Source organism: Centruroides vittatus, unplaced genomic scaffold (assembly GCF_030686945.1).
Source record: "Centruroides vittatus isolate TY-2023 unplaced genomic scaffold, ASM3068694v2 contig_823, whole genome shotgun sequence".
NCBI classification, from domain to species: domain Eukaryota; kingdom Metazoa; phylum Arthropoda; class Arachnida; order Scorpiones; family Buthidae; genus Centruroides; species Centruroides vittatus.
Genome location: NW_027122536.1, coordinates 105,663 through 249,312, shown reverse-complemented (window position 1 = coordinate 249,312; position 143,650 = coordinate 105,663). Strand labels below are relative to the sequence as shown.

Here is a 143,650-nt window from a genome sequence, read left to right as displayed (position 1 = left end):
AAAAGAAAAAGATGGATTTCCTCATATCCGAGTCGAATCACTTCTGAAAATTACGAGGATTCAGTACGAATTCGAATTCGGGTCTACAGAGCGGAAAGCCTATCCCTTTATCGCAAGGCCGGATTAACCAACTTTGGGGCCTAAGACATTTTTTCCTACCGGGCCCCCTCCCTCTCCCTCAAGAAATAATTCACACAACAAATATAAAACAAAACTAAATACAGTAATACCTCTACATACGAACGCTTCAGCATACGAAATTTTCAGTATACGACATGAAATTCGAACATATTTTTGCTCCACGGTACGAACAAAAGCTCACCATACGACGTTACATTAGTTCGCAGCGCCACCGTCATGATCACGTGTTCTTTCTGATTGTGACTGTGACCGATTTTATTGAAAAGAAACATCCCGAAAAGGTTCACACTGGCCGCATTGCTGCTCAGTTTAATGACATTTGCCTAAGTCATTTCAGAAACATTTTAAAAAGTAGGCAAATCCAAACCTCTTTGGATAGATATTTTACCAAGCGACCTCTATCCAGTGAAAGTGCTGGTGGAAGTGAAGGAAAGAAAGCAAAAAGCAGTGAATAAAAAATTTTAAAAAAATATATAAAACAGAGAAGATTAAAAAAAATTAGTGTTAAGTTATTTTTAGTTATTGATACATTATGTTATGTAAGTTAAGTTTTAGTATGATTTCCCTTCTCCCTCTTTTCCACCACCAGTTTACGCCTCCATCGTCGTCTATCCTCAAAGGTCTATCTCAAGTGCAAATAAAGCTACATTTTCTTTATCAATCGTTATTCTATTATGGTTATTTATACATTTACAACTACAAAACGCATTTTTCAGTGTTTTCCTTACTAAAGTTATTTTTTTTTCAATGTACTACTTAGCTTTAATTTGAGTGTTTTTCGTGTTGGGACAGATTATTTGGTTTTACATGTAATCATATGAGGAAAAATAATTCACCTTACGACATTTTCATGACAGTTTAGGAACGGATTAATTTCGTATTCTGAGGTACTACTGTAATGTGAGAAACTAAAATAAATCTTAAATTTTTATTAATAAAAAATATTTAATATACAACAAAAAATTTTAGTTTTTCTAGAAAAGTTCGTTTATAAATTTAAAAAAAAAATTGAAATTTATTTTATTAAATGTCTAACAAAAGTTGTTATACAATAACGATATTACCTTAAAATATCAATTATTTAATTTAACCTTTTTGTTAATATTTAAATAATATAACATTTTACCCATGAGAGGTAAATTGAATAATGAAAAAAATAATTTAAATAAAAGCCAAGATAGTTTTAAAAAAGTAAGTATATAAATACAGTGATACCTCGGTTTTCGTCGATAATCCGTCCGAAAACAATCGGCGAAATTCTAAACCGATGAAAACCGAGGCAATTATTTCCATACGAATCAATGTAAATCCAATTAATTTGTTCTAACACTCCAAAATACATACCAAAAACACATTTTATAGAGAATTAATATAGCGTTAAATACTAAAAGAAATAAGAAATTAATATAAAAAACTAATTAGCATTAAGATAAAAGCAATGGAATTGTTCGGCTAGATACGCGGGGTCTTATCTTGTAGAAGCTAGTTGGACACGAGCTTCTAGCCTATATCGCCCCGTGGTAAAGTGTGACGTAATTGTCATGTAACAGTAGTTGTATGCGTTTATGATGGTCGTATCGAGGGAATAATGCCCTCCGGGAATTCCGTTTAAGGGTTACTGGCCCCTATTCAGGCGTTACAGACGTGGAGAAAACCCGGAAAACTTCACGTGGCCAGCCCGCCCTGGCAAAGCGCGAACCCACGACTGAACTCCCAGTGTTCAGGAAACGGAACCGTTGGCCAATGGCGGGCCGTCGCGGGGTAATATTCACACAACGAGAAATAACGCCACACTGCGCCGGAAAACGCGTGGGTCGCCCTTTGTTTTCGCAAAATTAGCAGCGAGGTCACTCGAGCACGCCGACGAAAACAAAGACAAATTTTTCGCGAAAAAATCGACTATAACCGAAGTCAACAAAAACAGAGGTATTTAAATAAACTTTATTTAAAAATTCTGTTTTCTAGTCTTTAATTCAGCAAAATTATCAATTATTTCATCATAATTAATATTATCCAAAGCATTTTGTTCGATATATAAAACAGCTAAAGAATTTAATTTTGATTCATTCAGTGAGTTTCGTAAATAATTTTTTACACGTTTTAATACTGAGAATGACTTTTCACCAGATGCATCTGATATAGGCAAAGTTAAATATATTCGTGATAATATCTCTGTATTCGGAAATGTTGATACTATTTTTGTGCTCTTTATAAATTGCAGCATATCCTTTGGCTTTTGCAAATTAAATTAAATTGCAACAATTCCTTGTCCAATTCTTCAGTATCAATGTCGCCACTGTACCATTTTTTTAGCAATGCGGTATTAATTGATACGTCTTCGTCGGCAGCTATGTTTGTACGAAAAGTTTTAAAAATTTTCATCAATATCTTTGTAACTTTTGCTTCTAACTTTTAATTGAAGAGATATTTTATCACAAATTACGTAGAAACAATTTCGCTTAAACATTTCTTGGCTCTGACAAAAACTTACATTTCCCTCATCATTATAAGCATCGTCAAAAAAACGTTTTTTTTTTAACCTTTTTTTTTAAATCACAATACACTTTTATTTCTGACGTGCTTAATGTTTCTGCTTCTATTTCCAAAAATGAACTTCTTAAACTATTAACGTTATGATATAAATTGTCAAAAATATTTACTGCAAAATGCTTGCATTTATTCTGGAAAGAATTTTATCCCAAATAACTGTTAACAAAATGAATTCTAAAGTATTCATTTTGTTTGCCATTTTTCGTGATTCTTCTTTAACAGAACATTTCTGAGATTCGTCTAAAGATATTTCAAGAAGAGCACTTTTTATTTGGTCGAACCCAGCGCGAATTGCTTTAACTGCATCAGCTCTACAAGACCATCTCGTAGTACATAACTTGTTTACTGTAAAATGTTTATTATTTGCGGCAAAAGTTTTTTTTCTAAAATGTTCCACATGTACGTAGTAGCCGAAAAAAAATATAAATGATTTCCAGTAAATTAAAATATGTTATTGCCTGCAAGCATGATTCACTAGCACTATTTATTACCAGATTTAATGAATGCGAAGCACAAGGAACGTAATGGGCTGTTTCGCTATGTCTTTGAATGCGGTTTTGGAGCCCATTGTATTTGCCGGACATATTTGCTGCATTATCGTAGCTTTGTCCTTTACAATTGCTAATATCAAGACCTAATTTTGCAATATTCTGTAAAAGTTCATTTTCTGATGATTTCCCCCGAGTGAGAATAAATGGGAATAAACCCAAAAAATCTCTCGATTGGGGTTCTATCTTCTAATAAATAGCGCAATATAAAAGTTGATTAGTAGTGATGTAACGAATAGTATATTCGTCCTCAACCGAATACCGAATATTCGGCCAGGAGCATTGCCGAACGGCCGAATATTCGGCAAAACTATTCGGCTTGATTAACGCATGTACGAAAATTGGCGCGCAAACCGCATTATGGCAAGGATCGCGCACCGTGCTCTCTATTGGCACGCTGTCACTACGATTTTTTCTTCCATTAGGTCTAAATTATTTAAATTAATTAATTAAATTATAATTATTAAACTTAATATGAGATGGAGCCTAACGTCTACTTCTAGTACCAAATTGGTTTATAATTTATGTAATAGCCGTAAATAGCCCGATATGATTCGGCAGTTGTTGGTATTTAGATGTAAGTTATAACTTAAGTTATTTTATTTGCAATCGATCATTTTAACTCTTTAATTAAACACTAAAATTTTGTTTTTACTACGTATTTGTAGACTGAATAGTACCCTAAGGATATACTTTAGTGGTGACATAATATGGTCTAGTTTCTCCCCATTTGTGGAACAGTTCAAATTTATTATTGGGGAGTTTCTATTTGTGAAGTTTTGTGATATTTTGTTGCTATTGTTTTTGTCAATATTTTTAAAATTAACATGATTTCAAATGTTATCTTTTGTATATAATGAAAAATGCTCATTGTTTGCTTTATATATAAAATAAATTATATATTAGTTACTCATCTTCTAGAAATAGATAAATTCTTTCATTAAATACGATAAGTTTCAATAAAACGTTTCGTAACTCATTTTAAAATATCGTATAAATATTAAAATATACGCGAATATGAATATAACATAATTAACTAAACAATAACATTAATGCCCGATACATTCTAACCTACACTCCATCAATGCCATAAGATAAAGAGGCTAGATAAAGGCTATAATATTATTTAATTACGAAATAATTTAATACTAGAGTTAGATGCTATTTCTTATTAACTTTAATAATTATAATTTAATGTTCAGCATTAATAAAAGTTACCAAAATGATTAATTTACTGTGTTTTTGTTATTTCTTACTCCTATTTTCAGGTATTCGGTATTCGGCCGAATAGCGAAAAATAGGCCGAATACCGGGTAGTAACCGAATATTCGTTACATCACTATTAATTAGTGTAAATGTGTTATATCAGGAGTAGAGTCAATTATTATAGAAAAATATTTGGCAGCTTTAACTTCTGACATTTTCTTGTTCAATATTTCAATAAATTCATCACAAATAGTCGAAGAAAGATAACTCACGTTGTCTTTTCCAGCTGATCCATATTGTTTTATATGCGATGCTGAAAACTCATCAAATTCTACCAAATATTCAAGAGTTCCAATGTAATTCCCGCTTTGACATTCAGAAAATAGTTCATTAGAGCCACGAAATGCAAGAGAATTTTTAGCTAAAAATTTTATTGTTGCTACTACCCGCAGCAGTATTTTCTCCAGTATTTTTTTTTCTAAATACTCTTTTTCAACTATAGTATCTACACGTCCCTCAACTGAATTTTTTCCTATCAAAATTTCAATAGAATGCCTATGGTCAGTAGAACGTTCGTGTTTTTTTACTCTTACATTTACATTTTTCCAGTCCGAGTAGCCTTCCGTAAAAGCGGTTCTTCTGATCGCAAATATCTTGCAAACATAGCAGTTCATTGCTTTACTTCTTGGGCTATACACTAACCATTCTCGCTCAATTTTTTCACAGTTTGCCTTGTTACGAGTAAAAATATTTTTCTTTAATGTCCGAGTTACAGTTTTTCCACCTTCTGTCACAACTTTTTTAGCGGTGTGTACAAGAGAAATATTTGACAATGGTTTATTTTTAAGCAAATAATGTTGCGTGTCTGTTGTTAAATTTAAAGGCCATAATGAAATGTCCAAATTGTCAAAAATTAAAATATCATTAACGATGTTGGATCTACCTTCTACATTTTGTATTTCTACTTCATTAATTGCATTTTCGTTTTTCTTCTCAACCTCTGGTATGTTTTTGTCTTCTATATTTTTCATTTCAACTACTTCAATTATATTTTCATTGTTTTCTGTCTTCTCTATTTGTACTTCTTGATTTTCACTGTTTCCAGAATATTCACCAACGTCCTTTTCTTCAGGCTCAACTTCCACATTGATATCGTCTACTTTTGTATGAATAACATATTTTAGCAGAGCGTTTCTGTTTATTTGCTTCTTCTTCCAACTTCTTCATGCACTTTCTTTTCTCAGAACCCGAAGCGTGATGATAATTCATTTTCTCTAATATATTAAAATTTATAATTTAACAAGCTCAAATAATCAAAATTATAAAATTACAGTAGGACCCCCCTATAACACGGGTTCATATAAGACGGATTCGTATAACACGCTAAAAGCGGCTCGTACCAGTATAACACGGTAAAAGAATGAGTCAGATTGTCATGGCCGACTCGTGTCTCAACAGGATTGGTCGAATCTGGACCAATAGTGGACATTGCACAAACCGTTGAGTTTAAACAAGCAGCGGACCTACTAAAAAACATTTATTATTCAACAGCTATAAAAAGTATATTTCTATTAATGACGTCTCCAAGTTCAGCGAATTTTTCGCAGAAAGAATAACTTATCGGGAAGCACGTGTCAGCCGTTCGATGAGCCGCTCCGCGACGAAAACAAGTTTAAGCATGGGCGTGTTCGAACGATGCGCACTCGGTAAGTAATCCTACAATTGTTTGTTTATAGCATAGTTTATATGGATTATTCCTGAAAAAATTATACATGTTTTGGAAATGTTCGAGTCAAATTAGTCTAGAATCGATTAATTTTATGGGAAAAAACCTTTCAAACAGCTGTACCTGCTAAAGTGCACGAGTGCCAGGTCCAGGCTCATGTATTTGTAAAATCTAAGTGACTTGTACAACACGGAGTTCATATAACACGGAACGTATCTACCGTGTTATACGGTTGTCTACTCTATTATAATAATGGTAAATGACCTACCTTCGAACCTCAACATGCCTTCTTCTTCTTCGTTCCAGTGAAGAATTCAAAATTAGCACTTGCAACGAACTTCACACTGTTAAACACTAGGGGCGCCCCTAGCTACTATTTAAATTAATGATATAAATATTATTGTCACAGAATGACACTGCTGCTACTACATTTACAGACATTGCCAAAAACATCCACAATGGCACCCCAGCGATGATTTTCAGCTTTTATTCAGTATAATTGAGTATATTATTATTTATAAATGCCCACTAGGGGCGTCCCGGGCGGCTAGTTTAACAACATTTCACAGGATGTTAAGTATACATATAGTTAATATTATTCTTATCGCTATAAAAAAATTCAAAATTATCGGAAGAATTACTTTCAATAAGAAGAAACATAAGAACATATTTTCTTTAGATTTTAGAATTTATAATAACGATATAAAAAGCAATATGTTTTTATTTGTTTATTATGTACAGTTGTCCAACAGAAAAGTGAACTATCTTATTTACAAATCTTTTCAAAATACAGTAGACAGTTTGACTGGGCCTTTCAAAAAACCGGGCCCTAGACATTTGCCTCATTTGTCTATTCGATGATCCGGCCCTGCTTTATCGTCTCACCCATCCGTTGACCTGACTTTCTCTATCATCAAATTTGTTTATTGATGTATTTGAAGATCAGAAGGTGTTACTTTTTAATAGGAATTTTGCAAAGAGTAATGAAATTTTCAAACTCCTCCTGACCTCTTTGTGGAAAACAATTCACATTCAGAATGTACAATGCCTAATTATAGCCTCTTTTTGTTTCTGGCATAAAAATACGATCTCAATTTACGCAAGGTTAACATTTATGGAACAAGTAAATGTAAGAAGATTCGCATAAATTAAAAGCAACTATTTTAAATACAGTCAAACCTGTTTTTATGCTGGGGGATAGGGACCGCATTAAAAAAAACGCATTAAAAAAATCGCACGAAACTTCACGAGGGGCTATAAAAAATAGTTTTCGCAACACAATTAAAAAATATTTTTTTATGCGGTCAATAGGGACCTCATAAAAAAAGTCTCACAGAAAATAACTCAAAACCGTACGAAATAGAATTTATTGACAACAGATGTCAGCACTTGACTGCATCGTCTGGTCTATCGTCTGTTTTACATATTTTTGTCCAGGTGGTGTTTTGTTGACTTAAAAAGTAAATAATTTCATTTTTCGCATATTCATGCAATAATATTACTATAATAAGTGCATTTATGCTATAATAAGTTTATTTAGCTATAATAAGTCAATGTGAGACATGACGAATCGCACGAGACTAGTCGCCAACTATACCGCACAAATAAACAATTGCACGAAAAGAAACCGCACATAAAAAGAGCGCATAAAAACAGGTTTGACTGTATATATATAGTTTATTAAAATTCGAAAGATTATAATACGTGAACATTTACTGATGTAATCATTTTTTCTATTGATCTTTTCGGATAAATTAAAAATAAGAGTATTTTGACAAAATTAGTATAAATAGGATAAAATATAATTAACACTAATGAAAATTTACTTTTACAAATAGAAGGAAAACCACTTAATTAAAAAAAATTTAAACTATATAATACAAGCAAAGATTTTTACACGCATTTTTTTTTCTTTTTACTCTTTCCTGCGAGCACTAAGAAAACCTATTAAATCATACTCGTGGTGGATTTGGCCTACACTGAAGAAAATGAGGTGGGCGTAATGAAATAGAATCTACTTTATAGAATGGCTGTAGCAACACCATATTTAAAGAAAAGTAAATACACGTCCGCCATTTTTCTTTTAGTCAAGGGAAGAGTTTTAAACCTTAACTGAGATGGTGCAGTCAAGATGATCTTAGTTGTTTTTTATTATTATTATTATTATTTTGAAAGTAAATAGTAATACATTTCTCTCTTTAACACTTTATTTAAACGTTTCTCAACAAGAGAAAAGATTAGGTAGCAATAAGTTAACTGCATTTCTAAACATTCTTAATTTTATTTTCTTGGTTGTTATGTGTATATACCAAGGGAAAGTGTTGGAATAATGTCAAATTTGACCCTCAGACTTTTTTACTTTCTTTGCAAATTTCCACGTTTTTAGACCACCTGAACCCAAATCAACAACAAAAAAGAAAGCATGGAAAAAATATTCCGTGTATGTGTGTGTTGTGGTGTATAAGAAAGGAAATTTGGCATGCTAGCTTGTATATAAGGAGTATTGATGCTATTATATTTTGCTGGTCAAAGGTTAAATGGGTGGAAAAATAGATGGGTGTCATGTGTCATATCTCGAGAAAGAGCGGATTTAATGAAGATGTTATTCATTATTAACATTTACATTTTTTAAAATAAAACCAGCGCTACTCTCAAAGTAAGATTTTGCAATTCGATATTAAAAATATAAAAAGTTATAAGTAAAGGCTTCTTTTTTCAATAGCGAGGTTGAGGCCGAAGTTTTAAACGCAAAAACGTGTACGTCGGACGTTCAGCGCCTGTAAGCCTAGAAGTTTGACAATAGCGTTTGGAAAGTCAGTGGAATTATGCTCGACGTTTCATACGTCATTGTTAAACTTCTAGGCTTACAGGAAAGTATACGTGTACGTCGGACGTACGTCGGCGCCGAACGTCCGAGGTACACGTTTTTGTGTTTAAAACTTCGGCCTCAACCTCGCTAATAATTAAACTAGTGGGATTTCTCACATCTTACTTAATTATCCGTAATTAACGGATATCGGTTGAGATTAAAACAGTTCATTTCTTCTATTTAACTAACAATGCATTTCGGATTGGTAATTTTCCAACCCTTCTTCAGGCTTACGGCTTCATTGTCTAAGATTCTTGTCTACAAGATAACGAACAGAAGGTCAGTTCGTCTTAATGTACTTTTATTATCCAGAATGATGAATAAACTGTATAATTTATACACATCCTAATGGTGTAGTTTCTACATACCAGTCACTTGCACTTACTGGTATGTTTTCTTTGTCTATTTTTGATGGGCAAATACAATGCTTTTTTCAATTCAACGCTACAGTAGGTGATCGGTTAACGAACAAATCGGATAACGAACACTTTCGCAAAAGATTTTTATGTCCGGACAACGAACACCTCATAGAACAAACACAACAAGCAACGTAAATAATGTATTCCGATTGGTCTTCCCTTGTCTTCAGGCAACAATTCGAAACTTTTCGGAGCGCGGGAGATGTCGACATCGACACTCACCCCAGTATATACTGATCGGATAGTATTCCTCCGAAGTTTGGAACTTTCCCTTGTATTTCAGTCTTTTATATTTCTGACAGAAACAATTCTTTATTGCGTTGGTTTTTATTTTCGAAAGGATTATAGTAGCAAAGCTAATGTGAGGTTGCCGAATTCGTGATATCCAAATGTCAGGACTTATCGTATGTGGGGTGAAGGAAAGTGAGGCAAATAGCTGCGGTGACGAACAAACCCGTTTATTTACACTAAGTCGTACAATCTAGTGTGTCCTGCGTGTCTTGTCTTCTGGTGGCTCTCGATGGTTCGGTTGTTGGTTCCGGGGCAGACAGTTGATGCTCGACCGTGGGAGGTTGTGACGAATGGTGAAAGCCCGAAGTTCAGTCGGATGGTGTCCACTCGTAGAGGCAGGGAAAAGTCTGGACAGTGGATTATAGTTGTCAGCTGGGAAAAGTCTGAACAGTAGTCGACACGGACAGAAGCCGGGAGAAGTCTTCACAAGGGGAGGCAGAGAAAAGTCTGCTTTGGCCTTGAGATCCAGGTTTTTATAAGATTTCTCTTTCCTGGATCTCCTGCTCCCGATTGGTCGGTTTCCTGTATCTAGGCAGATGACCGACCATTTCCAGCTACTAAAGGATTTTTTAATTCGACACTGTGTTTTAATCCGATCAAGGGAAATTAATTGCAACTTGAAACTCCTGCTCGCATTAAATTGTTTCGAATTCTTATAAGTCTGATACATAATATCAGCGTTGCATCTCCTTTTAAGGTTAAAAACATTTCTCTCTCGATTAATAATTTTAATATTTCCCGATTTTATTTAAGGTTTTCTTGCAATTTTTACGAGCATCCCTTGATTTGACATTATGATATTTTTAATACATGAGCTCGAGTATCGCTCGGGCTTCACAGGGCTCCGGCGTTTTTAAAAATGTTGCTACAAAACGGGATGCAACATTTTTTTACAGGTACGACCGCGCGTAACAACAACAACAACAAAAAACATTTTTCTTTAAATCGGTTATTACACACCTTCCGATACGCGACAAGGAGACAAAGTTTACTTTGCGCACGCGAGATTGGTTTCGCGTTACAATCATGAATATCAGGTGTTTCCGGTCGCACCCAGAATAACGTTTTTCAGTGCCTGGGATACACATAAAGTTCATTATATTCAACAGTTTTTCAAGGTATAATCACACGGACAACAAAAACGGGGTAGGTACAATAATTAATAGGATAGTATAACGTCGTATTTATGTCTTAACAATCGCGTTTAAAATGTTAACAACGTAAATTCCGTTTCGACAAATGATTCTTCTAAAACAGGTGACATAATAGCATTTTACTGTATTGGCTTTATTAAAATTTATCAATAGCAATAATAATTATGTCTCAGGAACATATTTTCTTAAAACGAAGCATATTCTGTATATACATACACGTAGTATATATTTATTTATTGGATTATCTTAAATGTTTTTTCTATAGAAACAGTGTATACAATAGGAGGTTTTTCTCCCCCCCCCATTTTTTTCTTTTGTTTTTCTTTCCTTTTCTACCGGGAGTCGAAGATGGGTTGTCCATGCCCTCTTCCTCTTCCTCCAACATTAGTGGTATTTAAAGCGGAAGCTCTCCTTCCTCTTCTTCTAAAATTGGAAGTATTTGAAACAGACGCTCCCCTTACTGATCTACCTCCTTGTAGATTGGTGACGTTTGAATTATTTTGCTCTAGTGTTCGTCCCCTTCCTCCTACATCAGCAGATCCTCTCGCACCCGCTCGCTGTAGCCAAGCCAAGTAAAATGCCACTCTCCAATCTTGACCTTGGGATTCGGATAACGGAGTTTTCTGTGTAGTTTTTTTCGGTTAGATCCGTCGAAATGTCTCTTACTTTGGTGCTCTTTTCTTCCTGAACTGTGGCGCCCCTCTCGTCCGCTTTAACCTGGACGAGTGAGTTTATCATATCTACACCCCGTTGAAGTTCCTCAGTTAATATAACTCCCTCCGGTAGGACGAGAATTTCAGCTCTCGGAAAGTTCAATTTTTTGCGGGTTCTTTCGATCGCATATCGGACCGCTTCTGTATCTACTTCTCTTTTCACCGATTCATGGGATGACGAAGTAGGAACAAACGGCTCCCACTCATCATCCCAATTATCGGGGCCGTCTCCTTCTCCGATTGAACTGTGGATCTGGATTGGTCCCGTCGCCATTCGGTCTGGGTAAAATACAGAAAGAGGCAGTCAAAATAAACTTGAGAGAATCATGATTACCGATATACACACACACACCATATATATATACACATACATATATTTCAAGGATTATGACCATAATCATTTTCTCATAGAAAACCTTTTCCCTCATAGAAAACCTTTTGTTTTTGTTTTATAATGGAGCGATCTGTATCATTAAATATCTTCTTCCTCCTGATTCACAGTCAAACCGTTCCTTTCCGTCTGTGTTGGGCGTATAAATACGGCTATTGACAAGATGCGATTCACCAAAAGCTGTTTAACCGTGGGTGCGCGGATAGTCATACAATCCCCATTTTTTGTGATTTGGTTAACGTTTCCCGTGACGCCTCTGGGAATAGACTCCCAAATCGATGTCTTTCCTCTTCCATTTACCTCTATCCGTCCCTTGAAATGAGTTGCTTCATCCCAAAGTCCTACGAATCGGACGAGATGAAGTAGGTAAGAATCATCCTCCGTTTCGGTTTTGATGATTTGGATTACAAAATGATGTCGGTAGCAGGTCATTTTGGTTGTCCAAGCCGAACGTTGAGGCAAGTCCAGACCGAGTAATGCCATGTAAACGGTATGATCGTTCAAATGGATCACTCGGGGGTGCTTGTCTACTACGTAACATGTCGATGTACTTCCGGTTGTCCTTGACGGCTCGAAGTGTTTGATTTAATACCGTCGTTTGGGCTTCCAAGATGTGTATCATTCGTTGCTGGTTTTTGTTCATCCTGTCAATCTCGTTATTAGTGGCTTCGATTTTTTCCGAGGTTGCTGTCCCGAACAAAAATTTTAAGATTTTTCCTCCCACATTCAATAGGCCTCGTTTGTCTCTTGTAGTTTTACCGGTCGTAACCGTGGACTTTAGTTCTTTATACTCTAATTCATAGTCAGCTAATTCTTGGTTTAACGTAGCCAGTTCGGTATCTGCCAGTGACCATAAAGATCCCATAGGATCGTCCTTGTTTTGCTTAGCTCTTTTAATAACAGGAACTAATGAACTTAAGTGATAACGTAGATCGTTGAGATATCTATCATAGTCGTTAAATGAAATTTCTATTGCTATTGTCCATTGACTTGTAGTCATCAAGAAATTTCCTTGCGGTAGGAAGATAATCCCTTTTTTCAGTGCCGGTGCAATCGTATATGCCTTGTAATTAAAGGTCATAATTATCATATAAAAGTAAAGTAGTACGAGGTTTCCCATTGTGATCTACAAAAGAGTTCACATTAATATAATTTTCGATTTTCGACAATCCAACATTTAACAAATACGCGAATTCTGTACCAATCGTCTCTCTCTTTTTTTTTTTTTTTTTTTTTTTTTGATGACGTCCTTTCTGTTGTAAAAGAGGGAAGGGTCACCATTTACAAGCTCCAAAGAGATCGATGGGCACAGGTGGTTGCTCTTGCTCGGGGTTTTGGCCGTGAACTGAAGAACCTTGATCTACTTCCGCCATTGAATTTGTTTCCGTGTCCAGCGACCTGGACCACGTAGGCGTTGGAAGGACCCAGGGATATTCTTCCACGGGACCCTGACTCCTAAGAGCATACCTGGACGAGGTCTGCGATTGATTAATTATTTGTGGAGTTCCAATTTCCTTTTCCGGATCATCTACTTGACCAAAAGGAATAGAGGTCAGTATAATTTCATCCCAGGAATCTAAAAGTTCTGTCAATTGTTGTTCTATGTGAGTTGCTTGGTTATTTGGATCTCTTCCTTCGGGAACGTCACTTCCCAAAGTAGAGGTTCCAAATTTCATCCGTGCGATTGCGTGTTTTAATCTATTAGAGTGTACATGTAATTGTTTCCTGAAAGTATATGTTGCACCTTAAAATCTACTGGGCTAGTTTCGGCTATAATGCGATATGGACCAGACCATCTTGGCGCTAATTTTCGTTTTAGGCCTGGCGTAACGGTGGTTGCGTTAACAAATACCCTGTCGCCTATGGAAAAAGTATATGGTTTATTTTTGCGTTGATGATACGTTTTTCTACCATTAGCAGCTTTTTCCGAGTATTCTTGGGCTAATCTGTGAGCTGATGAAAGTCGTAACCGAAATTCACTTAGGCTACGTAATTTTCATCGACATCGTATCTGATTGTATTCGGTTCGGTAGCTATATCAAAAGAATAAACAGTATCTCTCCCATATAATAGAAAGAACGGAGTTTCATTAGTACTAGCGTGTACCGTTGTGTTGTAGGCAAAAAGTGCGTAACGGACCATAATGTCCCAATTTCTTTGATCCTTATCGACATAAGAGGTCAAGATATCAGTTAATATTTTATTGAGCCTTTCAACAACTCCGTTACATTCGGGGTGATAAGCCGTAGTGAGAAGTCTTTCTATGCGCAATAATTTACATACTTCGGTCATCATTTTAGAAGTAAAGTTTGTACCTCGGTCCATGAGTAGTTGTTTAGGAACCGAGTGTCGTAAGATAATTTGTGTAACAAAAGCCTTTGCAACTGTTTTAGTGGTTACATCAGGTATTGGGATGGCTTCAGCCCATCTAGAAAATTGGTCTATGAAGACTAATAAATATTTATTTCCATTTTGCGTTGTTGGTAACGGGTCCTGTATATCCATGGCTGTTTGTTCGAATAATTTTGATACCTTAGGAAATATCTGCAATGGCGCTTGATGTCCGTGAAGTGGACGTCGCCTAACAGCACATTCCTGACAACTGTCGCAGTAATGGGCTATGTCTTTGTTCATGTCAGGCCAATAAAACTGCATGCGTAATTTCTTCTTCATTTTCTTTGCGCCCAAATGTCCCGAACTTGGAATGTCATGAAATAATTTAAGGATATAATCTACCATTATTTTAGGGATTACCAACTATCCCAAATCTCATTTCGTTCAGGGATTAATTTCCTGTGATACAGTGTCTGATCTGCATCTAAATAATAATTTGTGTTAGGGTTTGTATTTAATTCTTGCGAGGATGTGTCATCTAACAACTGTTTTCTAATCTGATTGCAAAAGTGGTCTTTTTGTTGTTGCTCTCTAATCTGCGTTTTACCAAATATTGGATGGATCTCACGGATGGGTACTACTGGTGCACGACTTAATGCATCTGCGTTAAAATGAATCTTTCCTGGTTTGTGCACTATTTCAAACTGATACTCCTGCAGTGCTAAGTTCCAACGACTCAATCTTGAACTTTCATCTTTAACATTTATAAGCCATCTAAGTGGCCTGTGATCCGTGATAATTTTAAAAGGTCTTCCATACAGATAAGGCCTAAAATGCTTTGTTTCCCAAATTAGGGCTAGGCATTCTTTTTCTGTAGTACTATAATTCCGTTCAGCTTTTTTTAAAAAGCAACTAGCATAGGCTATTGGCCTTTCTCCATGTTCGTCCTCCTGAGACAACACTGCACCAATTGCAAAATTTAATGCATCGGTTGCCAAAATCTGGTGATCGCAATAGAGGAGCAGTTATTAATATCTCCTTTAGCCTAGTAAAGACGGTTTCATGTTCCTCAGTCCATTGAAACTTTACATCCTGCTTTAATAAATCTGAAAGAGGTCTTGAAATTTTTGCATATTGGGGAATATGTCGGCGATAATATCCTGTTAAACCCAGAAATGCTGCGACATCACGTTCACTTTGAGGTTTTGGGAAATCTCAAACAGCTTTGATCTTTTCCGAATCTGGTTTAATGCCTTCTGATATTTCATGCCATAAAAATTTTATTTCTTGTTTAAGAAATGACATTTTTTTTTGCTTTAACTTTAGTCCGGCTGCAGCTAGTCGCTGAAAGACAAGTTCCAAACGTTCCAGGTACAATTCAAAGTCAGAACTGAAAACTAAAATGTCATCCATATAGACCAGGCAGATTTTGGTCTTTAATCCGCTCAAAATTAAATCTGCGCAATGAGAAAATGTTGCAGGTGCATTTACTAAACCCACTGCCATGCGACTGAAGTGATAATGTCCTGATGGAGTGCTAAATCCACTTTTTTCCTTTGAATTTGGTTTTAGACCCAATTGCCAAAATCCACTCAATGTATCCATCGTGGAGAAATACTTTGCCTTTCCTAACAGGCTTAATGATTCCTGAAGTAATGGCAAATAATAAGGGTCAAATTTTGTAACCCTATTTAATTGCCTATAATCCACAACAAATCGATAGTTTTCATCTTTCTTTTTTACCAAGAGTGCAGGCGAAGCCCATGGGCTGCTTGAAGGCTCAACTATTCCGTGTTGTACCAAGTCATCTACTAACGTATCCATAATTTCGCGTTGGGTATAAGGGATGCGATAAGGCGCACGACGGATCGGGGAACTGTTCCCTGTATCTATCCTATGTTGTATTAAATAACAATATCCCACGTGAAAGTCGTTTTTTGCAAACACACTTCTATATTTGTATAATAGGTATAACAAAGGGATCAGTCTATCCTTTTCCACTTCGCTCAGATCAAACAAATTCGCTAATTGGGCTCTAGTCAGATCATTATTATCAAAGTGTGGTATTTTGTATTGATCTGCATCTTCCTTAGTTTCTTCTTCTGCCTTGAAAAATGCTCCTATCTTTGTTCCCTTGAATTAATGTGTGATGCAGTTAAGGTTGCGTATTTGTATTCACTATTCTAACGGGTATATTCCCACGTTTTTGAGTTGTCACCAACACACTTGCACTATATAAACCCTTGGTCTTCAGAGGTAAAGAATCAACAACACCTACTTTTCTATATCTACTTCCTCTTACTCGTCCTTCTAGAATTACCTCTGATCGAGGGGGTATGACGCAATCATCAACAAGTGTGACATCATCTGAAGTGTTACTTCCTTTAGGGATAGTGTTTTCTAGCTGTTCGAATTTCGTCACGTTTCGTTTTACACATTCCCGAGATTTACTTTGTTTCCTCGTTCGTGCTCGAATATCTGTTCTTTTCTTCTGCTCATTATTTATACTATTGTCACTATTTTGGGTATTGTTTACTTGTGCTGCTTCTCTCTCAGCAGGAAGGTAGGTGTTATGGCACCTCTCTGCTAGTTCCCCGAAAGTTATTTCCTCACTCGTGGGGAAAATCATTTTTGTGTTTTTAATAGAGATAGTTAGATCATATTCTGCAATGATATCGATACTCATAACTCCGTCATTCGGCTCCGTGATCCTGGAGTCTACAAGATAACAGTCATGATGAAATGTCAATCGACCTAGCCTAAACTTGACCCTATACTTTCCTATCGTCTCTATGGTGTGTCCAGTGACACCAACTAAATCCAAAGTCCCAATTTCCACTTTAGTTAACTCATCTAAATTTTGGAAAAAGGACCTTGATAACAAGAACACAGCAGCACCTGTGTCGATCGTCAACCTTGCTGTTTTATTTTCTACTTCGCAAATTATGGCACATGGAGGTAATTCTCCACCTTTTGATTTAGATACTTATACTATTTAAGCGCGTTTCTTTGCGCATACTATTTTCATCACATATCAGATCAGATCGTTCATTTGTTTTTACCGATGTTATCTTATTCCTATTTTTTTTAATATCAACATCGTTACTATTCTTTCCTTGCGATTGGCTTTCTGTTTGCCTAAAATCTTCAGGAGCCGGTAATGCTAAATATCTAGGAGAGGCCATTTTAATCGTAAACATAATATATTTTGTTGTAGATACCTGTACATTTTTATATATGACCGATAAATTTCTTGTGTACCAAAATGCATACCAATAATAAAGTTGCATTCAGTTGATAGAAGTGTCATTTTCATGTTATCAGTAGCAGTATAATTAGTTTCTGTTATCTCTACTATTGTATTTGAGTTATTAGTTTAAACAATTTTCGAGATAAGAAGCTCTTTTCTGGTTTTCTTACTGTACATAAACAAAATTTATATATAAAAAGAATAACCTCTTTAATAAAAGTACTGATAAATACTAAAATATTTTAGTATAATTTATCGAAGCTTTTATCAATTTATACTTGACTCAATTGTCTTGTATCAAGCGAAATATGAAATGGAGAATAATTACAATCAAAACATTTAAATCCTAGAAATAAAATCAGATGCATTAAAGCAATTTACATAATACACTTACTATTGAAGGTCAATGATGCAGTTTCAGTCATGTGACTTCAACACAAACACCGAAATCAATCGTTTACGTAATATTCTATTCAACATATTCTCTCTTTTAAGAGAATCTGCATTTGGTTTATGTAACGAAATATTTCGCAATAGAACCACGAAATATAATCTTAATCTAAACCAAAAATTTTTCGTATTTTCATTCTGCTCTTCGATATTTAAGAATAAAACATGTATTCAGGTTACGCAAAACGTAGTTTGTGCATTGTGTGTTTTCTACGACCAGTCCTCACGCCGTTAGAGATATATGGAATTACGTTAGGGTATTGCGATTGTAATCAATCTGCCGGTAATTGGAAATATCTGTCAAAGTTATATCCTTTCTACCAAACTGCTATAGAAATATTTATGTGGACTAACATGATACTTTCTGCTCAAGAGATAACAGACAATTTGGTTTGTGTCGGATGGATCCAAATGTTCTCTAATAATCAGATATTAGTAAAATTTATTATAATTACATTTGGTATATTTCTAGCTTTTCAATTTAGTTTGTTCAAAAGAAAAAGACTTTATTTTCCTAGAAATAACAGTGGATATGAAGGAGAGGAAAAAATAACAGATAATATTCAGATCATTTTTATAGCTGGCCTTACGCTTTTATTCTTTACAACAATTACAGTTATTACCATAATTGACTTATTTTTGTATCCTACATTAGAACAAATAACTGATTCAAACTTTGAGCTTGCATTATGTAATCTGAACATCACATTAATGTGCATTTACGGAATTGGACAATTAGATTGTTGTATTCTTGTAATAGGTGCAGCTGCCGTTATGCTGTCAAAGAGATTCAAGTATTTATCTGATGTAGTCGAGGGACTGACAACAGAAGAAAATTTCCTCAAAACTAAAATCGAAAGCTTGATTCAAATACATTGGAATTTATGGACATATATACAAGAAGTAAATCTAGCATATGAAGCATACTTTCCAGCGCTATACTGTTTCGCAATATATCAAGCATGTTTTCTTTTCTGCGCATTCTTTTTCTTCGAACTTGATGTTTTCATGCGTTTGGCACTCTTTATTCTCTTATTAACTTTTACCGTCGTTTGTACGGTTTTGACTTTCCAAGCATCTCGGTTTACATCATTGGTGAGTTAAACTTATCTTATTTTATTAAGTAAATAGCCTTAGAATCATTCTTGAAAAATACAAATTTAAAATATTTATAAATAAGATTTCAACAGCATTTACAATCTATTTATAAATACTAAATTAATAATTTATTCCATGTTAGAATTTTATTAAAATGATAAACGATTGAAAAAGAAAACGTTTTCTGATATAATTGCTCAATGAGTGTCCCGTTCTCTTAAAGAAAGACCAACCTTTTCTACCGTTTACATATATATTGACAGATTTGTTGTATAAACGAATGTAAGTTTAATATTCCATTGAATTAAAACACGAAATATATAGAACGTATTGACGTATCAATCAAATCATTGTCTAAAGGCATTTGTTTCTGATAATGATTTGAAATTTTTTGAGTAGTTTTATTCTTAACTTTACTTATCTTTGTCAATCATTTTCCAAAGAATATCTGACATCAGATTTGTAGAATATCTCTTAGAAAAAACGAAGATTTCCAAAATTTGATTTGAGCTCCTCTGAGATTTTTGATTGCGCCCCGTAGTTAAAAGTATTTGGATTTTAGTGCGTATTATAAGAACAAAGCTATCATTGTCATATCTTCATAATAAATAATCTCAATATTTCTATATTGTGAATGTAGAGAACGTATTAATTTTCTTGATCAGTGGCAGCGATAATTATAATATTGTTTTCTATATTAAAATCTCTTAAAATCATAATATTTTAAAATCTTTAAACGAAACGAGATACGCAGATCAATTAGTAAGTCCAAGGATCAGAAATTATTGCCGAAATTAAAAAAACAATTTTAGGTTCTTAGAATGACTAAAGGAGGACGCACACATGCGACGCGGCAGGGAAAAGTGACGTCGCAAAAGCGTCTTCGCCGCGCGGCAGCACACAAGCGGCAATCCGTTTACATTTCGGCGCATGCGTTCAGTATTCAAGATGGCAAACAATACCGACACTGTCTCTATCCACGTGTTTACAAATTTTGTTTTGTACGGCTTGTTTTATTTAGCTAGGAGATTTCGTCGAAGATTCGAATGAAGATTTTGGATTAAAGATATCATATTGGCAAGAATCTTGCCGAGATATTTTATTGGATCGATAAAGATCCGATGTATAAAGTAAGCTTATTCTTCGATTAAGATCTCTCGATAAAGAATACTATTTCGAGTAAGATTCGGTTGTTTCGTTCTTTGAATTAAATAATATATGATTACTGTATTTGTGTAGAATTTGTGTTAAATTTATTATTTTTTCCTCTATTCTGATGTTATTTATCTCGGTTAACCACGTCGAACTTTCCGCCATTAAAACACCACGTGATTGTATTTTCTCACGTGACTACCAGACGAATTGTTATTGGCTGATAGAAACGCGTCTTGGCGGCGGTCGCCGCAGAAGATAGAATTCGACTAACTTTTGCGGCACAAGAAAATCGACATCTGCGGCGAGAAAAAGTGACGTCATTCTGCCGCTTTTCCTTGCCGCGCCGCATATGTGCATCCGTCTTAATAGATCTTCGTATCAAGTTTTGTTTAAAAATTTATAAAATATTACTCTGATTTTAAGGCATTTGAATAAACGAAAAAAACGAGTTAATTTTTTTACGTTCTTTACAAGTTTTAACATTGGCGACTAAAGAAAATGTCCTCATAAGCTCTTAAATATGTTTTGCTGCTAAATACATTTAGTTTGTTATTTGAGAATTAGCATAAAACAAAATTAAATTAACATTTAGAATTTTATGACAATTCGTTCTATATATCTGCGTATCGTAATAAGTTTAAATCGGAAAATTGTTTATATTTAAGATATAACCTTCATATTCTAGCGGAAAAAGAACATTTCCGTTCGCATAAGAAATGAATTAATATTGCTACTTGCATACTCAAACCCACTAAATACAATATATATATATATATTTATTTAGGGGGTATTTAGTTCGGGGGTTTGGATACGTGACGTAAATATATCCTGTATATTAACGTCACGTATATGTTGGCCACTGTAGTTTCTCTTCTTTTGTAACGCGGATCTTCATTCCCTAGTGAATGCAAAGCTGACTGAATAACAGGGCAGATATATTGTACTGTACGTATTGTGATATGAGTCTGAAATAATAATTTAAATGACATTTAATTAAGTTATATCTCATTCTTCTTTTCTTCTAAAGCATTAAATTTATTAAACACCTCTGTTTTCATTTCGAACATACGATTACGTAATTTAAAAAAATCAAATTACGTAATATTTCTGTTAGTAAAGTATTTGATTCTGATAATTTTACTAATGAACACATCGCGTCATTTCTCTTCTTAAGAAGATTTTGTCACAGTACGTTCTAAGCCAATGTGGAGCAAACTAGGGCTTATCAAACGGGATCCCGATTGTTTTTAACTCGGGAAATTCCGGAAAATGTCGAAAATTTCTTAAAAGTTGACTTTTTTATTTTGTGTTAAGGTAAAGGAAATTTTGCAAATAGAAAGTGTAATTAACTCATAAACTGTGAGAATACATAGTGTATTTATTAACTTTAAACCTACTTGTTAATTTTTAAACTTTTGCTCATTATGCAAATGTAACATGCCATAACGAGCAAAGCTACATATTGATTGACCATGTTACAAATGGCATGACCATTTGTAACATGGTCAATCAATATGTAGCTTATTTGTGGCAGGACTCTGAAAATTCTTTACTTGTTAGAATCTGTAATATCTGGATTAATTGTGCTTATGCTGATTTAATTTTAAACCATGCCCAATAGCGAGAAAGGAAAATCAACTTCCCTTCACAAGAGTTTATTTCTTATCTCAATCGAACATCTGGGTATCTAACATACAGGGTGTTTATAAATAAAGTTTGCATTTTTTTGTTTTTCATTTATTGTATATACAGGATGTTTATAATTAAAGTTTCACTTTGAAATGGCCATAAAGTGAAAACTACTGGACAGAATGTTATCAACGTTCGGAATAGTTTACAAGACGTCATGGGATTTTATTTCCTGCGAAAAGAAAGTTCAAAACTCACCACATACGGGAAATCGCACTGTATGCAATAATGTTAATTAAACGAAATAAGACATGAAGACATCAGTTGAAATGTTTTTAATCGTTTCTAAAACGTGTTACAAAGCATGCTCATTATGGTGTCCACCATTTTTGATATGCAAGTTACATTGCATTCCTGTGTTTTTAACAGTAGCTCTTAGCATATCACGAGGAATGTTACGAAGATGTCGGTGTATCTCATTTTTCAATTTTGCTAAATTGATCATTTTCATTTTCAACCGATATCTTTATGTCTTATTTCGTTTAACAATATTGCATACAGCGCCATTTCCCGTTAGTGGTAAGTTTTTGATAACATTCTGTTCAGTAGTTTTCATTTTATGGCCATTTCAAAGTGGAACTTTAATTATAAACACTCTGTATACACAATAAATAAGAAAAAATGCAAAATTAAAAGAAATGTATTAATATAGTAAGTGCTTTTTTTCGCTTGTAACACAAACTGTTTGGTGGGGACCGATCTGAGGTTATGGGGGTCGACACCCAAACGGTTTGGAGACTCTTGCCCTAGAATCTCTCGAAATTTCATACTTGTGCACTTAATCAGGAGTCCAGTTTCATTATCCATCCTCTGACATCGAGTTTCGCCAAAAGAACTTCACCGTTGAAGAAGAAGACTACCATCTAGACCTTTAGGCGATGTAGTATATGTTTCATTTTGATGTAAATTTTCTCTCTCTCCCTCTCTCTCGCTTTAGAGATATAATCTAGTTAGACACGATCTGCGTTAAGCTATGTTCGTATTTTTGATTATGTATTTACTTGGATTAGTATAGCTAGTAAATATTTTTATTGTTGACTCCCTCTCTTGTTAAGTACGGACATTCATCCCGCTACGCTCGGACTTTCCCGCAATCCTTCACGCTCTCGGTTTAACATAATTTTACTATCGAGAGTTAGAACGCGATATTTAATAAATTTTTTCTATTTGTGAAAATTTCTTCGTAATTTCAAGACAGTTTTTAATATACCGTATATCTCGGCGGACAAGACGATAGTTGAATCATAAAAAAAGGCCCCGAAAATCCGGGGTCGTCTTATAGGACAGATACAAAAAATTAGATTGAAATTTATATAAATTAAAACCATTATAAAAAAAACGGACAAACCGTAATTATTTATTAGTAGAGAGTAGGGTATGTGCACAAAATAGAATAGCCCATGTGACGTTTTGTGAATAGTCAAGGTCATTACCCGTATGCGGAATCAGTGCTAATGCTTGCAACAATCGCAAGGCAGAGCTGCCAGATGCAAGAAAATAAATTTGTTCATTTGAAAAATTACAAATAGGACATAATTCCGTATACGCTATACAGTATTATTATCCAGATGATGATCGCTGATATAAACTAAATTCATAGGCCGTTGATAGTTTGGGGTCGTCTTATAGGAGAGATATAAGCTAAAACTATACAACTTTGACGAAAATTTATACCTCGTCTTATCCGCCGTATCTTACACTGCATTATGAATATGATTTTGGAGATTGGAAAACGTATTAAATTAGTATAAAAAATGAAAAATAATTATATCATTTGATTTCAAGATATTTTGTATATCTTAAAAATAATTAATTCTATCCCAGGACAATCAAAACACCGGGAAACGCAAAACCCTAGAGTAAACGTATCGAAAAAAATTTATTAGGTTTGCATTTAGAATCACAATTTGTTATTTCTGAATTTCAGTATTTTATTTAACGATTTATATACGAATTACGCAATTGCTGTTCATGACATTGATTTTAATTTTTGAAGTTATATGGCAAGTTCATCGAAATCAATCAGTTGTGTTCTGCTGATCTGCCGTTAGAAACCAAACTGAAGGTAATTCAAACAAATTTAAACGTTTTCAATTGATCTATTAATTTAATTGGTTAAAAATAATTTTATTTTTTTTTAAATAAAAGATGCTGAATTTTATGAAAAGATTTGGTAAAACTCCATTTGGAATAAGCGCCGGCGGATTCTTTTATGTTAAAAAGAACTTTTTCATTCGAGTAAGTTCACTCAATACATTCTTTTATACTTTATTTAGCTTCTAGAAATATGATTTATAATTGTATGTACACGAATCAATTTGTATTACTAAAAATCGTATTAAATGCAAAAATCTCCTTAGATATATGTAATGATTTTTGAATATTCTGTTACAGTATCTGAGTGCCATATATTCAGCGCTGTCTCTCTTTGTAGAACTATTCGTAGCCAAGAAGCCACCTCTTTGTAAAATTAAGTTTGAAGATCTAATGCAATAAATTGTCTTGCTTCATTGAATGATTGACTCAATAACATCAATGTTTGAATATAAACAGACATATCACAGAAAAGTGAAGTATTGCGTTCGAAGAAAAATGCCGTGTGTGGACTTTTAAGAAAAATCCGAAATTTCAAAAAAGTCAAATATTTTACGCCTGTATTATATTCTGTGTTGTTATTTTTGTATTAATTTACTCCGCACTATTTTATATATAAACTACATCTTATTTGTTTCGTCCTGAATTATTTTCTACTGTATTTTAAGAATATTATTTAAGGATTGCTTATTTAATATACAGATAGAATCGTAGTGTGTAATAAATAAATTAATTATTCTACTATATTTTAATATATATTATTTATTTATTGCTTATTTAATATACAGATAGATTTGGTAGCTCTTCATAGAAATGTACTTAATCTTACGTTTCATACGTAGAAGTTATCATGAATAATACATAATTCTATTTCGTTGTATAATATACAGTGACTCCAGTTTACCAGTTTTTAAAAATGTTATATTACAAACATTTAATTTGCAGAATCATAACAAACATATATTGGTACGCGCCAGCGCGAAAAGTTTGAAAAGCGCTGAGCAATGCATATATATGTTACAGTCAAAACCCGTTTTTAGTTAGAACGCGTCTTAACTAATTGAAACTAGTTTATACTGGATGTCTTTGTTAAAACCCGTTTTGTCTAGTTAAAACTAGTTTTAACTCAAATTTCATTTTTGACTAGCAGTAAATTCTAGTTTTAACAAAGACATCCAGTATAAACTAGTTTCAACTAGTTAAAACGCGTTCTAACTAAAAACTAGTTTTGACTGCAACATATAGTGTGATTCGGGGTAAGATGGTAAGCGGGGAAAGGTGCCTACTTTTTGATATTTTCAAACGGTGACGTCAGATTTTGTCTTGTGTTTGTATGATGAATGGTTGGACCAATATTGAGTGCGGAAAGCTGTAGTTGGCTACCGTTACCTCATTTTCCACATCCGAGAAGAATAAAAGCAAGATAAGAACGAAGTTTTTGTTGTGAAATGTTTCTAGAATCATTTTAAAACTAAAAGTTAAAATAGAATTTGTTAAAAATTGCGGAATTAATGTGTGATGCAGTTAAGGTTGCGTATTTGTATTCACTATTCTAACGGGTATATTCCCACGTTTTTGAGTTGTCACCAACACACTTGCACTATATAAACCCTTGGTCTTCAGAGGTAAAGAATCAACAACACCTACTTTTCTATATCTACTTCCTCTTACTCGTCCTTCTAGAATTACCTCTGATCGAGGGGGTATGACGCAATCATCAACAAGTGTGACATCATCTGAAGTGTTACTTCCTTTAGGGATAGTGTTTTCTAGCTGTTCGAATTTCGTCACGTTTCGTTTTACACATTCCCGAGATTTACTTTGTTTCCTCGTTCGTGCTCGAATATCTGTTCTTTTCTTCTGCTCATTATTTATACTATTGTCACTATTTTGGGTATTGTTTACTTGTGCTGCTTCTCTCTCAGCAGGAAGGTAGGTGTTATGGCACCTCTCTGCTAGTTCCCCGAAAGTTATTTCCTCACTCGTGGGGAAAATCATTTTTGTGTTTTTAATAGAGATAGTTAGATCATATTCTGCAATGATATCGATACTCATAACTCCGTCATTCGGCTCCGTGATCCTGGAGTCTACAAGATAACAGTCATGATGAAATGTCAATCGACCTAGCCTAAACTTGACCCTATACTTTCCTATCGTCTCTATGGTGTGTCCAGTGACACCAACTAAATCCAAAGTCCCAATTTCCACTTTAGTTAACTCATCTAAATTTTGGAAAAAGGACCTTGATAACAAGAACACAGCAGCACCTGTGTCGATCGTCAACCTTGCTGTTTTATTTTCTACTTCGCAAATTATGGCACATGGAGGTAATTCTCCACCTTTTGATTTAGATACTTATACTATTTAAGCGCGTTTCTTTGCGCATACTATTTTCATCACATATCAGATCAGATCGTTCATTTGTTTTTACCGATGTTATCTTATTCCTATTTTTTTTAATATCAACATCGTTACTATTCTTTCCTTGCGATTGGCTTTCTGTTTGCCTAAAATCTTCAGGAGCCGGTAATGCTAAATATCTAGGAGAGGCCATTTTAATCGTAAACATAATATATTTTGTTGTAGATACCTGTACATTTTTATATATGACCGATAAATTTCTTGTGTACCAAAATGCATACCAATAATAAAGTTGCATTCAGTTGATAGAAGTGTCATTTTCATGTTATCAGTAGCAGTATAATTAGTTTCTGTTATCTCTACTATTGTATTTGAGTTATTAGTTTAAACAATTTTCGAGATAAGAAGCTCTTTTCTGGTTTTCTTACTGTACATAAACAAAATTTATATATAAAAAGAATAACCTCTTTAATAAAAGTACTGATAAATACTAAAATATTTTAGTATAATTTATCGAAGCTTTTATCAATTTATACTTGACTCAATTGTCTTGTATCAAGCGAAATATGAAATGGAGAATAATTACAATCAAAACATTTAAATCCTAGAAATAAAATCAGATGCATTAAAGCAATTTACATAATACACTTACTATTGAAGGTCAATGATGCAGTTTCAGTCATGTGACTTCAACACAAACACCGAAATCAATCGTTTACGTAATATTCTATTCAACATATTCTCTCTTTTAAGAGAATCTGCATTTGGTTTATGTAACGAAATATTTCGCAATAGAACCACGAAATATAATCTTAATCTAAACCAAAAATTTTTCGTATTTTCATTCTGCTCTTCGATATTTAAGAATAAAACATGTATTCAGGTTACGCAAAACGTAGTTTGTGCATTGTGTGTTTTCTACGACCAGTCCTCACGCCGTTAGAGATATATGGAATTACGTTAGGGTATTGCGATTGTAATCAATCTGCCGGTAATTGGAAATATCTGTCAAAGTTATATCCTTTCTACCAAACTGCTATAGAAATATTTATGTGGACTAACATGATACTTTCTGCTCAAGAGATAACAGACAATTTGGTTTGTGTCGGATGGATCCAAATGTTCTCTAATAATCAGATATTAGTAAAATTTATTATAATTACATTTGGTATATTTCTAGCTTTTCAATTTAGTTCGTTCAAAAGAAAAAGACTTTATTTTCCTAGAAATAACAGTGGATATGAAGGAGAGGAAAAAATAACAGATAATATTCAGATCATTTTTATAGCTGGCCTTACGCTTTTATTCTTTACAACAATTACAGTTATTACCATAATTGACTTATTTTTGTATCCTACATTAGAACAAATAACTAATTCGAAGTTTGAGCTTGCGTTTTGTAATCTGAACATCACATTAATGTGCATTTACGGAATTGGACAATTAGATTGTTGTATTCTTGTAATAGGTGCAGGTGCCGTTACGCTGTCAAAGAGATTCAAGTATTTATCTGATGTAGTCGAGGGACTGACAACAGAAGAAAATTTCCTCAAAACTAAAATCGAAAGCTTGATTCAAATACATTGGAATTTATGGACATATATACAAGAAGTAAATCTAGCATATGAAGCATACTTTCCAGCGCTATACTGTTTCGCAATATATCAAGCATGTTTTCTTTTCTGCGCATTCTTTTTCTTCGAACTTGATGTTTTCATGCGTTTGGCACTCTTTATTCTCTTATTAACTTTTACCGTCGTTTGTACGGTTTTGACTTTCCAAGCATCTCGGTTTACATCATTGGTGAGTTAAACTTATCTTATTTTATTAAGTAAATAGCCTTAGAATCATTCTTGAAAAATACAAATTTAAAATATTTATAAATAAGATTTCAACAGCATTTACAATCTATTTATAAATACTAAATTAATAATTTATTCCATGTTAGAATTTTATTAAAATGATAAACGATTGAAAAAGAAAACGTTTTCTGATATAATTGCTCAATGAGTGTCCCGTTCTCTTAAAGAAAGACCAACCTTTTCTACCGTTTACATATATATTGACAGATTTGTTGTATAAACGAATGTAAGTTTAATATTCCATTGAATTAAAACACGAAATATATAGAACGTATTGACGTATCAATCAAATCATTGTCTAAAGGCATTTGTTTCTGATAATGATTTGAAATTTTTTGAGTAGTTTTATTCTTAACTTTACTTATCTTTGTCAATCATTTTCCAAAGAATATCTGACATCAGATTTGTAGAATATCTCTTAGAAAAAACGAAGATTTCCAAAATTTGATTTGAGCTCCTCTGAGATTTTTGATTGCGCCCCGTAGTTAAAAGTATTTGGATTTTAGTGCGTATTATAAGAACAAAGCTATCATTGTCATATCTTCATAATAAATAATCTCAATATTTCTATATTGTGAATGTAGAGAACGTATTAATTTTCTTGATCAGTGGCAGCGATAATTATAATATTGTTTTCTATATTAAAATCTCTTAAAATCATAATATTTTAAAATCTTTAAACGAAACGAGATACGCAGATCAATTAGTAAGTCCAAGGATCAGAAATTATTGCCGAAATTAAAAAAACAATTTTAGGTTCTTAGAATGACTAAAGGAGGACGCACACATGCGACGCGGCAGGGAAAAGTGACGTCGCAAAAGCGTCTTCGCCGCGCGGCAGCACACAAGCGGCAATCCGTTTACATTTCGGCGCATGCGTTCAGTATTCAAGATGGCAAACAATACCGACACTGTCTCTATCCACGTGTTTACAAATTTTGTTTTGTACGGCTTGTTTTATTTAGCTAGGAGATTTCGTCGAAGATTCGAATGAAGATTTTGGATTAAAGATATCATATTGGCAAGAATCTTGCCGAGATATTTTATTGGATCGATAAAGATCCGATGTATAAAGTAAGCTTATTCTTCGATTAAGATCTCTCGATAAAGAATACTATTTCGAGTAAGATTCGGTTGTTTCGTTCTTTGAATTAAATAATATATGATTACTGTATTTGTGTAGAATTTGTGTTAAATTTATTATTTTTTCCTCTATTCTGATGTTATTTATCTCGGTTAACCACGTCGAACTTTCCGCCATTAAAACACCACGTGATTGTATTTTCTCACGTGACTACCAGACGAATTGTTATTGGCTGATAGAAACGCGTCTTGGCGGCGGTCGCCGCAGAAGATAGAATTCGACTAACTTTTGCGGCACAAGAAAATCGACATCTGCGGCGAGAAAAAGTGACGTCATTCTGCCGCTTTTCCTTGCCGCGCCGCATATGTGCATCCGTCTTAATAGATCTTCGTATCAAGTTTTGTTTAAAAATTTATAAAATATTACTCTGATTTTAAGGCATTTGAATAAACGAAAAAAACGAGTTAATTTTTTTACGTTCTTTACAAGTTTTAACATTGGCGACTAAAGAAAATGTCCTCATAAGCTCTTAAATATGTTTTGCTGCTAAATACATTTAGTTTGTTATTTGAGAATTAGCATAAAACAAAATTAAATTAACATTTAGAATTTTATGACAATTCGTTCTATATATCTGCGTATCGTAATAAGTTTAAATCGGAAAATTGTTTATATTTAAGATATAACCTTCATATTCTAGCGGAAAAAGAACATTTCCGTTCGCATAAGAAATGAATTAATATTGCTACTTGCATACTCAAACCCACTAAATACAATATATATATATATATTTATTTAGGGGGTATTTAGTTCGGGGGTTTGGATACGTGACGTAAATATATCCTGTATATTAACGTCACGTATATGTTGGCCACTGTAATTTCTCTTCTTTTGTAACGCGGATCTTCATTCCCTAGTGAATGCAAAGCTGACTGAATAACAGGGCAGATATATTGTACTGTACGTATTGTGATATGAGTCTGAAATAATAATTTAAATGACATTTAATTAAGTTATATCTCATTCTTCTTTTCTTCTAAAGCATTAAACTTATTAAACACCTCTGTTTTCATTTCGAACATACGATTACGTAATTTAAAAAAATCAAATTACGTAATATTTCTGTTAGTAAAGTATTTGATTCTGATAATTTTACTAATGAACACATCGCGTCATTTCTCTTCTTAAGAAGATTTTGTCACAGTACGTTCTAAGCCAATGTGGAGCAAACTAGGGCTTATCAAACGGGATCCCGATTGTTTTTAACTCGGGAAATTCCGGAAAATGTCGAAAATTTCTTAAAAGTTGACTTTTTTATTTTGTGTTAAGGTAAAGGAAATTTTGCAAATAGAAAGTGTAATTAACTCATAAACTGTGAGAATACATAGTGTATTTATTAACTTTAAACCTACTTGTTAATTTTTAAACTTTTGCTCATTATGCAAATGTAACATGCCATAACGAGCAAAGCTACATATTGATTGACCATGTTACAAATGGCATGACCATTTGTAACATGGTCAATCAATATGTAGCTTATTTGTGGCAGGACTCTGAAAATTCTTTACTTGTTAGAATCTGTAATATCTGGATTAATTGTGCTTATGCTGATTTAATTTTAAACCATGCCCAATAGCGAGAAAGGAAAATCAACTTCCCTTCACAAGAGTTTATTTCTTATCTCAATCGAACATCTGGGTATCTAACATACAGGGTGTTTATAAATAAAGTTTGCATTTTTTTGTTTTTCATTTATTGTATATACAGGATGTTTATAATTAAAGTTTCACTTTGAAATGGCCATAAAGTGAAAACTACTGGACAGAATGTTATCAACGTTCGGAATAGTTTACAAGACGTCATGGGATTTTATTTCCTGCGAAAAGAAAGTTCAAAACTCACCACATACGGGAAATCGCACTGTATGCAATAATGTTAATTAAACGAAATAAGACATGAAGACATCAGTTGAAATGTTTTTAATCGTTTCTAAAACGTGTTACAAAGCATGCTCATTATGGTGTCCACCATTTTTGATATGCAAGTTACATTGCATTCCTGTGTTTTTAACAGTAGCTCTTAGCATATCACGAGGAATGTTACGAAGATGTCGGTGTATCTCATTTTTCAATTTTGCTAAATTGATCATTTTCATTTTCAACCGATATCTTTATGTCTTATTTCGTTTAACAATATTGCATACAGCGCCATTTCCCGTTAGTGGTAAGTTTTTGATAACATTCTGTTCAGTAGTTTTCATTTTATGGCCATTTCAAAGTGGAACTTTAATTATAAACACTCTGTATACACAATAAATAAGAAAAAATGCAAAATTAAAAGAAATGTATTAATATAGTAAGTGCTTTTTTTCGCTTGTAACACAAACTGTTTGGTGGGGACCGATCTGAGGTTATGGGGGTGCCCCATTTTTGGAGACTCTTTCGCCTAGAAGGCTCTCGAAAGTGCCTACTTGTGCATTAATCAGGAGCCAGTTCATTATGGATCCTCTGACACGAGGCCCACAAATGGGGCGACTGGGTGGTGAGGGACGGGGCCCGACATATCCGAACGGACCACCCCCAGCCAAGAGCCTCAGCCAAGAGGCGGCCTTCTACAGGACAACTGTGGAGGGCATCGAGGCAAAGCATTGTAATCAGACGTGCCCAGCCAGACCAAGACGTTTGGCAGACGTCTTGAAAGTCCATCCGGCCCATAGGATTGGACTAGACTGGGATGTCGGTGAACCGACAGGAATCGGTGTTGAAATATACACCGACGGCTCTAAAGACGGTGGCTTAGTAGGTGCTGCGTATTGTGTCTATTCCGGTGGGGTACATGTGTACTCTCAATCAGTCAGATTGAATGAGGAGGCGTCCGTGTTTCAGGCAGAACTGGTGGCTCTGGCGGGGGCGTCCCAGTGGATCCTATTACATCCGGGTCCTGAGCCTGTCACGGTTTACTCTGACAGCCAATCGTCGCTTCAGGCATTAAGCGACGGGTATCACAGAGATGAGTTGGTACGAGAGATCAGAGGTAGGGTACTGAGGGCGAGGCACGAGCGACACGTTGCCCTGCGGTGGGTCCGAGGCCACATCGGGATCCCGGGCAACGAACGTGCCGACCAACTGGCCAAGGCGGGGGCCAGGGGCCCATTTGTAACGAGGACGGTAGAACCCTCGGCAACATACATAAAAGGTACTCTACTGCAGTGGTCGATGAGGAGTTGGCAAGAGAGCTGGACTCAGAGTACGGTGGGTAGGTCGACCCACGCCTTCGTGCCTGACGTTGGCCTTACCCCAGTGAGTTGTTGTAGGTTGCTTACGCAGATACTGACCGGACACGGGAGGTTTCCCCACTTCAAGTCCATTCTTGGACAAGGAGATGGTTGCTGCTCCTGTGGGTGTCCTCGCGGCGACGCGAGACACTATGTACTTGACTGTCCTCTTACAGAGGATTTCCGCCGAGGGGCTGACCAAGTCGACTGGTCCAAGCCGCCTGAACAAGTACTTCGAACGCTAGCAGCAAGTGAAGGAAACTTATTGAAACTAAAGGAATTGATGGTTAAAGTCTCAGATCTTTTCGATCTATGAGCCCAATGGACGCATTGGGCTGGGCACTCCCTTCTTGTAGGGAAGAGGTGCCCTAATTAATGCTTGGGAATATCAATTAGATAAGCTGTAGTCTTACCACAGTCGCGGCAAAGGTGAATGCCGCATCAACTATAATACATGACAGAGCAAAACTATGCGGTGAAAACCGCACAAACATAAAAGTTATGCCAAAGTTAGTGAGTTGGGGCTAAGAGGGCGGATGGCAGCCCAGGAGATGCCTTTGGTGCCCCAACTAAAAGAAAAAGAGTCAGTGACTACCTTCGGGTAAGAGACCAAGGCCCATGATTAAGGCATAGTCTCTAGAACCCTGTAGTGCCTGGTGGCGGAGCAGGGGAAAAGAGTTTCCTTATGAGGACCACCCCCCGAAAAATTCCTGGGGATTATTCGACCCGTTCGGATTCGATCCCGGGTCCCCCAGAGCGGTAGGCTGCCACCTTTACCGCTCGGCCATCCGGCCGTCAAAGGTTATGGGGGTCGACGACCAAAACGGTTTGGAGACTCTTGCCCTAGAATCTCTCGAAATTTCTTACTTGTGCACTTAATCAGGAGTCCAGTTCCATTATCCATCCTCCGACATCGAGTTTCGCCAAAAGAACTTCACCGTTGAAGAAGAAGACTACCATCTAGACCTTTAGGCGATGTAGTATATGTTTCATTTTGATGTAAATTTTCTCTCTCTCCCTCTCTCTCGCTTTAGAGATATAATCTAGTTAGACACGATCTGCGTTAAGCTATGTTCGTATTTTTGATTATGTATTTACTTGGATTAGTATAGCTAGTAAATATTTTTATTGTTGACTCCCTCTCTTGTTAAGTACGGACATTCATCCCGCTACGCTCGGACTTTCCCGCAATCCCTCACGCTCTCGGTTTAACATAATTTTACTATCGAGAGTTAGAACGCGATATTTAATAAATTTTTTCTATTTGTGAAAATTTCTTCGTAATTTCAAGACAGTTTTTAATATACCGTATATCTCGGCGGACAAGACGATAGTTGAATCATAAAAAAAGGCCCCGAAAATCCGGGGTCGTCTTATAGGACAGATACAAAAAATTAGATTGAAATTTATATAAATTAAAACCATTATAAAAAAAACGGACAAACCGTAATTATTTATTAGTAGAGAGTAGGGTATGTGCACAAAATAGAATAGCCCATGTGACGTTTTGTGAATAGTCAAGGTCATTACCCGTATGCGGAATCAGTGCTAATGCTTGCAACAATCGCAAGGCAGAGCTGCCAGATGCAAGAAAATAAATTTGTTCATTTGAAAAATTACAAATAGGACATAATTCCGTATACGCTATACAGTATTATTATCCAGATGATGATCGCTGATATAAACTAAATTCATAGGCCGTTGATAGTTTGGGGTCGTCTTATAGGAGAGATATAAGCTAAAACTATACAACTTTGACGAAAATTTATACCTCGTCTTATCCGCCGTATCTTACACTGCATTATGAATATGATTTTGGAGATTGGAAAACGTATTAAATTAGTATAAAAAATGAAAAATAATTATATCATTTGATTTCAAGATATTTTGTATATCTTAAAAATAATTAATTCTATCCCAGGACAATCAAAACACCGGGAAACGCAAAACCCTAGAGTAAACGTATCGAAAAAAATTTATTAGGTTTGCATTTAGAATCACAATTTGTTATTTATGAATTTCAGTATTTTATTTAACGATTTATATACGAATTACGCAATTGCTGTTCATGACATTGATTTTAATTTTTGAAGTTATATGGCAAGTTCATCGAAATCAATCAGTTGTGTTCTGCTGATCTGCCGTTAGAAACCAAACTGAAGGTAATTCAAACAAATTTAAACGTTTTCAATTGATCTATTAATTTAATTGGTTAAAAATAATTTTATTTTTTTTTAAATAAAAGATGCTGAATTTTATGAAAAGATTTGGTAAAACTCCATTTGGAATAAGCGCCGGCGGATTCTTTTATGTTAAAAAGAACTTTTTCATTCGAGTAAGTTCACTCAATACATTCTTTTATACTTTATTTAGCTTCTAGAAATATGATTTATAATTGTATGTACACGAATCAATTCGTATTACTAAAAATCGTATTAAACGCAAAAATCTCCTTAGATATATGTAATGATTTTTGAATATTCTGTTACAGTTTCTGAGTGCCATATATTCAGCGCTGTCTCTCTTTGTAGAACTATTCGTAGCCAAGAAGCCACCTCCTTGTAAAATTAAGTTTGAAGATCTAATGCAATAAATTGTCTTGCTTCATTGAATGATTGACTCAATAACATCAATGTTTGAATATAAACAGACATATCACAGAAAAGTGAAGTATTGCGTTCGAAGAAAAACGTCGTGTGTGGACTTTTAAGAAAAATCCGAAATTTCAAAAAAGTCAAATATTTTACGCCTGTATTATATTCTGTGTTGTTATTTTTGTATTAATTTACTCCGCACTATTTTATATATAAACTACATCTTAGTTGTTTCGTCCTGAATTATTTTCTACTGTATTTTAAGAATATTATTTAAGGATTGCTTATTTAATATACAGATAGATTTGGTAGCTCTTCATAGAAATGTACTTAATCTTACGTTTCATACGTAGAAGTTATCATGAATAATACATAATTCTATTTCGTTGTATAATATACAGTGACTCCAGTTTACCAGTTTTTAAAAATGTTATATTACAAACATTTAATTTGCAGAATCATAACAAACATATATTGGTACGCGCCAGCGCGAAAAGTTTGAAAAGCGCTGAGCAATGCATATATATGTTACAGTCAAAACCCGTTTTTAGTTAGAACGCGTCTTAACTAATTGAAACTAGTTTATACTGGATGTCTTTGTTAAAACCCGTTTTGTCTAGTTAAAACTAGTTTTAACTCAAAATTCATTTTTGACTAGCAGTAAATTCTAGTTTATAACAAAGACATCCAGTATAAACTAGTTTCAACTAGTTAAAACGCGTTCTAACTAAAAACTAGTTTTGACTGCAACATATAGTGTGATTCGGGGTAAGATGGTAAGCGGGGAAAGGTGCCTACTTTTTGATATTTTCAAACGGTGACGTCAGATTTTGTCTTGTGTTTGTATGATGAATGGTTGGACCAATATTGAGTGCGGAAAGCTGTAGTTGGCTACCGTTACCTCATTTTCCACATCCGAGAAGAATAAAAGCAAGATAAGAACGAAGTTTTTGTTGTGAAATGTTTCTAGAATCATTTTAAAACTAAAAGTTAAAATAGAATTTATTAAAAATTGCGGAAAACAATTAATGTGTGATGTAGTTAAGGTTCTAAAGTTTCCATTGTGAGCTACCGCCGATCCCGATCGGACACGCCAGCACAGGTGACTCCGCCAGGCATATTACCCCGACAAATGGGAAAGGTGCCACATTTTTCTTGGGGCAGCATGCCTATTTTTTGTTAATTGAATTCCAATATGCCTATTTTTAATAAATTTTTCTTTTCTCGTTTTATTGCAGGATATGCATAGAAATTATATAAGGACTTCTCAAAAAGGTTTTAGGACTGAAAACAGCTTTCAGCTAGCTATAGAGCACGTTAGAACGGGCGGAAACTTAACAATACTTATACTGCGCTGTTATACTTACTATGAAGTACTTTGTACTACATATGCAATAAATTAAATTTGGTTAAGTTATTCGAAAATTAATTGTATGCAATTATATTTATCTTACCCTAATGGCATTTGGCATCTCACACGGATACTTCGGGTGAGGTGCCTAAAATGCCAGACAGTAAAAAAGTCGTCATTGCAAACACAATATACAATTATTTTTATATACTCCAAAGTTTTATTTGAAAAACATGCTCAAGAATATGATATTTTCGTTAGAGGTCTCCAAAATCCAAATTATCGCTATAATTTCTTTCATAAGCAAAATGTTAGGCATCTTCCCCCGAATCACTACACACAACTTTATTTCTTCCAAACATATTTATGTAGCTAAAATTAGTTTTAACTAATGTTAAAAGTTAAAACTAATTTTATCTAAAATCAAAACATGTACAGCAGTAAATTAACTAGACAAAACCCGTTTTGTCTAGTTAAAAGTAGAATTTACTGCTAGTCAAAAATGAATTTGAGTTAAAACTAGTTTTAACTAGACAAAACGGGTTTTAACAAAGACATCCAGTATAAACTAGTTTCAATTAGTTAAAACGCGTTCTAACTAAAAACGGGTTTTGACTGTAACATATATATATGCTGGGCAATAAAAGAACGTCAGGTAGTCCAGTTGGAGGTACAGCTTAAGTCAGTGATTACCATTGATTACTAAAACAGGTGAAAAGATCTGGGTCTGGTCACAACTTCTAAAAAATTGTTCAGTGTTTCAATATAACCTATTAAATGTTCTAAAAGTGTTATAAACACGATACCGTGGATATGAAGGATCAGTATCAGGAAAACTTAGCAGAAGCAACGTTGGAGCAGACTAAATATTATAGGCGTGAAAGAACTGACTAGTTACCATCTTGAACTTTAAAATGCTGTTTTTCTATTACACTTCATTGCCGCTGCGTTTTCAAGTGAAACGAAAGAACAAAATATTGAGAGGGAAGCTCCAAAATTTCAATGTGAAAGATATAAATGCTCATCGTATGACAATTTTTTTACCACGTTGCTTCGTTTTATTTGCTAACGGACAATTAAAAATTCTTTTACAAATAAATTTTAAAACAATATAAACATTTTTTTCATATTAAGTAATATAGTTACGAATTTGAAATGTATGGGATAAAATGAGCTAATAGATTATTGTAGCACCAAAAAATTACAAAAGCACTAAATACCATTTTAGTAAATAAAATGGATATTTATTTCAGAATATTTTTAATTAGATTTGACATATCAAATGATTTTCTAACAGACAAATTTGATTTATTCATAAAAAGTTTCTTTTTAATATAATTTAATCTTGCAGCACTTGAAAGATGAAGAAATTCAAACCATGGAATCTGTAAGAAACATTTGAGTCAACACAATTAGTTTTCGTTAATAAAATTATTATATTCTGATAGAAAATAATGAACAAATACAGTATTTTAACAAATATACTTCAAAAATAAATAATTAATACAATTTTTATTTTTATGCAATATTTATGAATCCATTTTCAATAGAATTGGACAATGGGTTTATTAGCACAGGAGTCTCCTGTGCCACATTGTGCCAAGCAAGCATAAGAATCCAAGCAATAAGTCTATATATATTTTTATTAGATTATTACTATTAGATACATAAAAACAGAATTAAGTAAACAACAGATTTAATGGTGAGTATGGTTAAAGAAACAGTAAAGTTTCCAATTTTTCTAATAGAAATCTTCATACATGAATAGATGAAAGTGGAAAATTCCATTTTCATCAGTCTATACTTGAGAACTCCTGCTAGTCAGGATGAAAACATATCCACTGTTAAAAGTGTGTTGTTTACTTCATTAGATAAACTACAATAGCTTGTTGAACTTTGTCATGGAGATAGATTTATGTAAAAATTTCCACAGTAAATGCAACATGTAAATTCGGAAAAGCAATAAATTATAGGTAATATAAATTTGGTTGTGGAATCACTTCAAATAAAACAGCTATCTGTAAATATTGTAATGCATATATGGGTAATGCAGGTGATTGCTGTGTTTACAAAATATTATGTAATGGTAGGGTCTCAACTTTTTGATAAGAGAATGCTTCATATTTGTTTTTAAAGTACTGCTTAGCAAACCATATTATAACACCACTTTGTACCATGTTTAATTAATTAAATGAACATATAACTAATTTAAAATAATGTAACATTCACTACCCTTTATTATGCATTATTCCTTAGTACAATTAGATTGAGAAAATATGTTACATAATTTTGGGATATTCATGGTGTAAATATGTACTGTACAAATATACATCAATGAAACCCAATAATATAAGTAAATACATTCACAACAGCCATAAACGAATAGGTTAAATTTGGTACTAGAGCTAGGCATTACGTGCCATCTCTGGTTAAAACTAGTAATGATATTTGGTAAACCAAAATGGTATTTAATGCTAGTGTAAATATGTACAGTACATTCTACATAATTAACTGGGCCATGAGCAGAGAAAAATTTCCAAACCTTAAATGTTGTAAGTAATGTAGATGAAGCCTGAGAGTGATATCAAAACAGCTATTTGTAATTAGCATGGGCAAGGCATGATTACAATGGTTTGGGCAAATGATGAGGAAAAATAAAGAAAATTTGACGTACACTTTTATAAGAATTGAACTATTCATTATGCCACCACAAATAAGTTTGAAACTAATATATGAAATGTTCATATTTGTACCAGTTTTAAGTATTGTAGTGCTATGCACTATGTATTATTATTATTATTTTATTTTCTCGGTTTCCTTTTTGTATGTATTGGGTTTTCTTGGTTTGTACCATGTTGCATGGAATTTTGTTATGATGTCACCAAAGGATACGTGAAAAGCCTTCTGATTGGTCCAGAGTGGGACAGTAAGTGAAGCAGACTTCCGGAGAGCGGGAAGTATAAATTAAGGAACTCTCACGATTTAGGACACTTTTGGTTGTTTTTGGATTCGTCGAAGAAGGTCGGAAGAGGAAAGGTCAGCAAGGATGTCGGAGTTAGACCGGGAGAACAGGAATCGAGAAAGGGCGACCATTTTCAGTCGGGAAGCACAATCCATTTCCATCGTAGTGCAATTGAGGAGTATCAACGAGGGACATACTTCTGGTGACGTGAATTACATTCAGGTCTCGGACAGAACTATTAGTTTTGAGGTTTGATGTAAGGAAAAGGAACGCTCGGAAACTCGAGATCATGTTGCATTCACTTAACATACTGCCGTGATTCGTCGAAGGCTACTATATGCAATTATCGTATAGAAGGAAAACATGTATGTATATATGTATATAAAGTATTGTAAATTTCATTAGTTTTAAGTTGTGTATCGTGTAAACTTGAGGGATAGGAAGTATCTCACGGTTATTGTACTGTTAGAATAAATTACTGTTGTTTCGCCAAATTCGTGCACGTGTAATTGGTCATTACTTGAGTCCTTAATATACATCCTTATTACATCCGTGGACTTCGATCCATCGGATAATCTACAGTATAAAATACAAAAACTAAATTCTTTCTAAACAAAATAAAACTAATTTTAAAATCATATTAGAAATATTTAACATCAGAATTTCGGCTGACTTAAAATATTAATAATTAGTAAATGACCGATTACTTATTTTTGTGAATAATAATAAAAAGCTGATGTCATACATCATCTATTGCAATCTAAACAATCTGTTTGAAAACTAAAGGTAAACAAGGCAAAAGAACAATAATTTGTAATCATCATAAATTTATCATATAAAAATAGTATTACACAGAGTGGTCACAAAATCTCTATGCATATTAGTTAAAATGAATAGCCTTCTCTCTATTCTTTACCCAAATTTTTATTTCTTCCCTAAGTTCAAGACATTTTCTTCCAACTTTCCATTGAAAATTATCAGAAGTCTCAGCAGTGACTTCCTTCCAAGTAAAAAAGTCACTGACTGACTATATAAACAGGAATCAGAGTTGCCGATTTTTGGGGGTCAATTTCACTACTCCTCGAACACCTGAAGTAATTTCAAACTTTTTGTTCAAAAGAAAATTATGTTCTTAAGTAGTGTGCAAAATTTCAAGATTTTCTGGACTGCAGTTGCCAAAACATAAGCAATTGAATGTGTAAAAATCACCAAAAAAGCTGTATTTTCTTATTCTCCTTCTTCATCCAGCACTGCAGATCTCATGGAAAAAAACTAATGGGTCTAGAAAGCTCAAATTTTAAACTTACGCCTTACTCATTAACAGTGAGGTGCAGTTGAAACTTCCTGGTTGATAGGTCAACGTTCACGAGGTTTCCCACAGAGTTAATTCAGTTTTAAGGCTGAATTTTATGCTTATAAGGATAAAATTGCATAAAAACAAATGAATTTTATTCAAAATGTTACTCAGAATTATAAAAAATGAAATTTATGCCAATTAAAACTTTTTATAACGATTTTTCTAAACAGTATATCAAAAGCATTTGTTGATGGTGTGTTCGATTGATGCCAACTGAAACGGATATTGAAAGCGTTCGGTTTGCAGTGCATTTGGTCAGTGGTTGCTGAGCACCAACCAAATTGTACATCATAATCTTACGTCTTGACAGAATAATACAATTATTAAACAAAAACAATTAATATCCAAATAAAGACATCTAAGGTGTAAAAAGTTTTGCCAAGTAAACACTTACGACAATTTAGATGACAGTCAAAATTGTTTTTAAGAGTTTTCCTTTGGTAAAGATAAACTTGATGCTTTGAAGCAATACCTACAAGATATTTACCTGTATTATTCTTTTCTACATTTCGCTTCCAAGTATCAAGCTTATCTTTATCTTGACAAAATTTTTTTTATTAAAATGGTCTTTGATAATCATTTTTCAGTCTTCAACTATAATAAAGATAAGTTCAGTCGAAAAATTTTTTCACAATGCCCAAAGAAAACTAATATCGTATCAGAAAATCTCTTCTGCATTATTTTTGGTTGTTATTAAATGATATAGTTGTTTCCAAATACATAAAATTAACAATTTAAATGATATTTTTCTAAATGATAAATTTTTAAACATTACAATAATCTTGTGGCTTTTTTGATGTAAGTAGTAAAACAAGTGATTACAGATATCTACTTTTAAGAAGTTACTATAATGGAGTGACTATATAAAGCATGATTTTTGAGCAATTAAGAGTGTAGAACAAGAAAAGGAAAAAAACTGGAAGACAAAAATGATTGTATTTTGATGCATTCTCATATATTACAGAATCTCGAGAACAGGTGTGACTAAGTATATTAGCCTTTACAATACAATATTTACATTAGCAAGTTTGTCGTCATGTTCTTTTGAATTAAATTGGTAGACTCAATGAGTGCTGAACGTTTTTTTTTTTGCTTAAACAGTTTCTGATTTGAACTGCCTCAATGTTGGCAGGCAGAAACCTAACAATAAACACTATGGATAGCTATCTATAGTTATAGTATTTATTAAAAAAGCACTGTTGTGTGAAATGACATAACTGATGCTTAATGGAAAATGAGAACAGATGTCAGTAACACACAGCCTATATTTGTAGATGGGTATTTGAATTGCTGTTAGAAAATACTGCTTCAAGCATGATAATAAATGTCCTTTTGCAATTTGATGAATGCATTCATAATTTTGCTAGTAAAATTAGTTTTGTTTGCACACTCTTGTTAACAGATATGTGGCTTGGTGTCAGTGACACACTCGGGGTGAGCCAAGAGACCCTGGCACCCCCAGAGTAAAAGGAAAAAACACTAGTAAATTTTTCCGAAAATATTATCCTAATTAAAATTTATATTTTTATTTATATTGTGTTGTGTGTTTTATTTATATATTACTTATGAATTAGCAATCACAAAATGAGAATTTTATTCAATTTACATTAAAAACTGTTTTTTTAATCCATTCAAGTCAGCTCCTCGAGATTAAATCTTGAGTGCGCCACTCTTGGTGTCAACCCATGTATTAACCTGCTGATTTTGTCTTTGTATACAGCTATATACTACTCCAAGTAACAATAATTTTATGATCATAATAAAGAAATGTTACTGCTTTTGTTTATAAACTATTTACAATTATAAATCTTGTTAGAAATCTATCTAATAAATAAATAATTTTAATTTACCTCAATAACTTCATATCCTAATTTCATTAAATGTCTTTTCTTCATAGAAGGCAAACCCAACAGGGTCTGATCATTTGAAGAAAATTGGTTTCTACCTAACGGCATTATACATAACCTAAAATAAAAAAAATTAATTATATTGTAAATTATAACAAAACAATTTATATATATATATGTAATGTAATATATATATATATATTAATAATATATGTAATATATATTATTATATATGTAATATTATAATTAATATATGTAATATATATAATGTAATATATATATATACATTAAAAACATATATATATATATATATATATATGTTTTTAATGTAAATTGAATACATTGAATATATATATATTGTCATAAATAGATATTTCATTTTTGAATATTGTTGACTCTTGATATAATAAACTAACAGGGAGAAGTGGTGATCTGAAAATGCTGAGGTTAAGTTCAAAAAGGTCCCATTTCAGAAAAGCCTTGGTCAAAGATCCTTTTCCCTTGACTACCAATGAGTTATGACTCATCAGAATGGCACCTTACAATCCAAATTTTAATAATCTGTCTTTTATTTTACATATATATACAGATTGCACTAGGGAATGAGTCCATAGTTTGCAAACATAAAATTTCTTCTCTCTCTCCCCAAAGTCCAGACAAGACTTTCTGTTGTGTTTTCTTTCCTCTTATCCCCTCTTAACAATCTAAAAAAAGCTCTTCTTTTTGAAGTCCAGTCAAAGCTCTCCTTTTCTCATTGTTGTTCCTCCTTTTAAGGAATTCTCTAGGCATAATGATTGTCCTATTCAGAGTTGAGCCAGTAGCATTCCTTCAGGTCCACCCATGTTGGAACTCCTGACAAATTTGTTAAATATGCTTCCTGCTGAACTGAGCCCTTCTGGAAAAACTGATCCTTCCAAGTGGATGACAAAATCGCTGTCTTTCGAACACCTTTGTTAGGCCTACTTGACACTAAATGTCCATTGTATCAGAAAATATCATAGCCAATGACAAAATGAACTTTGCTTAGAGAGACAAAAAGCCTATATTTAACACAATATACACTGTTTATGTCTTCTTCATGTAATGAGAAATAAAAATATCACACTTGTAAGCAGAGAACTGATATATATTGCTTAGCAGATGTTCAATGCACTAACAGTTAGTTTAGCATTTCTATGTTTTGAGAATAACGATGATATCCAGCACATAACTAAGCTTTTATAAATGTACAATTATTAAATTATACTTAAATCTTAAAATTTCACTTCCTTATGATACACAAAGTCTTAAAAACAAGTAAAAGCATTTAATTAACTAACTTAAACACTTTAAATCTTATCTTTAATTTAATTATGTCTTATACTTAAAATTTCTGTAGTTAATTAAAAATGTTATTTATTTATTTTTTAATATGAAATTAAAGTTTATAGGTTCATATTAATATTGTTAAAATTAAAAAATTTATTATAATTGTTTTATTATAAATTATATGATTGTACTGTAACACCATATAATTATTATGTTTTGAGACACCATGAATTGTTTACACTAGACACTGAACTTTTCTACATCCACTTGATTCCTCTATGTACTTTATAGTCTTTAAACTAATTGTTTCAAGTGTCAATACATGTTTTTTAAACTCAAACAGCTTTAGGGTAACTGTAAAACCCAAAATATTATATAAGTGAAAGAGGTCGGACTTTAGAGTTAAGAATTAAGGAGCATGAAGCAGCGATAAAGTTAAAATATAATAATTCTCCATGGTTTGGTCATATAAAAATAGTAACTGTCAGATTGATAGAAATAACGTTAAAATCCTTCATTCCGAAAAAAACGTGTATAAACGAAAATTTAAAGAACACATTCAAATTATAAAATCTACTAGTGAAAATTTAATCAATACATCTAATGGTATGCAAATATATCAGCAATGGTACAGTCTAATAGAGCAGAGCCGTAACTAGCCATTCCTGTGCCGTGCAAGAATTTGAATTTAGGCCCCTTAATTTATTTGGTTTGGGAAAATAATAATATTTATTTTAATTGAAATTTTCTGGCTTTCATTTCAGCAAATTCATTAATTATATCAATTTAGCAATTAAAAAATCTCCGGGCAGATTTACTTTTGTTACAAAATGTTACCTTTACAGATTTCTAGCTCTGGACACTAGAAAAATCTAAAAATACGGTTTTGTATATCGTAATAATATTAGTCGTTGCCAGAGAGCGCTATAGAGAAAAATTTGTAAATTTGAAAACTAAACATAAATTTAAATTTCTCAAAAAATAAATAAAAAAGATTTCAAAAGTCGCTACCTTTGACTGATTTTTTTGCGGTTGCCGCAACGTCACTACGTCCCTCTAAAAGTCGCCACGGTTGGGAACACTGGTGAGCAGACATTTAGGGTCTAAGTAAGGCAAAATGTAATCGCCAAACCGCGCTGTAGAAAGGCGGAAAAATTTAAAATTTAGAAATATAATTGTGAACAGCAGTTTGGGCCCCCTTTCCAAGTGGGCCCTGTGCGGGTGCACCTGTTGCACCTGCCTAGTTACGGCTCTGTAATAGAGGACGTTATGAAAAAAAATTTTCCCTATAATGTAAAGCGTCGTATACCATAATGTAAAGTACAATGTATTACGAGTTGAGAAAAGATATTAATGTAGGTATGTATTCTTTGTAATTTTTTAAAGAAAAGGTTTTACTTTTGTACGTAATTTCTAAAATGTTACTATAATTACAGTTACCCTAATGCTGTTCGAGTTTTAAAATGTACCTTCGGGAATTTTTAGTGAAGGTTTAAAAAAAATTTTAATGTAATATGATCTATGTCCATTTTAAAGGTAATACATTTTTTAAAAAGAAAAAACTTCTTTGTATTATAGAAGTATTTATATGGTTTATTTACGTTTATTGAATAAGGATTAGTGAATAATGTAAAAAAAGATCCAGAAGTGTCATATGAGTGATTTAATAAGGAAAAATTGTGGAAACCTTTTTTTGGGTATGATAAAATAGTTTTTTTATGTCAGAAGATATAATCTAAACGCGTTATATTGTTATATTACAGACTGTTTTTTTAAAAATTTCTTTGGTATAGCACTGAAGAGGGGCTTAAAGATAAAATAAGCCCGAAATGCATATGTAACCTGTATCTTTAATAAAGAATGTTCCTGACCTAAAGGCGGTAAGATAGTCTACCGGAATTCTTGATTTTTTTGGATTAAAGAGACATAGATATGTTGAACAAGTTTAGCACTCTGTGAGAATTCTTTAAATAAAAAGTTACATTGAGTACATGCTAATTTTTTTGGTTTTACATATGTTGACAATAGAATAAAAATCGCTGTAAAGCACATGTATGAGCTAACAAATGAGAGGTACCAGCCTGAAACACATATTGACACTTGGAACAATTAGTTTAAAGACTGTATAATACATAGGACAATATAGTGGATATGGAAAAGTCCAGTGTCTAGTGTCAACACTTCAAAGTGTTTAAAAACATAACTTACAAAAAAGGCACAGTTTCAACACAGAGAAGACTATATAATTACCTTTACCATCATTATTTTATTACATACAGTACTATATTACAGTATTATCTTTAGTTATTAATGCTTTAAATTAAAAAATTATGCTAATTTTCATTTCATGTTACCTTTGAATATTATAAGAAAGTTATGTATTTACATTGATACAGTAGGTTATCCAAAGTAATAGGGACTGAGGGTATCTTGGATAACAAAGAAAGTTGGTACAATGTGATCAACTAAATAGAAGAATGTTATAAAAATAACTAATAATCTCATGATTTTATAATATTCTTCTATTTTCCATAGAATATTCAAAGATAATATAAAATGAAAATTAGTAGTAAGTAAATATTAATAAAATAAATGGGAGATATCATAAGAGTAAACTATTTTTAAAAACGTTCAAGTCTACTAAGTATTGCTCAACTGAAATTCATGAAATTAATTGTTCTCTACAACTTTCTAAATCACATCTGCTTTACATTTTCTTGAAAATGTAAAGCAGATATGATTTAGAAAGTTGTAGAGAAATAATTCCAAAATATTCTAAAGTCCAAAATATTCTACAAGTCACCTCATATAATACAGAATCTTGGTTAAACAGAAGTTAGTTAATCAGAACTCTATTGTATTTGCTATAAAAATGAAAAATTATCCTCAAACAGTCAACTATTAGAAAATATACTATACTATACATAAAAATATTTCTACCAAACAGAATTTTTATTAACGTGATCAGGAAAATTTAACTTGTTATTTATCAAACCCAAAACATGTAGCTAGCATATAAATGTCAAAATTACTTCGACTGTAAGGAATTTTGTCGTCGTAAAATACTTTCAGTTGTTGACCTTGATAAAATATCTAAACTGGACAGAGACTTGTCAGTTTTATTAATAAATTCAAAATTCTTTGACACATCCTTGATGATATCATATATTCAAGGTTTTTGAAATTTATTAATAAAACTAATGTGCATCTGTCTGTTAACAATGCATCATATTCTAGCAGACTATTAAGAAATGAGCAAGGAATATATTAAAAGTTTATCATTACTCATTCTGAAACTGGAAAACAAGATGCTTCTCACTGACTTCTTCACTATAACTTGTTACATATTTATGTTTGAATATTTAATATATTAGAATTGAAAGAATTTCATTGATAAAAATACAAGAAATTTTTTCATTTATAATAATAAACGTTTTACCAATTATTATTTAATGAAGGCTTCAACAATTTTAAAGATGTTTCTTCTAATACTTGTAATGGTATAAACATTCCATTTCTGTTTTGTGTTAGGATTATTTCTGAAATGCAACAAATATTTCATTTGAAAAACTACCAATATCTTAAAAATTAATTATAAATTATTATTGTAGTTACCTTGATAACGAGAATATGGTAATATTTTTCTAACAGAGAAAAAATCCTTCGCAAAAATTTTATTCAGTTCTTCACAGATACTACCTAAAAATTGATTTTGATGGGTGTAACTGGAATGCATCGAAGAATATTCAAAATCCTTTAAACAATAATTTAAAAAATTAGTTAAAATAATTACAAATTCCATTTTAAATTATATAAATAGAAATTCCTAAATGGCGGAAACTAAAAATTTCTGTCCGTTGTTTTGGAAATTCAGATTCTCAAAAATGTTCATGATTGACTGAATACATTAGGCATTCATTCCTCATCATCCAGTACTTCCAGAGCAGGGTATGGCTGAACACATAATGGGCATGAAAAAAATGCCCTCTTAGTGTTTTCAGTATGAAAAAAAGTCAAATGATAATAATAATTACCTTTAATATTTCATCAGGATTAAATTTAATTTTATTATTCATCATTTCAATTTGTACTGCATAATACAATGTTAACAGTTCTTCATTTGTATCCAATTGAGATTTTCCTGTAAGAAAATAAGCAATAAGAATGAAAATATTTTATATTTATACAACCAATATCTATTAAAATATAATTATTTATAAATAACCTTTAATTAAATCTATAAAATCCAAATTGAAAAGCTTGGCTAAAAGATCTTCTGGATATGAACTGAAAAATGATAAGCTTAGTAGAAATTGTAAAAGACATGTCGGATATTGATAAATTTCTTCCTCTCTTACAGGCGTTCTTAATTCATCAATTAATGTATGAAATATATCAACATTTGTATCAGGTTTGTGATAATATTTTGATAAACAATGTAATAATTTTGTAATTTCTTTTAAACGCACTTCTTTAATATCTTTTAAAAGTTTGTTAGCGACAGCATCTAAAATTTCTGTATGGCGAACATTTATACTCGTCCCTAACAATATTACATGAATACACGTAGAAGGATTCCACTTATCTACAAAAGGTATACATTTGGTTTGCAAATCATAAATATCTTTAACATGTTCAGATTGAGAACTGTACCTAATTTGTTTTAGAAGTGAAGCAAGAGAATAATTATTATTAATCTCTGGTATCTGTTGCTTTACTAAATTAATCATATTTTTCAAGACAGACGAGTTATTAATTTTACTTCTAGATTTAAAAAGTCCCATGCTTATAATTGCAAGCTCATTTATACTAATCTGATACATTATGTGATTAATTTTATTTTCTACATTATTTTGAGCCTTTTCATTTGTCCATCTTTGTAAATTGATATAAAACATTAATTGAACAAATTCAGAAGGATTTAAAGTATCCACAGTACGTAAAAATAATCTTATCAATCGTCTATTATATTTAGTAATCCTGCTCAGTCTCAAATGAAACCAATAATTTGCCACTAAAAACTGTGTTTTCCTAGACCACTGAGTCAAACGATTTGCACATTCTTCATCAAGTGCATTCCATAGAGTTTTGAAATTGCGAGTTTCCGTAGAGTCAGTTAATGGCCACATGCAAAAACAATGCAAAATACTAATTACCATATTGTTACTCAACACAGACAAGTTATTAGAAATGATATCTATCATATTTTCATACTTAGGATCTTCTATATTCACAGGATTTTGAAAATTTTCTTCAGAGAGAATGCAGAATCTTTGCACAGCTTTGTTTACATCATAGTTATCAGATTCCTGATTACTTTGAGACCTTTCTTCCACTTTTATTATAGTTTTGAATGAAATCTTACTAACAGAAGGATGTTTAACAACACTTTCGTGATAATTAACTATATTTTCCATTATTGAATGCATATATAAGTTTTCTTTGTTCCTATATAGTACCCTATCTGCATTTTTTACGATTTGTTTTACTAAGGAACTTGGCAAATCAACAGAAAAGCACCTTTTGTAAATGTTTTTAAACAAACACCAATATTTTAATGATTGGCTTTTCTGTAAAAACGCACACTTGTTCCGTAGCATCCCTGATATAAAAGTAAATTTAATAATTATTTTATTTCGTTCAAATATTTCACATTCTTATTAAAAAATTATGATTTCTGCAAGTTGAACCTTTAATAAATATCGTTTGTATCCTCTATATATAAACGTTTATCCATATTTTTTTTTTTTTTTATTCTTCTGGTAATCACTATCTTATCTTCCGAATAAAATCAATAGAAAGTAGTGAAAACAGAAATGGAACTATACATTTCACAAGAAGTCATACGGTATAAAGTCACACACAAACCACGTGGATACCACACCGCCATTACTGATTATTTTCTCGAATTGCCACTTGAGGCGCTTTCGTGCACGAATAAGCTGAAAGGGTCACGTGATATTAACATGATTGTCTTGTTCTTATAATCTCTAAGGATAACAATAAATAACATCGATATCAAAATATTTATGTAAATTTTATTAAAACATTTATAATTAAAAGCCACTAAAAATAATAAGTAAAAAAATATCATTAATATTACATATTCAATATGGCAGAATAAACAAATATTACGTGACGATATGTTTACAAACAATTTATTTTTATTAACATAAAAATTTTAAAAAATAATTAAAAAAATATAAAAGTATCGTTCAATTAGTTGGGATGTGATTTATTATTACGTCATTCGACGTCATTTCCTCAGTCCTGCAACTAGTGTTATATGCCTATTACGTCACACTATATGTTAATCGAATACAACGGAAAGAAGCGCGTTTTCAGAGTAAACAAATATGGCGGTAGACGGAAGAAGTAAACATCTTGGATCCCGAACAAATCAGGTATAACAACAACAAAAAACATAACTGTCTGATAGGAATTAAAAGCAAACAAAATGTCAGCTAAATATTATTATATACAGTACTTAATTATCCGTTTTATTACTTTGTTACTTTGGAAATCAACATTTCCACAGCATGCAATTGGTAGAAGTTAATCTTATGTAATTTATGACATAATTAACGGCATACAAGAAAAATATATTAACATTTTGCGTAATTACAGTGTTTACACGTGGATAATTCAGAATTGTTATTATTATTGCTTATGAAACATGCATTGGTAAAACTTCAAGTGTGAATGAGGCAGTTGGGACCTTCTCAGAGCTGTTTAATGTATCTATAGAAGTAAAAAAGTCAAAGAAACCAATTGTCTACATAGACTGGTTTTGGGGCTTTATCTTGAAAAGGGTCAAGTGTAGACCATCAGTTGCTTTTCACTTTTTTTATAGGGAGCCGTGTTCGATAATGCAGAATTCTAACTCAGTCAGGCTCCGATATTGGACAATTACTGAATACATCCCGGACATCCCAGTTTCAGGGACTGTCTCCAGTTTTGTCTGTTATTAATATTTGGTGGTAGGATCAATCAATCTTTGAATACGGCAATTTTATTAGCATGTTGTTATAATAATATCAATTTATAGTTCAATAAATAAATAAATTTTAAAAATAACCAACATTCAATCGGTTTTAGACCTCATTTTTATTGATTCTGAAACCTGCCCCCCAGTTGAATTGTAAATGTTATGGTCAGCCTACCTATGGGCATGGTCTTCAACTCTGAAAAAGTCCCAACTGCCTCATTCAGATCTGCATTTGTATTCTCTGGATAGAGTTGTAAGCCATTCTTAAACAATCAAAATCAAAAAGCAACTCATCTAAGAGGGAATTAATGCTAAGTTTTGAAATGTATCTTTTAATGTTTTTAAGAAGAATGTTATAGACAACTTGCATGTGATGTATTGGAGTTCTGGATGTACGTGTGTGCACACGTACATTTTGCCATATTTGTGATGTTTCCATTTTATTTTAACCTCACCTGATACATGACAGAGTAACCAAACTTTAAATGAGGAAAAGTGTAAACTTTGAGTGGTTCATTTAATGATGAGATACGGAGTAACTAAACTTTAAAACAACAAAACAAATTTGACAATTACAAAAGAAAAGAAAAGATTACATTTTATAATAATTAAAAATGTAAACAGTTTTTTAATGAAATATTGTAACAGATAGCGCTACTAGAATTTTAAATGTTGCCAGGAAAGTTAAACAATTTGTTGCTGGTTTTTTTACATTTAAATGGACTCACATTACATTTCTGGATTCCTCATCTCAATTAATGAAAAATGGCAAAGTTTTATCAAAATTGATCCATTAAATTTTTAGAATGAACTCTGTTTTATAAGCCCATACAAGACATACCAGTGACCGTGAAACATTGCACGACTTTGTTGTGTGATTCTTGCAATATTGTTTTGTTGCGCACCTTGAAAATGAAGTCATGGACCCCCATTTTTTATTGCATTTTTGGATTCCACTTTTCAATTAATGGAAAATGGCAAAGTTTAATCAAAATCTATTGAATGAATCTTGCGAATGAACACAATTCTGTAAGCCTCATAGAAGAAGCTTCGCTTCAATTAATAAATTTTATGAATTTGTCTAATATAACTACATATAGTTATTACTGTTGTCATTAATTTCATATTTTATTTTGCAGTTAGATTCCATTTCATTGGATAGTGAATTGCATTTGTTACTTAAATCACAGATAGATAATTGTTTTCAATATTTGCAGGTGAGTAATTACAATAAGAATAATTTTATTTAATAAAATACTATTACATAAATTAAAGTGTCCAGAAGCCATTTAAATATCTAAAAGATATACAAAATTTAAAACAATGTATGTACTGTACATGCAGATAGTTTTGAACTGTAAAAATTCATTTTCAGTAGTCAATAAACCATTTTTTGAATGTTTACAGACTCCTAAAGATGAACTGTCATAGATAATGCTGAAGTTTTATGTTTTCAATACTAAACATATCAGTGAATGCCAGTGGCGTAGCGAACAAAACTGGTGCCCAGGGCACGACACTTTATTGGTGCCCCTCCCCCTCCAGAAACACATATAGTTTGTCTTGGAGACCATTTGGGCTTCCCTCTGCGAGTGGTGCCCAGTGCATGATAGACCCCCTTGCACCCCCCTCGCTACGCCACTGGCGAATGCTATGTGATCTTAGGAACTGTGTTCTCCTAACAGAAAAACAGAAGAAAAAAAATGTAAGGCTATTAATACACACTATTTACAATAGATTACACAGGTTTTACTTCAATGAAAGTAAATTTATATTGTAAAGATGATAGTAAACCATAATGAAACCTATTCTTTACAATCATTTTTTTTTCGTTTTTTGAATTTATCAGTGTTGAAAGAACTACCTAAATCATTGTAAATTTCTATTCTAGTTTCAAATCAATAAAGAAATTTTAGGTCAATTAGGTACTTTTCTTGTACCTTTTTTATTAATTACTTAAGGAGCTTTTTTGCATTTTTTATCAAGTACTTTTCAGTTGTGAGTATAATTCCTGTCTTATATATACATATGTAAAAAATAAAACACTGATAATTACTTTAAATATCAAACAGACAGCCAGATTCCTTTATCACAAATTGCATAGTAATTATTTAGTCTTATTAGTCCAAAAAAAGAATCCAGGAATCCATTCATTTGATAATTGCTGTATTTTTTTCTATATATTGGCCTTTGGTAAACAGAAAATATTGAAAATTTCTGTTCAGCTAATTTTCTGATTTAACTATTCTTTTTCCTCAGTCCTTTACTTATATTAAGCTTCTAGCAACATTTGATTACAGGCATTACCTACATTTTCGTGATGAAGAAAGAGCAATGAAAGATGCTCTTAATTATCACACAAAATAAAAATACATAAAAAGAATCTGTAAGTATAGTTATAAGGTTTTGAAGTAATAGTATCTATATATTTTTATAATTAACTGATACATGTTTATGTACACAAATTTAATGTTGTAAGATAATTTAACCAAATGATTTATTTTATTTACAATTAGGAAATATCTTGACAGAAGATTTCCTTCCTCCATATCAACTTAAAACCTTTAACAGAATATGTAGGGAAATGTAGCAAAAACAAACAACAACAAGAATTTTGACGCACTTGAAATAAATTTAAGATGAAGATTACCAAGTGTCCGCGTGTCTGCACTTTATAGTGTTTAGGAGACAACAACAAGAATAACAAAACACACATATTTAAAAATAAGTAAATAATAAGGCCATAGGGAGAGTCAGGCTGTTCTGTTTTGCTGCCAACATTATGAATACAGAATTAATACATTTTAAGACTATACAGTAACGAGTCTTTTGATGTCTTTTCTCACAGTTCAGGAAAATAACAGTCTTATGGTGGAGTTGACTTTATTAGAGGCTGCTTATCTGCGTCAGTATGCAATTATTATTATGAATACAGTTTTAATTTGAAATCAACTGCTAGTATGCAACATTGTCAGATCAAACCAATTGACTTTCCCACATGGGAAAGTTTATTTGTAAAGAGTTGCTTACCCCTCTCCTGGTAACACATATAACTCAAAGTATATTAATTATATAGAGAATTGGGTTCAAAGTTATTTCATTTAACTATTAGTATAAACTGCCTTCTATAAAGACATATTCGGCAGTAATCTTTCTTTTTATTCTTCTCTAGTCTCTAATTATTGTTTCATTTATCTAGACACTTAAACACTGGAGAAGGATAGAAAAAAGTTTACTGCTGAATATAAAATGTAGATTGATATTTACATTTGTTTTCACTAAGTTATTTCAATGAAAAATTTATCTTAATACTTTTTGTTTCTAGATGTATTATATTTAGCATATTTTTACTTATTACATATATATTCTTACATTGTTTACTTTTAATATTAAAAATTTAATGCTTTCATTATTTTTTTCTAATTTTAGCTTAGTTCATTTCACAATATTCAACCAGAATTAACAGCTTTATTGAAACTTTTTGTTTGGAAGGTAAGCTAAACTTCAAAATATTTTCATTATCAATGTAAGTTATTTTAATTTATATTGTTATTTTAAGTTAAAATCTTATTTTTCATGTGCGGTGCTTTTTATAAAACTTTACAACAGACACAATTTACTTTTCTTTTTATTTTTAACTTTATTAATTTCAGTACTTCGGAAACAGTAATTTCGAAAATTATAAAAGTAGTAAATATGTTTACTTCTAAAATTTATATACAATTTACTTCAACATATAATTTTTATTTCTCCATTCTTTTCTTCTTAGGAAACAAGCTTAAATATAGGTTAACCACCAGTTTTCTGGCATATTTGGTTCCAAAACCATGCTAGAATAACTGTTTTTGCTGGAACAACTGAAGTGATGTAATAATATCTTAATAGTAAATCCTGGACCAATAATTATACACTTTCTATGTCTCTAAAACAATTCAGATTGCTAGAAACTTAAATTTAGCATATATCAAATGTAGATTGATATTTTACATTTTCTTTCACTTCTTTAGAAGCCATAGCTAGGGTTAAATGTAAGTAAAAGGAGTTAAAGAGTGCAGAAAATATAGAAATTGCCAACTGCTACAGTGTAAATTATTGAAGTAAGTGTTCACAGCATATAATGCCATATGTGACCATTCATTGAACAATTCTGGTCATTGTGGGAATTTTAAGCACATTCTTTTTAATTATGGTAAGATTAGAAGAGATGCCACATCATCAAGTAGCAAATATGCAATATATTCACTCTATTTTAAGATGTCTTTTTATTTTATAAACAAACGTTTTCCTCAATTGTTACATATTATTTTATTTTTACACACTGTTTTTTTATATATATCAAAAATATGACAATAAATATACCGTATTTACTCGCTTATAAGACAATCTCGCTTATGGGAGGAGGTGTGACTTTAAAGATCAAAATAAAGAAAATTAGATTTATTAATACAATCTAATTTTCTAATTCTAATTTTATTTCATTTAATCACAAATAAAATATCAAATGCAGGTAAATGCACACATTATCCCACAAAAATTACTTGCAATTTAAACTTTAAGAAAAAATCTTGTAAAATTGACAACATAATTTCTGTGTGTAAAGATGGACAATTGGGAACCTTTTATGCCAATTATTAACAGTCGAATCCACTCTTCGTCAGTTACACTAATGAATTTCTCCGAATTCTGATTTCTGAATAATCACCTGTTTTCACGTGGGAATAGATTAAAACTTTATATCGGGCTTCCGTGTGATTTTGGAATTTCAATTCAAAAGTTTTGATTTCCCTATTGCTATTTATTTTTACTCCTGACAATACACAAGAATGATTCAAATGACCCAGATAAAAAACTTGTTTTAAACACCAGTGGGTGAGCATCTGGTAGAAAATGCGAATACACAGTTCACAAAAATTATTGCAAAAACGCAAAGAATCCTTTGCACGCGCTTATAGGACGGCCTAGGTTTTTGAAGTAGTAAAAAATGAATAAAAATCTTTTCTTATATGTGAGTAAATACAGTATATTTTATTAATTAAAAATTGAATAAAGAAATAATTTAAACGATTAAAATTTATTAATATAACATTAATTGGCTAAAAATTATTTTTAGTACAGTGTTATTTCAAAAAAAGCTACAGTTGGTCAACAGTTGCTAGATTTGGAATATAGGAATGAAAAGGATAGAGAATTGATATCAAGAAGGAAATCGTGGCTATTAGGAATATTGTTAATTGGTACACCATGGCTAAAACAAAGGATAACGGATAATCTATTGATATCAAATATATATGTTAGACAGGTATAATATTTTTTATATTTTATTATCATAATCATGAAAATTAATTGAGGGTCAAATCAAAACAGAAATAGTTTCACAAAATTTAAAAAAATATTTGGTTCTTTCAAATGTAAAGTGCTACTTTATTAAAACAAAATTATAATTAGAAACATTTTGGGACTAAAGCCAATTATTGATTTGAACCAGGCCCACAATATCAGGTGGTAAAGAATGGGGCTCAACATATCTGGACAGACCACCCTACCTGAAAAATTCCTGGTGTTTTTTGACCTGTCTGTATCCAATCCTGAGTCCTCTGTAGTGGTAAGCTGCCACCTTATCCTCTTGGCCAAAATTTAGCCATCCCTATTTAGTGGTTGTCAAACTGTTCCATGAGCCACTGACATGTCTGAGAATAAGATGGTATCTAATGAGTTGGTTCAACCCTCTCTAGTTATATCAATGGCAAGTTATCATCAGTTTCTTAAAATGTGCTGAAAAGTGTGGTTTGTTATGATGTAATTCTAACATCATAGTGCACCACTCAAATAACTGTGTGACATCCTCTGCACATTGTTCTGGTTGCAGATAGCAGTGGAAATGTAATATCTGGTGTATTTGTCTGTTGCACTTCACTACCTCACATAATCAATGCTGGAATGATCTTTTTTGTTCCTGAATAAATATTTAGTGGACACCCTGCATTTGAATACATTTAACTTTTTCACTTACATAATTTTGTGTTTTAACACAAAGGAGAACTCTGACATTTTAAAATGTTTTGTAAAATAAAACTATTTATATATCAATATCCTTAAATCCGATGTATTGATATTAAGCCAAACGATTGCCGTAATTAATCGGGCTAATATTATGTTATAATCAAGAATTAGAAACTAAGTAATTTGGTATTAGAGGTAGACATTAGGTACCATCTTTCATCTAAATTAATAATTATAATAATTTATTAAATAATTTAGAACATTCTCGAAGAAAAGAACTAGCCTTGAGTGGGACTTGAACCTGCAATCTGCTTACCATGCAGTGCACTTGCCAGTTACACAACTTTTCTTCCAGAATTTTCTCAATTATTTAATAAATTATTAAATTATTATAATTATTAATTTAGATAAGAGATGCACCTAACGTCTACCTCTAGTATCAAATTACTTAGTTTCTAATTATTAATTATAACATAATATTAGCCCGATTAATTACAGCGATCATTTGGCTTAAAATAAAACTACTACTCTGTCCTAGAAATATTCATTATAATAATAAAAAGTTTGTCATTATCTTCCTTATCTCTAGTTTAATGATTTTGTCGAATATAGTAGGGACTTTCTAAGAATGAACAACAGACAATAGCGAGGTTGAGGCTCGAAGTTTTAAACACGAAAACGTGTACATTGGACATTCGGCACCGCTTTCCCGTAAGCCTAGAAGTTTGAAAATGGTGTTTGGAAAGTCAGTGGAATCATGCTCGACATTTTAAATGCCATTGTCAAACTTCTAGGCTAACAGGAAAGCGGCACTGAACGTCCGACATACACGTTTTTGCGTTTAAAACTTCGGCCTCAACCTCACTATTGTGAAAATATTGAATTGTTTTAAAATATTAAAATTTCCTTTTAATAATCAATTCTATAGTATGTAATAAGTATGATACAATGTAGAATTATCTCATAGAATAGATCATTTAATTTTAAAATTTCAAATATTAAAAGAAATTTAATAAAACTGTTCTTTTTTCCTTTAGTAAATAAAATTTATTTTTTAATAGTTGCTTAGTGAAATTACAGATTTTGCAGAATTGATTCTTAATATCGGTAATCTTGTTAACTTTCTTGTCTTCATTCATAATGGAAAATTTGTTTCTGTAATTGAAAGAATATTTGGAATTGGAAGAATGTCATCAACGCCACAAAATATGAGAGAGGTAAGGAGATAATATATCAAATTTCAAAAATAATAATTAGACTATCATAAATTTATTAAATTATAGTAAATTATTAAACAGCAGATAGCTAAATTGAACTTATTATTTGATTTGTTTTTTAGATTCAGTATGAATATATGAACAGAGAATTGCTGTGGCATGGATTTGCTGTAAGTTTTAAATTAAATGTATTTATTTTTCTCATTGCTATAAGGCATTCTTTTATATGTATGAATATTTAATTTAAAAATTCAGAAGATATGAACAAATTTTTTTGTATATTCATTTTTCTGTTCAGGCCAAGAATAAACTGAATCTTTTAAAAATTGGCGAGTGATCAAATAGATAACTTGCAAAACTGTCAAATTGTTCGGTTCTTTGACTTTGTATAATGTGGAAGTTTTTGTAAGTTGTTTATTTGATTGATTTGTCAATTTCTAAATTTTAATTTTGAATAATTAAGCCTATAAAAATATTGATTTTGGTTTAGGAAATAAATTAGAGTTGATGAAAATGATTACTTGGTACTATTATAACATTTTTCAGCAGTTTGTTTTAAGCTCATAATAATAATAATAGAGTGGAGCCCTGCATAAGTAAGAAAGTGTTTTGTCTGTAATCAAAGTTTAAAGCAACTGCATGACTGTCAAACGTGATTTTTTGCAAATACATACAACTTGGGAAGGCCAATGTCATGACAAAGCCAAAATTTTGAAATTCCATCTATGGGCTGAGATATTCAAGGTCAAAGTTTGCCATGTAAAGACTATGGGTCGATTGCCAGTCGTAAGTTAATTGTGCATTACATCAGTCAAGTGTCCAATTGCTGTCAACTTACATTAATTTCTGATAATTTTTTATTTTAGATCAGTTTAAAACTCTTTTTTGCAGTTTCGTTTTCCTAGTAAATATTCAGTTAAAAACAATTCCAAAAACAATTGAAATAAATATATGATATTTGAGTATGGTTTTTAGTATTTTAAACTATAAAATTGTATTATCGAAGATTTAGGTTGCTTTCGCAATTGGCATTTTACAATTTTTAATCATTTATATTATAGCTTAGCTGAATTATCTAATTATTATTTTTAAGAGCAATCTCAAAATTTGAATATTTTACAATTTAAATCTAAATATCATTAAAATTTAATTGCAAATTTTGTTTCATTTTTTACATATAATTAGGCAGTCAAAAATTCAGGAAAAGTTGTGATTACTCAATGCATATCTCAGAGGTAGAGAGGAAACAAGAACTTATGAATTCTCAATTAGGTTAATGTTGAAATTTTATGAAAGAAAAATTCCTTTAGCAAGTTATTAAAATATTTTACACAGAATAATATATTTTTTAATGCAAATTCCAGTAACAGTTAAATGTATACTTATATCTTAATTAAATATACATTTATTCAAGTGTATACAACAAATATATATTTTATGACATATTTAAATTTACAATATATACATATTCATATGCTTAACACATTTTATTCACACATACACACATTATGTATGTATAAAACATATATATAAACAAGTAAAGCATATTGTTGTAAAGGGTGTCCCAAAATTAATGCAGGATATAAATTTTGTGCCATTTTTCTCCCAATGGGTTGGCAGTGACATATAAAGTAATATCTTGTAGTAAACACATTGAAGTTAATTAATATGGAGTGATATATGATGGAGGAGCATGCAATGGTTATCAAAACTTATTACAAGTACAGGGAAAGTTGCTGCGACTGTGCACAAATTACACGGCATTTTCGGTTGGAGAAATATATCAAATGGAATGACCGTGTAAAGACTGTGTGAAGAACAACTGATGCATGTCCAATGAGTGACAGTTTGGTGTGGATTTTGGACTAGTGAAATGATTGGAAAAATTTTCGCCCATAATTTTTTTAAAATAAAGTTGAAGATGCAGTTACTGTGAATGGTGTGCATTATTGTGAGATGTTATTGGAGATTTTGTGCCTTCATTTGGACAGCATGGATTTGAGTGACATGTAGTTCCAGCAGGATGGTGCCACCTACCATACAGCACACAAAACAACCAAGTTATTGTGGCAGAAGTTTCTTGGTTGACTCATCTCACCCAACAGCAGTCAGAATTGGCCACCAAGATTGTGCAATCTGACACCATGCAACATTTTTCTTTGGGATTCATAAAGTCCAAAGTTCATGCCACTAAAATAAGAACAATTTCTGAATTGAAAGCAGAAATTTGAAAAGTTACCAACAAAATTGAGCTGCAATTGTGCAAAAATGTACTTGAAAATTGTGTCAAAAGAATATGAGAGTCACGAGGACATTTGTCAGATATTCTATTCCATATTTAATTGCAATGTTTACCCTTTAAAATGATATAACAACTTTGCCAACTAATGAATTAATAATACATTGTTTTTAAAATTTAAATCCTGTGTTACTTTTGGGACATCCTATAGATCTTGTAACATAAAGATCCTCATTAAATATTTTAATAATAATCAGTTTGAAATTTTGAAATCAAAATTGATTTCAAAATTTATCTATGTATCTTCAAACAAATGTTTCAGATCTTATGGGAAGATCGAAAACACTTGTGTTATAGAGAAATAAAACTGTTGGACTAGATAAGGGTACTGTGGTTATTTATTTATTGGTGAAGTCCAGTTTTATGAAGATCTGCTTTTCTTTGTTATCTATGTACTTTTTGTTTTTGGGTGTGATGGGATTTGGCAAAGCAATACAAGGGTAGGTGCCTCCTGGGTAAACTTTCTATGAGAAATTGACCTATTTTTGTATTAGACATGTGGAGAATATTTGATAAACTCTATGTGATCAGGTTGTTGGTCAGGCACAAGTGCAGGATTAACAGCTGGCTTTCAGTGGTTTTATCCAATCATCATCTGGTAGGCTTTTGAGTTTGAAACTGTTTACTTACTGAGAATATTTCAAAAAATTCTTTAATAATAATTTATTTAATTACTAAGTGAGTGTCACAATTATTAGTGATGTTAAGTCTTTAAGTCTTCTCTTGTAAAGTGATAAAAATTGTTTTTTCTCTTTCTCTCTCTCTCTCTATATCTCTTTGCCTTTCTTTGATGAAATTATAAATAATAATAATTAATAATTGTCTAATTAAAATAACAAAATAAAAATTTTGAAATTTATACTTTAATTAATAAAAAAAATCATATATACTATACAAGTCATAAATGATTGTTTGAATATGTATTAATTTAATAAGAACAAGGCATTTTCATGATAATAGGGACAGATATATGCATTTTGTGAAGGGAAGGTAATCTCCATAACTGACAACTAAACAAGACATAGACAAATTTGATTTTGTAAATTTATTTAATAATGCAAATAAATATGTCTGAGTTAGTTTGAGTGATAATATAATGAAAACTAGAAAAAAACATAATAAAAATAAATTGTTTAGCTTTGTTTTAATGGTGGTAATCACCCATTCTAGATTTAATGCTGCATAGTGATCATGCTTCATTTTCTCTCAAGGGATATGTGTTCAGTGAAACTATAGAAAATATATATGATATTAAAAAATTACTTTTTTAAATTTAGCTTTATATTCTGTTTCATAAATATATCTACTATTTGTTAGTAGTTTGTCTCTGATATAAATCTGTTTAGAGTTCAAAATTTTGATGATATACAGTTTTTTACTGATATTTATTACAGTAATGAAATATATTGAGATGAAGTATATACGTAAACTCACATTTAATTAATAGTTGATAACTCTGGTAACAAAGTTCAGTTATTAGATTACTGGAAATAAGAATACATTATGTAACAATAAGCTGTGGAATTTAAAAATTATATTCTATTTAGCTGGTGAAACTTTCAGTATGAGAGAACATGAATATACTTTAATTAATTTTGTTTTAATATTATATCATTAATTTTATGAAGCAATATCTGAGTATTACTAAAATCAACAGATCTTATATCAATGAACATTATAATAAGCTTTACATTCTATTAAATTTTAGGTGACTGAAAATAGTTCTTACAATGAATTAAAAGTAAATATAAAAACATTAAAAAAATTAATTGAAAAATTTATTTCTTGGTTTAAAATGTCATAATAAATGGAAAACTAATTATAGTTATATTCAGGTCCAGACAGATGGTCATTTTGATACAGAAATGCTCTAAATATAGTATTTTATGTAAAAAATATAATAATAAAGTGATAAATTCTGTTGATAAGTAATGAAAAAATTTTTGTTTGTGTAGTTAGTTACATTCTTGTAGACTTTCTTTAATTTTCAGAGGTGTTCTTCTGAAGAATATCTTCACGCAGAGCTTAACTGGTCTAGATTACCAGTAACTCTGTTTTTATTTATTTAATTGATTTCATTCATATATTTTTCTGGCTTTCAGGGAAAGTAGGGCCTCATATATGTGACTGACTTGGATCACATCTCATCTGTCTCAGATTCATTCTTTACGCTTGTGAACACATAATTTTTTATAATTAATCCTGAATATATCTCTGTTCAGTTCCATTTATTCACTTAATACTAAATGTAAATTAATTAAGTTGATAAATATGGATGCGTTTACTTCTGAGCTAATTATACTGTCAGCACGCTCAACCTGTATACTTTTGTCCGAGCACCACGCTCATTGGCATTTACTTTAGAGTTGTGTGACATCATTTTTAACGGAATTAGTAAGCTGGGAGTCCTAGCTAGTTTGCTGTTGAGCTTTTTGCTAATTCAATATGGCTGCTTCCATGAAAAAATTACTTTCTGTAGAAAGTAATGAAAATGAAATTATTTTTGGAAAAATAAATGGCAGAAAATATTTTAAAATTGGTAAAATTCAATTATTTGTTGTATAAAATGTTTACAATGATCTTTTTTTATTGTAAGATTCAATAGCTTTAGATGATTTTTTTCATAAACAGATGTGAAAAAAATTAAGTTTGATTCATTGTTTATGATTAAAAGTGAAGTTTACCTTACATGCGCTTGGAATCTTTAAGTTTTATGTACAGAGCATTAAATAAGTCGTGAAAGAAATGAACAGCATTAATAATAATTCAAAATTACATAAGTTTCTATACTTGAATGAATTTTCACTTACATATGGGAAATGTCTTTTCAAGAAATTGTATCATTTGAATACCATTTTCTCATTACAAACCTAACTTATATGATGGCAGAGTAACACTTATTTCTATCAAAATAAGCTGCTGCTTCTTCAGTTGATGTCTTAATAGCCATATGCTTTCCATCAATACAGCCTATAATTCCAGGAAAACCATATTGAGTATAAAAAAAACTTCCATTTTTCTTACAGCATCCTGCTGTGATGGCCAAGAGAATATTTTTTCATTTAACACTAAGAGAGAATTAACAACCTTATTTAAAATATTCCACACAGTTCGTCTAGACGTATTAAAATGATCGCCATTACCCTTAGAGAAAAGAAAGAAAGAAAAAATAATGTTTTGTATTTAATATCAATTATTTTTTTATTTTAAACTCAGTTTAGTTACACCATAAAAGAGTAACGTCACATCTATTCACTAGGTAAAACAATTGCATTAAATACGTATTATGTATATGTATAATCTGCTATTCTCTTATATACTCCATCTAATTTCATATATTACTTCATATAAACAAACCTGAATGATTCTTGATTTGCTAATGTCCATAGGCAGCATAAAAGCTGTTTTTGAGGAGACGCAGATTGTGTTCCAGAGGAAGTAATTCTTCTGTGTCTAAAATTGGGCTTATTTTTTTAAAGGAGATTTCAAAAGATTCTCTTGTAAGTCTAAGATGCTGTTTAAAATCGATTGGATTATAAAAAGGTACAGTCTCTTCAATAAAAGTTTCTATCTTTTTTGTTTTATCTTACTTTTCTTTTTCTTCTTTCATTTTTTCCACAATTATACCCACAATAAGATCATCCTCATCCGATTCAGAATCAAGTAATTCTATCTGTAACATAACATTTAAAATAGCATCTTTGACAATATTATTTGCAAGAAACCACCATATTTCTTGTTAGTATTTGCGTTTACTTTCGAACTGGACATGTAAGCACGAATACACATGCTAATGACGTCACTTCCAGTGTTCAGAAGTAGCACTATTAGCTTATAAGTAAACGCACTCTATATGACATCCAAACATATTTTCTTTATTTACAAGTATATATTGAATGGCTCAAAAGTCATTTGGGCCATCTTGTATATAATATTTAACATTAAATTAAAGTATAATATATAATAATTAAAAATATGATGAAAAATTTTCATTTTATTTTAGTAAAATATATTTTGAATAAATTATAAATTTAAACTATAAGATAACATCTTTTTATGTCAGTTAAACTACATTTTTGAAATTAACGTAAGTTAATTACAAATTTAAAAATATATATAAATATATATATTTACAGCTGCTGAAATTATTAAGTTTTATAGTCTAGCTTTCATATCTTACGACATAAAAATATAATAATAATTTTTCCTGTAACGTAAAATATAATTATTGTAAATTTTCCTTATGGACTTTTCTTTTTTTTATAGGAATTCCTATCATTTGTACTTCCCATAATTAATTTGAAACGATTAAAAAATATAATAAAAAGATTAACGTCATCAAAAACAAGTTTTCATGCTTCCGAGAGGACGACAAAAGACTTCAAACAATGCGCCATTTGCGAACAATGGCCAACGTTTCCCCACGATATTGGTTGTAAGCATGTGTTTTGCTACTATTGCATAATGGTAAGAATTTTAATAATTTTTTAAAAACATTTACCCTTTATTGAAGTGAGTGAAATATTGAAAAAAAAATTATTATTTCCAGAGTAATATAATGTCAGATCCGAACTATCAGTGTCCAATATGTAATTATAAACAGGATGTTATATCAGTCAGGCCTGCTAACACCATATAATGAACATTACATAAAAGTTTAATGTGCAAATTATTCTCAAAAAGGGACAATGTAATATTTATACAAATAACTTCCCTATTTTCTTATAAAAAAAAGAAAAAGGTTGCCATTAATAATCATTGTTAAGTGTCTCTTCACATGTAAAGTTGGTGAACTAATAATTTTGTAATTATACAAAGTAATTTCAGTTTAAAATTAGAAATTTTGTAAACTTAAATTATGTAAAAATGTAAATTCCTTTTTGAAAAAAGTAAAAAATTATATTATTATGTTGCAGTTTTTGAAGGCTTTAATTATACATTAGATACAATGTAAGCGGTACTCTTTTTTGTGATTTTTTTGCCTCGGAAGTATTTAATTACTCACTCAATTTAATGATAATTGATTATTTTAAAATTTCATCAAATAAAATACAATCAGGAATTGTTAGAATTTAATTAAAATTTTTTTGTATTTAGTTTTTTTTTTTAAATTTAAAACTACAGACTCTTCTATAAAGTGTATGGCTTATGTTAAACGATACTTCATAACACTTATTATCACATAAATTATTATCTTAGCAATTATTAAACAATTATGAGGTAGAATGTAGGAAGAGAAAAACATAGTTCAAGGTTAACTGTCTCCAACAGAATTCTAATTTTAAACGAAAGTTAAATTTTCCTGCAGGCGTGCTGCTGCATACTAATTCCCACTTAAACAGTTTAAGCAAAATTCTAACGTTTTCCTTACAATTAATGCTTTCCCCTCTTTCTCCCCCTAGCAGAAAACCTGATGGCTTTTCAATTTCTAGAGATAAGGAAGAAGAAGGGGGATACAAGTTACACATTGCTAAGCTCATTAGTTTCTCATAATAAAAATACAGGAGCCAGGGATTAATTTTAATTAAAAAGGGATTTTTTTTAAATTGTATTATATGCATATAATATAATCTACTTTCTGTTTAAAATAACAATCGAATTGTGATAAGATTGTCTCCTGTATTTTTATAATCGCTAAACAGAAGAGTCTCTTTAATTTAGTACGGAAAAATGAAAAAAAAAAAAAAAAAGAAACGTTTAGATACAATTCACGCGTTTCCTTTTGTCGAACGAGATTTAAAACGAAAACACACGGCATGACGTCACCTGCAGGGCTCCCGTGTTTAATTTTCTAACAATAGATGTCTCGAACAGAAAAATAATCTTATTAAAATGATGAAAAGAAAATAAAACAATGAAGGCTTAAACACCATAAAGATCTTTTCATTAACTTAAGTATTTCCTTTAATATAGACTTATTTCGCTTCAGTTCACTCGGATAATGCTTTATTTGTGATAAATGTCATTAATTAGGTTTTAAATGATTATATTTTCGTGCACCAGATGGCGGAGTTGATACCATTGTTTACATCTTCAGTTAAACAATAGTTCAACTGTACCAGAGAAAGAAAAAGAAAAAAGAAAAAAAATGGAAGTTTTTAGAGAATTGTTACTTTCTCCAGAGCATTAACTCTACTCGTTATTTAATACATAAATTTGTTTATCTTTTAAAAATTTTTTAATGTAAATTTATTTTCAACCTGACTTATAAACAGGTTAAGGAAAAAGAAAATAAAATAATATATATATAAAAAAAAAAAATGTCCCACACGTGCTCGTAAAAGTTCGAAGAGGCGTTTATCGATCAATTAAAATCCCATAAGAGAAAAAACTAAAATATCAAAAGTATACTCCAAGTAAATTTAAATTCGAGAGGAGAAACTATTTGAAATTATCTTCTTTTAATCAGTACTTTTACTTAATTTTCTTCTAATCCATCGTTTTCTATAGTCATAAATAGTCGAAGGAAATAGTTGTCTTCACTTGGATACGTGACTGATAATCTTCAGTTAATTAAGCCAACTCGTTCTTCCTCGGGACGTTTAATGACGTTAAATTAAATTATCCGAAAGGAGCAAATTTATTCAGTTGTTTAAGTCGATGACCATCGTCGTCTTTTTTTTAAATTTTTTTTTTATTATTATTTTCCTTTTTTTGTCTGTAGTTTTCAATAGTGAAAAATCCCCTAATACTACAATTTATAGACCACGAAATTGGCATAATTAAATTATCTATTTCGCTTGTTTAACCACGTGTTTAACGAAATCGACATAAATTAAATTGCTAGTATTTTTTTTTTTTTTAACCACGTGTTTTATGAAATTTACATTTTTAACTAATCGGTTTAGATTCTAAACCACGTGTTTTGTGAAATTGACATTTTTAAACCACGTGTTTTGTGAAATTGACATTTTTAAACCACGTGTTTTGTGAAATTGACATTTTTAAACCACGTGTTTTGTGAAATCGACATTTTTAAACCACGTGTTTTGTGAAATTGACATTTTTAAACCACGTGTTTTGTGAAATCGACATTTTTAAACCACGTGTTTTGTGAAATTGACATTTTTAAACCACGTGTTTTGTGAAATCGACATTTTTAAACCACGTGTTTTGTGAAATTGACATTTTTAAACCACGTGTTTTGTGAAATTGACATTTTTAAACCACGTGTTTTGTGAAATCGACATTTTTAAACCACGTGTTTTGTGAAATTGACATTTTTAAACCACGTGTTTTGTGAAATCGACATTTTTAAACCACGTGTTTTGTGAAATCGACATTTTTAAACCACGTGTTTTGTGAAATTGACATTTTTAAACCACGTGTTTTGTGAAATCGACATTTTTAAACCACGTGTTTTGTGAAATCGACATTTTTAAACCACGTGTTTTGTGAAATCGACATTTTTAAACCACGTGTTTTGTGAAATCGACATTTTTAAACTACGTGTTTTGTGAAATTGACATTTTTAAACCACGTTTTATAAAATCGGCACTGTTAATTAAAATTATATAAATTTTTCATAATCAGTGACAAAATGAAAAGAATTTTAATTAAATTGCAAATTTTAATAAATAGAATTCTCAAATTTAAAGCAGTCGTTTTTAAAATTAAGACATTAAATAAAATTTTATTCCTTTTGAATAAATCATAAGGATGGGCAATTTTAAAAATTGTGAATAAGGAAATTTTCTATTTTTAAATACTGATTTAATTTTGAATTTTTATAGAAATTCGTAGAACTCAAACCACCCTTTCGAAGCTGGTATATTTATTTTAAAAAATAAATTTAAAAATTACTACTTCTTAACATATATTATTGAGAAATAGGCGTTGTGTAGTCAGTCAACTTTTGATTAAGCATTAAAAAATAATAAATAAATAAAAATATCGGGGAATGGCCGAGTAACTACGAAAATGTACTCATTCTGGTATGATCCAAACTCTGGATTTGAATCCAGTTTTATTTATACGTCACCTGTCATGCAACAAGATTTATCAGCTAGCACGTAGGATGTCAATGAAGAGTCATGTGGTACGCACGGATGAGAAAATTGGATATAATTATTCATATTTTATTTCTTTACTCGCAATTATCCCTTTATTATTATGATTTTTAACTTTCTTCTTTATAAAATTTCTCACTAATTAGGATTTTTAACATAATTGGAAACCTGTTTAGAATCGAATTTGTTAAATTAAATACATCAAAATTTAATGTTGGCTTCACGAATTTGAACTTTTTTCCGCATTTCTCCGTTCGATTCGTAGTATTAGATTTTATTTAGGCCTATTTATTAGTGAAAATGCTCGTCATCAGTCTAAATCATTTCTAAGCTGTCATTTAAAGAAGAAATAATGAAAAAGTAACTCGTTAATGAGGGCGAACGCATTCATAATTACAAAACATTGTACAATGCTTTGGTGCTCCGCCCAGTTTCGTACGGGTGCAACTCAGTGAAGATGTCATTAAGCCCAACCCAATCTAGCACCACGTGGACACTTCGACGCCCTTGACAATTTATAACAGCATCGATTTAGTGTTAACTACTATCAACGAAGCTATAATCAAAGTACTATCATTGAAAATTTAGGGGAGAAGGAAATTATTTATTATTCATACAATTGTATCGAGATGCATCTAAACAGTTGAGGAATGTCTTCATTTTACAACTGTGCAGTGGTTTATCTATAAAAATCCAATATACCTTTAGTTATGAAAGGAAAATTCCTTTATATTTTGTCCTGATTATTCGAAAATATGTAGGACATCCATAAGGATATTGGTTTCGAGCAGTTTATAGCTTTATAACTACCCGCATAAGTCGAAAATAGAGTTAAATTCTAGTATATTTTTTATAACTTTTAACAAAATATATTATTATTTTTCGAATATAAATAAAAATAATTTGAAAACTTATAACTCTTTGTAATTATAGGCTATCGTATATATATTTTATGTCTTTCTGTTTCCAGTCCAACAATTTTTTGACACTTCATCAAGGTCGTTCTGCCTTGCAAAGTACGTAGCTTCACATAATGCAACGAGGGATGAATTAACTTTTAAAAACTTTTATGGATGCTTTAATTGGATATTCATTAATTTGATGCAAATTATTTAACTTAAGTGTAATTAGTTCCACTTAATGTAAGGTAAATTCACTTAAGCAATGACAGTGAAATGTTGCGAGTCATTCGACATTATATTACTCGAATTTTTATTTAATTATATATTTATTTTTATGATTGAATTACTTAAAATCGGGAGGTATTTTAAACAGAATTTACGGGGTGGAAGAAAAAAGGATTAAGATTAAAAGACTTATACGACCGATGGAAAGTGAAACGTAAGCCAAGCCTTTCTTGACATGAAACAGAACCTCTTTAGAAAAAACTTTTTCGAAACGTTAAACGTTAAGATTTTTCCTTATCCCCGAGGCGAGGTTAAAGGTCAAGAGGAATCAACATTCTCCATAGGTCATTAAAATGTCTTTTTATTGCTCTCTCTCTCTCTCTCTCTCTGTCTCTCTTTAGGCGCAAAACTCTCGACTTGAATGGAAATTTTATCGCGAGAGACTTTCTCATTTTTACCTGCTTCGTGTGTTCAACGACCACATTGAACGTCACGTGACGCGAAAGACACCGCATTGGATAGTCGGACACTTACGAAAGCTTCAAATCGTACAAGTGTAGTAAGGAAGATACGAAAATATATACATAAATTTACATTTCGTTTACGTTTAATATAGTTTAAGCCGTTTAATGTTAGCTGCGGGCTATAAAACAGAACATCAGTTGATATGATTTCAACAGGGCGTTGCTGAGGTGTTATAAAACACCATATTGGAGTGTTTTATATCCCTCGTAAACAAGAGTCGATCATAAACTCTCTACTAACAATTGGATAATTCTATTAACTCTCTCTTTCTCTCTTGCGTAGTATGATAAAACCTATAAGCAATAATTCAGATTTTGTCTGCCCGTACCATAAAGATGATGTCCTTATCATATATTAACGAAAAATCGTTCTGGTATGCAGTCTGTCTCGAAAGAGACTCAATTAATTATGCAAACAATTAACGTGCCCCTTCTCCTTTTTTTTCGTTTCGTGTACTTTCCATTTCATCAGAATTATTCCCTTTGTTTTAACAAAGCGCTGCAAGGTCTTCATACCTCTTGTTTTTCCTGTTATATAGAGGTAAAGTTCCAAAAAACTCAACCATATAATTAAAACGTGATTCAGAAGAAAACGTAATAAGCGTAGGATATGGATACGAATTAAGTTAGATAATAATGTAATAATTCATAAAATTGCGAGTGGTATCGAATTCTTCCTCTCTCTCTCTGGAGACGAGCAGATGCAGCAAACGCCTACAACATTAGTTGATTGACCCTAGATGCAACACCCTCTCTACCCTAGACCGTTGACTTTAAAGAACATCTGAGAATATAGACACGCAGTTAGCATCTTTTTAGAAGGTCAGAATCATTGGAAGAACGTTTCTACGAATATGGCAACCCGCGATACACTTTGATGGTTTAATTAAGTACCATTTTTTTGGCTCCGTGTCTAGTTTAAATGAGTTAAAAGTTGCATCGTTATCAGTTTTATCGGATTTGTCAGACACAATAGGCTCGATGTTTATTATACATTTGGAAATTTATGTATTTTGAAATGGATTTTGGAGTGAAATGCGCTCCGGGGTTGATATTTATCTGTAATTTTTCTGGTTTTGTAGTATGCATCATCAAGTGATTCTCTGTTACAATTTTTATTATATCGATCTAAAGTGAATCGACTATATAAACTATTTTTATAACCCCATTAAAATTCAAATTAATGTTCGATATAATTTATAAAAAGAGATACAAAAAGAAAAGCCATTATTGCTATTTTAAATAGTCCTTTTCTAACTGAGACAAACCTCTTTCTATATTTTCTTATGCTTCAGGGGTTGAAATTTTGTATTATGGATCTTTAATAGTATCGAACGAGTTTATACATTATGAAAGAATTAGAATTTTAATCTCATTTCTTTCTTAATTACAGTCTACGAATGCCGACTCGTTAGCTCTAACTGCATCCCTTTTTTTTATGCTAGTCGCTCCTTTGAATGGATTTGAATTGTGTTGAACTCTCTATTGACGCGATACTTCTTCCATTACTCGCTATTTATTAATTAATTCGACTGGTTAATGACATTAAAAATTCGATAAATTCCTCTTATATAGGCCAATTGTAATGTAATTTATGCAGTTTTACAAACGGCCTCCCCGCTGAATCAAGTCCTAAATTCTTCAGTTGAAGTTAGGTCTAACGTCCTAAACGGTTTGTAGACGTTACACTTCGCCTAATTTATCATAAATCTTTAGTCCTTACACCTCTTCAGATGGATTTTAATAAGATGTAGAAGCTCACCACGTATCTACTACTTAAAGTATTCAAGCAAAACTAATATAACCAGTCTGGCTCAGACAATATTTTGGCACAAATATGACATGCCTTTAAGTAAGGATACGTCTGGGTCGTTACTCTAGCACTCAAAATAATATCAAAAAGTGAAACGAGCCCGGCTTCTCCGCATTAATTAAAATCTTAAAACTTGTTAAAATGTGCAGAGAAGTAAACAAGGATTTGATATAATGAAGTGTTTTCTAGGTGAGGTTCATTAACATGCAAAACCATGCTAACTGACACATTGCATTCAATTATCGTCGCAGTTATCAATGTCAAGTTTCTGTTTCGATTCTCGACTTCATCTGCATAAAAAGAGGAAGCGGGAAAAAAGAAGAAAATAAAATAATTGCCGATTCATTCTCAGATTAAATTTTATCTTAAAATATTCTCTAACACGAATCAATTGACATAAACATAAGTTTAACATCGAGAGATAAGAGTGAAAGTTACATTTCACTTTCAGGATCTTGTGGATTTTTCCGAAAGCAAAGTGATAAATTATTTACAGAAATAACTTAATTGTCAGTATCTGAAGAGTGGGAGTTATCAGCCTCCAGGCCATTTTTTTTTTGTTTTTTAATCTTAAGTTGTTGTATTTACAATTACGATTTTTTCAGACTTCTTACAACTATGAATTCTGTAAATTTTAATTCAATTTCTTAAATTCTCGAAGCTGTTAGAGCCGTGATTGATATTTAATAAATTCTTTAATCCTTAGAGTCTTGAGTTTTACATATTTTATTAGTCTTTAACACTGAGTTTTCGAAATTCCCGATGTTCTAAGTACAACGATATTTTTATTAACAAAATTGGAAATTATCCTCCTGTCCAACGGATGAGATTTCGCAAGTTAATTATTCATACAATTCTTAAAACCATTATTTTTAAAGATTTTTCACAGTGTTTAAGGCCGTAATTTCTGTAAATTCTCTATAATACACAAACCACGATTTTTGCAAATTTTTCACGACTTTGCAAGTTTATTGTAGGCCGTGAAATTACGATTTTTTACGAATTATTGGGGAGTTGTACGCTCTTAATTTTCATAGAAATCCGCGTTAAAATATCACGTAATAATAAATATAAATCAATGAATTGTTTCTGTTCGTTCGAATGATTTTTACTTTAACTTTTTTTTCCCCCTGTGATCTTATGACTCATTTCTCGTAACAAATTAACGATTTTACGCTTTTAATATATACAAAAAGAGGCGTTTACAGCCCAATGGCCATCCTGAGAAAGGATATTTCAATGTTTAAAAAAACAGTTCAACGCTCCCAGAAAAGGGTTCTGTCATGATTCTCCTCCCTTCATATTCCAGACGATGTAAATGGCCTATAATTATGACTAGCATGACTTCAATACTTTTAAAGTTCATCATAAAATTTCATGTTTGGTCGGTAGTGGACCTTTCTCTCTCTCTCTAATTTTTTTCTTCTTAAAATTTTCTCATCTTTCGTACGTTCTTGTGTGCCTTTTGCGTGTGATAGATTGAAGATAGGTCGCGGGCACTCACTTTACCAGTTTATCACATGATCCAGTTCTTGTCACCTTCCGTAATTCTTAAACTAGAATTGTTATACAATTAAAATATTCCTTACTTTATCGAGAAGTGAGTTATACCAAGGGATAATTTGGCCAAGATGCTTATAAGAATCCCAGGAGAGTGGCACATTGTTAGCACTATCTTTGCGTGTTCGGAGATTGTTATAAAGATGCTCCACCGATAACGATAGAAAAAAATAATAATCATCGGGAGTGGAACATGGTAAATTAAGTGCTTTAAGTGGCCATGGGTAAGAAATTTTCTAGATTATAATTTTTAACACGTTGAAAAGAATCTTTTGAATCCCATCCTCCGTACAATAATAATTTTCAGTTAGAAAATCGATTTCAGCCTCGAAGCTATGCGGAAAAAAAAACTGAAAATAGGATAATTATAAACGATTATTTTACGATCTATAACAGTTTTATGTCATATAATTTCGTAGAATAAAACACTACCCCCAATTAAACGAGTGAAAGCTAACCATAACCCCCCATATAACCGTTACCCCTATATAACACAGGCCAATATAATGTTATATAGATCCTATACAGAACCACACGCGACTAGTTATAGTTATTTTTTCTCGCTAGATTCCATCACATTCGTAAAAATGCCCGAAGACACTCCGGCGTGGGAGCTACACGGATCCCTTTGATACTCCTAATTGCTAGTCTGTCCAACTTGCAGCTGGGAGCACACCCCCGTGGCGAAAAACGGAACTAAAGCGGGGAATCCCCCAGTACACGAAGAATACTTAATTGCAGCGCTTTAAACTCTTAACCAATAAATTGAGAAGTTAAAGAATTATATAAATACGACTTTTTTCATGTTTTTCTCTTAAAAAATCACGTTTGTTTTCTTTGAAATTGGTGTAGTAATGCCGATCTTTGCGTGACGAGTTACCGCCTTCTGCTCTGTTGCCTTTGGCACGCAATCTCACACTAGTTATTACATGGATAGTTTCTATTAAAAAATAAATATACAACACACTCCAACAATAACAACAACAACAACAACAACAACAACAACAACAACAACAACAAATAACGCGTATTCTCGAACTTTGTACGCATAAAATGCTAATAGAAACGAATCCTGTTAATAGAATGTGACATAAAAATTTCGAAGAATTTACCTTAATGACTTAAAAGTGTTTTGTACCACGTTATTTACCATTGTAATCATCCCCTCCTCTTTTTTCCCCTCTGTGTTCTTCTTTATCTTGTCAGCTCATACAATATGGGTTGTATGTAAAGAAGCCACAGTTATGTGTTTTTTAAATCGAATTTTTTGATTTTTATCAATAGCAAACACTCAACTTTCTACATATGTATGAAGCAAACACGCTACATGTCATTTCTTACTTATTTTTTTTTTCTGTTTTATAATTTGTATGTTATACTTACAATTTATTCATTGTTAAAGGTGTGCTGACAGATGCAGCATTTTTGCTTTTTCGTGTTTTGTAACAAGAGTTTCGAATTTTTAAGAAAATTCCTCGCCTTTTTCTGCTTTATATTAGGAAATTTGTACTGTTTTTGGGTATTTATTAGGAAAATTTTCTAGTTTCTGTAATAAGAATTATTTGTTTCCGCATTTCCATATTTAAAAAATCTTCGTAGTTTCAATATTTTCATTAGATAAACCTTCGTAATTTCCATTTAAAAACGGCTAATAATCTTCAAACTTTCGGTATTAAAAAACAAAAGAAACGTAATAAATATTACACATTTCTATTATAAAAATCTCCACGGTTATACCCGAGAGAAATTTGAATTTTTCTCACATAACTTGGAAGACTGTTTAAGAATATGAGATGGGCTAAAGTAAGACAAAAACACGTGCAAATAAGCATTGACACTTTCCCGCTCGTTAAACATTTAGTCATGACAGAATAAATTCCAGTGGCAATGTGTTTTTCTCTACGATAACATCACCTTTGTAAAGTTCTAAGACGTCTTCCATGATGGATCATGTGGCGAAAAATACGACTGCTATTTGTCACGGATAATCATTGAACGTGCGTGGTTTGCCAACCCAATGCTTAAAAAAAAAATACACCTCATACTCTTGATTCCTTAACATTTACATTATAATTTATAAGTGCCGATAGAGATAAAAATTGAGGGAGTGTCGAGTAGAAGCTTTAATAATCTTTACATAATTCAGAATTCAAGAAACCAATTCGTTAATCAAGATTTGAGGAACGTAAGAGAAATTATTAATGAGACTAAAGTTAACCCACGCAACTAGTTGCTCACTTATTGTCTGGACAGATTTAGATCTCATGCCCTTGATTTGTTTATAAGACACTTCAACAACCCACGAACTCTCAGTTGTTCATAAATCGCCGAGTTTAGTACAATGACATCCAAGAGTCTTGGATATTTATTCGACGTTAGTAGCACCCTTGGGGTGACCTTTAACGTTTTCTATACGCTTTATAGAATTAGAAGAAAGTTTGACCTCTCACCCGGCCAGTGAGTTAGTTAAGATATTCCATTTAGGTATACGTGGAAATTCGAATCTCGGATGAGCTTTCGACCTTGGTTTTAGCTATGATATATTCGAGGATAGTTTAGAAATTTGCATTTATAACGTCTTCTTAAGTCGACCACGTTTAAGATCTTACGTGCCTTTGATAATTTGCATGTTTCTTTTTTCTTTTTTTATTTTTGGAGTGAATAATAATATCCTTTCGTGTGTAGAAACGGTAGCGAAATATCGAAATGAATCCTCCTCGGGCAGTGTCTGCAAATCCAGGTTTTTAGGTTGTTTTGCTACTTTTAAACACCCTTAAATTTAGGTCATAACATCGGGGGACCATCTTTTCGCTGTAACTAGTTCGGTGAATACATTTTGAAGTCAAATATTCGAAGGAGAAACGATTAAATGTTGCTGTTAATCTGCTGTTCTCCCCGCTTAAAATTGCTGAGTAAATGCGAGAGATCAATCTGGTTTCGGCGATCTTGTTCCCCAATGACCCAAAGAAATAAAAACTTTAAGTTATGTAAACCTGTTTGATATCTCAACCGTCTTACGAACCGACAACCGCTAGTCACACACCTGTAGACGAAACCAGAAAAAAAATTAAAAAACAAAAAAAAAGAAAGAAACCAGCGATCACGGACAGTTGTAACCTTGACAAGCGAGAGTGGCCGCGTGGAAGAACCCCAGCTGACAACCAGTTACCTCTTAACGCCACCAGGTGGCTGTATGTCGCTTTTTTAGCTTCTCCTTTCTTGTTTTAGCTTCATTTTGCTTCTTCGCTCAAAGACGATTGGTCGAAATGTACTTCAGATCGAAATCGATGTGTATCATCAGCAAGACGACTTAAAAATAAAAAAAAGTAAGTTTTGCTGTAAAATATTTAAATTTTTTATTGGGGGTGGACTCGAAATTTTACTCGTCGGTGACGTCACGCTGTGTTTAGCATTCGTATTTAAAATATATATATATATATATACTCTCGTTGAACTAATTTTTTGGTAATTAATTAGAAATCCTTCGTTAGTTCATTGGAATAGTTGGTCATTTCGTACTGTTGTTTTTGGTTCTAGTAAATTGTCAATCATCGAAAAGACCTGTTAGGACTAATTTCTTGCTTCTAGTAAGTGGTCACTTGCCAAAAAGGCTATTTTTGGACTACTTTTTTTTTGGTTTACTTTGATATATAGAAAGTAATTTTCTGCCTCTCCTTAAACGTAGTCACTAATATTAACCCCTCTTTGGACTAGTTTTTAATTTCAGGTAGATGGATCACCTAACAAAAAACCCCTCTTTTAGACTATTTTACTGTCTCTAATAATGTGGTCACTTACTAAAAAGTATGTATTTTTGTTTGTCTGCAGTACATAATCACTAATTTTCATTTTCTCTGATTCTTGCCTGTAGGAAATGGTCACAAAGTAAGAAAATCCCTCTTTGAATTAGTTGTCTGTGAAGTAATCACTATCACAGTTCCATGTTAGGACTCATTTTCTGCATCTACTAAATTCGCTTTTATTTTTGGCTGTAGTAGTAAAATACTAATAAAAACATCCTTTTGGATCATCAGAATTCCTTTCTACACCAATTGAAATTAATTTCTTGCTTCACTTTACATAAATCCTTTCTTTAAATTAATTTTCTGTATCTTCTAAGTAATCGCTAGCCAAAACACTAAGCAGTAGATTGCGAGTTGTTAAAAAAATCCCTGTTTACACGAATTTTAATGCTTCTAGTGGAAGGTCACTGATTATAAATCACTCTTGGGATCCTCTAGCCATGAAAAAATCCCTTCTTAGTATTGATTTGTTTTTGTTTTTACGCGATCGCATTCTTTCTAAATGACCACTTACCAAACATTTCTGGCAGCAACTATTCTTTGTTTTTCTGTTAGGATTTAGGCTCGCGGCGTTGTCTCATCAAGCGCTGTGTGGGTGCCATTTAGGGTGTGTAACACGCAGCTGTCACGAAAATGACGTCCACACGATAATTACCTACATTTCGAGGTTGCTAAAAGTAAGCTAACTAAACATCGAACGTGTGTCAGAAAATACCACCGCATACGCCATGACGTAACAGCCGATCGCAACTTCCAGATAATTTGGATATTCGAGGCTCCTAACGCAGTATTGTCACGATTTGATAATCAACGTCTTCTCTCGACTTGTATACAATTTATATTCTTTGTTCGTTGTTGCTGATAAAATGTTCGCTGGTTACAAAATTGGCTCAATTATCTTGTATCTAACTGTAAAGTGATATTAGGAAATTTTTAACTAACAGTTAATTTTTTAATCGCCATCTTTTATGGTTTTTCCCCTCGTCGTATACGTTATTCATGAATTATTTAACATCCGGAAAGAATCGAATGGGTATTTTTAATCTTTTTTTTAATCGATTATTCTCGGTAACTTTACTGCATTGATTACTCATTTCTTTCTTTCTTAACTTGTCATTAGCCCATTGACCACAATCGCTTTAATTTCGTAGCTCTGTCTAACTGGGTTGATTATCTTCTTATCTTACATAAAAAATAACAATGCAAAGGATAATTTTCATACGAAATCAATCAAATTTTCGTGTAACAAACGAAACAATTACTTTTCTATATTTATTTTTTTTCTAATTGAACGCATGAAATGGTTTTTAGTTTCTCTCAATCCAGAAGCCGAAATCAGTTACATTCGGATGATCACAGAAAATAATTGGATCTGGTAACCTCTCAACTAATTCTTTCTGCTTGTTTTTTTCCTGCTGTTCTTTTTTAGTTACGAAACATCGATGGCAGATTGGCTATTACTTAATCTATACCTGACCCACTTATTAGGGTCCCGAGGGTGATGTTGAGCTAACATCTCATTTGGCTCTTGCACCAATAAACTGTAACAGAACCCAACTCTATAATCAAACCACGGTTTAAGATAATAACAGGTAAACCAACCATGATTTATCGCCAATAAATTCTATCATTTTAAACCAGTCTTCGGGTTTTCCACTTACCCCAAAATTCAATAAACTCGCAATAATTCACATCGAGCTTAAGGATTCTTAATATGAAATTGATGAATGGATGAATATTTTTATAACACGTAAAGGGATTATTTTTCATATTTTTGACATTTTATTGGCATATTGAAAGTAGGATTTATAAGCAATGACCGCAAAACCAGTTTCTGTGTTGTAACTTCAGCAATCTCGAGCGAGTGAGAGAGAGAGAGAGAGAGAGAGGGGCCACTATCAACTAGCATAGGGACTGTACTGTGTGGCTAACCTTGGCAGTCAGAATGGCCCAATTCTCTCCATCACCTTGATGGATGAGAAGCATTGGAATCTCGTAGTGCCGCTCACTCCCTGCCCCGTGTGCCCTGTAGGGTTCGTCTGGGCTAGCAAGGTTAAATAACTGCTTAAACTTGGCGGTTTCGATAACACAGAGAAAGTTTTACGGCTCATCGATCTATAACTCGTTTCGTCACTAGTTTCCATAGTGGTTTACTATTATCTTTTTGTATTTATTCGTAGATAAAGGTGTGAAGTTTTTAAATATAATATAATCTAGAAAACGGTTGCTGGTTTCAGCCTGGATTTATTTATCAACAAGATAACTAGGCAGCGATGATAGATCATAATTTAATAAAGCAGACAGAAAACTACTCATGCATCATAAGGAGTTCACTAACATCCAATTTTCTCGTCGAGAAATGATTTTAATTTTATTCTTTTTTTAGTCTTTTTTTAATTATTTATTTAATGAATTTATTATTAAAATTATTTTTTCTGTAAATTTAAGTAGTTAAGTCTCAAGGTTAACTTGTATTTGTGTAAACCCTCTTATGCGCGTTTAAGCGCATTCAGTGCGTTAAGACTTAAAAATCTTCCAGTTTTAATTAAATTATAATAAGAAAACATGATTTTCTTTTAATTTTTCGAAAGGAAACGAGTGTGCGAGCTTAATTTTCCGCAATTTATGTAGGTTATTAAAGTGTTAATGGGTTATTAAAGCGTATATCACTTTAAGAGATAAGGATCACTACACGAGAATAAAAGTTGCTCCCAAGAACATTTTTGATTCAACAAACGGGGATTTTTTTCTTTCTTCTTCTTTATTCTTCTATTCTAGCTATTTGTAACAGGTGATTAATTATCTTGATGAAACTCACAGACAACATTTCTTTTCTCTTAACAATGACTGTCAGAAACCGGACTTTGTTGAATGCTTCAATCCATTCATTCTTTTGATATCTGTCAGCCTAAAGTCACTCACTTTCTACCTTTACTTCAGACAGAACGCGTTGCTATTTTCAAGATAATTTGGATCTCTCGATTTAAATTACACCTCATCGATTTTAATTTTGCAACGATCCTCTTGAAGACGGCCATCCTCGGAAGCGATTTTGTAACTATATCAACATCTCTGTTGACTTTTACGGGATAAAATTACCTTGTTTAGTTAAAATTACTGAAAAATTCGGGAGGTAATTTCGTTGGAGCAATGCCTTGACGGTATTTAACGAGAAATTTAACGCTCGTATTGTACGCAACGTGTTAAATGCTGTTTATTATGATCTCGAGTGATGCGAAAAAGCTTAGTGTATAGCCAACTTTCCGTTGACTTTAAGAGGGTAAAAATACGCTCATTAGCCAAATTACCGAAAAATTTGAAAGTTAAGAACTGACGAAATTGAGTAAGAAATTCATATTCTTTATTGCATTTATCTTTGTTTAAGTAAACCAAGATCTTGCACTGTATCAAGACTTTAACAACAAATTTTATACTTATTTTTGAGGGTCATGACATCGAAGAACCGCCATGACGATGGTCTAACTAAGAAATTTAGTGCCAGTGTTGCATGCTTCGTGTTAAGTGCATTAGGATCTTGCGTGACACGATTGCTAACAATAAAATTTAAGTGCATTTGTACAAAGTATAAGCAGCACTACATACTGTATATACATACATACATACACACACGAATCCAAGTGGAATTGATTGATGGTTACACTTCTATGATCCGAAATGATCGTGGTAGCGTGATTATACATTACAAAATTCGCTCCTTAAACGTCTCGAAATAGGAAAATTTGGCATCCAAGTGAAAGTAAGCGCTCTCTTTTTTTTTCTTTTCTTCTTCTTCTATCTCTTCAACTGTAGTAGGCGTCTAATTACCGACCGACCGACCGACCGACCTCGAAAATCAAGGTTTGTGGATATCTGCCAGTGTGTACTTCCGTAAATCCTGCCCTAACTAGTGACGTCAGTCTATTAATAACTACAGCTCTCTCACCTTAATAGAGATTGATGATGAAATAAATAGCGAGCATGCGCATTTACTCGTCCAATCATCGGTGTTGAGGGGTTGAAAGTTTTCGACCCCACCCATGATGGGTCATCGTCCTGACCTTTATGACCTCAACTTCCCGCTCGAAAAATCCGAAGCGATTTGGGCGTCACCAACTCGAGAAGTTCTCGATTTTCATTTCTGAAATGACTGACCCGCTTAAAATTGAGATGAAGAAGAAGAAGAAGATGATGATGATGATGAAGAAAGCGAAAATATTAACACCTGACAGTAAAACATCGCTATTAGATTATTTCACTTGTCAGATTAAAGAACCACTTATTTTTTAGGAGCAAACTCTAATTTTATGAAAATTAGGTTAACTTATAATTCAGTTCTTAATTTTAGAAGTTAAGGAAATTTATCAGATTTCATGTCATTTTAGATAAGAATTTTTAATTAATTTTCTTATAAAAAAAAGAAAGAAAAACATTAAAATATTCAATTCGAGAGCAGAAAATTAATTATATAAATTATATGAAATTTTAAAAAATAATTTAAAATATATCTACGTTTTTTAGCTTGAAATTTCCGTTTTTTTTACTCGAAAATTACGTTATTAATTTTTTTAAAACGTATTTTAAAAATAATCAATTTCCTGAAATTGATTACTCTTTTAACCACGTGGTTTTACAAAATTATTTCAGATTTCGGGAAAAGCATGATTGAAATTGATTTATTTTTTTTTTTTAAACTAATTATTTCTGTTTTGAAATTGAAATTTATATTTTTCAGCCGATCTTATGAAAAATTAAATGTTGTATTGAAATGGAAAATGTTATATTCATCGACAGTCGATGAATACAACATTTTCCATTTCAATACAACATTTAATTTTTCATACGATCGGCTGAAAAATATAAGTTGAAAATGTTGTATTGAAAATGAAAATGAAATTGAAAATGTTGTTTTCATCAGCTGTTGATGAATACAACATTTTCAATTTCGGTGAAACAGAAAATATTAATCCGTAAAAACAGCTGATAAACAGAAATACTTCAATTTCAGTTTTGAAACCGAAATGTTTAATATTCAATGACTAATATTTCTGTTTACATTGTTAAATATCTAGACTTTTATTTTTCTTATTTAAATCTTTTCTATTTATTTTTAAATGGATTGTAATTTGAAATTTAACTGCTATTATCAATAAATTGGGAAAAAATTAACGATAAACATCGAAATTTTAGAAGAGAAAAATAAAAAGGAAGAAGGAAGAAAAATTTATTAAAGAGAATGCATTAGTGGATCGAAATTCCAATGTAAAAATCTAGGATATTAAAGGAGAATAGAGAAATTTCTTGAATCAATGAATCAGAAAAAGACATTTTTAAGTTGAATAACCTTTTTTTTTTAAAAAAAAAAGAAGAAATAAAATAAATAAATTATAAAATTGTTTTGAATTTTAAAAATGTATATATATATATTTAAAAAGAAATAACAGAAAATATGGATTGTTCTCTTCGTTTCGTGAACACATTTTGGGTGGAGATAGTAAAAAAGTATCCTTTTGTTAACTTAACAATTTTCAGGTATCGTATTTTGTTTATGAGTTGTAGGATTATTCGGACAAGTACCTTGTCAGAAATATATCAGAAATTCGTTATTTATGTCGACGTAATTATTAAGTCATTGAGAATGCTGACATAAGAATATTTTAAACGTGTTAAACCCACTCTAAGAGATAAAATAAATAAATTTTAATGCTTTAGAAGGAAGTAAAATATGATTGTTTCACGCGTTTAAAAATGAGGACTTGGAAAATAAAAGTTCCTTTAAATGGGGGGACGGCAGCTTAGAAGAAACATAAAGAATTCTCTTGAATTCGTTTATGAAAACAATTGCCGTGTAACCGGAATAATTTAAAGCGGGAGCTTCCTCTTACTTCTATGATTAATTTTTCGTATAATATTTAGTCGTTATACATAAATAAGTAGTTGATATAGTTATTAAAAAGTAAGAAAAAGCGTGTATATATTTATGGATGTAACATCTGAGCCTAGACGAAAACGGGAAATCTGTTAATCTACATCTGACAAGTTAGTTGTTGCATACGGACGGCTCTTTTGATGTCCAGGATGAACAAAAGGCAATGACCGAACCTTGCTCCTTATAACGAGATTCTTGTTGAGGGAGGTTCAGACGTGACGTCATTTCATACGATGATTTAAGCCTCGGAAGAAGAAACAAAGAAGAATATATTCGTTTAGGTATTCTCTTAAAATTAAAAACAGGGGGAGGGAAATTGTATATTAAAACGATAAAAATCTATTTTACTCTAGCAAATTGAATGTTTTTTGATCGTAGGATAAAGCTAAGGGAATGTACTCCGAAATGACCGCGTGTATCCACTCGGTGTGGAGTGCCATGAGTGGCATATGACAGTTGAGGGCTGCAATTACAAACAATGGCATCTCGACAAACGACAGTAGTAACAATCTGCATCAATTTGTACGTGTGTGGTCCACAGTAAAAGTTATTTTTCTAGGTCAGGGTTTAACAGTTCTTAAGATGATTCCCTGTGCTTTTAGTATCCGAGTCTTATGCAAATTTTTACTTTGTTTTCTTTAAATTTTAATTTTAAATTCTCTCCTTTTCATATATTTACTTTATCGGTATTTATTTTCAATTAAATTGTAGGAAAAAAGTATGCTGATCTCGTTTGATAAGTATTAGAGAATGATTTATAAGTACGTAAAGAACCACGAATTAAATTAGTGGAATAATTTATTTATTAATTTATAATTTAATTGAATATTTTTTTACGAAATTGCAAAGAGAGTGTGATGATGAAGTAGTGCAATGTCCATTTTACTTGGCATTATCTAAGCGGTATAATAAACAGCCTGACACTTCAGAGATTTAGAAGCGAGTAGTTTATTTCTAAACAGTGATCTGTTTGTTCAGACGTTATCGGCTAATGACTACGACTTAGATAAGAGCGAATGGAATTGCAAATAACATTAATCAAGCGCGTTTAAAGTTAGAATCCGAGATGCAAAGTCACTCGAAAATATAGGGATTTTTTCTTCAAGGTCCATCGAGTGTCTCCACATATTTGTGTTCACGTAGGAAGATAAAGGCAGGTCGCTGCGGTCAATTTCCTAGAAACTAGACGTTTAACTTTCAAGCTAATCACACGAGCAGAGCGAGAGTCGTGGGGAGAGATAAACCTCCCATTCCCCAAGTGTGGCCTCCCCTCAACCACACTCTACCATCCGATACTTGCAGGTAGGTACTGTACATTGCAATTGCTCTTTATCTTCACGTATCCATGCTAAGAACGTATGCAATATGCGCATGAATAGTCAATACGATTTGCATGAATCATATAAAAATAAGTTATTTGGGAGGGTAGAGTGGTTTTATACCCGTGCCACGGTTTGCTTCCTACGGTGGCCTCAGAACCCCTATGGAGGGTGGGTGGGGAACGGCACGACCATCATAAAATTTGGCGACGAAACGGTGTAATTGGTGACCGGTGTGTTAACATCAAGGTTGAGAAGGTGCAACACTCAATCGCACCTGTCAGGCGCTTCTGACAAAATGCCGGTTCCACCTTAATTTGTATAATAATACCCTGTGGATTTATACCACGCAATGATTTCATTTCCTCGTGGCCATTTTCGTATATCTTCATTTTATAGCCCTTTGCAAATGGAGTAAATTGTCACCCGCGCGATGGTAACCATTACTTCTAACTTCTTTATGAAGTAAATTAACTTTTGGGTGAAAGGAATTCGTAAAATATATTATACAGTATATCAAAATCGAAAATGGTAACCTGGTGTCATTGTACCTCTTGAGTTATATTGCCATCTAGTGACTTTAAAAGGAACTAGCCGGGAAGGTTAATTAGCTAGCATCCCGCATAAATCACTCTTGATGGGGAAGAACATCCCCTTAGTTGTAATAAATGATCGGATTTGACCTCTCACCCAATTTATAGACAACGTCTTTGTTGTTAAAGAAAATGGCGCAACTTTTGTCGAGCAAATTATTTACCGAGTTGCTTATCATTGTTATTTTTTTCAAGGTACAAGAACTATTATTATTTTGTAATTCTATTATGGATGAATTTTAATTGTTTTTTTTTAAACTTTCTTTTCACTTACTCTTTAATAAATTATGTATATAATATCCAGAAGAATATGTCTTGGAGGGATTTATTTATGATATATATCTTAAGAGTAGGGACTTAATTTTCTAATTTTCCAGCATCCAACTTAGCTTTTTGATTGTTTAATCTGATTTTTTCTTATTTTTCTAACATCTAATGAAGCATTTGGTGTCTTTAGTGAAGATATGTCTATAAATTGAGCTATATTTTTTGATTTCTTCAACTCTTAACCTGGCATTTTGTTGTGGATTTCATTTTGCTTACTTGAAAATATAGAAGATATCACTAAATTTTATATTTTCTGGTATATTTTGGTCAACTAAATCTTGGAATTGAGTCTCATTTCCCTATTTTGTAAACTCTTTTTCATTCATCTTGGCTCGTCGATGGCTAAGTGAGATATTCTGATATGTTTTAACCAAGTTGAATAAGCAACAAAAAACAGGTATCTATGACAAAAATTGACTTTTATCTTTATAAATCTTCATTTTTATAAACTGTTTTATTAATATATAATAAGATAAAAACTTTTTGTTTCAGGTATTTGGCTTACTTTCTTGATATCTGCATTTGAAAGATGGAAAATTGTTCCGGAGGAGTCATTTGTTTAGAAAGAAACTCCACTGAATCCAGCATTCAGATGAGAAGTGATCTTTGGGTGGTGCCATTGCTTATTGTTTCTTCTATCAATGTTCTCGTCATAACTGTATTCGAGATATTTGTTCTATACAAAGCATACGGAACAAACCCAAATCGCAGACATCTTTTCCTAGGACAGATGCTCCTTTTGGGATTATTTCTATGCTCCTCGTTAGGTTTTGCTTTTGTGCCAAGAGTCCACTGGATATCATGTTCCGTTATCCGTCTGGGACTGGGGTTATCCTATGCCCTTGTGTTCTCGACTTTAATGGTGAAATGCGTGTTTCTGCTAAGCTTAAGTTCTGGCGTGTACCTGCCTCCGGGATATCAAGGCCTACTTCTGTTTTTCGCTATGGCCGTTCAAATCGTCATCAGCATACAAGGATACGTACAAAGGCCTTCGGACGTAATCGTTACGGATGGAGTGGCCAAATGTAGCACCTCCATGACAGAACACATTTATTCTTTATTATACATTGTGTTTCTCATCTTAATAGTGGCTCTTTTAGCCATAAAAGCACGAGGACTGCGTGAGAATCATCGTGAATCCATGTTTATTGGCATCGCAGTCGGTCTAAGCATTCCTATGTGGTGTGCGTGGATAGCCATACCATTGACTGCTTCCAATACCTATTACGATCCCTACGTGGCATTCGGAATTGTATGTAATGCCACTATGGTATTTCTGGTCATGTTTCTACCCAAAGGACGTCAGCTAGCAGCCATGGGAAGGGAGGGACTTTATCCAGAAGACAGAGACGAATTCTCATCTCCGTATCAATCCATCTATACATCATCATTCCTTCATGTGAAACCTCCTCCCATGTCTAATCAAGGTACTCTCATCAAACCAGCCGTCACTCCTACGTCACAAGGTAAGTACCCAGCTGCCTTTTTTGATGCATTGTATCTAAAAAAAATCTGCAATTTTTTAAAAGAAAAGAGCAATTTCCAGACCACCCGTACAGCATATTTATTGATAATTTGCCAAATATTTACTTATTTATTACACATTAGGGGACGTTGTTACTGTCAGATTAATCTTTCTCTCTATCTATCAATTCACAATTAGTTCTTTCTACTATAATTAATAACCATCTTCTTACGGACGAATAAAGAAAAGAACCCCTTTTTTCGTTACAATGGGGTGTAACCGTGTATAGTTATAATGTTACAGCTTTACATTCTTATCCATCAATCTTAATGTTATGCTATATATATAGATCCATATATTATTGTTAAGCACGTATTACATTCCATTAATCTTCATAATGTTACGCATGTTAAAAGAACAAAATGTAAAGGCTCTTGTTACACATGTTTTTTTTTTAAGTTATGTAGATTCATGTTATAAAAGTCATCTCGAGCCACGAAGAATCTCCATTTCTAAAGTGAAGAATTGATCTATTTCTTTTGAACAAATGGTCTAAGGTTCATTTTTAACATTATAGAATGTGTCAAATATTAAATTAGTTTTAATATTAAAAAAAAAAAAATTGAAACGGAGGTTAAAACCCCTTCAAATATTGTATTCAGTTATCATTTATCTTAGACAGTTGCATTCTAAGTTCCTAATGCTTTCATTGTCGTTAGAAACACTTCTCACGCATCATACTTTTAGATTTAATTTAGTTTCTATTCAAAATTAATAAAGCATTTAAGTTCAAGGATCTAATTATTTATATAAATTGAGTTGCAAACCTTTCAAATTTTAATGTTTCGAGTGTCACTCGAGAATTTAAATCCTCGTACACCAATATTTTAATATTAAAATTACATACAGGATGGCCTAAGAGTTAATTATTAGGGTTTAGTGTTGCGTGTGTCAGGCCCACTTGCGAATGTGAATCGTAAACTGGGATTAAAACGTGTTTTTCTTTTGAAAAATTGGTGGTATTACCAGTTGGTAAGCAGTAATTTAGTCCTTACAATGGTTGATTGACTTTGGACCTCCCTGCGGAATTATGGCACGTCTACCATAGATTTATAGCAGTTGTTTATAGAACTATAATTGAAATTAATTTTGTACCTATCCATTACGTTTCCCTTTCCGCATACGAATTAGAAGGTCACTAGAAGAATGGATCCGCATTGAGCGCGAGCACGCCACGCGCACTCCTAGTAGGAATATGTCACCTCCTTCACCGTTAGCCGGTGGCATTGCATTTATCTACAGTTTAATCTTAAGCATATCGTGATTTAATTACGTTTAAATTAAGCGCAAGCAACCGATTCGTGGAAAAACTATCCATTGCAATTAATAAATCCATTGCATAAATTTAGGCAAAGCGCTGAGGATTATATCTTCGTAGCTTCATTTGAAGAGAAAATATATACCCGTGAAGTGTTAAGTTACTATTCATGACATTTCGCAGCTTTCAAACGGGCTGACATGAATATTATAAATGAAAATGAAAGAATACAATGCACGGTTACTACTATTATGATCCAAGGATCAACGTAATATTATAACAACTCTTTCAAGAGAACGGATTATAGAATACATATTTTAAAAAGCGAAATAATATAAGTACGAAGGTTCCTTTGGGTGGGCGTCTCTTTAAAAATTCTGTTTCAAATCTCCACCCCTGTCTAGAACATTTGATTCTTTGCACAGCGGGATAATACGGTTCAACCCAACACCTGAATTTTACTGCCTTCCAGGCCGAACTCGGAATATAATTACTTCCAGACGTCATTCTTATGAATCGAAACTTTAAAAAAAAAAAAATTATATTTATAAACCCCGCTGTGACGTCATGGCTTTAACTTTTTCCAGAAGGCATATTTTATTTTCCTTCTCCGCCGACAAGGGTGTGGCGTTACGGTCATCCAGCCAAATCGCCAGTGTTGCCAGGCCGTCCGGAAGATAGTTATTTTTATCCAGGAGAAAGAACATTTTCCTGTAATCCTAATGTCAAATTCTATCGAGGACCACTTTATTGATCTCGTCAGCAGTTAAAGTAAGTATACACTTTTGTTTTAATGGCAAATCTCCCCAGAAAATCCATTAAACTCCAGGTTAAAAAAATATATTTAAATTTTGTTTTTTCAGGTATAAAAACTTGGAAAAAGACATACTTTCTTTCGTGTGTGTGTATGTGTGTGTGTGTGTTTCAATTATCGCCAATAACTAACCAAATTTTTTATTTTTATATATATACATTTTTTTTTTTTTAAATTTCGCGGCTGCTGCTGCTGCCTAGATCTCAAGACACCTCTCAAGAAAAGTGATGAGGAGAATGCAGACACTAATGATATTATACATTCTGTATTCTCAATCATGTTTACTCATGTTATCTGTCAAGTTGATAATGACGCGAGTCACACATGCCAGAATACATCCCATCATATTGTCAGTAGTGATGCCATTCCTTCCTTTTTTTTTTTATTATTTTATTTTACAACTTCGCTCCTCGCGAACAATGAATAGGACCGAGAGCAGCTTTCATGTCAACTTAAGTACTAATTTATTATGTTTTGTTGGATATATTCAGTTTTTCGGATGCCTCATCAAATTTGCCAATAAAAAAAGCATTTTTTTTAAATTTTATTGTTTTATCCACCACGTTGAAACTATAGAGAGGGGGATGTAGATGTGTCGAATTTTATCACCATCTTCAACGTCTTACGAAGAATCCCTTCACGAATAACCTAATATTAACTATGCAGGTGCGTCTGTCTGTCTGAAGTACTCTGTTGCAGGTGTGGTTCCACTTTCTCTAATCGACTTGTACTCAATTTCTTAAGGGGGGTACAGCAGGTGATGTTTCGTTTTAAGCATTTGATAAACAGTAAAAAACACGGAGTTTGTAAATTAGAATCATATCACCAACGTTTATTTGTATACAGAGTAGATTTTTAAAGAATATTTTTTACAATTCCCGTGTTGAAAAGTGAATGGCGACAACGTGTTGTATGTAAAACATCACGAAGTGATGCTTCTCGCTGGTAACAGTACTTTACCTTGTTTCTATTCACAACTACGTAAAGTACTTTGAACTTGTCGGGGGGAGGGGAGAAAGTACGAAGAAGATGATTTTGTTCTGCATGTTTCAAACATTTTAACAAGTAACAGCTGGCTCCGTATCTCGTTATCAAGTCTGAAAGATAACCTTCAGATGACAGATTTCGTTCTACGTGGGATAAGGTTCAAAACAAGGGATCCCTTGTTTAAAAAAAACATATTTCGTGTCTTCGAAACTTATAATAATACTAACTATACATCCCGAATCTTTAATTTTAGGTAAAAAATGCTTAAATTATAACCATTTTTCCTATGGTAACTCGTGAAAAATAAGATGAAGACACTCGAAGCATTTATGGTCTGAAGAGAGTTCTTTGTTCGCAATTCAAGAATCCATGCATCACGTAAATGTTTTAAATCCTTAAATTAGAATATTTCTAACTCGAATGAATAAATTTTGAAGGATTATAAAGAAAAATCTATTCAAAATCCTTAAAATTCTGAAACACCTTACCACGAATCAACCTATGTTGCAATGCGCTAGAAATATATTTAGTTTAATTCAGAATGCCTTATTAATGCTTAATAAGTAACTCGAAAATTCCTATTATAGTTTAATGGCCTTATAAAAACTTTAATAATGCTAATTAACATATAAAACTTGGTAGATATTTATAAGATATTCAAAGTATGAAGTACCCCGAGTTGACCTTTACGGATATTCATGCATAACCATCAGAAATGAATTCATTAATGTATGAAAATCTTTAAAAAATTTATACTGAAGACTTTTATATATGACATACTTAAAATATTATAAATATTTAAACTAAACAAATATATTTGTAAACTAAATTGGGTTACCAAAAACCCATATGATACTCATTTAAGGTATTAAAAATACGTAATATTATTAATAAATTGAATGAAAAATTGGGCGTAGATCTGTATGAATGTGAATATAAACGTCACAGATAGAAAAAAATATAAAGATTTATACGTTAAAATCTCGATGAACATGTAATTAAAACCACTCAGAAACTGATTTTTCTTGATAAAAGGGAAAGCATTTTGCAACGTCAGAATTAATTATCGATTCAGAGAATTAGAAATAAATAAATCCAAACAAGTTTTTCAACTTTAACTGAAAAATCTCTTACATCAGATAACAATTAAATCAATTTTGAAATATCCTGTTTGGTTACCGATCTAGAACAAGCTTTTCGCAAAATACACACACCATCAAGAAAATCGCAGCAGGAAACAAGTTCTAAATTATAATTAAGCAAAATAGCTTTGCTTTTTTTGAAAACAAAAAATCAAATTTAACATTATAAAATTCATCAATTTTTACAGAATTGTTATTTTGTTTTAGCATTGTATCCTTATCGGAGCCATCGCACTCGACTTATCCGAAGTTCCCCATGTTGCAAACATCAATTAAGAGCCTTATGAGGTGGGAGTCACCTGACTAGTTTGCATGATTTACATCATGTGAACAACGTGGGAATTTCTGTAGCATGTTTTAAGTGCTACTACATTAACAATTTCTAAGCGGGGAAAAAAAGAAGAAGAAAAATCTTATTGCTTTTTATACATTTCTATCTTCAAAAATTACTTGCTGGATGAGGATATTTTTTAAGGGTAAAAAATCCCATCAGATAAGAATTTTAATTCATTATAATGTCATAGGCTAATTTTGTTAAGTATAGGGTTTCTACGATTTTTACTGCACACATCTCTAATTATTACCTGTCATGTGCTTTAAATATGCATAATATGTGAGTGTATGGAATTAATTCAGTTGCTTTAATGAGTATGCCTTGCATTTTGTTGAAAGTATACACATATATATGTATACGTATATATACTTTTTCCTCCTCTCACCAAGATGGAAGGGGTAAAAAAATAAGAAAATTGCAAACTATTCTATTAAAACCCGTGCAATTGACCATGTTGCAAATTGATCCACAGTTGAAACTTAGTGTTACCGCTCGGTAAATATCACTCTACAAATTATTATAGGTTTCTATCTCGAGTAGGCAGGACTGACATCCTGCATGAAGCTATGATAGATGACGTCATTATACTCAGCCCCGGAGATACATATTTTTTTCTTTTTTTCCCCCGAAAGTGGACCCTATTATAACAGTTCTTAGAAAAATAACCGTGCAACTTATGAATACGTAAAGGGATATCGTGCTTCAATTATAGAGTTAGGTAGAAAATGTTACGACGTGAATAATCGTTGGTCATTTTCTAACGATTCTGAAGATAGCACAAACACCAGAACTACACAAAAGACATTGGTCAATGGAGTTCAATGGCCGGACAACCACCCCGAAGGTGGAGAGATCTGCTAAGAAGATTGAAGATTTCCCCTTTTTTTTTTGTTAAGAAAGTGTAAACAGTTACGATACCCCTTCTTGGTTTATTGAATGAAGACGCTTTAATAAAAATGGAGTAAGTGATTTCTTGATATCCTGGACCATTAAGAGGATAGGGGGAGTTTGAAACTAACGCACGAGGCTCGACTTTTCACCCGAATTCTTACAACGTTATCTTAATTTTGTGAATATCGCCGGCAATTAAATTTACTTGATTGATATCACGAAGCTCCAATGGATTCAAAATGCAGCCATCTAGAAATTAGGAATTGAAAGATTTGTTCCAAGTTACATAGTGATGCTTTATATTACTATAATAATGGTAATTTAGTTTAATTAGCCTCAAGAATAGCCAGCGTAATGTTTAAAGATAAGTGCCATATTGCACATTTTAACGTAATTTTTTGCGTGGGATTGCGGATGCGCAGGCGAACGTACGGATTCACAAAATGCATTTATTATTGTACGAAACGTTAGTTAATGCGGGAGGTTAGACATTGGAGCTCGTTAGCATACGCGATAACGCGTTGTGCAGACATTTTTATGATGATCATTATGCAGATCCGTGAGATGAACAATGCAGATAAAGGGCATTGTTTTTTAGAGCCTGCATTTGCGTAGAAAAGCTTGATTAATCAATTTGAAAATGCCTGGACATGCCGCTTAGATCTTATGAAAGTATGATTTGTTCATCCAAAATAATAAGATTTGTTATAAGAAAATTTGAGATTAATTTAACTGTTTTGACGTAGATAATCCGAAAATTAAGATTATCGGTGAGAAAAAGTCGAGGTTAAAGTGTAATATGGAGTTGATTTGGTAGAGATGAAGAAGAGTAAGATAAATGGTTAGAACTGGTAACGACCGTGAACAATCCCAAAAGCTGAGGGAAATGGCATTTGCTCGTGTAGTCTGTAATTATAAAATTGAAAATTTACCGCCTTGTTCCTACCACTGATAATCCAAATTTTCGATATTAATTCGAGACGGGTCAACCGAAATTGTGCACAAGTCATTAATCAGTGGCTTCTCCCACTTATAACGTCGCGTGGTAGAATCATTAGATGCACCACGTGATTAACCTAAGGGCTTTTTGTAAACTCCGCGAAGAATCAAGATGTCTCTTTTTAAAATACCACCGTTGTTTGCTTTTTTTTTAATGGCATTTTTACCGGAAATTGATCACGAATCTAACATTTTAATATTTATATTCATTGTTTTGATTTCATTTTTATAGATATGTCACCAGGTGGCGCCACCTGATGACTTTCGAAAATAGGATTAATTTTGACAATTGATCTAGTGACTTCATTTAGTGTATAATTTTCACTTAATTCCGTGGCGCCACCTCGTGCTCGAAATCAGAACTAAGTTTTAAAAATACGATTGACTGTTTTCGATTAGTGGCGCCATCTGAAGTTTCATTACGTAACTTTTTAATTACAATAAAATTTCTGGTAAAACAAATACTGCTAATTTACAAGAACAAATCACACAAATTCCATTTTTTAATCGTATTATAATTATTTTTTTAATAAACTTTGCAAAAACTTTTACAAATTTTTAACAAAAAAGAAAATCATCCAATATCACATAACTAATGATGCAATATAAGTACTAATATATAGATATATGTATATATATATATAAATATATTTATTTGAACGTCAGAATATTAAAAATATTTAACAAAAATATTTATGATACAATTTCTTCTTTTTAGTAAACTATATAAAATTATTGATTGAGGGAGGAAAACAAATTTTCCATCAAAATTTTAACCTTTTTTTTTAAAGAAAATTCTCATTTTCATACTCTCTAAACATAGCTGCAAAAACAAATCTAACATTTAAACAAAATTTTTAATAAATTATATATATATATATATATTGAGCATTTTTTAGTCAATAATATAATAAATTAAAAGTCTCCAACTTGTATACATAGTTTCTAAAACAGTAAATAAAATTCTAATTAGTTTAAAGTATTTGATTATGCGTTCACTATTGCTTAAATCATTGATATGTACAGTACATACACAGTTTGGCACTGGACCAGAGACAAAGTTAGTTTTTATGTTATGCAAAGTTGCTAAAAACATAAAAATGAGGGGTTTAATACATTTTTTTCTGTCTATATTATATTTTTTAGTTCATAATTTAATATATTTTTCGTATATTATGCAACAAAATAATTATAAGGCAAGAAATGCTGTCAAAATCATATATGTGTGCTTAATAGAGTTAGGTATTAAAATTTGGCTCCTGCACAATTAATTTTCTTTGAATGTTTATATATTTTTGATTATATAATGATAAAATTTAATGTTTCTTAAGCAAAAAACATGTATTTACGCGATTAGCATCGGTATGCCATGATTAATAATGCAACTAATCTCGAATATAAACAAGTCGGAAAACATTAAATCGTATTAGTAGTAATTATTTGATAAATATAATTAATAATATATATATATATATATATATAAAACAAGAAGAATTTTAGTCCACATTACAAATATGAAAATGGAATAAATTGTTAAAACCCTTGCCTCTGACAGAGCATATAAAGAATTCTCATTGAGCCATAAAAATCATTTACATCTCAAACAGAAAAATTGATCATAGAATTTTTTTTAAAGTTTACATAATTAAAAAAAGATCTAAAATTATAAATTAAAGAAAAATTATGTTAAAATCATAATTTTAAAAGAGAATATATTGTTTATAATTTGGATTAAATTTGTAAAAAGTTGAAAATATTTTTGTTTGAAGTGTAATTAATTTAGTAGGACTCGTACGGAATTCTCTTTACAAATATAAATGGAATATCATCAGCAGTACATATATATGTACAAAAAATATTGGTCTTTGTTGAGAGAATTTATCAAATAATACTTTTTAGTATCCTGAGAATAAGGAATGATTAACAAGTTTCAGTACATCAAATATTAAAATAATCAATTGTATCTCCTGCTTTTCAATACATTCTATAAATCATTTATATTCAGATTAATTGTCAGTACTACTTGAAACAACTTGGCAAGCCAACATTAGTCTGAATCATTTGTTTTAATGGATCAAATGGACGTATTAATAAATACCAAACAGTAACATTCACAGTTGAATCTAACATGAGTATCACATTACTACTTTAATTGATAGTTTCAGAAATTTTATTTCTATTAAAATAAAATTTATGTTTAAAAATCTTAAAATTTCATTAATAAAAATATATCTGAACTACACCAAAATACTGTTATGAATTCTGTTTAAAATTCAAATTATGTGTTGGCATAATTTTATAATTAGTTAAGTTAATAAACTAAATTCATTCTGTAGTGATCAAAGCTTACAGTTTATATTAATTTATATTGTTTTTAATGTAACTGAATCTATTCTGAGTAAATTATAAATATAGTAGGATCTATCATGTAAATGGTTGCTTAATTTTGAACATTGATATGGATCAATGATGAAATTTTAATTTATTAAAATGTTTTTATGGAATTTATAATACAACAATATCAAATATTTTGATAACTGAATATGAAATGGACTATTGCAACAAACCTGATGATGATTAAAAATTGCACTCTGTAATTTTTAAAAAATTAACTGTCTATGATGCTTCAATTTTATACTTCAGCTGCTTAACAAGAAAATTTTGTTTCGTTTTTTTAAATTTACAGCCATTGAATAAATGTCTATTTACACACTCAATCTCTGGTAACCTGAAAAAGTAATTTAGTAAATTAGTTAATAATAATAAAATTAATTAGTCAGTAAATCAATGTTAGTAAATTAGTTTCAAACATTAGATTTAAAATGTGAATCAACTGCTTATATATATTATTATGACAAAATTCATAAATGAAAAAATTCAAAAGATTTAGTCATCTCATTAAAAGTAACAAAAATATTTCAGAAATTAAAGCTAAAAAATTTAAGTTTTTAATGTATTTACATGCAGAAGTATTTATAAAATACTACAAATGCTTTATCAATAAGCCAAAAACATTTCTTAAATATTTTCTTTTATTTGTTAGTTTCTTTAAACAATCAATATATCTTTATATATATATATGTCTAAGAAACAGAATTTGTATTTATGAAATAAAAACAATTAATTTTTAACTTATTAGTTCAACATATATTAATTTAGCAAATAAAAATAAAACAAACATAAGGTTATAACAAATCAGCCTGATAGTGTGATTAGTTAACCTGAAGCATTAACATATTAAAACTGTAAGGTTGGCATAATTACACCAATTGAGGAGTTCTATGAAATAACAGAAAAAGTGCACTCAGATACCTTACTTGTTTTATTATGCATGTTAAATAGTTTTTTGGATATTTCCCTTACTATAGTATGCACTTATTGCTATAATAATCACGTGTATTTAATATTTAAACTTTACTTACTTCATAACAAACCTCATCAAAAAACTGTTTTTTGAGAATTCCCAAAAACATCAAAATTTAACTTTGGTACCTTATTCCATAGAACACCTCAATTACAGCTGACTGACTCTGTTAAACTCCATCATGACACAAAGTCATCCAGCAGCCAGAGATGGGAATTGACATTCATATTATACCCAAGGTAAATTATAGATCTGATTATGTTTGAACAAGATCGAGCACCTCGACGTTAAGTTATCGTTACTATAAATGATTCCTAATGACTTGATATGTACTACTTCAATTTATATTTACATCTGTAAATCTATTTCATAAATTCTTATTGTATCTATTAATTTTGCATAAATCCTACCATATATAAATGACTAAAATATCATAAATCATCTGAAGTTTATTTCAGTTAGTTTGCATGATATAGAAGAATTTTTAATAAATTTTAAGTTTTTAAAGTTAAATATAATAGAAAAACATAAACATAAATGTATAAGGTGTAAAGAAGCCATAGATAGAATTCAATCTGTAAGGAATTTGTGCTTATTCAGAACTGTATCAGAATGTCAGTAAAATCCAATTACAAAAATAAAGAAATAGAATAAATATTCTTAGCCTGTTGTTTACTTAAAGTGTTAACCAAGTTTGATATGATACACACAGAAAAACATTTATGATTGTTAAAACTTTAATAGAAAAATTATAACTGATTTATTTAAATAAACTATTTAAGGAAGCAAAGAATAATTCGGTTTTGTCAATTTCCGACAATCAAATGACAGTAAAACAGAGAAAATACTGATATATATCTTCTGTTTCATTTAGTTATCCTATGGCAGATGAAAGTTAAAAGTATATTTTACGCTATTTTTCTTTCTCGATATACTCAACCTTATAATGTATTTCTATAGCTCAATACTAAGATATATATTAAAACAGTCAGTTAAAAACTAAAGCTAAGTTATTTTTAGACTAAACAGATGTGAAAGAAAACTTTCCCATTGAGAAAAAATAAAATTTAAAATAGTTTTTGTAAGAAAATATATTTTAATTTTGTACATTTTAAAGATATTTTTAATCTAGTGTGAAATTTAAATGATAGACTTCAGACATTTACTTAGAATTGTTTTTTGAATCTATTAATTTATGACTTACTTCAAACAACGGACTTATTCCAAGGACATCATTGAATTCACTTCCTATATACAATAAGTGATAAAATCCTGGTTGTAAAGGAACTTGATCAACAAATGTAATATGATAATAAGCAGAAACACCAGTATCAACTGAACCAACAATATAGGATGGCTTTCCAGTTAATGGTGTTCTGGCTTTGCATCCACTTTCATTACAGTGTTTACTTCTTAAATACACAGAATCTGTGGCTTTGGTGCTTCCTTCTTCTTGTGACACATACCGAACAGTTCTGTGGACTTCTTCAGTATCAGTTTTATCAGCTGATGATGGCAGTTTGATGTCGGTAACAGGTTTAGTCGACGCCCAAACATAATTAATATGCTCATCCAAACCTCTAAAATCTCGCTAAAAGAAATTGATTCATTTAATTAAACTAATAGAATAGTTACAATAAAATAAAGCATATACTCTTAAACAAAAATAATTTAACCATAAAAAATAAAAAAATTAAATATGAGAAATTTTTAAAATCATTAGATATAAAGTAAAATAATTACATTAGGATGAATGAGTTTTTGTATAAATTTGATTGAAGTTTAGTCAACAATGCAAGACTAGAATGATTGACCGATCTAACTTCTAATATTTTTCTTTTGTTTACATACAAATCTTTTTTATTCTTTCAGTTCCATAAAATAAAAATCATCTTTTTTAAATTTACGCTTTGTTTTTTAAATGCTGGTTATTTTTGAAATTTTCAAACAACGACTTAATCATGATGGCTTTTAAATATAATTGACGACTAATTGATTAGTTAATAAGTAACTTTAGATATACTGTATTATCAATAATCTTGAAAAATTTTTGTGAATGAATAAGGCATTGTTTGGAAAAAATTATAGAATAACACATTTTCTTTTCACATTAAAAAATATTTATTTTTTACTTTATTATGAAAAATTAAATATTCTATGTATAAAAGTTTCTGCAAATTTTGATCTAAATTCAATAAATAATTTTTTGGTTTTGAATAAATTGTGATACAATTTTATCACAATTTTTATAAAAGTCAAAATAAAATATTCTTAAGGTTTTCTAACGTTGTTTTCCTTGATTAGCTAGTCCTTTTTTTTTTTATTTTTATTTAATCACTCTGCAGTGACTGATGGATATATCCGTCAAGGGCAATCGTGTAGCACTTGTGTATGACGGCTATATCTGCAAAAGAATTTTGCGGGTATCGCCAAAAACTACCGCGAAAAAAAATTCACATAAAAAAAGGAATTATGTGACAATAAGAAAAGACTACTTTACTAGACATAACTGTTTACAAAATCTTTTTCCAAAACGGTAATGAGAAAAAACGGATGTGAAAATACTTAAAAAATGTTTCACATGTTTATTCTCCACTACATAGGGATAGCACCATACCTGACTAACCCACTGCAAAAAGGTTAATATTAAATTATTTTATCTTATTGACATTAAATTTAAACATTTAAAATAATTTAAACAAATTTAAATGTACTTTTATCAATTGATAGAAAGTATATAGTAAATACTGCAAAAACCAGACAACTATGGGACTATCTTATGTCTTGCAGGTTTTCTGTCATTGACAAGATTTAGATAAAGCAAATACTTGCTCAGCAAATAATTAGTCTAATTCACAAAACAACACCTTTACTTGTTGCTGAGATATTTTTATTGAGAGAACTAATGTTTTCGGCCTACTCAATAGGCCATCCTCAGGCTTAACTTTCGAAAACGGAAAATTAGTGTTCCATTAAAAGAATACATTTGTTTAAAAATTCAAAGCATCAGTAACAGAAAAAATAAAAAACAAAAAAGGAAGAACATGGTAATATATGCAAATATAAATATACAATAAAATCGACATAGTGATAATAAGAAGTAAAAAATAAAAAATAAAAGAAAAAAAAACAAGTCACAACAAGAAATTTCGGGATAAGACTTAAAGAACACAAGTATGACATCAGGAAAGGCTCCAACGCAACAGTGCTTTCGCAGTTTGCGCAGACCCAAGGCTCAATAATTAAATGGGAGGAAGTGGTTATTGTCAAACCTTTCAGCTCCCCAACGTTAGCAAGTACCGCTGAAAAAAATTGAAATTTACAAAAGCAGGTTGGAAGAGACATGGCATAAATGCGAGGGACGCAGACAGCCTACCAACAGCTTGGAAATTTGTAGTCAAGAAATGTATCACGAACTCGTAGGCTTACCTTAGCTTATATTTACATTTTTCATTGATTATTCCTCAATAATTTGCTATTCTGTTTATGAAAAAGTATCACCAGTAGATTCATTTTTATTTTTATTTTATTTTATTTTATTATTTTTTTATTTATTTTATTTTTTTATTTTTTACTTCTTATTCTCACTATGTTGATTTTATTGTATATTTATATTTGTATATATTACCATGTTCTTCCATCTTTGTTTTTTTATTTTTTCCGTTACTGATGCTTTGAATTTTTAAACAAATGTATTCTTTTAATGGAACGCTAATGTTCCATTTTCGAAAGTTAAGCCTGAGGATGGCTTATTGAGTAGGCCGAAAACATTAGTTCTCTCAATAAAAATATCTCAGCAACAAGTAAAGGCGTTGTTTTGTGAATTAGACAAGATTTAGTATTCTTTTCTATTGTTCTCTATTGCCTATACAAATGCCCTGAAAATATTTCTTTTCCCCTTTTATGAGATTGGGTGAAAAAAATAATTTCTCTTTTTAATAAAACTGTCTAATGTCATTTATGTAGAAATTATTGAAACAAATTTCTAAGACCATAGGTTTATCAAAAAATTTTTGGTCCTCATTACCTTTATTCTTCTTTATTGCAAATTCGTAAGTTCATAAAGATTTATATCTTCAATTTCTATGGGAAAAAATACACAAGCACACAAATAAAAGCTATAAATAACAATGCAAAAGAAAATGGAAGACAAAACCCTTCAATGTACTTTGAAATGCCCTCTAACAAAAAATAATTTGTTTCCAGAAAGATGGTACTACACTAATACAGAAATACAAACTCATAATTTCTGGATTTTGTATCTATAGTTTCCTGTATTTGAATTGCAATAATTTTCAATTCTTCCATTCTGTCCACATCTCACAGGTTCCAGCTTTCAGAGAACATTTGTTAGATAAATTTTCTGCCTTATTCATATTCTGGTTTTGACAGGTTTTACTGTATTTTGCAATTTAAATTCCAAAATAACAATAAATTCTTCTTACTTTAAACAAACCAATCCAGTCCCATCCATTTGGTTCCCAATTTTCGTTAAAATAATACGTAGCTTCTCCGTCTTCATAAGATTTCCAACTTTTGATTGGAAGAAATGTAACTTTCTTTTCCAGTGGATCAGGAAATACCTAAAATTATCATCAAATTTAATTAAATAAGATTTCATTCAAAAATCTAAAAAGTTTTAGAACAAGAATATAAATCAGAAATATTCACATGGATTAATTATTATTCATCTAATGCTTATACATATATATATATATATATTTCTTATTATTATTTAAAAATTATTTCTTATATATATAAGAAATCATTTTTTTTCATTAAAATGATTTTTGGGTTTGGCCAGGTCCACAATGGGGGCTGGGAGATGAATGACAGGACTTGATATATCTGGGACAAACTACTCAGATTTCATCCTGGCTCCCCAGAGCGCTAGACTGTCACCTTAACCCACAAAAATTTTATTTGTTTTGATATTAAATATTGAATATAAAAATATTTGAAATGATTTTTATAATAAAAAGATTAAAGTTAACTTTAGTTTATATCATTTGCCGAAAGCCTCTATTTAAGCTATACAATGAAACAAATAATGTACGAAAAAATTATGAGATGAAAACAAAACAAGATAATTAAAATTAATATTCTTCTGTAATGATGGACAGTTTGAGAAATATGTATAAGAAATTTATTAGCATAATAAAATAAAACAATAAATTTGGTGTGTCATGAAATAACACAGCAAAATTACAGGATGTTTCTTTATTATTAATTTATTTATAATTTTGCCATTGACTTTAAAAGATGCAAGCTTAAAATTTTTAATACTATAGGTTTTAAAATTTTTATCCATCCCATGACATTCTAAACCACTTATCTTTGGAATGATAGAAATTAACTTATGTTTTATCTCATCATACTTGATTTTACAAGTTAAATTTTATCAATTTAGTTTCTTTCTTTGAGGATGAATGATTGAATGATTAAGATAGAAAATGCGATAAACATAACATTAGGGATGTGACAATAGTCTTTGGTAATGGAATGTTGTGCAAAAAATCGTCATCAAATAAATTACAAATGACCTTTTCAAACAGTTGTCACTTACTCATCTTTGAATTTATTTTATTTTTATTTATTTAATTTATTGACAACAGCAAGTAATATCAATAGAATTATTAAATTACTTATAAATTAGATGAAATTACGTTAACAAGATGGTCAATAGTGATGACATCACTTCTTTTTCACGATTTCAAATTCATTATTGCATTCTGATAGTTTAAACTACCCGAATAGAATAAATAAAAACATGAATACATTCTTTTTAATATTAATTAAACCATTTGATAAGATTTATCCTGTTTTACTCTAAGGTAAAATTTTAAAGCAACATAATAAATTCTTAATGCTGAAACAGAAAAACTAATCCAACTTTACTGTTTTAGTTGAACTGATATTATACTGTGAACAATAAAATTATTTAATCTAAGATCATTTGAAAAATAATAATTATGTTATAATGACTAAAAAATTTTATAATGTCTGAAACATAAACAGAGATAATAGGAAAATTGTGTAAGTGTTTACAGAAATTATTTACCAAAATTTATATCGGCTAATGGACACAAAAACGGCAAAGCAGATCAATGAATATGACACAAAGACACAAAAAAATATAACAATCCACTTACTTTGATTAAAAAGGAACCAGAAACTGGTTTATGATCACTCTGTGAATAATGTGAATGACTTGAATAGTGTAATTGCTTTACATCTAGATTAGTATGAGAATAAGCTTCACGAGTGAATCGGTATAAGATGCGATCTGTCCAAGCCGGCTTTCTTTTCCTAAATATAATCAAAATCGAAAGTTATTTTCTAAATTTAACAATAATAATTTTAATGATCATTCAATAAAAATATCTGAAATGAATATGTATGGTACATGACATGTAACTGATTTATAATCAAATAATTCAAAATAAATAAATGACTTGCAAAATATAAAATTAGTTTTATTCATTATTTAGAGCATAATTGTTAAGTTATTATATCTAAAAATCATTTAATACAAGCTATAACAACACATTCTCAACAACTTTGTAATTTATAATAATATAATACTTCATTTTTATAAATAATTTTAAAAAAGTAATGTACCATTGAATTTAATGGTTTCTATAAAATATAAAATCTGATGAATGACTCTTTTAATAGTAAAAAAAAGTTTTTTTTATTAATTGTTGGAGATGTTCATCTTTATCGGTGCCCTGAACCAGTAGCGTAGCGAGGGGGGTGCAAGGGGGTGTATCATGCACCGGGCGCCACTCTCAGAAGGGCACCCAAATGGTCTCCAAAACAAACTATATGTGTTTCTGGAGGGGGAAGAGGAGTACCAATAAAGTGTCGGGTGCCAGCTATGCCCCTCGGGAATCAGTTATGTTCGCTGTGCCACTGCCCTGAACTACATAGTAAATCATTGGAAAAAGAAAAATAGTAATTATCAGATAATTTAAATAAAATAAAACAAATATTAATAGTTTTAAAAATAGTTTTGCAATATATGTGTAAATACTTCTTTTCATGTAAGGACTTCATCATTATTTTCAATTTTCAAAATGTTTTAGAATGATTAAATTTAATTGTCTTTCAAAGCATGAATTCAGTCATAGTGAATATGTTACAAAATAATTTCATTAATGAAATAATGAATAAATACAGAAATACATTTATAACGGTAAGCTGACTAAAAGACCCAAAAGGTAAAGCATTGATGTACATTATTTTAAAATTATTTTCAGAAAATAATATGGGTATATACTATATCTAAATAATCTCTTCATTTATATAAACATTATTTGATAATTAAGTTCATTATTTGGGAATTAAAATGATAACGTTTCTTTTAAAAACAAGTTAATATCTTTAAAAAATTCTGTACAAAGATTTTTAACTTGATTTTAATCTATTGTAACTGACAAAATCTTTTTACAAGATTCTTTTAGGAAACTGTATAGATGTAAATATGAATATCCTGTGAAGCAACTGCATTGCTTTTCTAGAAGCCTGCAAATAAAAATTGGAAGTTTATGCCTTGTTTTGTGAAACCAAACTTTAATTTACTTGTATAAATCTTGAAGAAACTACCTATCTTTTCACTGTTTATACAATATTAGATTTTTTGACATTTCTCAAAAATATTTAAAAATAATTTATTTCCAAAGTGAAAGAATCTAAACTTTTAATTTCTACTGTTTCAAATTGCAAATCTCTAGATGTTACTTTAAGTTAAAGATTTAAAATACTTAATAAAATATTCAACAGATTAAAACTATTTATTATACATTTTTTTAGACCACCTTCGATAATCCTCTTTGAGTTGAATAAATTGTATATTGAATAGTAATTTTGAAACCGTGTCATTATTTGTTCCATCTAACACTATGTAGTGTAACTACTCGACCACTTGGCATTTTTCATCATTAATTTTTATTCAGTTTAGTTGAAACTAAAATATTGTCAATTATATTTTAATGCAATTATAAATAAAGACTTTAAACTGAATAGCAGAAGAGTTAGATAAAATATTGTACAAATAAAATTTGGATACGTTAAGAATTTAAAATATCGTAAGAAAATCAAATTTATTAAAAGATTTAGTTAAGAAGTTTGAGAAAACTTTCTAATGAAACTAGTATATTAGCTTAAATGTATATACAAGGGCAGTTTTTTCAACCTCCAATGGTCCATAAAGCAAAGACGAGTGTAAATAACAAAATGAATTTATTACCAAAAGTTAGGTACAAACGTGGTTACTTTTTGACATAATCACTGTGAAGATTGAGGCATTTGTCTATTTATGGACGAGCTTTGAAATCCCCTCTTCATAGAATGTTGCTGACAGTGACTCGAGATGGGCCTTAATGTTGTTTTGAAAATTGTCATTAGTCTCGAACCTCTGCTGTCTTAGCCATTTTTGAGTTCAGGAAAGAGATGGAAGTCGCTTGATGCTAAATCGAGACAGTATGCTGGGTGTTTAAAAAGATCCAAGCTAGAGGGAAGTCTGAAAGGTGAAAGTCTTCACACCTTTAATGTGTGAAGACTTCCACCTTGTCTGAACTGAAAACTTGGCTAGCAGGGCAGAAATTTGAGACTAATGACAATCTTCAAAACAACATTAAGGCCCATCTCAATCACTGGCGGTAATATTCTATGAAGAGGGGGGTTGCAAAGCTCATCCACAGATAGACAAATGCCTCAATCTTCAAGATGATTATGTCAAAAAGGAACCATGTTTGTACCTAACTTATGGTAATAAACTCTTTTTGTTATGTACACTTGTCTTTGTTTTATGGTCCATTGGAGGTTGAAAAAAACCACCTACATATAAAGGGCATAGATAGCCTTTTGGCATTGTGTCTAGCTTGGCAATAAATGACCAGAGAGGTTGAATCTTAGTAAAGAAAAAGTTTCAAATAAATTATTCGGAAGTAAAGATTGTTTCTTGCTTTTTAAATGAACAAACTAAAATAATATTAAACACAATTTATGTATACAAATATAAATTTTTATAAAAATGTCTTAAAATATTTATCCCACAGCTGCTGGACCTGTTCATATACCTCTGTGTGTGTGTGGTTAATAAAGGAACAGAGGAGGAAAACTATTAATACTGATTTATATATATTAAATCAGTATTAATATGGCTAGTTTCATAAAAAGAGGATTTAGCAAAGACTTAAAAAACTTTTAAAAATCAATTTAAAAGTGTTTGGAATGGGAGCAAAAGAGTTCAATAAAATGAAATTCCGTGAATCACTTTTAAGATAAAAGCATTAAAAGAACTGGTATAATAATAGTTGAGCTAAACTGAAAAAATTAACATGATAATGTATTTTTAAGTTCAAAATTAAGAAAGTTTATCATTATTTTATTATTAAAAAATTCTTGTTAAAAATGTAGCCCCCCAAATATTTTTCCATGATTGTTTACATATAAGATATTTAATGATATTTATTAATGTTTTTTAATTAAAATAATATAATGAAATATTAAATATTAGTATTATAATTTCATTTCTTCATACTCATAAAAATTTTTGAGTCTTGCTATAATGATGACAATAATGTTGATTTTATTCAAAAATTTCTTAACATATTAGTTAAAAATCTTAAATTAATTAAATCAATCCTAAGTATACTTATTTACAAACTAATAAGAATTTAAATGTTTTAAACATACTCAGAATCATAATCACTTCCATCTACGACAAACTTGTAAGTAGGAGGGAAGTCTGGTGTTACCTCTTTAAATTCGCTAAAAGCTTCCCCTCTTTTCTGTACTAAAGTAAGCTTTGAAATAATATTTAAAATAACTTAAAATAATATTCAAATATTTTAAATAAACTTTTGATGAATTATTTTAAATATTACTACCTGATCTTTAGTTAATAAAGGAGGAAAACTATTAATACTGATTAAATATAGCACTTCATCTGTAGTGAGTTCATCTATACGGAAATTAAGATCACCGATCCAAAAAACGTAACTATAATTAACAAATAAATTATTCATATTAATATATTAAAATGTGAAGTATGATTTCTTTAGTTGTTAATAATATTTAAGGTTACAAGTCTTCATAATGTTATTAACATTTAATTGATAAAATAATTACAATAAAATACTAGGTGATTGTAATTAAAGTTACTTATGTAATGCTATCTAGAGAGGTTTAGCAGTCCAAATGCAACCAAATTTGGTATTGTGGCATTTTGGAATATGCAGAAAACATTTTTGTAAAATAATGAGTACCAAAACTCATCCGTATAGAGCTTTGAATCTTAAACCATGTGATTTTTAATTGTAGGGACACTTAAAAGTGAAGTTTATTGAGGACATTTTGCAAATTTGGCAGTGTCAGACTGCATGTGAGAAGCATCAGAGGATCAACTATGATTGACCAATAAACATACTGTTCATCGTCTTCAGGTTTTACACCTTCAGGAGAACATATAGAAAATCCCTTGCATTGCTAAGATCCATATAGCATGAGTGTCTTATACAAATCAAAAGTTTGTTGTTTGCAGTGCTAAAAGTGCCTTAATGGTAAATTTTGGTACTAATTGTTTTAATAGAAATGGCTTTTGAATATTCTGAAATGTCAACATTCCAGATGGTTGCAATTAGACCAATAACTATTTCTCTAGACACCACTAAATAATTTATTACCATACAGTAAATGAAAATAAAATTAGTTTTCTTTATTATGTTAAATTATAATTTACTACAAACTATAACATCTCAACACCACAAATTTACTTTAACAGAATTTAAAATTCACTAGATATTTTAATATAAAACTTTATTGCATTATTTCCTTCCATAAAAATGAAAACGAATTAAGATACTGTAACAATTAATAACTTGAACTTACTCATGAGTTAAGATGTTTTCTGTTTGAGGATCAACAAACCTTTGCTTATCTATAATATTATTATAGTCCTGAAAACAATAATAATGTAATAAACTAATATTGTAAAGTTTACATAAATTTATAACTATTGTAATAAACGTTTTAAATATTTAATATTCGATAAATTTTCTGAGAGACTGAATAAAATAAGATAAAAAGTATTTAATAAAGTAAAAACTATGATATTTTTTACTTTGTAATAAATAATAATATTTTAGCAGAATAAACTATTATAAAAATTGAATTTTTACATTAAAAAAGTTTTCCAGGTTAAAATAAATTAGACATTTGTGAAAAAATAAGAAGAAAAATTACAGTATTCATTAAAATGATAATTTGATGTATGAATTGTAAATATAAAAACAAATATCAATTTTTAATTAATAATGCATTTTCTAATAATTAGTGAAATAATAAAAGCATTAAAAATATATACTGTATTAAGTTCAAAAATCCAATGATGATTAACAACTTACTGATATTCTCCTACACACTTCGTCGTCACTAGCTGCCAGATGTGCATTCACAATGCATACTGAACAGCCATAAGCATTAAACCGAATGCTTATACCTCCTTTATTACCCTACATAAATACATTTTAATCAATTATAATGTTGACTCAGCATATAATTGACAAATATTTTAAATAAAATATTTAAGAAACGTTAATATTTGATATTAGGAAAAATATATTTAAAAAGAAGAAATCATATTAAGTAGTTATAAAGTTGTAAATGATCTTATGTAAGATCTTAAAAATTATTTGGAAATTAATAATCTGTTAGGCAGTATAATTCATTTATTTATATTGCTTATTTTTTAGTATATTATTTAACAGAAATTATAAATTTTTATTAATATATGACTCCATTATTTATATCATCATATAACATTAATGCTGAATATATTTTTCCAACTGTTTTAATATTTAAAAAAATGATTATTTCAATTTCTATATACCAATTTATATATACTCTAGATCTGTAAACGTGTATAATTATGGAAAAATGAAATATTATGTACATTTTCTTATAAGCTTCATAAATAGATTGATGATTAGAGTTGCACTAATAAACAATTCTTAAATTAATAATGATAAAGAAGTTGAAAAGAACGAGTATTTAATGAGAATAATCAGAAAATATCAGAAAAAGAAAGGCCAGCAAGCAGCAACATAATTTTATTAAAAAAAAAATAAGTACAGACCAAGTTAAGCACTGGGCTGCAAATGTTGTTTGTTTAATATTCAAATTACTATTGTATTAATGCATAATAAAAACCAAAGATTAATTTATACTTTTCATACATATGTTTTTAATTTGTCTTTAATGTTATTTATACTCTTACTCTTATTATATTTTGAATGTTATTTGTGGAATATATTCACATAAATGTGTGTGTACAAAACTAATGCTTATGTGTATTTATCAATATCTATTAGAGATGTCAATACTTGATATTAGTATCACCAAGACCTATAGAAAATACCAGATAACAGTATCACTGGTACTTAAATAATATTAATAGATATTTCAATGATGAAAAAATACTAAAATACTGCATGTTACAAAAAAGATAGAAAATAACAGTTTAATACAACAATAACTAAAAATACATGAGATAAAAGTTAGTAATCAAAGTTCAAGAGTTTAAGATTGTAATAAGAAAACATTAATTTTTCAGCAGTTTGGGGAAACAACATATTTCTTGTGATTTCATATGTATATATATATCGTCTTGCACTGAACAGATGTTCTCTATCCAGATGAACAGGAACAAGAGAAATATATTCTCAATATCTTGCAGAAAGTTGGGAATCTTTCCTTATAATCTAATCATCATTTGAATGGGTTTGCTAAATCCTCATTTACTCTAGCAATACAAAATTAATGTGTTATAACAGTCTGTCTGAGTTTGCTAATATCTACTAATTTTATATGAGATTCAAATGAGTTACTTTTTCACACTTTTTTTGTTTTATTGAAGTTAACATTATTTAATACTTAGCACTAAAAACACATTATCTTATTTTAGTACTTTGGGATTTTAATATTTGTTGTTATTGTTATTTTTACCGGATAGGTTATTATAAATAGTTTTCATAAGATGCTGATTCCTGTATGCTCTCCCAAACTTTCCATAAATAAACTCTTAGTTGCTTTTTGGCAGTTTCCACTTGACAGATGAACCTGTTGCTGTATCAGATTCAGAATTTGATTTTGAAGTGGCACAGTGCTCTTGCAGCTTGAATAATATCTGGGTTACACATAACTTAAAATATTCCCTTTTATATAGTAATTTGATTCCCTTTTTACTTCATCCTCAATGAACAAATGCTGAAATCATAGATCAAGTAATGGAGAGATCTGCAGAACATCTTCACATACCACATCTCAAATCACTTTCCACTGATCTTTTAGATTTGACACTAAGGTTGAATACAGTCATTAGTGATACCTATCATTGTAAGAACTGTATCAATGTTGATATTGCAGAAATAATTAAGGCTGCAATGGCACCTCCTGCATCAAGTTTGAGAATATGTTGTCTAAATGGCCTTAACATAAATGTGTTAGAACATTAGCAGCTAGATACTGGTAACTGATCAAGTAGTTAATATTATTGTCATCACAATGGAATGAAGTTGTTTGATTAATTAATCCAGCATATCAAAATGTAAAGTTCTATAGAGTTGTAATGTCTTGAATAAGATAATGCATTGACACCTTCATTGTTGAATTTTCCTTAATTTTTCTGTTGTTTTACTTAAATGATGAAAATGTGTTTGAATATTTTTTTCCCACAGCAATTACATCTTTTACAGATCCTTGGGAAAAAATGGTATCATAGATAAAAATCTGAAAGTATGTATATTATACACCCTATATTTCCATATTCAAGTTATTCATTGCAGGTATCATATTAGCAGCATTGTCTTAGACAAAAAGATGTTTTTTATGTTAGTGTGAGTAAAAGGTACTTCTTTTAAAAATGGAAATAATATGGTGCAAACTGTCTAGACTAGGTGACTACAAAGAAGCAGCTATGAGAGTTATTAAACTACCTATGTTATTAGCATGTATATCGTATCAGTATTGGCAATACTGAAAAATGATATATGATCACATCCCATTTATATATTTACATCCATATGAAATGACAAACATTAAATTTCTTGTTTAAAATATTTTATTAAAAAGGAAAGTTCTATGCTCAGATTTTAAGATAATATACTTACCCACATTCCACCAAAACCTGTACGAGTATAATCAGTTTGTACCCCACGTAAGTGTGTTATATGTTCTTTTTTACAAAACAACATTAACATAATGCCTTGCAGTCGCATCTGCTTTATCTGAAAACAAAATTAATAAATTATTTTATACATAAAGCAAATTATAATTCTGTTTCACAAATAAAATACCTTAATATATTCATAATCAGCTAATATCTCTCTGAAGCTGTTAAGCCAAGGATCATCAAAAATGGCATCTATTAATAGATCTTGTGGCTTTACACTAACTTCTTGTAACCTGAAGAAATGAAGAATGATAATAAATTTAAAATATTTAAAATGTATTCAAATGTATTTATTATATTTAAATTAATTAGAATACAACACAATCTGTAAAATTAATCAACATATTAGTTTTACATTAATTTCTATGTATATTGATAAATTTTAAAGTCTATAATCATCGGCATGTTAAAAATGATCATAAAAGCCTTAAATTAAAAAGGATATTATCCAATTTGTCAATTGCATTTATATATAAATGATGAATTTTTGTAAATTTCAACTGGTTTGTGGAACTTTACTGTATTTTTATTCTTTGATTTATCAATTGAGGTGCCATAGAACAAAAGACAGCAGACTAATAATGGATAGTTCTTCCTTTTGCCCTAATAACCAACTATGCAATCTAGTATAGAGTTTAGTTATTGGAACTGGTCTGTGGTTACAGTCATTCAGAACGGCAGTCATCCACAACAGCCTATAATTCTATTTTGTTGGTTGGAGATGACACCAAATCAATAAGGGTTGTCTACATAGGCCTTGAATTTGGTTCAAATATGATCAGTGTGAGGGCCAGGTAAGCACTAGAAAGACATTGGAATGTTTCTCAAACCATATGCCTGATGTGGAATAGCATTGTCCTGCTGAAACAACCCATCTCCATCAAGGAATAAGTGGAGTTTAGAAGCTTGGAGATGATACCTGTTCCTGAAACAGGAACCTATGAAGACAGACTTCAGTAGTGGTCCAAGTAAGCTCAAATAAAACCAATCTCCCATGATACCACAGACTCACAATAAGCTTGTACAACTCTTTACTGGCATTAAAGCATCCCTGACTTTGTGTGGTCTCCTTCACACAAACTGACTATCCACTCAAAACAGCTGAAAATGAGATTCATCTAACAATATGACACATTGTCAAGCATCTACAATCCAGTATCAAAATTGTTTGGAGTGGGAAGGTGTGTTACACAGTGTCTGGGAGTAAGCAATGATACATGTGTACATCACCAAGTATAGAACCCCATGGAATGGAATGTCTACTGGTTGACAGGTCAATAAACATGCAATGAAATTGATTTGTAATTTTCCTCAATATTGTCCATGATTTGAACACCATTCCTAATCAATGATCACCAGTCTACATTCAGAGTGAAGACATGTAGCCTCCAGTCTGTCCAAAATTCTGATATTCCTAACAGACTCTTGAAATTGTTGCTCAGAAATGTTAAAAAGCATTGGTGCTTAAAAATGGAGAGTATCATTTTTTCTTGTGCTACAATCTGTCCTTGATCAAAAGGTGATAAATCTCATCTATATGATACTACTATACTTGCTGGTTTACTTTGCATTGGTCAAGCCTATAATACATTAAGATCAAATGCACAGTTTTGATTAATACGCAAGCTGTTTTGTTTTCCTGCAAGAGGAAAAAAGAAATTTATAGTGTTTTGCTGTCTCATTTTTTGATATTTTTAGTTTATATTGTATATATATACAGAACAGTTTTTTAAAATATTGTTTTAAATTAAACAAATTAATAATTTATGTAAGACATATTGCTTTTTAAAAACTTTTACTGATCACATCTAATAATAGAAAATTAATTTGACATATTATCAAAAAATAACTTTACAACTTTATACTTTCAATAACTGTTACATAATTAATTCAACATTAACGAGAAATTTGTATTCAATTGTCTCAATGTATAAAAATTTGTGCTGGCAGATACTCGACAACTATTCTCTGCTGCTCTTTGCTGTAGTAAATGATACCATTATTAAAAATTTCCCTATTTTAACTGTCAAATTATAATTGTTTAAAAACTACTTTGGTAAAATGACATAAAACATGAAAATCTTTATTAGATTGCAAAGTTTCATTAATTTTGTATAACTAATAATGACAGTAATTAATTTAAAATACTTTATTCAATTAATTGTTGCATTGTGCACTGATAGTTCTCTATCTGTGCACAATGAACTCTGTAATAAATCCTGCCAGCACTACTGATATCTTGTAAGCAAATTTGCTATTACAGCAATTATTCAATATGATCCATTTTCAATTAGTTAACAATAAAAACTGTATCATATATTTTTTTAGTAATCAATTATACATCTTCCAATCTTAAATCAATCAACTATAACTCTAGCATATATAAAGTTATATTAATAATAAGTACGTAAAACATGTACTTGCCCAATTGCATATACATCAGGAAGTTGAACAACATCAACTGGTTCTTTGAGATTTAAAAGACTACGAAGATCGGACATGGGAGGTCTAGCCATGACATTCCACGTTACAAAATAGATTCTGAATTAAATGAGAAAACGAAAGTATTAATATTGCTTATATTAATTTCAGAATTTATTAATTAGAATTAGATATAGAATACAGAATATGAATTCTGTATTAATTTTATATTACAAGAAAAAAGAATTATAGATTATTTTACAATTGCTGTATTTACTCGCATATAAGGCGACCTCACATATAGGACGAGGTGTGACTTTAAAGATCAAAATATAAGAAAATTAGATTTATTAATAAACTTCTAATTTTATTTCCTTTAATCACAAGTAAAATATCAAATGAACGTAAATGCACACATTGTCCTGCAAAAATTACTGGCATTTTAAACTTTAAGGAAAAATCTTGTATAATCGACAACATAATTTGTTCATGTAAAGTTGGACAATCAGGAACCTTTTTTTGCCAATTCTTAACAGTCGAATCCACTCTCTGTCGATTACACTTATGAGTTTCTCCGAATTCGGATTTCCAAACAATCATCTGTTTTCACGTGAGAATGGATTAAAACTTACATAGGGCTTCCGTGTGATTTTGGAATTTCAATCTGGAATTCAATTCAAAAGCTTTGCCTTTCCTATTGCTATTCATCTTTACCTATATACAAGAACGATTTAAATGACCCAGATAAAATACTTTTGTTTTTAAACACCAGGTGAGAATCCAGTAAAAAATGCAAATACACAGTTTATAAAAATTATTTGCAAAACCGCAAAGAATCTTTCGCTCGCACGTATAGGACAACCTAGGAATTTGAAGCTGTGATAAATGAATAAAAACCTCGTCTTACATGTGAGTAAATACAGTATATATTTTTAATCTCTCCAATATTACTGTCAAGTAGAAATTCCAATTCTGTAATTCTGATTTCTCAAGCTAATTTTCAATATAATATTTTCCAACAATGTAAAAAATCAACTTTATGCTTTGTTTATCATAATTTTACTTTTATAATTAGCTGTTTATTTGAATATGGAATACTTTGTTGTATAAATCTTACATAAATCTATATTCAGATGAATTAAATAAATCATCTGGATCAGATTTACACAAAGAAAACGTATCCACTTTTTTAATATATAAATCAAATAATAATGAATAGAAATTTGTACAGAAACATTGCACAAATGCTATGAAGCTAAGTTAATTCTATTACTGAAAAAATTTTGCTCCTCTCTTGCAGATTATAATAAAACAATAGACAAGTCATGATGCTATTCTAATCATTGTATGATAAAATATGAATTAAAAAATTACCAGTTTGATATATTGAAAGAGATAAAATCCATTCATTTATATAAATACATTAAAAGATATTAAATCCAGATGAATTGATAAGTTTTTAGTTCACAGAAAATTTAGCTAGAATTAATTTTTATTAAATTATAATTAAAATAAGTATAAAGGAAACAACTTATTGGCAATATTTACTAATGCTGTTAGCAGCCTAAAATAACATTTTGAAGACACAGTGAATAGAATTTGTAGTTATCGGGGACAAACTTTAAAGCAGCGCCAGATCCAATAGGTGCGAGGCCTGATTGAATTTTTTTTTGCGGGGCCCCTCAAACTTTAAATAACAAAATTAATTAACTGTTAATTTACATATTGAAACATGTTGTTTTATTTTTAATAATAATATACCTAGATATTTATTTTTGTAACATGTACTATTTTTAAATATATAAATTTTGACGTGATGAGGGGCCCCTTCAAGCGCGGGGCCCAATTGGCAGCAATCGCTCCAATCGCCTAAAATCCGGCCCTGCTTTAAAGACACCATTGTAATATAGATATTGATATCTCGTTAGTATAGATTATTAATATATATCTATTTTTACTAAGTGTAGCTTAAGAAGTTATTTTGGAAAATTTCTAAATTTAACTTTCATAAAAAAAGTTTAAAATGATCATAAATGGAAAAAATATTTCACATTTTATGTATAATTTAAACTAAATTTAATTACTTTCTTTCAGGTTTTCCTCTTATTGAATATGCAATTAAGCTAAAATAAATGATAAAAATACATTTTTAAATTTCATCTTTATCTTCTTTATTAGCAAGATTGAGGCCGAAGTTTTAAATGCGAAAACGTGTACGTCGGACATTCAGCGCCACTTTCCTGTAAGCCTAGAAGTTTGACAATGGCATTTGGAATGTCAAGCACGATTCCACTGACTTTTCAAACGCCATAGTCAAACTTCTAGGCTTATGGGAAAGTGGCGCTGAACGTCCAATGTACAAGTTTTCGTGTTTAAAACTTCGGCCTCAACCTCGCTGTTGACATGGAAAGTATACCTTTAAAATTTGTTAATTTAAAAATGTATTTCATCCTTATTCTAAATTTAAAATTAATATATTTACTATATTTAATATATATTAAATATAAATAAATAATCAATAAGTTAATCAGTTATCTTTGAGAGTATAATAAGGGCTATGTCAGTCAAAAGACATCAGAGCATTTCCGTCAAAATAAATGTAAGTTATGTTCATAAAATCATCATAAAATCTAATTGTTGTTTAATGTCTAGCAAAAATATTAGCAATAGCTAAAGAATTTGAGATTATAGACAACATTCAATAATTTTTTTTCAGCTTAATAAATGTTAAGGATGATAAGGTAACACTTTCTGTTAGGATATATCAATAAATCATTGTTATAAGAACACTGACCTTTTATCCTAAGGCAAATTTGTTCTTTTAATTAATGTTTTAGATTACTAATACTGTATTACATATAAATTAGACCAGTGTAGCATATATAATAAATATTTTTATCGGACAAATTTATATTAATTATCTTATATAATAATACATTTATAATTATTCTGTGTGTGTGATATTTTTCAATATGTGGATTTAAAATTTTGGAAGAACCTGCACATTGCTTTATATTACAAAATAAAATGTCATATGAAATGCTAATTTAATAAAACTTCCTTTAATAAAAAACTTGAATTAAAAAGTACAAAACTACTTTCCTGTAATTAAATAACATAAATTCTAACTCCAGGAGCCTATTTAAGTGGAAGTAATTCTGTATTTTTCAATTTGTGTTTTTTATTAATAGAAATTTCATTATGATAATTGTAAGATTTTATCATTTGTTTCCATCAGTTTTAAAGTCTTTTATCAAAAATTAACTATTTCCTTAATATAGTAATTACTTGATTCTTTTAATTATAAAGTAATTGAATGACTTATTAACATACAAAATTTCTTTTCTTTTGTTATTTATTCAGTAATAACCTATTTATTTGGTTTAAAAATAATTTACTTAGCAAGATAAAGATTTATTTCGTATGCTAGAATTACTTATAAAATCAGTCAATAGCTCTTTAAAATCTGTTCAAATCTTTAAAAATTTTTCATATATGTGGGGTTTGGACAAGTAACATTCCTAAACCGTTAAGATTTACAAGGGGTTGCGGGGGAGATGAGGAGAACGAGGGAGTGAGAACGAGGGAGTGAGAACGAGTAAGGACAGTTGGTGACGGTGCGAAAGGGAGGAAGGACGAAAGACGTTACGAAGAAGATTATCGTTCTATCAAGACGGTTGCAAGACACTGGAAGACTGTTGTCAATTCTGGTTCTCTCTATTTCTATCTCAATCACTATTCCTACATATATTTATTAAAAAATACATTTAACAAATATCAAATCATCTGAAAATGTCTTTAAACATGTTATAAGCATTTAGAAATTTCAGTAGGTTCTCTGTTAGAAATATTCTATAGAATATTTTAATATTTTTATATCTATAAACACAAAACAATTTTACTTATTATATATATATAGACTAAAAAATATATATATAAAATTACAAAATTTAATATTATATTTTCTTACTTTAGATTTTCCATTGTTTATATCTTTGTACAAATTGCAAATGGCAAAATCATACATATAAAAGGCATCAACTTCAAAAATAATAGGATGAGCTGGAACATATAATAAATATTTATTTATCATTATTAATTATTTGTATTTAAAATAAAAATATAGCTTAATATTTTTAATTATTATATGAGGAAACACACTTATTTTTTTAATAATTTTCTATAAAATATGATTTTATATATTGATATTAATTAATATGCTTTTTGTCCCATCAATATTAATTAATTAACTGCAAGTATTAAGAGTTATTTATAATGATTTTATATAATTATTAAAAAAATATTAAAACTATCAATTTAACAAACTAAAATTTCTTATTTTCTAGTTACAATGTATAAAGGTTTCACTTTTATACGTGATTACATTTCACAGAATTACAAATATTAAAAAATATATAGGTTAGTGTATTTGTTAAAAACAGGTGTTGAATTTATTTATTTATTTATTTTTTACATTGAAAAATCTACAACTACTACACTGATTATTATTAAATTATATTATTATAAACTCATTTTGTACTATTCTACAAATTTAAATTTATATTTTATTAAAGGTTTTCCTTTAAAAATATTAAAATACAATTTAATAATTAAATTTACCAGCTTAACTATCTGTGAATCTTTAAGAATTCTTACAGAATATGAAAGATAAGTGAGATTATTAATGAGATTAATGCTTAGAACTTCCATTATAGGCTTCGTATCTCCTTTATCTATTTAAAGTTTTTCAAGTGCTTGTAAAATGCATTCTTTTTTTAATCAAATATAATGATTTACTATACCGATTTTCTGCAATTTATTTAACAAAATATTCAAGATATATTTCAGCGCTTCAGTTGAAAAATTATTTTATAAATATATTAATGGCTCTATGCCCGAAAGATAAAAACAATCAAATTCCCGAATGTAATACCTGATTGACGAGGTGTTTATAAATTTGAAGGACTTATTCTTCCTGGTATAATGTTAGTTATATTATCAATAAATGAAATCTGTAATTCTAGTAATAATAAAAATTTTAATAAAAAATACTTTGCGTATTGTAATTATTTTAATTTTTTAAAATTTCGTAATATTTCCTGTAATTCACACATTACAGGCGTTTTTGTTTAATATTTTAGATTTTCTAAGCTCATAAAAATGAATAAATGTACTTTTAGAATTTCATCCCTAAGGACTCTTTTCTACCTAATTTTGAATTTAAAAAGAGACTAAATCGATTATGAAGTAATTTAAATATTTTAGTAGTATACAACCATGCTGTATCTTATTCTACGTAAGAGAGATTTTAAAAAAAAAGCTTACATTGCTTAATGTTAATTTAAAATAATTTAAATATGTTAACAATTTTGTCCCCAATTAATACCTATGCAATTCAGTTCACCGTTTCTAATTTTTTTTTTTTTCATTTTTCATTACAAAAATGTTTTATTCTTTAATAATTACATCTTACAAACTTAACCTACTTTACAATTAATATTTATATGTATGAACAGAACCAAAATAAAACTTTACTTAATTCATAACCACCGATTAAGTTTCTCGTTTAGAAAATCATGTCTTCTATTTTATTACATTACAAAATTAAATTTTGCTAATTCTATTTAAAGCTATTTTATTTAATTTTTTACTTATTTTATATTTAGAAATTAAATTATTAACAACATTAAAAGAATTTTTCTATTCACTCTATAGAATTTCAGAAACTGAAAACAGCAATGTTATATTAACAAAGTTTAAGGTATTAAATATACATACATATATTGTATATTTCTATTAGCAACAAGCAGGAAAAATGTATAAAATTTTTATGTGGCAAGTTGCAAAGAATATTGTAACAATTGCTTCGGTATTGAAAGGTTTGATATTTCTGTTATAATTCAAAAGAATTTTTATAATTTTGAATTATGTAATTTATATTGTATAATTCAAAACGAGTATATCCGTAATTGTTCTAAATGCACATTTTTACATTCAAGATTTCAATATGAAAAAAACTTGTTGATATTACTTAAATTGCTAAAACATATATATATATGTACTGCATATATATTTATATATTTAAAAAATCTTTTATTTTATTCCAAGCTTCAAACATTGCACTACATAACAGCAATTTCCACAATCTTTTTTCAACTTTCCATTTAAAATTTTATGTTTTTCCTGCTTGTTATTTATAGAAATCTTATATATATAAATTAATACTGGTTTTCTTGGTACCACAATCATTTGATTCACGATGGGTATCAAGCTTGGATTTCCTAAAAAATTTTCATCTTGCGAAAAGTAATATACATTTAATATATAGCCTACTCACATATACATAGTTTTTAAGCAGATATACAAATTGTTAGAATAGTGTATATTTGAAATTATCTACATAATATTTAATTCATTAGCTCTCTAATGAATTAAATGTAAAATTAGACTTGAATTATACATTTATCAAATACTGGAAAAAATCTGAAACCATCTATTTACAACTGATACTTGACATTTACAGTATATATATACTGCATGTGTCAAATATCAGTTGTAAATAAGTATAATTCTATCCCTAACAAAATGTAAAAATTTTCAGGAATATAACAAATTTTTAATGGAAATTACAAAAATAATTCAAAATAGGATAAACAACTATTAAAATTAATAATCATTAATATAATGACTATAAATACTACCCAATGAAAAAAAAAAAATGTTAAATATATTAATATTCTTAATATAGTTTGAAATAGTAAAATAATTTTTTTTTAAATTAAATTCAAACGATTTAATTTCGCTGTTATATTTTACTAAAAACTCGATTGTGAAAATTACCTTCACGAAAACATAATTATCAAGGACGATATTAATATTACGAAGGCCACTTTTTTTACGGAGTTTACGTCGTTCAACATTTACGTATGTATTAAATAATTATATTCAGTTTCTCATTCTTCCGTGTAACAGTATGAGAAAAATAACATCTACACTCGATAATGTAGACAAAAATTTACGTTTTCGAAACTATAAATTCGGAATTATACGCGATAAGAGAAACGATGACGTCATTCCTGTGTACTTGGAAGCGTATTTTGAGGAAAATTAAACGTTTTCGCATTTAAAAACCAACAAAATATTATCGTAATTATTAAATTTATACACAAAACTTTTCAATAAAAGAAAGTTATATTATTTTACTTTATAAAAAAAATCTCCAGGAAAGTGTCAATGACTTCGTAAGTTGGAAATTCTCGTTCCACTTATTAAAATGTTTCGGACGAACTTTATTAAAAAACAGCCACGTGTTACCATTAGACTCTTAATTATTCATAGGAATATTTTCACGATCATCGCTTGTACATTAATAGAAGGAAAAAACTAATTTTAACAAGACTATAGCTTTCTTGTTATATTTCTGTTATTAATACTCTACACATATTGCAAACATTGGCGTATTTCTACTTATATTTCTATACAATCGTTGAAGATTGAAAATTGGAGTTTTTAAAATTCATACAGTAGTATCGATCCTTACGTGGTCGTCCATTAATTACGTATTTATGTGCACAGTTTTTGAACTTCTTTTGGCCCCTTCCCTGTTGTAGTTTTGTCAACTCTCCTCACCTTCCATTACGTGCACAGCAGTTCATAGACCCCGACACATTGAAGAAATGACGAAAAAATTCTGCAAATATTTTAATAGTTCATTCCCATGACTAGTAAGTAGGCTTATAAGAGCAAATTCGTATGCCAATAATGCCAACTAATACTATTAAAAGACGTCCACGTAGACAATGCCTCCTATCTGCCCATCGTATACAGTACAGTACTATTGGTGAACCCTTTTCCCCTTAAATTGTACAGGTAATTATAGACGTTTCCTAAGTATTAAATTTAAAATATAAAATATTAATATAACAAATAAAGTGCATATTTCTCTACTAAACATGTCAAATATTTAGATAATTTCGGCATTTAAATTATATATTTTTAAATAATTTCGACTTGACTATAAAGAATGAATCATAGGATTGTTATTATTGTGTAATGGTTAAGTTTCTTGTTGTGCATTCGGTTAACTGTTTATTCTATTCATGCCAAACTTAAATATATTTTATAACCCTGCAGGTAAATTACAGCTACTGACGTAGTTTCAAATGTTCGAAGACCATAAAAACAGCAATTCGATTCGATAACGATCGAAAGCAATTCGAAATAAAATACGTTAATAACTGCTACAGAAAAGTTCGAATCGTGCCATTAAATTACTTATTATTAATTTATTTAGTGTTAATTAATATTGTATTATTTGGAACCCATAAGTATAATAATTTTTCCGAAAGGAGCTTTAATAAAAGGAAGTTATTCGATATATTATGAGAAATACGTTTAAAATGTGAGATATTTTATGCTCTATTAAAGATATTTTATTTTCCTTGAGATATTTTATCATTTCAACCGCTATACACATTTCTATACATTCGAGCGGAACATAAGACAAATTGAAGTCATGCTATTTACAGCAAATACATACTGTTGCTTATTTAATAATATTTTAAACTACTGAAACTACTATTTAAAAATATTCTTAGCAAAGGCATTATCAATTCATATGATGATAATGTCGCATAAGCATTAAAAGAATTGTCAATCTTAAAAAGTTGCTTATTCATGCATATATTTGAATTTATTTCTATATATTTACCATGAAAATTAACTCTCTTAATAATTTTTAGTACACAAACTGATATGAATCTTGAATTTAATATTTCAATTTGTATTCATTCTTATTGACAGAGAATAGAAAACTAATTAAATGAAGTTTGGACTTAGTTATGCAATAACTTTTCATCATACTAATATATGACTTTAAACATTTATAATATTAAAAAGAAAAAAAAAGGAGTTTATCCGTGTTCAAAGTTTCTTTTTATTTATAAATTAAATAATTTAAAAGAATGTCAACAGTGCATTCCATTATTATCAAACTTCTTTATGTAATGTGTAATGTTTACAGGCAGCCATACCTTAAAAATAAAGCATGGTTTTGTTATATTACAGTACGACTTTGTATAAATTCTTATTAAAATGATAGAAAAGTCAATCAATCAGACCATTGGATATAATCCAAAGCATCTAAGAATAAGATAACACTTTAAAGCCAATATAAACTGTTCTATTTACACAAATTTTATGTAACTGTAAGGGCATTTATTTTTTTTTTATGTTTTTTAAGCAATATTTTATGAATGATTTCAAGTTTTATGATCTGATTAAACTTAATATAAGGGAGGAAAATCAGTCTATCTGATAAACAAAGATCTGGCTTTGATTATGGACAGAATTAGAATCAGATCAGGTTCATAAATCATTCATAAATATGTAATTACTGAAAATGTCTGTCTGTTTAAAACGTTAATAATCGAGTTAATTATAAATTAAACGTAATTGATTTACTCACCGTTATGTACAAAAAAATTACATAAGATTTGTTCCAATAAATGGGTTACGGAACTGGAAAAGTTCGAACTAAACCGAACGAATTTAAAATTAAAAAACTTAGCATTCAGCTGACGCGACTATAACCCACCTGGCGGACTGTAGTAATTAAAAAAAAAAAATAAAAATAAAGATTATTTTAAATTATTATTTATTTAATACATAAAAACGTCGTTAAGTAAAAATTAACTATACAATTAATTAATTAAATGTTTCGTGTTTATACGAAATATAATCGATGTTTATAAAATAACGTTATTTTAAAAGTTTATAATAAAAAGGTAATGTTATTATTAATTATATCTTATTAATTACATTCATAAGAGTTTTATTGTAAATAGTTGTTTGTAAATCCGTTAATTACGTTTTATTTTATTGTTTCTTCCGGATTTATTTTGTGTATAATCTTTAGAGGGCAGCACTAGAAATGTGATTTGATAGCTTTTAAATGGAATATATTTTTGTAAAGTAATTAAACACTAATTATTACAAAACTTTACAAAATGAACTTTGTATATTAAATTGCACTTTAAAATCTATTCTATAGAATAAAGCATTATAAATGACAAAAAAAATATATATGCGAATAAACAAAGTATTATTAAAGGAGACAAAAATAAAATTGCTATCTCGAAATTATCATACAGAAACAAACATGTGGCGAAGAGAATACACTTTAGTATTTAACACAAATTATTTCTATACAAATTGGTGGAAATGCCTTCCGGCTATTTGCCCCTCATCAGTCCTTTATTTTCTACAATTATAAATTCTACGTAATAAAATACATTAAACTTAACGTTTATTTATATCACACATGTGTAAAAACACAGAAAAAAATTAAAGATCTGAAGAATAATTACTTGTGACTCCTGGATAATAGGTGTAGAATTCAAGTGAACTGAAATGAATTACGAATTAATAATTAAGTAAATTAAAATAAATGCTATTAACTGCAGTGCCTATATATTCGAACTTTTTTTATATTAATAAATAAAATTCTTGCTACGATAATACAGCAAAACTTATTATTTCAATGTAATAAAATTCCAAGTATCTTATTAATTCTAACTCATTTCTATTTTCACCTAATTTATATTTATAACCTAAACCGTTTAATACTTCACACTTCTTCATAAGCAGGCGATGAATATATTGAAAAGAATTTGTCATTGTTATAACGGCCACACACCCGATCTTCTGGACGATTAGTCCTTTAGGAGTAGCTTTGGCTTGGTGAATTTGACTTTTCGTCCTGATCTCGTTCCCATCCAGATATGGGCCACCCCGGAACCTACCTCGACTAGATCCACGATTGTCTTACCGACGTCGTATGAACAGGATCGGGAAACACCGAGTTATTGTCACCAGGTATTGTACTCTTTCTCTCTGCCTAGCGTATAAATACGTAGATCAGGAATCGCCAAACTAGTCGATATAACATTATTAGGGAATCGATTATCAAGCTTAGGCTAAGGATAAGGGGGAGCTAAGGATCAAGCTTATCCGTCACACTAATTGTTAGTTACAAAAATTATTATTAACAAATACACAATAAATGAAAAACAAATGCAAAACTAAAAGAAATGTAGTGAAATAGTAAGTGCTTTGTTTTGCTTGTAACACAAACTTTTTGGTGAGAGTCGATGTGAGGTTTCGAAAACTTGTAGTGGGTTGACGATCAAAAAAGTTTGGCGACCCTTGACGTAGATAATTATTATCTTTCAGATCTTAGATGTGTTAGCGAACGAAGAAGAATCCCATAATCTGCTTTATTTCTATATTAAATGTGTTATTTTGTTAACCGGTCGACCTGTCATTATCGGAGAAACGGACACCCTTCGTCTTACCCGCGAACTGGCCGCTCGATTTTGCCCTCTAAGTTTTAAACGTCAATCAATAGACGAGTGTAATCGCGAGATAAGACGCGTTATTTCTTAACTAGTGTCAGAGAAAAAGAATCAGACAAATTCTTTCATTCTTACGTCAATAAACGAAAAAAGCAATCCAGTGACAATTGAGCGAGGACTTACCGTACCTGATGTCGGAAAAAGAGTTTAGAACTTTGTGTGGGGTTCGGGGCCGTCAAGATGTTTTATTACGTACGTTTTTGATAGGGTCCTGCCACCAGGTGTGTTTTACCGGACACACCACCGATTGGGATGAAGTAAATGACTAAGGCGCGAGGGTAAGAGTCACTCTGAAGTCCAGGAATGAGCCTCTCAGGAGGAAGAATATAGAGTCAGATATAAACAATTAAAAGGAATTTATTAGCAAAAAAAAACTGAAAGTTCAGAACAAAGTTATCAGATCCGATTTCTGGAAATCCGCCTATCTTTATCTATACAACGAGGGGGGTACCTAACGAGGGGTATTCGCCACTCAAAACATACCATTTAATAAACAAGATGTCTTCTTTTGTCTATTTCGACAGTTGGTCAATCTCTTGATCCTGTTTCCTCTTGCTCTTTCTTACTCGTACTGCTCTGGTACTGTCTGGACTGGACTGCACTTTCTGGTTGCTTAAGTCCTGTGTCTGTCTGACCGCCTCTGGTCTATTCTCTCTTGTTTGTTGTCCTGAGTTTGCTCTCACTTACTGCCTGTCTTGAGTGTGAGAATTATACTCTATCTTGAGTATGATAATTATACTGGTGAGAATCTCTGTCTCTCTGAGTATGAGAATGATACTCTGTGTTGAGTATAGGAATTATACTGATTTTTGTCGGGCTGGAGCTCTCCTTTTAAATACTTCTCAGGTTTATCATCCGGTTATGATCCATTTGTGGTGTCATCATCGGGTGACGATTTATTTGCGGTGTTGTCATCGCAGCTGAGATGATTGTTTTCTGTTGTTTTTATTTGGCAATGACATCTAGTTTTTGTAGAGTCATCATTGAGTCGATGTGACTCTTCTTGTTTTTGGGGCAGTTCTCATCATTACTCATTGATTGCTTTGTCATTTTTCCCTTGGCATGTTGTGAGATTTGGATAATAAACTGTTTTATTCTAATCGTTTTAAGTTAATATTAAAATTTAAAAAAGGGGAGTCCCTAGATTGGTAAAATAGGCGAATTTCCTCTTACAACTTCGGTTGTTGTTTAAAATACAATCAAAATTCACGCGAATACATAATTATCAGAAAAAAAAGGTAAAAATAAGTGATTAAGTAAATATTATTATATTACAAATGTTGTAAACAATAGTTTACAAAATGTTAACATCGAGGTATTTTTGGAGGGGGGAAATGGTGGTCCTCACAAGTGTAAGGATCAGAAATTATTGCAAAAATTGAAAAAACAATTTTAGGTTCTTAGAATGACTAATAGATCTGCATATCTTATTTTGTAATATTACTCTAAAATATTACTCTGATTTTAAGAGATTTGAATAAACAAAAAAACGAATTAATTTCTTTACGTTCTTTATTCTTTACATGTTTTAACATCGGCGACTGAAGGAAATGCACTCATATGCTCTTAAATATGTTTTGCTGCTAAATACACAGTGTACATTTAATTTGTTATTTGAGAATTAACATAAAACAAAAATCAAATTAGCATTTAAAATTTTACAAGAACTTGTCATGAAAGTCTTATGATTTTATTTCTTTGAAAAAGATGCTAAATTTTATGAAAAGATTTGGTAAAACTTCATTTGCGTAAACGTTGGCAGATTTTTTTTATGTTAAAAAGAACTTCTTCATTCGAGTAAGTTCATTCAATACATCCTGTTTTACTTTATTTAACTTTAAAAATGAAATGTGCAGAAGTATCACAAAAGTGTTTTTTTTTTAATTTTAACGTTTTTTTACACACTTCCGGAACAAACTGTCCTTACGGCGGAATCAGCCTTTTTTTTAAGGCTACTTTCCCGCCACAATATGTAAAAGCGATTTAAAATACTTTCTAGTTTTTCGGCACAATTATAAAATTAATTTACAATTATCAATAATTAAATATAATTAAGATCTAAAAGAAGATACTTTTGTGATACTTCTCTGCATTTGATCTGTAACGTATAAATTTCGTACTGGCATGTTTCAATTATTTTTAATTAATTTATTTAACTTGTAGAAATAAGATTTTTAACTAGATGTACACAAATGAATTTTTGTATTCCTAAAAATCGTATTAGTTAAAAAAATCTTTTTCGGTATATGTAATGATTTTTGAATATTCTGTTACAGTTTCTGAGTGCCATATATTCAGCGCTGTCTGTCTTTGCAGAACTTTTAGTAGCCAAGAAATCACCTCCTTGTAATATTAAGATTGAAGATCTATTACAATAAACTGTCTTGCCTCTTTCAATGACCGACTCACAGAAGTCAATGTTTGAATATAAACAGACTTATTACAGAAAAATGAAGTACAGTAGTGAACCGAAAATCGGAATCAATTGGGGACTGGGGTTGTTCAGATTAGGGATTTGTTCCGATTACGGATTATGTACGAAAAAATATATTAACCTGTCCGATGTTCAAATTTTTCTCCGTTGCGTGTCGCTTCGTGTTGAATTTTTCTCCGTTGCGTGTCGCTTCGTGTTGAATTTTCGTCGATTTTAAGCCTAACGAAAATTTTTATAATAATAATCGAGGCTATCGTATCGTTAAAAATTATTTCTGCATTTTGTACAAACAAAATAAATATATTGAAGAATATAAAAACATGAAAATTATACTTTAGAAGTAAATTTAGTATCAAAAACGTCCGATTCAGCACGACACAGTCCGACTGAAAATCGTGACGATTACCGGCGATTCCGATTACCGGGGTTCCGATTTACAAGTCTCTACTGTATTGCGTTCGAAGAAGGACATCGAGTGTGGCCTTATAAGAAAAATCCGAAATATCAAAAGAATGAAATATTTTACGCCTTACAAAACGTCAAGGTTCGATTCTTCATACTCTCGTAGAATATTTATTTATCTGCCTGTATTATATTCTGTGTTGTTATTTTTGTATAAATTTGCTCTGCACTATTTTATATATAAACTGCATCTAAATTTGTTTCGTCATAGATTATTTTTTACTGTAGTTTTAAAATATGATTTACGGGTTGCCTAATAATATACATATAGAAATCGTGGTATATAAATAAATAAATATATAAATACTAACTCAGCGCTTTTCAATTTTTTCGCGCTTTCACAAACCAACATATGGTTCTGAGATTCAAATGTTTATAATATAACAATTTTAAAAACCTAATAGAGTCACTGTATATTATACAACGAAATAGAATTATGATGATAACTTTTACGTATGAAACGTAAGATTGAGTACATTTCTATTAAGAGCTGTTCGGGCGAATTTCGATTTATAACAAGTGATTTACTTTAATTTCAGTTTTACCTTCCCGGCTGTTATATATAACATGGAGATCGATCAAAAAATGATTCCTAAGATTTTTACATTTTTGGACTGAAGGATTCTTAAATTAAAGCGTTGAGAAATGCAAATAAAAAAATTCAGAAAATTGTTTTGTATGGATGGATGTTTGTTCGTTATGGAAATTGATGCTTATAAATTTTGGTGATTAATTGTCGAAGGGCGTTAGAGAGATAAAAGAGGTCGTGTGTATCTCCAGTAGACTTAATGACGAGTTTATTCGTTATTGGCATTTACAATTTCTTATAAAAATCTATCCTTATCCTCAAAATTAAGCTTTTTCCATTTTATAATAGTTAAAAATATATAAAGGATTTTAAAAATTATTATAACAGATGGTGTCATACGCAGGTTTAAACGTTGGCGAAAAAGTTAAGCAACTTGTTGCCGGATTTTTTATTATTGAAATTTAAATATTAAAAACGTAAGACTAACGATTGTAAATATAATAAACTGTTTCAAAATTATTACGGAAACTATTTTACTTTGAAAATATTACAAGATTTTTTTATAAACTTAATTAAGTTTACGAAAAATCTTTTAAAAGTGGATTGATCAACCCATTTTTAAAATGCACTTACAGATTGTATAAATGTTTAGTCAATTTCATTTTGTTATACAAAAACAATTTTTTAAATTATTTTTTGATACATTTGTGCCAAAATTCATTTGTGATTTATTTTTATATATGATAATAAACCTAAAACTTTGAAGAAACAATAGAGTATTTTCAAAACCATTGCAACTTAAATGGCTTTATGACTACGATCTTACATAAATACTGTATCTGTTTTGATAGTATTCAAAATAGAAAAGAAAAATTGATTTTCTATACATATATTCTACAGCAGGACGGATGACCGAGCGGTCAAGGCAACAGCCTACCGCTCTGGGAGACCCAGTTCGAATCCGGACTAGGTCGATAAATTCCCAGAAATTTTTCGGAGGCTGGTCCATCCAGATATGTCGGACCCTGTCCCTTATCACCCGGCTGCCACAGTGTGGGCCTGGCTGAACCACGATGGGCCTGCTGAAAACAGACCCTCAATGCTCACAGGTTGAAAAGAGTTTTAAAAAAAAACATACAATCTTACTTTTATTACTAAATGAAAATAATAAGAAAGACTTATTAAAATATTTCAGTACCTTAACAGATGCTTCTACTGTATTGTTCTTAGTTCTTAAACAATATTTTAATATTAGAAGTATTTTTGAAGAAAGTGGTATCAATCCTGCGTCCTAGTAAGATTTTAACGCAGCCCAATATTGGGTGGGGACCCGTAGTTTGAGAAACGCTACTAGCATGTTATGACTGGCTTCGCCAGGGTTTATAAAGTACTGTACCTCTGGCAGTAATTGTTTCATTCGGCGTTATTGTTAATTTCAAAAATACATGTTGTAAAACCCATTTTATGAAAATTATCAGAATGTCTAACGACGTGGGGAGTACGTCCTCGTAAATAGCCAGTTTATATAAAAATTATTAGAATTAGTTTGCTCTATTTGTATACGTCAATGCGATCTGCCAAAGGAAATGCCTCCCGGGAGGAGGTTTATGGAACTGTCCCTATTTACTTGTTACTAACTTGGAAAAAAACCGGAAAACGAAGCCGGTCCGAAATCAATGGATCGGAACACCAGCTTATTGAAAACCTGTACAGTGTTTTTACTGATTTATATTCCGAAAATACATCTCTAACATAAAAATAAGCTGCTGTCATATGAAGTCGCTAACCCGAAGATTGACAACCTTAGTTCATAATAATAAAAAAAAAAAAAAAAAAAAAAAAAAACACGACAAAATTTGTAACATAAACTATTTAATGAAATGGTGCCTAAACTTTTCGATTGTCGTGCCGAGTTCAGTACGAAGCTTGTTAGACAAGCCACAAATATTTCATATTTTTTGTGTACACTAAAAGTAGGCCGAGTTTTGTCAATCATAACTGATGTGTCAAATATGTTCGCCAGGCAGATATGGCCCTGAGGCCGTACTTCCGACATCGCTGAATTAATGAGTATAAATTATAAAGTACAAAATTCATAAATTTACTTTCAAACCTTTTTAGTTATTTTATGGATTTATTATTACAGTCAAACCTCGGATTTCGAATGCCTCGGTTTTTGAATAATTGGATTCGCGAACAAAATTTTGAACTGATATTTGTCCCGTTGCGGTTCGATAACTTCGTTGCCGAACAAGATACTCGGCAAGAGCTGGCCACAGATGATCAATTCCCTAGGGAAAGATACGTATTGTAATATTAATATTTAATATTTATTAATGCTAGGTAGCCAGTTAATTAAAACTGAAAATGATAAAATAATAAGTAAAACTCTGGCTTTTACATCGAAGCCCAAACTAAAACTGAAAATAAAAATAAAATCAAAATTAATTTATTTATTTGAATTAAAATTAGAACTGAAATCAAAGCAATTAAAACATAATATTTCAGAAAGTGTGGATAAAGTAGTTGTTGTCTGTCTTGATACGTTTGGTTACATTTCATCCAGTCAAAGTCGAGTGTCTCTTTATACCACTTCTTTGTAAAGTGTTAGTTTCGTTTTCGGTTGGTGGTGACTGAACATTTTGATTTTAATATACTACAATATATATATATATATTATAAAATTCAATATAATACAGTAATATATTGCATTTGTATGTATTTTTATGCATGATGTATAGCTAAAAAAGTGGAAAAAGTTTTTCACCGTTTTAGCTATACATCAAGTTCCTTTCAATATATTCAGCATGCGCTGAATATATTGAATGGAACTTGTCATTGTTATTTAAGCTTTAATAGATATTGATAAACTGTTAATTAATGCTGTGTTGTTACAATTATATTTACAGTTTTGTAATTTCTACACAAATAACTTTTACAAAATTTAAAGAATTTTTAATTGAAACTCTGTACATAATCTTAGAATAAATACAGTCATAACTATTTAGCTGTTACATGAATTAATTCTTCTTCTTCTACTGAAAGTTCCTCTTTCTTTATCTTCGCGATTGCACCAAACAGGTAATCTTGAGCAGTTAGGAATTATAATATTCATTAAAATCGAAGATGCTTCATTATGATTGAAAATTTTACTTAAACCAGGTCCTCTGATAAAATCTTCAGGAGACATTGAGAGGAATCTTATATGTATGATAAAAGAATCGATTACTCTTCGCAAACTACCCGGGGAGGATCTTTTCCTTGTTCTTTTGCTTTCTGATTTTGCCCAATTGATTAGAAAACTATACACATCTCTCTCAGCAACAGTCATATCGTTATTTTTCAGAATTTCATTCACAACAAGCGGCGAGGCATTTAGAAAATTCTTATCATGCAAAATTACTAAAGCATTTTTAGTAATCATTTCTTTACATTTATTTTTCAATTCTACCAAACAATTTTTAATGGCTAGATCGTAAATATAACATAAATTACTTAAAGTAAGGGTGTTATAGATGTATTTTTCACATTCTTTTGATAAAGTATTCATCTCATATTTCGTGGATGCAATATAAATATCCATAGCTTTTATTGGGTTTTCTGGATTGAATTTCCCAGAATCGACGTATCTAAAAAATAAAATATATAATTTACATATTGTTTATACTTAAAAAAAGTCATATAAATATCAAAAATATAGTATTTTCTTACTGATATATGTCTTTAAACGTTTCTGCCTCTATATCTGTAATATTTATTTTCCGTGTAGAATTGACATTTCGGAATTTACTTGCAAAAACTGTGCTGTGGTTACTCCATCGTAATTTTTCACATTTAAATAATAGAGTTTTAGAACTTCCTACTTGTAATATAATTTCCATTCTTGTTCTTGCTGTCCTAAATTAAATATATAACAGGAAAAAAAAGAATAAAAAAACCGAGAATCTTTAGGTGATACACCTAAACTAAAATATTGTTGGACAAAGGAATTTATATTGTGCATTAATAAATTGTTAATTTAATAGTAATATGTACTAGGATTATATTTACAAATATTTCTGTTAATAGAAATATTAATACGATAATTTATAGTTTTATTTAATCAATTACACGTCAATCTAAGTAAACATTTAAAGATTTTTAATGGTAAAACCAGCAAATAAAAGAATGAAATACTGTAGTGTAATGAATGGTAAAGTTTAACATCTACATTTAAAAACTAGTTAAAAAATCTGCGGAATAGTGGACCAAGAGGTTATAAGAATGAAATTTTAAAACTTTCCACTGAACGTGAGATAATATCTCACATAGTCCCATTGTCAATTGCAATTCTTTTCAGTTCTAACACGAGGTAAAGATTAAATGAAGAGACCCTTACTGTTTTTATTATAAAGAAGAACCTTATAAAGTTTTTGTGGTTTTATTACGAAAAAAGGCACTAAAAATAAATGTTTACGTAAATATTACAGTGTGATTGATCGATCGATGGTTTATTTGGCAAAAAAGTTATGTTAATTTTAAAAGTGAACGTCTTCGTCGTACAAGGCACGATCTTAGTCAACTATTGGCCAAGAGCTAGTCGAGTAAACAGTAGGTATTGTAAGGTATATAAGAATATTTTTATGTCTTAAAAAAATTTAATCAAAAATTCATGTATACTACTAATGTGAAGTATGGAGTCGCGTGAAATGAGTCAATTAGCATATTGCTCGCATCGCATAAATAACACTATATAAAAAATGATAAGTATAATGGTAATTTATTTGGTGCATTTACTTTATAAAGCGTTTAAAATGTAAATAATTTGATATTGTAATAATTTTAAATATAAAAACTTCTACCCTCCATACAGCTCCATAATTTAATACATTTATATTTAAAATCATTTAATATTGTACAATATATATAAAATTCTTAAAATAAACAATATAATAGACAATAAAATAAGTTAATTTGTTCATATGCGTGCAAAAAGACAAAGCTATGTACGGTCGATACCCGACGATGGTTTGTCTCGCAGTGAAAGACAGGGATACTCGCTCTTCTCACGATCTGTCAGGATGACTGGATCGTACGAGGGTAGTAGTACCGGACACGGAAATTCTCATTTGATAAAACAATAAGACATGCTTACATTAGGTACAGTAAGTCCTGGAGGTTGGCATTGATCACCGAAGCCCATATATAGGGGTTCCGGTGATGATTTCTGATGTTTCGTCGAACGGCAAGCTTCATCAAACCAGGGCTTTTTCCAATTATCAGTCGGCATGATAATTTTGTAAATTTTTAGTTATCTAGACGTAGCTAATAAATACGAGGTTAAGTTTTAATAGAACTCAAAGGAGTTAACCATCATTTAGACATTATTGACAATAAACTCACTGATTTTCTCTGCAAATAATTAAATTTGAAACGAAGACGAACGTTTAGAAATTTTTGACTTAAACATGTAAATTGGTGTATTGTCTTCCTCAGAATTCAACTGTACTAGAATAGAAAAACGGTCAGACTGGTCGAGATTTATAAGAGAAAAGTTTTTTTAGTATGGGTAGTAAACCTTGAGATATACAATAGTCCAGCAAGGAACCCTCCTTTGAGTGTAAGATAGGTAAATTCTGCTGGAAAGTCATCCACAACTCTACCATTTAAAATTACAAGGTCGTGATCACGAGTAATTAATTAAATTCAATTAATTTTTTGCCTGCACTGTTCATCGGATGATATTTGGATTTTCTACACTAATATAACAGAATTATCATCTGCAATCTGAGAATCGAAAAATTCACCAATACGAACATTAAAATCGCCCATAATTAGTATTTCTTCATAAAAAGTAGTAGTGACCTAAAATTTCAGAGATCCTACTAAAAATATAAGATAATTTACTTATCGTATTATTATATCATAGAATGAGTGTTCCTAAAAATCTTTGAGTTACGTACTATAATAGCAATAACTTCAAAATTAGAAACAATTAAATTGTAACGATTTTAAACTCTACTATCCATTTATATATTATTCCGTTACAATTAGGTCTACATAAATTCCATGTTATATGTATAAAGCGAAGGTCAAGCGAGATAAGTCTCTTGTATTTACGACTTGAAACCTAAAATCTTCCTAAACTACAGGTCACACTCTAGTGGCCGAGTGGATAAAACTACTGAACACTGGTAATTAATTGGTCTCAAACTCTATGGAATTGCAATAAAACACTACGAAACATTGTAGTAGATAATTCAATAAACTAGGAAAAATACGTTGAACAAATAACCTTAAACTGTAAAAGAGAATAAATTATTATTAACAAATTACTCAAAATTTAACATAATTTATGTAGAAAAACCCGTAAATTTTGATTAAGTCTTACCACATCACATCTTCTAAAATTAATTAAAACACAGAAACACATTATAAAATCCTCGAGAAACTTAAAGAGGATTTTATAATGTGTTTCTGTGTAGGCCTGTATTAAGCCTGTATGCAGTAGTTTTACCCTTTTAATGTTTTCTATTTTAATCAAAAACATAGAATATAGTAATTATATTAAAGAAAAATTTAAAATACTTACGTTTACCATTGATTTTACAGCATTAGGAAAAAGATTAAACATGCAAATGTATCAAATTTTATAGTCGACATTGAAATTCGATATCGAAATAAAAAATGTAGTAATTAATTACACGAATGCAAAACAAAATTTCCGTATTAACGATATTAAAAACACAATATTTTAATTATGTTTATCATTTTTTTAATTATGAACTTACAAAATATTTATACATTTATCTACATTTAATTTTTTTCTAATTTTTAAAAAATTTTTTCTCCATCGGACGAAAACTCGATGATTAACTCTTCTACTTTAAAATACTGTATAAAAATGATACGTGAGTATACTTTACAAGCTATAATTACAGTAACGTCTAATATATAGTTTACAGAAGTCGTGTTTTGTAATTAATTATAACTTTAAACGTATTTGTAAGTACGTAGCTTATTATGTTGTAATTTTATTTGACAATTATTGTAATTATATAATTGTAGAATCATTGACTTGCTTTTGTCACAACTGTTGTAATTAAACCACGTCTATGTTAAGATACCGGAGTCCACGGCATGCGACCAATAAATGTAGTTTTTATTTTATTCGGTTGCAATTTGAAAAAAAAAATGTAGACCTGTGAATTCCCACGTCGTCTGTCTGGCTGTCTGTTCTTCCGTAATCTCGAGAACAGAGTTAGATAGATGAAAGACAGTACAAGAGATAAAAAGCATCCGAGTAGGAGGCCCGATTAAGTATATATAAACACTGAAAGTCACGCTATTTCAATTCAAATATTTCCCCCAGAAATGAGTTAGATAGATGACCAGCACGACTCTATTGCTACCAGGAAAGTAGGATGTACAGGAGTAAGACACTGCTAATTTGAGGTGAAGAGCATTGTGACGATGTCACAATAAATAATTGCTCCTTATAAAGTATTTACGTACTTTAGTTTATTATCAAGGCATTTAATTGTGCTATTTTTACCTTAAGTTCAGTGTATTCACTATTTTAACCTATATTGCACGTGAATAATTTGAAATCAGTTGCCATATATAATTGTACATAAACGTGTAAAATAACTAATAACATAACATTTATATGCTATACTACGGTATGCAATTATATTTATATTTACGAGTAAATGGACGATATAATTTTATATTATCAATTGACACGTTAGCTCCCATTAACTTAAACTTATTGTTATTTACAGGTCGATGGGATCATAACACTGTTTCGCCGTTAGATGTTTTACGAACGATGATAATCGGTAACGATTTGTTACTCAACGAACATTTATTGCAAGTAAATTGATTAACATGTATAATTGATGCAAACGATGTTACTTTAAGACAAATTTTAAATTTTTAAATTTTTAATTTAAATTATTTAAATTTTAAATATTGTGATCTAAGTGAGTATTCTAATTATCGTTTATTTTCTACTTCGCTTGGTACAAGATAACTGAGTCAACTGCAAATTTCCGGAACCTTGGATAAAGGAAAAATAAAATCTGATGCTTTGAAGATATCGATATTGTACGTTTCCTATTTTACTATTGAAGGTCACCGATGCGGTTTCGACACGTGACTGCGATACAAACAGAAATGTTGCAATGCGAATGCTTGCGTAATATCCTGTTCAAATATCTTTTCTCTTTTATGGAAATCTGCATTTGTTTATTTTAGGGCTGTTGCTTTTATTTTAGGCTATATTAATAATAAATTAGTGAATTAAACGCTTAAAGTTTTAATGAAAATAAATTTTGTATTTTGTTCAATTAAATCACGATTTATTTCTGTCGTATAATATTTCTAACGATGTATACAACAAATAATAATAATAAATTCAAAAAAAGGCTAAAGAAAAGTTTAATTAAATTAAATATTAATTTATTTACACGTTAAATAAGTCTGCCTCAACTACATCCCCGTGGCAGTACCGGGCATACGCGAACATATTTCATAATCATTCATAACTTTTTCTTAAACTTTTTATGCCCTTGCAGGCACTAAAAATGCCTCTTTTAGGAAGTCCGTTACGTGTTCAACCAAGTCCACAACGAGGTCGCCAAGTGATGCAGTACGGGGTCCGACATATCCCGATGAACCACCACTCGAAAAATTCATGCGGCTTTTTGAACCAGTTCAGATTCAATCCCTGGCCCCTGTAACAATAGGTTGCAAACTTGACCGCTCGGCCATCCAGCCGTCGTTACTGATAACTGTAGAAGTGGGCCATGTTTTCAAGCGTATTAAGTACACGAAATACTTCTGGCCTACTTGACAATACTTGTGATCAGTTTGGCTCGCCAATCGCAAACTGTGAAGACCGTTCGTTAATATGCACGAAAAGGTGGCCAACTTTAAGTAGGCCATCTTTTCGTGCATATCAACGAACGGTGAAAAAACTTTATGAGTGATTATCAAATATGATTGCGTGTGCCTGGTATGGCCACGTAGATGTAGTTTTGACAGACTAATTTAATGTGCAAAAAGTGCAAATTTTATAAATTAACCTTTAATTTAAACTTTTCTTTAGTTCTTTCACAGATTTATTATTAATACTTGTCGTATTCATCATTAGCAATATTATACGACAGAAATAAATCGTGATTTAATTGAACAAAATATAAACTTTATTTTAATTAAAACATTAAACGGTTAATTCGCTAATTCATTATTAATATAGCTTAAAATAAAAGCACCAGCCCTAAAATAAACAAATGCAGATTTCCATAAAAGAGAAAAGATATTTAAACAGGATATTACGCAAACGATTGATTTCTGTTTGTATCGCAGTCACGTGTCGAAACCGCATCGGTGACCTTCAATAGTGAAATAGGAAACGTACAATATCGATATCTTCAAAGCATCAGATTTTATTTTTCCTTTATCCAAGGTTCCGGAAATTTGCAGTTGACTCAATTGTCTTGTACCAAGCGAAATAGAAGTTAAACGATAATTAGAATACTCACTTATATCAGAATATTTAAATTTTAAAAAGAACATAACAGGATTTTAAGGCATTGGCATAACGCATTTACTTAGAAATTTCAGACGGGTGACTGCAATACAGCACAAATCAAGTGTTTGCGTAATATCGTATTCTAAAAGTTTTCTCTTTTAAGAAAACCTGCATTTAGTTTATGTAGAGAAATATGTTGCATTAGAGACGCAGAACTGAAAATCTAAAATTTTTAGTATTTACATTCCTCTTTTCGATAGCTAAAAGTAAAACATGTATCCAAGTAACCAGAAGCACAGTTTGTGCTTGTTTGCTTTCTACGACCAGTTCTCTGGTCGTTAGAAATATTTGGGATTAAAATGATGTATTGCGATTGTCACAAGCCTACCAAAAAATGGAAATATCTGTCGAAATTATATCCTCTGTACCAAACTGCTATAGAGATATTTATGTGGACGAACTTAGTACTCGCTACCCAAGAGATAACGGACAATTTAGTGTGTGTCGGATGGATTCGAATGTTCCCTAACAATCAAATACTTATAAAATTTATTATAGTAACAATTGGTATTTTTACACTAGTTCAATTCAGTTTGTTTAAAAGGAAGAGACTTTATTTACCTAGAAATAACAGTGGATATGAAAGAGAAGAAGAAGAAATGACACATATCATTCAGATATTTTTTATTTGTGGCCTCACAGTTTTATTTTTTTCAATAATTTCAGTCATTACTGTAATTGATTTGTTTCTTTATCCTACTTTGAAGGAAATAACTGACTCAGAGTTTGAGCTGGCATTCTGTAACCTGAACGTCACATTAATGTGCATTTATGTAATTGGACAATTAGATTGCTGTATACTTGTTATAGGTGCAGTGCAGTCATGCTCTCGAAAAGATTCATGTATTTATCTGATGTAGTCGATAAATTGAGAAAAGAAGACAATTTTTTAAATACTAAAATCGAAACGTTGATCGAAACTCATTGGGATTTATGGACCTATGTACAAGAAGTAAACCTGGTTTGTGAAATGTATCTTCCAGCCGAATATTGTTTCGCAATCTATGAGACAAGTTTCATCTTCTGCGCAGTGTTTTTTTTTGATCTTAATGATATAATGCGTCTTGTATTTTCTATATTTTTGATAATTTTCGTAGTTTTATTTACGATTATAAGTTTTCAACTATCACGTTTCTCATCTTTGGTAAGTTAAACTTAAATCTATAACTTCTTATTAACTAGATTTAGAAGCATTCTTTAAAGCATAAAATTGAAATTTTCATGATTTAAAACGGGATGGTCATAAAATGTTTATGAACAATAAAGTAATAATTTATTTTAAATGCGTCAAGATGATAAACGACTCAAAAGATGAAATGTTCTGCAACGTATATAAATTCTTTCTCTATCGGTGTATTTAAAATTGTGAAACAATCTTTACACGAAAGCTTTTTACATTTTTAGCACAATCGTAAAGGTCATATTTACAAATTTATATATTTTTTAATTATATTTGTAGTTCTTAAATATATATGTTCGTTATTTCTAGTAATGTTTTTATCGTGTTATTTGGATGTTAGTCGTTTGTTACAAGCGTTATTTTCGAGAGAGGTTATCAATAATATTGTGACATTTGCTAAAAAAAAAGAAAAAAAAAAAAAAAAAAATTAATAAGGAGTGCTTAATTTTCTAGAAAGAAGAATAATGTTTAACTATATGTTTTATACGCACGTTTGTTGAATAGACAATTATAACATTTTCTGACAAACGAATACTGAGTTTTACAAATATCAGACAATTCGCCATCTAAATCCTTTTTCAGATAATGAACTGAAATTTGTTTATTCCTATTGTTAACTTTTACGATTTTTTAAATTTTCTATGTTCACATGCATCTTTACATTACAGAAAATGCAAAAAGAGCATTGTTGTGATCATTTCTATAAATTAAGATTAAATCGAGATAAAAGAAACTCTTTCTCACAAACTTTATATAAAGTAAATTTCAAATGTGTTTGAAAGAGATATTAAATTCCCTTATTTAAAAACTTCTTAACGAGTATATATTACATTTCATTATTTTTATAGAAAATTAAATAAGTATATTTATAAAAATTTATTAAAAACAATAGGTAATACCAACAAATAGAATATCAACTTCATTTTTATTTATTCTGAATTTGATTTTATAATAATATGAATAATTATATTATTTGATAGTTATTATAATATGCAATTTGTAGTATAATACATTAGTTTCAATTGTTATAAAATTTGAATTTAAGTAACTGAAAGTTTTAATTTGAAATATTTTAAATGCACGTTTTCAGTTTACAAACAACATATTATAACAGATTTATTCTCTTAACGAGTAACATAATGTTGTTATACAATCTCAGAATACTAAAACGTTACTACAACAGTCTACAGACTTGTATTGATCTGAGAACCATGCTTTAATGTTGTAATTTAAACAAGCGTAATTAAAACAAATCACTTTAATGATGCATATTGCAAACATTATAAAATAATTCAGTAATTTCTAGTAATACTTTACTTAAACTGTTACTTCAGAAAATGCAACATATTCACTTCAAAAACAGTATTTGCAGCAAGTAGCATCATTTGCATCAACACATAAATTTACAAAATAAATAATAATTATAAAATATACACTGAATTTTAATTGTATTACAGTCAAACCTGTTTTTATGCGGTGGATAGGGACCGCATAAAAAAAGTCTCACATAAAAAATAACTGAAAACCGTACGAAATAGAATTTATTGACAACAGATGTCAGCACTTGACTGCATCGTCTGGTCTAACGTCTGTTTTACATATTTTTGTCCAGGTGGTGTTTTTTTGACTTAAAAAATAAATTATTTCATTTTTTGCATATTCATGCAATAATATTACTATAAGTTCATTTATGTTATAATAAGTTTATTTAGCTATAATAAGTCAACGTGAGACATGAGGAATTGCACGAGACTAGTCGCCAACTATACCGCACGAATAAAAAATCGCACAAAAAAACCGCACAAATTAAAAATTCGCATAAAAAAAATCGCACAAAACAAGACCGCATAAAAACAGGTTTGACTGTATTCGTATTGAATATATACAAGCAATTTCGTATTGCTCTTGTTCCTGATAGAAGAAAACATCAACTAAGAGAAAAATACTTTTTGGTAGTCTACTGAAAAAAAAATCATTATTTATTAAAACATTGTTTTATTTTATTAAACTTCTCATACAGCGGAAATATACACAAATGATTAATATATAATAATAATTATAAATATATAGTTAATATAAATAATAGTATTAATTTTTCTAGCTTTACGGAAAATTCATCGAAATCAATATATTGTGTTCTGCTGATTTACCGTTAGAAACCAAAATGAAGGTAATGCAAATAAATTCAAATTCTTTCGATTGGCCTATAAAAGTGATACATTTAAAAGCCGTTGTATTTCTTTAAAAAGATGCTGAATTTTATGAAGAGATATGGGAAAACTCCATTTGGAGTAAGCATCGGCGGATTCTTTTACATTAAAAAGAATTTTTTCATTCGAGTAAGTTCTTTCAGTATATTCTCTAACTCTTTATCTAGACATGTACACACATCGTTACTACATTTATGCGAATCTATTTATAAGTTGTTTTTAAAAATCATTAAATACAAAAATCTCCTTTTGCAGTATATACACAATAATTTTTAATTGTTATTTTACAGATTCTGAGTGCTATATATTCAGCGCTGTCTGTCCTGACTGAACTTTTAATTGCAAAGAAGCCATCTTGTAAAATTAAGATTGCAGACTTAATACAATAACGTAATTTTGTCTCACAGGCTGACTCAGACACTGAAGTGAAAGCTTGAATGAGAGCAGACTTAATACAGAAAAATGAAATATTGCATTCGAAAAAGGACGTTTAGTGTAGAGTTATGAAAACATCTGAAATATCAAAAAGCTAACGTCTAACGAAACATCAAAATTCGACTCTCGACTCTCTCGCAGTTTAATACATTGTTTCGACATTTACTTTAAGCATTTACTGTGTAATTTTTTTAAATTTTATTGTTTTTAGTTATTTATAGCTTTGTTCCGATTGAATTAAGATTTTTCTGTCAGAAATGTAAAACGCGGTCTCAGAATGAAGAGAAGGAATATCTACTGACTCTCTGAACAATTGATTATTGCGAATATAAAAACTGAAAATGAAACTGATGTTAAATAACGTATTGAATTTATTTTTTTTTTTTTTTGTTTAAATTAAAAATTTCTTCTAATCATAAATTTTAGAAGAACGAATGGCGATTATCTATTTATGCGTTGGGAAAATGGATACTTTTTTCGTAAAGTTAAATTCTCAGCTCTCGGTACTCAAGCAACGTCTATAAACACGATACCGTTATGCAACGCGGTAGTCGTCATGTTGGGGCTTTTTTGGTATGTACGGCGTTTCTAGATCGAAGCTGATTGTTGTTTCGGTTTGTTGGAATTTTTGATAGAGATCCATCCATCCATCCATCATCCATCCATCCATCCAAGATGGTTTGGTGTTTAGCACCGAATTGTAAAAACTGATAACCAAAAGGTATATATAAGTAAAGGCTATAACTAAATAGGTTTTAAAATAAAAATCTATGTCAATGGTTCGTATAATAAAGTACGAGAATAAATTTATTTAGTTTTTAAATGCAAAATTAGAGATTAAATTTTGAGATATTTCTTAAAATAAAAATATATTTAATATCTATATTCACATGCAATTTGACATTACACAAACTGCAAACAGGAGCTGAGATTAAACATTTTTATAAATTAAATTTGCATGAAGAAAAAAGAAAACCATTCTGACAAAGTTGACATAATATGTAAACCTTTAAAAGTATTTGCAAGAGATAATTACTTCCTTTATTTAGGAATTTTTTTATGCCTATAAACTTAATTATTTTTTATAGAGAATTAAATAAATATATTTTTAGAAATTTATTAAACAGTAGACAAAAATAGAAATATCTACTTTAACTTTATTTATTGTTTATTTTATAATAAAATGATTATTTAGCAACAATTATTCATTAGAATGTGCAATTTGACTGTTACATTACTCTCAATTATTATGAAATATTAATTTTAATGAATAAAAGATTTATTTTTAATTAGTATATTTTATTTTAAATTTTCAAAGCGTGTTTTCAGTCCACAAACAACATATAACAACAGATTTATTTTGTTTAATGAGTAATATAATGTTGTTATACAATCTCAGAATACTAAAACTTTACCACAAACAGTCTATAGACTTGTATTAATGCGAGAACCATGCTTTAATATTGTAGTTTAAACAAGCTTAATTAAAACCATTTTAATGATACATACTGCAAACATTATAGAATAAGTGTTTAATATTAACGCAGTTTATATAATAGATTTTTGTTCTTATCTAACAATATAAAATATAATATAAAATATTAGTAATCTTTAGTAATACTTTCAGTAAAACTGTTACTTCAGAAAATGCAACCAGGGCCGGATTACTACGACAGCCGAGTGTGGCCTGATCATCAGTGGCGTGCCGTGACATTTGATAAATAGGGAAGCTGTGTTTCTGTAATGGCTTATTACAGAAACACAGCTTCCCTATTATCAAATGTCACGGCACGCCACTGGCCTATCTATAATCAAATGGCCGGCTTACAGGGGCAACCAATTAATTGCGCGTCAG

The 143,650-nt window shown here is 30.5% G+C and overlaps 5 protein-coding genes and 2 long non-coding RNA genes across 9 annotated transcripts; 4 read left to right on the top strand and 3 right to left on the bottom strand.

The window, feature by feature from the left end:
* Positions 1-31,910: 31,910 nt before the first annotated feature.
* Positions 31,911-32,975, top strand: LOC136982343 (uncharacterized). Its single transcript, XM_067278818.1, has one exon. It carries the CDS (start codon positions 31,911-31,913, stop codon positions 32,973-32,975), a length of 1,065 nt encoding a protein of 354 aa, XP_067134919.1.
* Positions 32,976-34,741: 1,766 nt separating this feature from the next.
* On the top strand, positions 34,742-127,298 carry LOC136982348 (uncharacterized). The gene is made up of 3 exons (XR_010881882.1): positions 34,742-34,821; positions 34,905-34,994; positions 127,245-127,298. It is a non-coding gene; the product is annotated as an uncharacterized lncRNA (long non-coding RNA).
* LOC136982346 (FAST kinase domain-containing protein 5, mitochondrial) lies at positions 37,833-49,880 on the bottom strand. The gene is made up of 6 exons (XM_067278821.1): positions 48,304-49,880; positions 48,113-48,219; positions 47,694-47,832; positions 47,518-47,617; positions 42,774-42,888; positions 37,833-37,989 (listed from the first exon to the last, which is right to left on the bottom strand). Exons 1-6 carry the CDS (start codon positions 49,676-49,678, stop codon positions 37,849-37,851), a joined length of 1,977 nt encoding a protein of 658 aa, XP_067134922.1. The 5' UTR covers positions 49,679-49,880; the 3' UTR covers positions 37,833-37,848.
* On the top strand, positions 50,375-65,486 carry Pex2 (peroxin 2). Its single transcript, XM_067278829.1, has 8 exons — positions 50,375-50,482; positions 52,206-52,283; positions 54,496-54,558; positions 56,177-56,365; positions 58,128-58,283; positions 58,406-58,453; positions 64,849-65,049; positions 65,132-65,486. Exons 1-8 carry the CDS (start codon positions 50,435-50,437, stop codon positions 65,219-65,221), a joined length of 873 nt encoding a protein of 290 aa, XP_067134930.1. The 5' UTR covers positions 50,375-50,434; the 3' UTR covers positions 65,222-65,486.
* LOC136982345 (metabotropic glutamate receptor-like) lies at positions 85,909-89,722 on the top strand. The gene is made up of 4 exons (XM_067278820.1): positions 85,909-85,980; positions 86,076-87,049; positions 88,954-89,137; positions 89,230-89,722. Exons 2-3 carry the CDS (start codon positions 86,113-86,115, stop codon positions 89,118-89,120), a joined length of 1,104 nt encoding a protein of 367 aa, XP_067134921.1. The 5' UTR covers positions 85,909-85,980; positions 86,076-86,112; the 3' UTR covers positions 89,121-89,137; positions 89,230-89,722.
* Positions 94,326-123,143, bottom strand: LOC136982347 (inositol polyphosphate 5-phosphatase K-like). 3 transcript variants are annotated; one of them, XR_010881880.1, is made up of 14 exons: positions 123,021-123,143; positions 117,525-117,616; positions 113,558-113,674; positions 111,258-111,366; positions 111,072-111,188; positions 108,309-108,416; positions 107,794-107,861; positions 106,794-106,905; positions 106,600-106,709; positions 103,050-103,206; positions 101,343-101,480; positions 98,102-98,488; positions 96,101-96,261; positions 94,326-94,356 (listed from the first exon to the last, which is right to left on the bottom strand). XR_010881880.1 is itself a non-coding variant. In XM_067278822.1 (13 exons), exons 2-13 carry the CDS (start codon positions 117,536-117,538, stop codon positions 96,247-96,249), a joined length of 1,452 nt encoding a protein of 483 aa, XP_067134923.1. In that variant the 5' UTR covers positions 117,539-117,616; positions 123,021-123,143; the 3' UTR covers positions 94,326-96,246. The 3 variants fall into 3 exon arrangements, 1 of the variants encoding a protein (XP_067134923.1); XR_010881881.1 differs by having other exon boundaries at positions 96,172-96,261; XM_067278822.1 differs by having other exon boundaries at positions 94,326-96,261.
* Positions 127,299-131,326: 4,028 nt separating the features above from the next.
* LOC136982354 (uncharacterized) lies at positions 131,327-132,289 on the bottom strand. Its single transcript, XR_010881884.1, has 2 exons — positions 132,105-132,289; positions 131,327-132,022 (listed from the first exon to the last, which is right to left on the bottom strand). It is a non-coding gene; the product is annotated as an uncharacterized lncRNA (long non-coding RNA).
* Between the last annotated feature and the right edge of the window lie 11,361 nt (positions 132,290-143,650).

Excerpts from the sequence above, each read along its gene's own strand:
- LOC136982343 (XM_067278818.1), top strand. The coding sequence starts at position 31,911 with ATGGGGCGACTGGGTGGTGAGGGACGGGGCCCGACATATCCGAACGGA.
- LOC136982346 (XM_067278821.1), bottom strand. The coding sequence starts at position 49,678 with ATGCTACGGAACAAGTGTGCGTTTTTACAGAAAAGCCAATCATTAAAA. Across the intron at positions 48,220-48,303 it reads TTTTATAGATTTAATTAAAG|GAAAATCTCAATTGGATACA; the intron begins GTTATTTATAAA and ends ATTTTCTTACAG. Across the intron at positions 47,618-47,693 it reads ACCATATTCTCGTTATCAAG|AAATAATCCTAACACAAAAC; the intron begins GTAACTACAATA and ends GTTGCATTTCAG.
- Pex2 (XM_067278829.1), top strand. The coding sequence starts at position 50,435 with ATGGCGGTAGACGGAAGAAGTAAACATCTTGGATCCCGAACAAATCAG. Across the intron at positions 52,284-54,495 it reads ATTGTTTTCAATATTTGCAG|CTTAGTTCATTTCACAATAT; the intron begins GTGAGTAATTAC and ends TTCTAATTTTAG. Across the intron at positions 58,284-58,405 it reads CGCCACAAAATATGAGAGAG|ATTCAGTATGAATATATGAA; the intron begins GTAAGGAGATAA and ends TTTGTTTTTTAG.
- LOC136982345 (XM_067278820.1), top strand. The coding sequence starts at position 86,113 with ATGGAAAATTGTTCCGGAGGAGTCATTTGTTTAGAAAGAAACTCCACT. Across the intron at positions 87,050-88,953 it reads CGTCACTCCTACGTCACAAG|AAGGCATATTTTATTTTCCT; the intron begins GTAAGTACCCAG and ends AACTTTTTCCAG.
- LOC136982347 (XM_067278822.1), bottom strand. Across the intron at positions 108,417-111,071 it reads CAGGTTTTGGTGGAATGTGG|GGTAATAAAGGAGGTATAAG; the intron begins GTAAGTATATTA and ends GTATTTATGTAG. Across the intron at positions 106,710-106,793 it reads CTTTATTAACTAAAGATCAG|CTTACTTTAGTACAGAAAAG; the intron begins GTAGTAATATTT and ends ATTATTTCAAAG.